At 37.6% G+C, this 144179-nt stretch overlaps 2 protein-coding genes across 7 annotated transcripts; one reads left to right on the plus strand and one right to left on the minus strand.

Moving 5' to 3' along the window:
* Window positions 1-12961: 12961 nt before the first annotated feature.
* Window positions 12962-28227, minus strand: UFM1 (ubiquitin fold modifier 1). Its single transcript, XM_083804825.1, has 7 exons — window positions 28114-28227; window positions 27935-28030; window positions 27661-27717; window positions 27288-27345; window positions 20307-20346; window positions 19867-19899; window positions 12962-14840 (listed from the first exon to the last, which is right to left on the minus strand). Coding segments are annotated over exons 2-7 (258 nt in total). The 5' UTR covers window positions 27937-28030; window positions 28114-28227; the 3' UTR covers window positions 12962-14772.
* On the plus strand, window positions 27936-99921 carry LOC310883824 (uncharacterized protein). 6 transcript variants are annotated; one of them, XM_083804778.1, is made up of 6 exons: window positions 27936-28148; window positions 76412-76859; window positions 77814-77886; window positions 90549-90638; window positions 91690-98205; window positions 99101-99921. In XM_083804778.1, the coding sequence occupies exons 5-6, from the start codon at window positions 97044-97046 to the stop codon at window positions 99160-99162; spliced, it is 1224 nt and encodes a 407-aa protein (XP_083660904.1). In that variant the 5' UTR covers window positions 27936-28148; window positions 76412-76859; window positions 77814-77886; window positions 90549-90638; window positions 91690-97043; the 3' UTR covers window positions 99163-99921. The 6 variants fall into 6 exon arrangements, with proteins under 6 accessions (XP_083660904.1, XP_083660902.1, XP_083660899.1 ...); XM_083804776.1 differs by lacking the exons at window positions 77814-77886; window positions 90549-90638 and having other exon boundaries at window positions 95505-99921; XM_083804773.1 differs by lacking the exons at window positions 27936-28148; window positions 76412-76859; window positions 77814-77886 and adding an exon at window positions 80347-82650 and having other exon boundaries at window positions 91690-99921.
* Window positions 99922-144179: the final 44258 nt, after the last annotated feature.

A 144179-nucleotide genomic window follows, 5' to 3' on the forward strand; every position in this document is an offset into this window, starting at 1 on the left:
CATTTTGTTGAATGCGTAACAAACTTGTAAGCACGTTTTTGTTTGAGAGGAATGGATGTAGTGGGAAAAAAATACAGTTTTGTCAAAAAGTGTGGCATTCACGTTCTCCAAATTGGAGATGCTTATACCTGAGCTAGTCATTCAGGCTTACTCTGTTGACAATGGAGAAGAATCATTCCTATTCCTTACTCCTGTTCCTTATCCTAAATATTTGTCATCCTGGATGAAATTCCGTCAAATCCCCATTTCTCTATATTTTTCTCTGGATTCTACTATACACCAGGGTGAGACTGTCCTCTTTAGGGCAGTTCCTCAGAATGGAAGGACGGGAGGGAGGTCTCATGGCCAGAATAAATCCTAACAAATTTGACAGGGGAAGACTGACATTGCTTATTTCATGGACTATCACTACCAGGCATAAAAGATGAGGCCTTGGTCAACCAATGATGCCACCCTGTTCGCCATGGATGCCGGCTGCAAGCTCCTTCCACAGCTTTAAGAAACCTCTTTTCCATATTTAGTACTTCTGCCAGCAAGGGTCCATAGAGAGCCCCGTGCTTTTAACAGCTTCAGGAATTAACTTCTATAAACAGGCTTTTAGATAGAAATCAAATTTCCCAGCCAGCTGTAACTAATAATAACATACTGTATCAGAAAGTTTTGCCTGGTCCTTTCATATACACATTTTGTATTTTTTGCTATGTCTGTCTTGCTTAAAACTGTTATTTTATATAGTGCCAAAATGTAAAATTTATGTTTTTAAGAGACGAACGAAGCAGCAGAGGTATACTGATTTTGTAGCCATTTAAGGCATTTGCCTTCACAGAAAGCTACAGCATTAAACATTCATTTAAACTCTCACCTGCCCTCTGCTACATGAAAAACTGTGCTCAGAAAGCAGGCTTAATAAATCAATACTGTTTGATTAATTAAATTCTTTTTTTTTTTTTTTTCTCCTTAGGAATGTAGTGAATGCAATTTTATCCCCTTCTGGAGTCACAGATCTGTATAAATAAGTCCTAATATTTCCAGGGGAATAAAATAAGTTATTCCTCGACTACTTTCCATCTTACAATAACATGCCATACCTTCCATACACAAGCGCAGACACATCATTTTTTCACATTTGAAGCCTTTCATTCAGCAGGGTGGTTTTCTTCCTTTTTTCTTTATTTTTTTTTCCCCACTACTCAGATTTTAAGAAAAAGGTCTTTCGATTTCATCAATTTTGTGCTTTTCTGAAAAAGTCTAATCAAGAACAAGACTGCTTTCAAATGTTACCTTAATAATGTATGAGTCAACAGAAGTGCTCATTGAGGATTTAGAAACTGAAAATTGTCAGAGGCTTTTTGACTGTTGTACTTATTGCACTAGAAATTAAATTTATATTGGCTTTGTAAATATACTGTTCTGTTTGGTTTCTCACCTTTGTATACATTACATCTGTTTCCATTATTGCAGGCTCTTGTCCTCCTGATATTATTACATGCTTTGTAAAATTATATCTCCTGATGCAAGAAGTTCCTACAGCTTCCACTACTGGCAACAGACATTTTGCCAAAATATTCCAGTTCTCATTTCTGAAACAGAAAGTGTCTGGCTGTAGCTGAGTTCAGTCCTAGAAGGAAAACATGTCAAGAAAGAACAAAGGAAATCTTCCAGGGTTATTAAATCTTTGGAGTCAGAGAGCCCTTGTATCACATTTCCCCCATGTCTGGGGCAGCACTCATTCTCTCAGAGGTAGGGGAAGTTTTACACAGTTTACAGTCCTTTCCTCTGTGATGTGCAGAAAGGAATGTTAGAGATGGGAGGGAGAGAGATGGAAAAGAACCAGCTCTAACATCTCATTCTCTCTCTCTTTTTATCCCATTGAAGGTGGTTTATGCATTAGACAAGTTCAGGTATCATAAGTGTGGCTGATGAAAAGCAACATTAACTAAAGAAAGGTATGTATTAATTCACTTTTCTGTAAGCTGGCTCAAAATGTTAAGTTAGCATTTCTTAGTGGCAGACAGTTTAATTGCCAGGGACTTTCCTGCAACAAATCAGTCATTCTCAATTTGAGCTAGTCAGCCACGAAGCTAAAAGTTAATACTGTCACAGGTTGCTTTCCATAATCCACTAATAACGAGTGCTGCTATTCAACACGCTGCAGTTTTGCAAAGTGTTTTGTTTAACAATAATGGGATTGTGCTGCAGAGTGGCAGGACCATACTAAGAATCTAGCAATATGTGCACCCCTGCAGAGTAAGAACCTAGCAATATGGGGATGGGCTGTACCCTCCAACAATACCTCTGTTAACTTCCATGGTTTTGAAGGAAAGGCAAGATTTCTACTGTATTTGAGGGAGGATGGTGCCAGTCTCCCATATTCTGCTCCCCTTATTCAAGATCAGTGGAACTTTATTAATCAATTAGTAGATGGAGGTACTAATTAGAAGAATGAAAGGTAGTATTTGGGGGGTTGAGGGGAGACAAAAGCAAAAATGTCAAGAGTTCATGAGATACCAGTATCCTATTTCAAGATATGCAAGTGTTTTCCCTTCCTACTTTTTCCTAAATCGGCTCATTTTACTAAGCCCATGTGCCACAAGCAGTCAAAAACATTGATGTGAGCTTCCCTCCCTGGAAGAAAGCAGTTTTGTCCACCTTCCAAGTGAAGCCTCTCAGAGGTTGAGAAGAGCTTAGAGCTTTTATACAGCCTCGATTAACAAAATAAAATCCCATGTCATTTAACAGAATAAAGACTATTCTTTAGCTGAACTAATTCTCCTACCAACATAATTCTGATAGTCTCTTACTGCAATACAGCTTATCTTAAAATGCCTGAAACAGTTTCTCATCCTCTGTTTATTGTGTTTCTCACCGCTCTGCATGAGAGCTGGCTGCAGTGATTATCAGCTGCTGTAGTTTGCAAGGAAATAATAGTGTACGGTACATTTGTAGGAAAATAGTATTAAGGTAGAGAGAGAGAGAAAGCAAAAACGAGAAGATAACCAGACCAAAAGCTAAAAACAAAGAACCAAAAGAAAACTAGAGGAGAAATGAAGCACAAAAGTGTTTTATGGCATGCTGAAAGTCATTCAGAAGATCTAAAGCAGATTCGAGAACTAATGAGAGGTTCACCTGAGCATCTGTGCTCTAGCCAAAAGACACTACTATTCCTTTCTCTCCTTCTCAACCACCTGCAGCACTCTTGGTCTATACCATAAAAATGACTGATCCAGAGCTTACCTGGCTCAGTGGGAAGTGTCTATTCTTGGACTTCTATGAGCAGTAAACAAACTTAGCTGAACACTTAAATATATATATATACACATATATAAATATTTGAAGAAAAATAAAATACACTCCAGTACAGATGGGAAAAGAATGAAGTTTCTAGAAGAATATGCATCTTCCAGACCTCTGGTGTAGATGAGCAGTAGATATTCAATGACCTGAAACAAAAGGATTCTCAAGAAAGCAAGCAATAAGCCATCCTGGAATGGGATGGAAAGTTCCCTTTGAGGTAAGCTGTTTGCCAGATGCTTTACAGAAAGCTCTTCTACCTCAAACTACTTTCCTACTTCAAATAGCTGCCTTTCCACACTGAATTTTTTGAGTAGACAAACTTAGTTCTGCTGAAGCAATGTGGAGAAAATAAAAATCACCAAGCATTAAAGGAAAAGGACAAAGCTAATTTTATGATTGAGTTGTCCAGACTGATATATTATGTTTCTATGTTTCCAGCATGCCAGATTTTTAAATTCTTTTTTGGATGAACCTGTTTTTGTCACAGAGGAGACTTTTTCAGATATATACATTAACATTTCAGCACTTCCTCACACTCCAAATTAGCTCTGGGACTGGGGAGAGGGAAACAAACAAACAAACAAAACAGTCAAGGCACTGGTTAGACAGAGAATAGAGAATTAAGAAAGGAAAACAGGCAGAAGTGTTGTTCAGCAATTCAGGACAAGCCAGCAACATAGAGTACCTTAACTGTGCTAAATTAAATGAAGAGATATAAAAGCCATGGAAAGGACACAGGAAAAGAAGAAGGGAAAAATCAAATTTGAAGAGCTGGGCTAGAACAAGTCTTAAGGTAATGACAGACAATCTGAATTGGTTTTGAACAAAGGAAGAATGAAAAGATAGATCGGCAGAGAATTCTGAAAAAGAAAAAAAAATGAAGTGTGAAAATGGCAGCATTAACTAAAGTGAAAAAGCACCTTAGTGAAGAAAGATGAACACCTTTAAATGTCTGATGCAAGAAATTAATTGAATTGACAGAGCTATTTATAAGATTCCAAATTAATTTATTGCCTGAATACCTCTGACAAGGAGTTTAATTAAAGCAGAATCTACATTTTTTTCAGCTTTTTAAGCTGCATAAGTTTATGTCCAATAATAATGTGAAGTAGCTAGGAAGCTCTTAAAACCAGCAGAGAGGAGGAAGCATCATCTCCCACATCTGTGCAGTTCATTAGATGCATTAAGGAATCATTTGTTTTCTATAAAAGCTTCCGATCTTACCTGTCCTATTAGTCCACTTAGCCAAAATTTATTGACTAGGCTTCTCTATATACTGTGGAAATAGGCACCTACAAACAGTCATTTGTCTCAATTGCTGTTCTCAGTATCCACTGGGGAAAAGAGGAAGACAAAGCAAGCTTAATTTTCAGAAGTTAAAACTGAGTTTGGGAAAAAAAAATCTAAATATAAATGTAGTAAAACATTAGAATAAATCTAAAACATCTTCATTCCTGATACTTTCAAGGAAGAACAACATGCTTGTAGATGCACCTTCCAGTACAGTTAGACCTATTCCTGCCTTATTTTTGTACTTAATCATACTGCAGGATGAATAGTTAAACTTGATCAATTGTATTCAACCTTCTGCAATTTTTAGATGCCTGCTTTCCAGAAAAATTATAGATGACTTTGGAAAACCCACACATGTTGACTGCATGTAATTCATGTAAGCCTGTTCACAACAAAAATACTTGAAGAATCATTGTATTAAAAAGTCACAATTCTTTGTACTTACAGTCTTCTGCATTAAATAGAATAAAATAGTACTGATGCTGGTTTTGGCAAACCAAAATAAAGCAGAATTAGTGCATTTCAGTTGCAGATATTCCCCATCTGGCTTAAAATAACATTTCATTCTTTAATAGTAGAAGTTCACATGAACTTAAGTAGATGATCATACATATTGTTGATACCATAACTGCTTATTTGCCAGCTCACAGTTCCTTCTTTTTTTTTGGACAGAATTGATGTTCCAATCACCATCATTGGATAACGGAAGTAATTATTTGTCTTTATTTAGCTTTTAGACTGGAATACAATGCAGAAGATTTAGAATGCCTTGATTTTCCTCACTCATAACAGGGAAGGATTACTAAAACTAATAGTTAAGCACTAGTAAGCAGGCATATATTTTGCATTTAAAATCATGCAGTGTCAACGCATCTTCAGAAAAAGGCTGTCAAGGGTTGTGAATTCATTAAAGTCATTTCCACTAACTAGACAAACCCAGAGGCTTCTTGACAAACACCTTGATTTTGTGATGAACACTGGAAGCTGTTACAACCTCTCTGTAACATTCTGATTTGGGGTCATCAAGTACTGCAAACACATCACAGCAGCTTAATAAAGCTTTTTCAAGGTGATCTCACGGTTCAAATTCAAAATAAAATTTGCATTTAAGGCACAATATAAAACAATGAATGCATACTTTGCTTTGATAGCTGCCACATTCAGTATAAAGTGGTAAAATCACATTTTCTTCTCATTTTATTTCAGAAATCTAAAAATAACTGATAACTTTAAGTATGTTCAGACTAAGGTCCAAAACACTTTGCATATTTGCTATACTTCCTTAATTTTGAGGGCTTCACAGTGTAAATTGCATTATTTCAATCATTTAGAAAGGAAGCTGTCTAAGCTACTTCAATGGCAAATGACATGATGCCATTTGGCATCACATCAGTGAGGTATCCACAGGAGGTATCCACATTATCTGGTATCAACCAGACAGATTATGCTGAATGGTTAGAACTGAAAGAAATAAAGGTGTTTTTTTTACAGATGCCTGGAGACCAAAACTGGAGAGATGCCAGTTTGTTTTTAGAAGTGTTTGGAAGCAGGGCAACAGAATAAATAACCACAGGGCAGTGGTCACCACTCAAAGTTTGGAGAGAACTGCAACAAAGAAATGTGATGTCCAGCATCATCAATCCCTGCAACATCCAAGTGCTCTCATTTTTAAGATCCTCTTGAGGGTTTCTGTTTTATTTATTTATTTATTTATTTATTTATTTTAAACCCATAAACAGTTTCTATGGATGAATTTTTTTCTGGCATTATTGAGTTCCCCTGGCATTTCAGTGGTACAGAAGAAATTTAAAAGTCACAGGGTAATTCACAAAAGCACATGGCTCAAATTGCTTCCCTCTGTCATCATTTGCAGATGTTAGCCCATAAACCTTCAGGAATCCCTGACTCCCAATGCTGAAAACAAACAGATGATCTCCATCCTAATTTTCTATGGGCACCAGGTTACAAATAAAAATGAAAAGGGTAAACTTCAGACCATTCAGGCCCATCATTCCTGGGCCTGAGGCTGCATGGCACTGACTGTCCTGTAAACACTCCCTCTCTTTTGGAGACAGCTGGAGTCATCCAAACCAGAGCCAAGACGTGAGAATAATCAGTACCTGAGCTCACTCTGGCCCACTCTTACTTTGCGCTACAGATATATTAATTGAGAACAGTATTTAGTCAATAAGTGAGAATTAAATGAATCTGACATAAATAATTGGACCATTTTTATTTCATTGTCACCCATAATGGATATCACCGACTACTGTACAGTTGGCAAGACAAGCTGTGCACTTGTTCACGTACTAATAATCTGCTCTGCATGGGTGGTTATTGACATTGAGTGCTTGTACGATCTTTCACTATTCGTGCTAGGGGTAGAGACGCCTAGCTGCTATTATTGTTAGCAAGTATTATTTGTATCCTACTCAAGAGCCCATACAAATGGAATAGAACCCTGTCACAAGTTAATGGGTCTCTACTGCTAAATCACAACTGCTAACTGGAAATGTCACTGTAAAACTGAATTGAAAGATGCTAATTTTTCAAGCAACATGGATCCTCTGGCAGCATTTTATTACAGTAATGCTGTTTACTTTCCCTCTCTTGCCCAAGTGAGAAAAATGTGATTTAGAAAGTTACTGCAATAAATGTTAGCTGATCAGCTACATCCAAAATTGTCTTTTTGTTCTCAACTTAGACATTAAAAATGTAATTTACAAAATATCTAATATTAGTATCATCAGTGAATACATATGAATGTATATTTCACCTGTCAGTCTCCAAATTACTTAAGCAACTGCCACAGCTTCTACACAACAGTTGGGGACAGTATGATTTTGGCTACTCCCTCTGGTCAAACTTTGGTTGTCACTCCAGCAGGTCAAGGACTATAATCCTTTACAGGTACGCTGAGAAATATACAGGTGTGGAGAGGGTAAAAAGAGTTCAAGTAGAAAGAGCTATGGCTGTACCATGCCTCCATTGCCTGGGCAGGTATCTAAGGTAAAGTAAGATGTAGCTCTATTTCTGCTAAGAAAAAGCTGGGAGAGGGGGAGTAAGGAAAGAACTGGCCAGGGACTTGCTTAGGTTGGAAAGGACCTCTGGAGTTTATCTGCCCCAAGCCCTGCTCAGAGCTGGGCCAGCCTCAGAGTTACATCAGTTGCTCAGGGCCTTGTACAATTGTGTTCTGAGTGTCAGCAAAGGGAGACTCCAGTCTCTCTTCACAACTAGTTCCAGTGTCCAAGGATTCTCACCGTGAATACTTTTTCTCATATTATTTCTTAGAAATTCCCATGCTGCAGTGTGTTCAGTTTTCATTGTCCACCTCCAATGCAATTGTCTTCATCTTCTCTATAACCAGCCCTGGATGGTGGTTTCTAGATGTCTGAAAATGGCACTTAGGTTACCTGTTACCTTTCTCTGCTTCAGACTGAATAAAAGCAGCTCTGTCACTCTCTTCTCCAACATTATTGTGCTGCAGTTCCCAAACTATCCTGGTAGTCCTGAAGTGGACTTACTCATTTATCAGTGCTCTTCTGTATCGTGTAAGGCCCTCAAACTCTGCTGACCACAGAGAAATCGCTCTACTGCTGACAATTTGGAGTCAGGGCATTCCCCCCCACCTGGGAGTTTGGCTACCTGGGCTCACCTGCTGTATTAAGATGGTGACTAAGTTTTCTCCTTATCCTGAAGACCAACCTCTCTCTCAGAATGCTGAAAGCAGTAGACTACACATTATCCAGACTTGATGGCACTCTGTGCTTATACACAGTGTGAGAAACTAAAGAAAGTTGGGTACCATCAGATAGAAAATGAGCAAATACATGCACATATTAGTATTTAGAGGTCTCTCTGGTTTTGTGCTAAAATGCCAGTGTTGTCCTCCCTGTACTCATGACTTCTTCCTTATTTATATATAAAAACTGTCAATTTTGAAGCATGAATCTGGTCTCATATCTAAAACAGTCTAGTCAGTACCAGTTCCTTCCACTGCAACAGAGGTCCCTTTCATTTCAGCAGCATTTTTTTCTGTGATACGATTCTAGGTCGAGCATTTAGAGCAGCAGGCCACATTTCTTAGATTATTTTTATTTCAATGCTCTCTTAAGAATTATTAATTAAAGAGTTACTATCTTGCTAGCGGGCAACATCCAAAGGTTTCTCAGTAGACTCCACCACGATGTATGTGACCCAGACAGAACCATGTGACAGTAACACAGATCTGAACAGTCAGGTAAAAGCAGTGGATTTGGGGCTAGAAATGAACACAAATTTGTGACAGAGCCTTGAAACGGGGCTTTTGCCTAGACCTACACAACCAACTTTCAAAGAAATAGGAAACTAAATTAGCAGTGGACAAATCTGAGCGGCTACACAAACTGTTTAAACCACTCTTGAACAGCAACCTGCTGACAGCTACTGGCTTACCTTGCAGTAGTTGGCACTGAAAGCTTGCAGAATTCTATTTATCCTCAAGATGGACAGTGAACAACTTCACTGCTTTTTTCAGTGGCTTGCAATTCTTTTAGAAATTATTTTGTGCCAGGATACACAATCAAGACTACAGTATCAGCAGATACGATAATCACCTAATGACTACAATTTTGATCTTATTTTGGTAAGTGAGCAGGAAATGCATACTGCACTTCCTTAACTGCAAATGTTTCTTTTGCAGACAAACAGGGGCAAACTATTGAGGAAAAATACCAACAACTCGGTACACAAATAATTCAAAGTAGCTAACGCTCACTGTCTTCTTGACTCCTGCAATTACACCTGGAGTCCTACATAAAAAATACCCAGGAAATATACCTAAATCTTTTAGAGCAGCACTCAAGAACCAACACAATGGCTGCAATCAAGAGATTGCTGTCTACCAGCTGTTTCAGGAAAATGACTTGGTCAGCACGGTGCCTATGAAAATCCTAAAAAACAGATTAAATTGCTTTTACCTTGGTGAGAAGTCCCTGCATACAAGCAGTCTTTCCAGTCGTGGAAGAGTGAGATTAGGCTAGGCCCTTAAGCCCAGACTAGACTGTAGCTCTGCCTTGAACAGAAGGCAGGACAATTTTGTTCCCCAAAGAGAATCATCTATGTACAAAATTAGTCCTCTGTTTTGTAATTTCTCTTTATTTAAAGGAGGGAGCCATTGATTCATCAGCCACAACCTACCACTCCATGCTCTCTGTCAGCTCACCAATTCTGGCCAGCTAGTAAAGGTGTCGAGGTCCTGGTTCCTCAGAGAAGGAACTGGAGAGCTGCATGTATCAGCTACTTGCACACGCATACACATTTAAGCATGAAGATATGCTGCATAAACCCAGTTTGGTTCGGAAGAAGCATTTACATTTCTGCGCTCTACAGAAGCCACAGTGATTATGTTGTCCCGCAGTAAAAACTAACAACACTTTGTAAAGCAAAACTGGCATGCAGCCTGAAGTATTATGAGCTATTTTTGAGAAAGCATATGAAAATCAGTTCAAAGTAATGCCTGATGCTTAAAAGGCATGAGGAGCATTAATCAGTATTAATATCAAACTATCCCTGATCATCCATAGCAAAAATGTTCATTAAATGTAGAAGATATACTTCATATGTATACATCCCTTGTAAATAACCCAACGGCTCTTTAGTTGAATTTCTAAGAGGGCCGTGACAGTGCACCAAATAGCTCACATGAACTAAAACCTTGTGGCTTTATGAGAAGATACCATACCATGTGAGCCTGGAATTGCAAAAAGACCATGTAGCACAGAAAGACAAAGCACGTCCAATTTTTGTTAAAACTTTTCATCAGACAACAATGAATCTTTATGAATGAATCTTCTGAAGATAAAGATGCTGTGGTTTGCAGCTGGCACTTCATCTTTGATGCAAGTTACATCTTCTTTTTCCATAGGGAAAAGTCTTGAACCTTCCCATTCCCACCACAGGAAGATTACTTTGAAGATCCACAAATTTAACTTAATTATAGGACAAACTTGATCAATTGTTCAAAATTAAGAGAGTGATTTTTCTCCAGCAAAATGATCAAAAGCCTTTACGGTTGGTATAGTTCTTACAGACAACACCTGGTTTTTCTCATCAGTGAAAGACGCTGACAGTTCCCACTCACAGCCTCAGGACTTTTCTTCATAGCAATAAGCAGGAACACCTGCACCTGGCCTTTGCATTAGTGGCTATTTCATGCATTCCAAACCTTTTAAAATCAGCTTTCCAGGAACATTTAACCTCCTCAGGGAGATAAAGGAGACCAATTCTATACTCTGAAAAAAAATGAAGTAATAGAATGGTTGGTTTTCTTCTTCAGAGCAGGTTTTCTTTGTTTGTAGATGTAACTAATTTTAACCTGACAAACCTTTCCGTAAAGAACAACAAGCCTTCCCTGACACTCCCACCAAGGCTGCTAAGCCTGCTGTAAAAACAAAAAAGACGCATTTGACTAATTAGATCACATAAAAAGCACGTTTGTTTTCATGCAAACAAGTTCTTATAATTTTAGTTTTGAACAAGTCCCTGGGAGCTTTGTGTCGTGTGCTAAACATCCAGATCAAACAACAGCGAGTGGGTAGCACAATGCTGCAGCATGTAATGCTGAAGGGAGGGGGAAGCGCCTGTTGGGGATATATTCACAAAGGTTAACATTAGCCCCTGCAGGCTAACATCTCAAGGCTTTCTACAGAGTCAGTAAAGAGAGAAAGGCTCCTCCAGAGGGCAATTCAGAACTGAAGATTCATTTAGCTACTCTGAATCTCTCTCCGGAGGAATCTCACTTTCCATTAAATTCAGAAACAGCCTGCAGAGATTAGCCTCAAAAAGATCATGCTAGCCTTTGTGAATACTCCCCTGTATCTACCTTCCGTCAGCAGGAACAGTGACTGAAATTCACCAGTGAGAGGTATAGTTAGGTGTACTGTATTTAAATATGAACAAAATGTATCACACATGAACTGAATTTTACTCAGCTGGAGCTTGGTGCTCCTGTCTGTATTGCTGAAATGCTGTCTCCGCAGTGTTAGTAGGAAAACTGCAGGATTTAGTTTTTTTCACTGCCCCATTAAAGTGTTCTGTTTGATGACTACCTGCATGCTGCCATACAAAGGACGGCTGTGCCCCCAGGATCTTTGGAATCCACTAACTGCTCTTCTGCAGTCATACCAGCAGCTCCTCCTCTCGCTCTGACTGCACAGCGTGCCACTGGAGCAGCAACGGGAAGTGGGTCTTTGCTATCAACCTAAAGATGAATTAAAAAATATCTAAACTCTTGGTATCTGCTACCCACAATTTTTACGGTCATTATTTAGCAGCAATGAGAGTGGAAAATGGTCTTCTAATCTTAAACATGGAAAAATGTTTGATTTTGTGGCTTAGTGTTGTGGTTTAGCCTGGCAGGCAGCTAACCCTAAATCCAAAACACAACACCGCATCAGCCTCTTCAAGGAAAATTTTCTCTACCCAAGCCAAAACCATGACAATTGGAAATACAAGGAGGAAATTCACAGTACTGACAGAACTGTTGTGAGGGTCATTTCCTTGGGGGTGTTCAAGGAAAGGTTGGCTATGGTGTTTAGTGACACGGTTTAGTGGGTGATATTGGTGGTAGTGTGATGGCTGGACCAGATGATCTTGGAGGTCTTTTCCAACCTTAATGACTCTGTGATTCTTATCTCTTCTAGTTTTTCTATACTACATTAGATCATTGTGTCTCCCTCTGAAAAATCCCTGAAAAATACCCGTGATTTCATAAAGTTCTGTCAAATTTGAGAAAATCAAGTCTTCTAGAATATTTTATAAACCACAAGAATAACAACAGCTCTCTGGGAGTTTTGGTGAGATTTTCCACACTAATGCCCAAGGATTCTGCCAAACATTTTCACAGAATATGTTTGAAACATAAACCAGCCATACTTTTACAAGTGTAAAATAGAGGAAAAAATACCCTTTAAATTGCCTTCATGCCTTCAGCAAAGAAATGACAAAGTGAAACAGAGACAAATGACAGAAGTCTCTCATTTAACACAAATCAAGTTACAATCAGAGCCCAAGACTATACTCCAGGCAGAGCTGATTTCCGAAGTACTTCTTAAAGTAAGTTTGACCAAACAGTGCAAGCCTGGGAGTACAGCATTCTTTTCAAAATCTTCTGAAGATTCCCTAGGCCTACGAAGTCTGGTTCTAAACTTTTATTTTGCTATACAATGTGTCAATTATGACTTGGACACAACAAAATGAACTTGCAAACATCAAATCAACTTGCAGATGCCTACCAAGTACACTCTACTGCTTATACCAAGTGAATTCACCAAACTGAAGTTACATTCAGGTTTTAGAGACCATATTGAGACAAAGGTGTCATGAACACAGAAAGTACTACAAAGATCATTTATTGTTCCAAATGGACAGATCATTTGCATGTTATACAAACTGCTTGCAGCACACTATGGCAAACAAATACTTTATGCTATCCATGCTATTACCTAAGTAAGAGCATAACAAATGCTAGACATCATCTGAGATATTGTTACCTAGCCTTCCTTTACAAGAAGATGAACCCATCTTAGCTTCAAATTGCATTTGAAAAAGTCATGATGGCTTTTTGAAAACTGTATCACGCCTTGAGACAGGAAAGAAAGCTTTGATTTTTGTTACATTCTAGTGTAAGGTGTTTTTCAGGTATTTGCTCAACAGACTGGCAGAGAAAAACTACAAGCTATTAACTTAGCTCATTCTAATTATATTGTTGCATTAGATAAATTGAAACTATGCACTCTGCCTTTAAAATCAGTGTTCTGTAGAATTCTGCATACGAATATTTTGGCTTCAAACGAATCTCAGAGTATGCTGATTAAAATGTCAAAGGGCATCATTTTTAATTACTGTCAAAATCTAAAGAAAATGAGAAAGGAGTATTTGCATTTTTTCATATTGTTGTTTATTAAAATAAAGGAAAATCCAGAAATTTACAATTCATCTTAGAGTTGAAAATGTTTATAGTCATATACTACTTTCAGAAGAGTTTTCCTCTATACACTTAATTCATACCCTCTCATAAGGGCATTTTGTACTTCTACACTATTTGAAACATAATCTGAACATCCTTCTGGAGCATAAGTATTGCACAGCAAAGTTGTATTTCAGACAATCCTCATTTAATCAAGCGCTACATTGCCCATTGTTCAACTTTCTGTAAACTCAGTAAGACACACAAAATGTAACAGGGTAAGATTTGGCCAAATAGATTAAATCACAAAGTAATATTAATAGCTCAAGAAAAGCAGCAACTTTTCTAATTAGAATCCATGACTGACAGTTTACCTCAGGCAATTTACAAACAAGAAGTTATCTAAATACAAACATTTCAATGCATTCTACAACTTCCCTTGTAATACACAGAAGCAAAACAAGACTTTTGCAAAGAACCAGTATTTACTGAAAAAGGAATGACATATTTGACCAGAACCTATACATTCACAAATTATGCTGCAATCCTTCCCAGCTGATGGCACTTTATTTGAGATTACGTCTCACAAATTCGCTGAAACTGTATTTAACTTCACAAAACATCAAATGAAGTTTTAGCATTTCAATAGCTGTTTCCTCTTTTATCTAAAATATTTTCAGCAATTAAATCTTACAATTACTTTGGAACATTTTGCATTTATTTATTTCAGTAATAATCCACTGAAATCTCCCTTCTATTTGAGCTAAACACTTGAACCATGGGAAAACTGCTCCAAACGTGGAATTTTAGGAGAAAAGAACAAAAAAAACCCACAAACTTTCTAGCACTCAGTAGGAACATTTTTTCTGTACCAATATCATAAAGTCCCCCTTTCATACAGTAGGTCCAACAGTATATAAAATACTTTAAATATCTAGTGATCGTGGCTAAATGTTTGCCCTTGCAGTTTCAGTAACACCATTAGAGAGGTCCATCTTTCTTTCAGGAACATAATATGGAATCAGCCCATTACATATACTAGTGAAGAATCAGTGCATGATTTCATGTTTTAACAAGGAGATGAAACCTTATTTTTGTGTCAAAAAAGATCAAATCCTGGGAAGTCATTTTTGGTAGCTTTAAAGGCGGCCAATTCATTAGTTGCACTGTGGAGTTCCAAAATAAATAGACCTTTGCTGCACAGCAACGTCACTTATTCAAAAAGTTTCCAGTAGACATTAAGAACTTCCAACTCGATCTCTGGGAATAATCCGTAGATCTGAACCGTGCTTTAGAAATACATTTCCTAAACAAACAAACAAACAAAAAAACATGTGACCAAGCAAATAAAATGTTACCTAAACAAGCATGCCCTTTTAAAGGAAAATAATATAATTAGGTCAGTGTTTAACATCTTTGTAGTAATTTCTCTCACACACCAGAAATATGTATTTCTCTTTCCACATAATTCTGTATTATCCCTCCCACACCACCCCTGTCCAAACAACTCGTACTTAGAAGTAAAAATACCAGACTCAAAGTCATATAATAAGACTTGCAAGTTATGGCCTTTCAAACTTTGCAATTCCATACCTGCATGTCTGATTTCACTTACATGCCAGAATAAATTCAAGACTCGGAAATCAAGTTCTAATTCATTAAAACTATTTTATCTTGAGTCACTTGTGCATGTTTTCATTCATAATTCCTTGGTTCAGTACTTAACTGCTTTTAACTTCAGAATTCCAACTGAACTTTTCTTTTAGGAAGGCTCTCCACATATCCAAACGTACGTCAGTCTCAGTGTAGCATAAAAATTCTTCAACTTATTATTTATTACTGTATAGTCCTGATCATAATAGATTTTTTAGGAGCACACAATATGGAAGTTTTTAATACTTAGATGGCTATTCAGGATTGTTACTACTGCTTTACTCTATTAAACGCAGTATTTGCAAATGAAATCACATTGCTAAACATGATGTATTATTTAATTACTATTTGGACTTATACTTCTTTTTTTAATCTTCATTGTGCTACTGCACGGAGACTGTACACAATACAATAAAAGGTATTAGTAATATATATCTATTCCAATTCATCTTCATGTTGACTTGTAAAAACACAATAATTACATTTCTTTCTCATGCACGTTATTTCATGGATTTAGAGTGTGCTCATACTAAATATTAATACATTTAACATTTGTTCATTAGTAGCATATTGGAACAAAGCTTCCCTGTTTTGGATTTCACTCTTCTGGCACACAGATAAGGATTTAAACTGTTCTACCTATTCAACATAATGAGTACCAGAAAACCCATTCAAAAAATGTGTTATTGGAAGATATTCTATTTTTAGATGATATGCTGAGACCACATACAGAAGAGATGAATAATCATCACTGAATCATAGAATATCCTGAGTTGGAAGGGACCCACAATGATCATCAAATCCAACTCCTGGCTCCACACAGGACAACCCAAAAATCTGACCATGTGTCTGAGAGCATTGTCCTAACACTCCTTGAACTCCAGCAGGCTCAGTGCTGTGACCACTGCCCTGGGAAGCCTGTCCCAGTGCCCAAGCACCCTCTGGGTGCAGAACCTTTCCCTAACACCCAGCCTGACCCTCCCCTGTCCCAGCTCCATGCCGTTCCCTCGGGTCCTGTCGCTGTCCCCAGAGAGCAGAGCTCAGCGCCTGCCCCTCCGCTCCCCTCGTGAGGGAGCTGCAGGCCGCCATGAGGCCTCCCCTCAGCCTGCTCTGCTCTGGGCTGAACAAACCAAGGCACCTCAGCTGACCCTCATACGTCTTGCCCTCCAGATCCTCCACCATCTTTGCAGCCCTCCTTTGGCCACTCTCTGATAGCTTTATGCCCTCCTTACACCCAGAACTGCACACAGTGCTGGGGGAAAGGCACAGAGCACAGCGCAGAGCAGAGCAGGACAATCCCTTCCCTCGCCCGGCTGGCAGTGCTGGGCCTGATGCACCCCAGGCCCTCCTGGCTGCCAGGGCACGCTGCTGGCTTGTGTTCAGCTTGCTGTGAACAGAACTCCCAGATCCCCTTCTGCAGGGCCGTTTTACAGCCTCACATCCCCCAGTCTGTACGTATAGCTAGGACTGCCCCATCCCAGGAACACAATCTCACACTTGCTGTTGTTAAACTTCATGCTGTTGGTGACTGCCCAGCTCTTTGACTTGTCAACACCTCTCTGCAAGGCCTCTCTACACTCAAGCGAGTCAACAGCTCCTCCTAGTTTAGTACTGGAATGCACACTAGCTAGGTTTGCAGACAGCCCTGCATCCAGTTCATTTACAGAACCACTGAAGAGAACTGGCCCTGAAATGGAGCCCAGCAGAACTCCACCAGTGACTGGCTGCCAGCCTGTTGTAACCCCATTTACTATAACCCTCTGGGCCCCACCTGTCAGCCAGTGGCTCACCCACCATGTTACATACTTGTCTAGCCATAGGCTGGACATTTTTTTTCAAAAAGATACAGTGAGAAACAGTATTGAAAACTTGGTGAAATTGAAAAAGATTACATCAACTGGCTTCTGTTGGTCAACCAGGTGGGTGACCTTGTCATAAAAGTAAATTAAGCTTGTTAAAGAGGACTTTCCCCTCATGGATCCGTGTTGGCTGTGACCAATAAGTGCAATCCCTCTCAGTGTTTCAAGTGTTTTTCAAAACCCCTCTAAACACAAATCTCTCACACCAGCAAACCAGAGAACTAAGCTTATCAATCTTGATGAAAAGAACTTATGTTGCGATCGCAGTCATAATCTGAAGTTTCAAAACAGGACACACCTGCATCTCCTGCAGACAGCAGTTCACCCCACCTCTTAGTCTGCTTCCATCATTAATATTACACTGGGTTTATTGAAGTTATGGCATACCATTCCCCGAACTATTGAGGATTTCAAATTGAAATCAATACAAGAATTAAGTGCTAAGCCTAGCTTTTTCAGCTTTCATTTCCCCTGCTCTGTGGAATCACGTAGGGAGAATGAAAGTCACACCTGAGGACTGCTTTTGATTAGAAAGGTTGAGAAACAGTGGAAAAGGACAAAACCTCTGAAATCCCCAAGGATTACTAAGACTTTATTCCTAGATCATCTTGGTTTGGGAAGTTTTTGAAGACTAAAGTTAACAGTTCAATCTACAGGAACTTCAATAATATGCAAAAAAAAAAAAAAGAAACAACATTAAGTTGTAACCTACTTATTATTTTCTGAAGTGTCAGTTAATAAGGCTGAACATAAGGTTATATTTAAGTTATCTATGTTTACTTGCAAACTTTGGATGGGATTTTGTTCTGAGTCCTGGATTTGGTGGTCTTCTCCCTCGTGCTCCCTTCTTTCAGTTTAAAGCAACACCACACAGGATTGTAATGGTGAGTGGTACCTTCTTTGTTTTTTATATATATATATTTATGTGTATATATATATATATATACACAATATCCTTCAGCCTAATCTTATATTTGCAGATAAGATAAAGACCAAGGTGAAAACATCTTGCATCTAAATGCTTTTCATTTACTTGAACCTTAACTTTGAAATGCTGTTTTATATTACCACTGAGTAATTAGTGAACATTTATAAGAAGTTAGCAAACTTTGCAAAGCAATTAGCAAAGCAATTAGAGTTGTGAATTAAATGTGCATAGCTGCAAGCATGATAAAAGTCCATATGGACATTTTCATTCAGGAGTGAACTAGTCCCAAACTGATTTACTTTGAAGGATTAAGCTACAACTATTCTGGGTTACAAAATGGGCTAATTTGGGCTATACAAAATGAAAGTATACTTGTGAGGAAGAGCAACACAGTAAGTATACCTTAACTTAAACAACTGACTTTACTGTTTTGCATAAATGCTCTTCAGCAGTCATGTGAAAATACGCCTGTACATGTTGCTAACGATCTAGTAGCTAAACTATATTGTTAGCTTTTATCATCTGTTTTTAAGGCACTTGGTCATATGATCATAATGAGGACAGCAGAAGCTGAAGAGTCTGCCTGAGGCAGTACATCTGTCAAAGCATAATGCGGGTGTCTTAAGGCAAGCCCTGGGAGGACAGAAACCTCCTGTGGTGCTGACTTGACGTTCTCTTGATTTCCATTTTCGGAAGTTGTTGAAGCAATTGTAGACCTCAGAAATGGGTCGCTGTGCTTAAGTGGTTCCTTTTACAACTCCAGGAAATTCCCAAAATTAGTCAAGCAATTGCTCTTCAAACTATCACATACTATGTGCTCTGCAAGGTTTTACTTTATACTATTTATCTTAGATTGCTAAGTATACTAGTAATACCACACTTTCTTATTCTCTTTAGATCTGAAAAAAAAAGAAAGTATGGTATCTTCAATAACACATGACAGACGGAGGGCATAAATGAACAAAATCTGGCAAAGACTTCATGCAAAAAACAGAAGCAGCAATGAACTCTCCATCAACTGCGCATCACATTTGCAAGCAGGAGTCAAATCAGACTAACAGTTTCCCCTGGATGACTGTGTTCAAGAAGCACCAAAGGCATTTTTACTATTTTTAGTAGAAAGTTATGACCCTAGCAAGATACCCCACTCCACCGAACTCTCATCTCAAACGGGTCTAGATCAGGTTATTGTAATACTTTCCAAATTAATTTAGGAATGTAACTTTCCAAGAACAAGTCCACAGAAGCCAGCTTCTGGACAGCAGACTATTATTAGCCCAATTCAACATCTGTACTAGCTTTCCATGCATTTCAGGAGGTGGTGGGGAAGAATTACACTTTTCTGTGACAGAGGCAAACTCTTAACTCACAGCAAGCCTCCACAGTTGAAATCAGAGACTTCTCACTTGGAATCACTTGGTGGGAACAAGAGGGCTATCTGCAAAACGATTCTATCTTCTTGAAGATCCGCTTTCCAAAGCACCTGCAGTTCCTGCTCCAAAACCGAGTATTACTTTCTAAACACACCTTATCAGAATGGCTGCTGAAATAGCAAATACTACTGGACTAGGTATAGGGTGGGGGGAAAAAAAACACAGCTATTATTAGCAAGTAAAACAGCATTACTCTTTTAGACTGCACTAAATAGCTAAGTTTTAAAGACAGCAGTGCCTTATACTTTCACTGACTAAATAATGAACTGAGCAATAGTTACATGGATTTAACCTTTTCCTCACAACACCGACTATAGTTTCCGACTACTGGTAGTTCTTTTCCCATTTAAGAAATCAAAACTTAAGCTATAAAAATCAACCCAGAGTGCTATGCATTAACTTAACAGAAAATTAACTTCTTTTTTTTTTTAATACTAGACTCCATAAATAATAACTTACCTGCTGTCTGTGCAGGGTTTATTCCTATTCCATCTAGAAAAAATACGTTAAAACAGAAAAAGACATAAACAGAGGGGAAGGTGAAAATAGAAATAACACTGTTCATTACACTAAATTCACAGCTCAAAAATGCAATATAGCAAGCAATATATGTTTAGCACAACAGTACTTCAAGCAGCTATTTCTTATAATCAAAATAAGTCTTATCACAGGAATTAACAAGAAATCTTCAGCATAGGCAATCAAAACTACATGTTATGACAAAACTACTTCAATGAATAATATTAGTGGTTTATTACCTTCACCCATGCATAAGTAATATCAATAATGCTGCAATATTAAGTTCAGTTTGCAGTCTCTACAGTTTATGAAAGAAAAGATGTTTCTGCTTTTATCAATACCCCATAACTGAAACTACAATATAAAAACTATATACTTACCATTTGTTATAATGGCACTTGTTGCTGCAGGAACTTTGAACTAAAGGAAATTAGAGTAGGACAAAATAATGTAAGAGATATATTTAATCCAGAAAATATACGGGGAATATTCAAAGCAATTATCGTTTTAGTTGGTTCAGTTACAAAAGAATTATGAGAAAAGATTCCCCTCAGATTTATAGATATAGCAAAATAAAGGTTTACAATTTAAGTCGATTAGACATCTTGGTACAGAATAAGAAATTTGCAATACTAAAAAAAATGAAATCCAATTATTATTACTCACTAGATAAATATATAAAAGTTAAGGAATGTTAGTTCTGATTATACTAAATAAAGGAACACCTAAAACATGCACAGAAATGAACTTCTAAGAAGCATATTTATTACGTCATGTCAAATGCTCAGCAAGCAATACTTTTAGAAAAGTGACAAAGAATATATATGTTCAAATTTTCTGAAATAAAAATTAGCAACATCAAATTTTGAACGCAAAAAACATGTATATGTTCATAGGCATACTGACTTCATACTGGTGTGCTTGACATTTATAGAACTAGAACAAGAGCTACTGTAAAGACATTATATACTATGGGGAAAAAAAAAAAAAAAGGTTGCATCTGATATGCACATAGAATTTGCTTTGAGAGAGTATCTTTTACCATGCAAATAAATCCTGGGTGCTTGGTAGCACCATCATGAAAATCATCACAATGTGAACCTCTCGCTTTCCTGACTGAGGATGGTCAGGAAACCAGAATTAGCTTTAGCTCATCTTGCTTCATTTTGACCTATTTCCTAGCTTTCTCCCTGGCTCAGTTTGGTCCTCTCTGACTGCTCTGCTCCAAGAATTCACTCCAGGATACGCTTACAGAAGGATGCACTAAGAGCACTGTATCAGATCTGGCTCCCCCAGATTTCTGACATCAGCTCCAGCAGGCTTTGTACCCTCAATCACATCCCCACGATACCCACCCCTACGCACATCATATACAGTCAATCTCACAATATGAAAAGCCCTGCACAGGTGAGGCTGCAACGTACACAGACTGGGAATTATTTCAGAAGATCTCAACTTCTGGAGAAGCCAAAAACAATTACTTTTTAGGACTTACTTCTGTGACTGCAAGGAGTCAGACAAAGCCCAGGTAAACACTCTTGCACTGCTTAATGTGGTTGGACCACACAGGACAGAGGGGTAGGCAGCGTGAGTCAGTCCTACTTGGTTGGTCTGAGGACCAAGGTTTACTCCTTTGTACTGAGCCCAATTAACAACCCCTTAGGTAAAATAATGGTGTCCAAGCAATCAGCAAGTTTCACTTAAACCTCCTCAGAAAGCACTTTTCTTAGGCAAGAAAAAGGAAAGCTTATTACGAATCCTAGCTAACACCAAATGCTTTCCTGTAAGAATTACAGAACTCTCCCATCTGCTAAACAAGTCAGTTCAGCCAGGCCTTTAAATGGCTTTCATTAATCACACTTTCCTTATTTTCTAATTGTTCAACTCAAAATTTTAAGGTCTGATTTGCTGGAACTCCATGCACTAACAGCAACAGCTAGCACTCACAGAAACCATACTTGAATACAGCACTTAATTGTTAGTAAACTGAAAAAATGTCTTTTTTATCTCCAGACACATCAAATTAGCCTTTTTTTTTTTTTTTTTTTTTTTACTTTTTTTACTTAGTATCTCTTAGCTTTGTATTCATAGCAGGTAAATCCTGTCACCTATGCATCTTGCAAGGTAGCATGAAAACTGTAATTTTTGCAAAAGACAAATTAGGTACCAGGGTCACTGTAGAAATGCTATGAGGAGCGGAAGAATTTGTCTTCAAAGAAAGGATTGAATAATGAGTTGATAAACTGGGAGCTACGTATTTCACAGTAAGAATGTAAAAAATTATATGCCACCTCCTAATAGCTAATGCATTGTTGTGGTTGAACACTGACAGCAGCTAAGCACTACGCAGCCGCTCTCTCACTCCTCCTCCTTGGCAGGACGAAGTGGGAGTAAATGAGATGGGGAAAAAAAAAACATTTGGAGGTTTGAGATAGGAGCCGTTTAATGTAAGAAAAGCAAAGGCTGCACAGAAGCAAAAGGAGAAAAAATTATTCTCTGCTTCCCATCCACAAGCAATGTTCAGCCACTTCTTGGGAAGCAGGGCCTCAGTACGTGCAGTGGTTGCTAGCTTTCCTAACAGGAGTCCCCTCCTCCTTCTTCCTTCAAGTTTTATTTCTGAGCGTAACATCATATGGTATGGAATATTCCTTTAGAGAGTTTGGGTCAGCTGTCCTGGCAATGACCCCCTCCCCACCTCTTCCCTGTTGGCTTTTGGGGTCAGGGGATGGGAAAGCTGGTGAGACAGCCTTGGTGCAGCAATAGATAAAACACTGTTGTGATATCAGGGCTGTTCCAGCTAAAGGTGCAGAGCACAGCGCTACATGGGCTGTTGTGGGTAAGTTAACTCCATCCCAGCCTGACCCAGAACATGCATACCTATCAGAGAAGGAAGATAAAGTCTTCATCCTCAACTTTACCAACTCTTGATTTAGCAGTCTAAGGAGCTTTTTTTTTTTTTACGTAATAGGAGAAAATGAGTTTATAAGGTTTTACCAGTGGGCTATTAACGTTAATCATGCCAAGTCCCACCTCCTAAAATGAGTTCACTTTCAACTCAAAAAGTAAAGGAATAAAACACAAAATTAACAAGCAGAAAATGTATCCTTAGCTTAGTACTTCGGTTATATTTCAACAATGTTTCCATTTTAACTAAGTGATTTTGTAGATCTTTCCCCCTACATCATCTGAGAAAAAAAGAAAAAAGTAATTTCCAGTATCTTAAGTGTCTCTTCTCATTCCTTCCTTGTCTCTTCTGTTACACAGTGCATGAAAGGGATGGATCATTCACAGGAGGACGGACACTTGCACTCATTTTCTGACATTTTGTTTTTCAGTCGCATAATCTATCTGATGCTTATACCCTAGGTGCCCGTGAGAACTGTGAGGCAGTCAGTCAGTGAATGACTAGTTAAGATTCTCTTACTGCTTCATATCACGTTGTTAGAAGAGAATGGAACACTTCGCTTCCTTTATCTTAGCTCGAAATACTGGGCCAAACAGGAATAGTTGTCAGCTACGTACTCAGCACATGAAAATCATCACAGTACAGAAAGGGAAACTATACCGGAAGTCATTACACATAATTTGGTACAATTTGGTTCAGTAATACATTTTAACATTCTGTTTGAGCATAAATCAAAAGTCCTTCCCGTGTCTGGTAAGAATGCTTCCCATGCTGAAAATGTAAGGCTTTCTATAACACAAAGTCAGATGGATAATCAAGCAGCGAAGAAATTCTGTGTTCAGCTGATAAACCCCAGCTTTCTTTGAAACCGAAGTAGAAAACATCCAGCCCCAAACATACATACTTTACAAAAACAGCTCCTTTGCTTCAAAAACCTTATGAACTGATAACTTAGGCTGCCAAATAACTTTTTTTTTTTTTTCAATGCTAGGAAACACGTTAATATTTACAGTAAAATGTTAAAGGAAAGGTAACAATCATATATGAACAATTATATCCCTTTCTCATTTTTTAAAATGCCAAAAATCCTCTACAGCAATAAACTCATTCTTTTTGCAGAATGAACAGCAGATGAGCGTGTTAAGACATCCGAGTAACAAAATAGTTTCAAAAATATATGGTTATTAAAGAATAAAATAGAACTTTGCTTACGGGGAATAAATGACAATTTGAGTAACAATTCCACAAATGTAAGAGATGCTGTGTAAGTATTCTTTAAATGTATACCCCAGATATGTACTAAGTAGCTGTAACTACCAGTTACAGCTGGTAGTTACTAGTTATTTATCAGTTACTACTGATAAATAAATCAATAGATATCAGACTGTAAATGAGAACATTAGCACTGTCACAGTGAATTCTGACAACTGTGGGAAGAGCTGCAGACATATAAAAACTAAAGAGAACAGTGTTCCCAATACTCTGTATTACTGTTTTTTGTTGTTGTTGTTTTTTTAAAATAGCCCATCAAACAGAGAAAAGAAAAAATAAGGAAAGAGATAAACTTGCATCACCCAATCTACTGCAGTCAAATGTATGTATCGGGAAGGGCTGACTGCTGCAAACAATTAAGACCTCATGAGACCTTCCCATTTAATGATCCAGTTCTTTCATTTCCAGTTCTGCCAGTCTTTATTACGTGATGTGCTAAGAGATGACACACAAAAAATCTCCATTATGCATTTCAGCCATTTCCAAGGGGGAAGGAATATATCCTGCCTTCGGCAATGAAAGGAATTGAGGAGAGAAAAAAAAAAAAGTAACCTGCGACTGAAACTTGATAAATATGAGGAACATTCTACATCATGGCTATGATCAACTGTTATAGAGGAATTCTGGTTGTAATTTGGCTGAACTGAGACACTGAGAAACATCTCAGCAGAAAACCCGCCAAGGCTGAACAGCCCAAACCTAAATCCTTTTCTGCCCTCAGAGCTTTGGTCATTCAGGAGATAATGTACTTCCCTTGGAGACTGACAAACATCTTCATTCAAAATCTGGGGCTACAGTTTGATCTCTTCCTTCTATGTTTGGTATAAGGTGCTATGAAACTGGTCCACGAACATACAGAGGATAAGTTAATGTCAATTTCCCTCTCATTTTTTTCAATGCCAGGTTCATGAACAATGAAAGTAGACTCTTCTACAAGAACGAAGCTAATTTTCTTTTTTGTCTGTTTACAAAGCATTAAGTTCTGCCCTGTCTCACAGAGATGCGAAAAGCTTCAGAAATGCATCAGCAATAACAACTAAAACAGTTTCATATTTTGAAAAATCAAGCATATGTTTATGTTATTAATTTTGATTTAACACCAACACAGGCTAATACGAAAAGTACTTCACACTGTTTTCGGGGAGAAATAAAACATTCTTTGTATTTTCTTTTAAAAACACGTTTGTTACATAAGCATTTAATGGCATTACCCTTGTAAGCATTAACCATACTGGGCTCTTTTACATTCCATCACACATTTTCTACCTTTCTTGAGCAACTCCAAAAAATGTCTGTAATTATTCTATAAAATGGTGCTGAACCAGAGCAGTCCAAGGTCAACCAGCAAAATAACCAGCAAAATTCCCTTGGATGCTCAAATTCCTCGCATCAACAAAAAAAAATATGGTTTAGTTAAATGGGAATATTTAAGTAATTAATTCTTTTCTAAATCCACCTTACAGAGGATGCTATTATCACACTATCACAGTTTCATTTAACGTCCAGTTACATGAGTTTACAGGTTTGAGGGCAACCCTTCCACCACACGCGGCACCTCTTCCCTGATGTCTCCAACTACTCTCAGTCCCACCCCAGTCTTTCCTGTTCCCTTATACTAGCATTTATAGCGGGTATCTATGGTGTGAATCTAGATTACATGTGTGAAGAGCAATCCAGCAACAAAAAAATGGCTTAGTCTGAACCCACGCTGTATCTCTAAGATGACTCTGCCAGTTATTTGGCAGTATGTTTAAGGGGGTGAGGGAACAGATGGAAGCAGCAGTCAAGGTTGTTTTTGAAAGCTATGTCACCTTATGCCAGCTTAAACTACCTGTAAACGGTGGTGGTTGAAGTGGGACTTACAGAGCTAGAAAACAAAGCTCACTAGCTGATAAAACAGAGAAACGTCAAAAAAAAAAAGACCCTTTAATTAATGATCCGGTTTGAACAGTTCGGTATGCAGTTCAATCAGATCTCAACCTGGCACGTGTGAGGCGACAGGAATCTGTAACAAAGAACGGAAGGGGAACAGGACCGTCCCTTTTGGAAACAGCCCACAGCTAGTGGGAATCCCACATCAGCGTACTGCTGGACTTTTTGGTCTAGGCCTCCATGTGTGGGTTCTGTGGGCACTGCTGCATTTGTTCAAATAAAAACAAATTGGAAAAGAAACAAAAAAAAGCCATTAATGCAGAAAGTGTATTTAAAGACATTTATTATTCTATACGTTACTGCTAATGTATTGTCACACCAAATAAACAACCCACAACCCTTTTTATCCCCACATAAACTGTTTCTGCTAAGAACTGTCCATAGCTGTACAACACTACCATCAGGAAACTCAAGCCACATTGTCCATTATCCCTCCTATTTCTTTGTTAGAATTCCAACACCTTCACAAATTAAATTTTAAATATTCCAAGATTTCCTAAGCTTTCAGGAGAAGTCACTATGGGGACTGCAAGAACAGACTCTCAACTAAACTTTTTTGCTGACTAGACAAAAAAAACCCATTGTGTTTTTGACAACTTTATTTTACCATTTATTTCAAAATGCACATCTCTTAATCTTTGCATGTTTAATCTGAAACAAACAGGATACACCTCAAATACTGCATACAGGCAATTCAGGCGCCTATTTCTGGATTTTGGATTCCATGTGAAAGAACAAACACTCAAAAGCTAAGAATCCAAGACTCACTTAAGCCTGTTTTTTGAATCTAGCCCATGTGCCTAACCTCAAAGCCTTCTACAATCTGAAACTGTAAGTCGCCCAAATGAAAGATTTCTGGAACTGAATGTGAGAAGAATTAAAGAATTTTCTTCAAAAAATGAAAAATATTCTGGCTATTCTACATAAGTAATTTAAAATATTAAACATGTAATAGTAGTAACTTTTAATTCTGTTCGCTATCATAAGTTTTCATACTACTGAAATAAAATTAATTTAAATGTGAAGAAAAACAGGCAGTCTGTCCATCCATGCTGTTGACATGCAAATTGTGTAAGAACTGCTGAATTAAGGATTCCAAAAGTTTTGACAGATCCACTGCCATGACTAAAGCAGGTGTCCATTCATATCTAACGGCAGCATTTTTTATGCTAAATTAAGCACTGCATTCCACAATTAAGAATTGCTTTCAGGAACATTCAAAAAGTCAAAAGCGCTGTAACTTTCTACTTACTTCTTCTGCAGCAAACTTCAAGACAGCTGTGAAAGGCGTGCTTTCAGGCACACTTAACCTGAAATGACAATTTAAATATAGGCTATGTGACTGTTAACACACACGGGAAACCCATTTCTACTTGTTATTAAACTACTGTGTACGGTGTCACTTTGACTAGTGGTAATACTCTTACCAAGGATGTGCATGGATGGTACACGGTCTAGATCAAAGCCTACAAGGCAGCACAAATACAGATGCTCTATGCATCTGCCAAAAGGATAACATAAAATAAAACCAAAACACCACATGGCTCAGGCCCACGTCTGCTCGCCCTGCCACCGGCTTCCACGGCCTCCTGCGACACCACAACCCCCCCGGGCCGGCAACTCACACTTTGTAGGGCAGCCGCGGGTCCGAGGTGAGCGTCACTTTAAAGGTGACCTTCGACCTGGGGAGAACGGGGAGAGAAGAAGAGGTTAGGGCTGTGGGGCCACGACTGCAAGGGGCCATGGGATTGGGGCTGTGGGGTTGGGGCTGTGAGGGGGCTATGAGAAGGCCGTGAGGGACTACGAAGAGCCGTGAGGGGGCCGTGAGGGGGCCGTGAGGGGGCCGTGAGGGGTCTGCTCCCCGCGCCGCTCCCTCCCGCCCCCCCGTCCGTCACTCACATCCTGCTCCCAGCGCCGCCGCCACGTCAGCCGCCGCTCGCCTCACGCTGGGGGCCTCCGCGGCTCCTTCCTGCTCCCGATCTGCCCGACGAGGGCCTGAGCGAAAGAGGAACGTTAAAAATGCCCTGCGCGGCGCCGCGGCGGAGAGAGAGAGAGGGTTTTCGGTCCTGACGCCCTACCGACGCTCAGAGGAAAGAGGATGAGAGTGGATGAGGTGAATTGAAGGGGAATATTGAGGGTTTCTAATGAGGCAACAGCCTCGGCCGTTCCGCGGTGCAGGGAGGACCCAGGGCTGGGCGCACCGCGTTGGGCAGGCGGCGCTGAGGGAAAATGGGGGGGGGCGTGCTGGTCTTTCAGGTCCTCGTCCTGTCACGGCCTCTGTCTGTAACACAAGCTGGAAGTAGGAGTTGGAAGTTGTGTTTGGGAAGTGAGGGGTACGGTTGTGGCAGAAAAACAGCACTTTTCAGTTTTTTTTGTGACTTTTGACAAGCCATTTTGAAAGCTTAATAAGTTTGTATGAAGATGTAATGGGGTTAGCAATCAATAAGGGAAAGTAACACTTCTTTTTAAGATGGGTTCATCTATTAACACAGGGTATCACCAAGTTTCCAGCGCTTGCTGTGTCAGCGCTACCATTGCAGAAAACCTATGGTCACACAGCTTTTATATTTTCACCTTTAGCAGGGAGGAGCTTTCAGTGTGGGCTGAGGCCCTTGTCCTCACACCCCGCTTGCCAGAGTGCTCATGGCAAAACTCCTTGCTGTGTTCAGTTTAAGTGGGGGTCTCACTAGCATTGAAGTAGGAGAAAAGCAGTATAAATTGACACATTGGAGTCACTAGTTTCCTACCTAAGGCCTGGCTCAGTGCTCAGCTATGAAATTCAGTTCCCCCCCCCGCCCCGTTTTCTTATTGGAACACAGGAGTGAAAAGTTTCACAAAAAATAATAATAAAAACTCACTAGCCAAATGTCCCTTGTCTTCTGCATTTACCTTTACGTTAATGCTACAGTATTTGCCTTTCACAACTATATCACATTGGTGGTTCATGCTTGCTTTGTAATCCATTAATGGGCTTGTGGCTTTTTCATCACCCTGCTTTTAAGAGATCACAGCACAAGCTGGACATAATTAATTCTTGGATTGTGTAACCCTCCATTTTCTGTAGCAAAATGTCATCCCATATTTATTCTTGCCCTCTTCAAAATCAGGTAATTATTTTTGTATCACGTTGTGGTTTTGATTTATACAACTGTGTGTCATCTGCAGCTTCCATTAATGCACTGCTCTCTTCTGTTCCAAGGTCATTAATGCAGATGTGGAACAAAGGACTGATCCTTTAGAACTTTGTTTCTTGCCTTTTACTCAGAGGAAAAAAATACAAATCATTGTGTTGACTATTTTAGTACCCAAATGTACTTGGTTGAAGCTGTTTTGAGTACACGTGGAGCATAACGCTGTTGAGAACAGTCTAAACCCAGGATGGGGTAGTCCTGCATTTTGGCCACATGGGCTTCTCCTCTACCAGGCAAAGGAACCAACACTAGTCACCAGGCAGAGAGTTCAAGGAAGTGATTTGGCAAAAATAAATAAATAAATAAATTTAGGTGGTTTCATTTGGTTTCTTCCTGAACCAGCACAAAGAAGAACGTGAGAAGGAATCTTGTGCAGGCATCAAGAGTGTGAGAGTAAAGTTATTTGGTGGTAACTTCAGAGACAGCATGTTTAAAAGTAGTTTCAGGAATCCAAATGCTTTCATAAAAATAAGGCCTATTTGCTGCTGGAAATTTGCAATTTTACTGGGCTTTTTAGAAAGACAGCAGGGTTGTTTTTCTGTGAATTTATAATGAATAAAGGAAGGAGAGTGCATGTGATTTTTCTCTTTCATCTGTGAGAGTCACTGGAACATTCTCCTCAACTCAAGAAAAACTTACCAGTTCCCAATGAAATCTTCCCTCCTTTCCCAATGAGTGAAAACAGAAGAAGCTGGACTTTTTTTTATTCAGTTTGTATTCCCTACAGCTCTTCTTTAGCCACACTTAAATATGTTGTGTGGTAGCAATGAGACATACCTTTGGTTTATGTAGCTGTGAAGATTGCAAATAGAATGACAATTTGAGCAATTAAAACCATTGGGATCTTTGGGGTCAATCTGTAAGTACTTTATTACAACAGGAAAGCCAGGAAAATATAAAAAAAAAATAAGCGCCCAGAAACTACCAAAATATATATCCCTCTGAATGCTAAGATGTGACTGAGGTGAATTAAAATAGCTTTGACAACGCTTCATGGAAAACCTTCTAGTTATAAACAGCATTGCAAGAGAGATAAGTACTGCAATACAGAGGAGCTGTTCGTCTCCCATGCCTGTAAGTTGTAGATAGTCACCTGGCTGGACCTAGTTTAGTTGATTGAAAGTGGCAATAAACAGAACAATAGGAAAGGAAATGGAATTTTAAAAATACAAAAAATTAGCTTACTGAGATGTATTGACCAGTATTTATCAGCCTGAGCAAGATGATCGCTCTTCTTCAGGGTAATACTGTTCTGGGAGGTACAACTATTTCTTGAAATAAGATGGAATATGTAAAATTGCAAGAGGGGTGGAGGAAAGTGGCTCTCCAGAAAGGAAACAATAGCACTGCGTGACCTCTAGGTTGTTTTTGTTGCAGAAGCTGAAAGTCTGACTTGGTGCACCTTTCTTTGCCAAAGTTTCTGTATTGTGGGGCTGCAAGCTGCTGCGTTGGGATATGGTGACAGCTCAGTCTGAGCACGTTGACTGTAGTTGTGTTGCCCTGACTTTTTAACCCCAACTACAGATTCTGTTTTCTCTTTTTTTTTTAATTTTTATTTTTATTTTATATATGTGTATATATATATATTTAACAGAAATGGCAGTGTAACATACAACATAAATTTTGTCTGTTTAAGCTAGCCAGTATGTACCTGCTGCTGGGAAAACCTAAACCTCCTTTAAACAGGGAGCTTCCACCTTCATCAGAATGCAGCCTGTGAGAGACAAAAACGATTTTCTATTAGGTACTGTGTCACTGGGTTTCTCTGTAAAATATAAGCATATGGAGGATTTTTAGAAAGCATTGTTAAGCCAGAGATAAAGGAAATTTATAACACTTTAGGAATGCAATGCAAAATTTAAGTGTTTTATAATTTTAATAACTAGATAGATTAAGATACCTTCATAATCTTTCTTCAATGCAATAACAAAAACCTGTTACAGTTCTAGTGTCACAAACATTTTGTAAAAATAATCTGTCAAAATGAGAAGATAGCATATAAATATATTAGTCATAAAGTAAAACCTCTGAAGTCCAGAGACCTAACATTTTGATTTTCTGTAAGCGTGTATTAGGTAACGCGGGTAATTATATACCAACCCAAGGATCAGTCCTTTGAAGCATCAGCCCTGGATGTATTTATCATCTGTGGATAGTGTTCCTTCTTCCACGTGTGAACTTTGTTTGCTTAGTGTTTTGGAAAAAAAAATAAGAAGGATAACAAGCATTTAGCAGGAAACATATCTGGAAGAACCAAAAGTGGGTACATTCCTTCCTGTATCTGATATTTTTTGTCATGGAATTTGATTTAAATAATAGGTATATAACACCATTATGTAAATGTGTCCTGGTTTCCAGAATTCATTTGAAATCACTTTAACTTTGAATAATTTTCCAAGTGAATAATTTTGTAGGTTCTCCATTCATCTTAAAAGCGTTTTGATTTATATAATGTCATGATTAGAATGACATTTCTGTTTAGAGATATCAATGCTTATACACTTTTATATGCAGGAAACGTTTTTTAATGTAGTTTTCTTGTGATTCATATGCATCATAATGTTTTTAATTGTGGAATAATAAACTTTTATTATTATTATTATTATTTATTTTATTTGAGAGGGTCTATTAAACTAGTTCATCAAATTTGGAGGACCCCTGTTTCCAGTGAGGAAAGGAACACGCTTTGGGGGAAGATGGATTTGAAGAAAACATCCAGTTCTGCAGATTTAACCTTTTTCTACAGTTGTGAGCTATGATACCTTTTTGCTTGCACAGGCAGCAAACACAGCTTACGGTTTTATAGAATATTTTATTTACAGTGCTTTGGTGAATTTTGAAAGGATTGTGTTTTGTCAGCTAGTCACCAGTCTCACGGACAACCTGCCTACTACAAGCAGCAGATTCTGTGCTCTGAGCATGCTGTTCTGAGATGACCCACTATGTATTTTCATCTAATTATGCAGATTCTTTTATCCAGTAGTCTTCCCTGTATGCTGATTTCCTTGCTTCCATAATCAGGGTGTGCAGTTTTATAGTTTATTTATACTATCATTATGTACTACCATGGGTTAGCTTGCTATTGGAGATAAAATCAACTTGTTTACGACATGATTCAGAGAACTGGACAATATCCACAGATGTGTTGCAGACACCTATAGGGAAACATACTGAGGCAGAAATTTGGAGTATTGTAGTATCCTTTTTTTTTTCTATAGAAAATTAATATGATTCTGACAGAGGTGCTTTTCTCATACCAGGCAGGGTAGTTTTCATGTATTCTGTTTCACATCTTAAGCAGATTGCGTTTTATGTGCAGAATGAGATTGTAACTAAGTCCATGAAAATTCAGACCAAAATTTCATCCCTTATGTGCAGCCATCATAAAAAACAAAAACACAAGAGTCCTGACTGTTTCAGCTCCTATTGCAATTTAATTATTCATAAAGTGTCTAGCCTATTACTTATTTCTTTTTTTTTTTGAGGGTTGCATGTTTTTACTTTGAGTCAATCAGGTTATTCCAGTGAGTTCACAGTTAACATTTAACTAAAAAAAAGTGCATATTCTTGCTTGAGAAAGAAAGCAAGAAAGCAAGCAAGAAATAAAGCCAAGCTGTTTCCATTTTTGAATGTAAGGACTCGCAAAGAGAAGGAGACTATTTAAGAGGAAATTAATTTCAGGTCTGGGAAGTTGTGATTCCGACAAGCTTAGTACAAGATGTCAACTATGATATCCCTCACAGTTCTCTAAACAAGGTCATCTTGTATATATTTTCTTTATTCAGTCATTTATTATGTAGATACTTCCCATATTTTTCATTCTCTCCTTTTTGTTCTCTTTGATGGCAAGCCCAGAAAAGAGTTTATATAGCCTGCAAGTATTACTGGAAGAGGACAGCATTCACTGACACGGAGGTGAGGTTACGCAGATCACTAGTTTAGTGTTTGAAGGGATTAGAAGAGAGATTTACTGAGACAGCAGAAGGTAGTGCATCTCTGTGGGAATGAAGGAGAAGCAAAAACCTACATTGTGTTTGTGAAGCCTGGGCTTTTAAATTGCTAGGGCTTTCTTTTTGGCAAAAAGATAAACATGACCTTTAATTTTCTTCAATCTGGAACAGGCCTTTCTAACCTGCTCTGGTTCGGGACACCAGACTTCAAATCTGGACTCTGTTTATCAGGCTTTGCCTTCTAATGTCTTTGGGTAAGAAGCCAAGAACTTCTCTGCATGTAGCTTTCCTGTGGGCTTCTTAATGGATCAGAGATTTAGCTGGAGTGTTCTGACCTGGGAAATATGCCTCTTGGTTCAGTGCTCGCTGTAACACAATGCTGAAGATTTGTCTGAATATTTAAGATGCTTTTGTGTTAGACATAGTGAGAAACTTCTTGTTTCTGGACCATTACCCATGAAGCAAAATTAATTCTAGTAAGTATAAAATTATATTGGCACACAGAATTTTTAAGCTTTAAAGTGTAGCACTGCTAGAAGTAATTTAGAAACAGGCAGAGAACAGAAAATGACCCTTAAATAGCAGATGAAGACTTGAGCTTTATTGTTCCAAATGAGTTCCCGAGTAATGTGTAATTCCTTACAGTAACTTTTTGTTTGCTTTCCATTGCAGTTTTTTTTTTTCATATTTATATATATGTATGATCTTGTTAAGATATCTTTATGCCATCTTCTAAACATTACTGCTTAGCAAGACTTCAGAAAATAGATGAATACTTTAAAGTCTTCCAACTGCAGTCAATTTTAATTACAGATCCAGCATTGCCAACAGAAGGGACAGGGTTCAGCTGATAAAAAGTTGGTGCCAACTTCATATCTATTCCTAAGCTAGTTCCTTTAGGGTCTCTTTATATTCAAAGCAGAAAAGGTACTTCTAGTGCGTGAAGGATCAGCCTGGAATAGATATTTGAAAAGATGAGCTGTTCCCTGAAAGTGCCTCTTCCCAGACTGACTGTAAGGAGAGCATAGGGTTACTAGCTCTCTCATTGACATCTTCTTTATAAAGTAGCAGTTTGGTGAGGTGAATCCCACCCTGTAGTCAGGCTCCTATGCTATTCTTAAGCCTCATAATCCAGAGCCCCTGATCCACTTCCAAAATAAAACTTTAGGCACCCTAGTTTTGAACTCAACTCAATTTTCTATGGCTCTCCCATCAGAAAGTGAGGAGAGACAAGTACCTTCAGGTTGTAACCCACCCAGTGTGTGAATTATGATTTTTATCATTATGATTTTGTAAGTCTGAAAATAAATGATTTCTGGGACTTTCTTCTCATGCGGTATTCTTAAAATGAAAATAATACAAAGCATAATAAATAATATCCCGCTAATCCCCCCCCCTTTATTTATTTATTTTTTTTCACAGTTAACTATCATGACATACTTGAAAGTGGCATCAAAGGAAGACATGGAAGAAGAAGAAAGTGCAAATAGGTTTTCAGTGGATAAATATAGTAATGCTTGCCATTCTCATGCAAAAAAAAAAAATCCAAAAGAATAACTGTGTTTCACATTTCAGGAGCAACATCAGTTGAGGCCAATGTGGTGCCTTCACAGAAGAAGGCATCTTCCATCTATCTACAACTTACATGATTAAAATCTTAAGTTTCTCCTTTTATGAAATGAGAAAAAAAAAAGAAAATTGTTGAATTAAAGCACTCATTCATACGTGTGTCCTTCACGCCTGCTATCCTGCAGTCCCCATCATGCATACTGGGATCAGTTTTCTCACCCTATGCCCTGTGGAATCAGTTTGGGCTACAATACCTCTAACGTTAGCAGATTTATTTTTTTTTTTCCTGAAAGCTCCACTTTAGCAATTTATTTGGGGAAAATCCCAAAGAGAAATCAGGATTATGTATGTTAGAAGGGTGGAGTGATATACAGATTATGCAAAACAATGCAGTAAATGGTAGCATAGGACTGAATAAAAGAAATGAAATGAAAAAACAAACGGAATAAATTCATTAGAAAAATTCAATGTACTAATTCAAAGGAAATGAGCTATATAAGAAAGTGATGACAGAAAAGGAAATCAAAGTAGATTGGAAAAGAATGGAGAAAAGTTTTGGGTGTCACCTATAACTACTTAGATCAAAGGAAAAAAAATGATAAAACCACAAGGTTAGTTAATGAAGTAGTCAGTTAATTGAAATTACATACAATGTGAAAATGCAATGGGAAGTATGAGGTAACATCAAGGTTATCAACTGATAACTTACAAAATCTAACCATGACTCAAATAATAAAGAAGAAAAAATTCTCTGGTTATTACATTTTCTGTAGTTTCATTACATGTGTACTGTCTCCACTCGGACCTTCTTCTCTTTTATTGTTGCAGCCTGGCAAAAACTTCTGGCACCACACAGGTTTTTGTTGTTGTTGTTGTTTTTTTGTTTAGTATTTCCTTCCTCTTCATTATCAAATTGAAGGATTTTATCCTCTATAATTCCATGACTATGTACTTTTTTCTCATTGCTTTCTAGTTCCTTTTTCTGATCCCTACCTTGTTTATACTGTCTCTGTGTATATTTTTTCCTCTTATCTCGCTGCCTTCCCCATGGTGTGCTCCCTGTACTCAATTATGTTGTTTGTACTACACAAATTACCAGTTCTGCACCAGTTCTCCCCTTCCATCTGTTTTTCCTTAACATATATATAAGCCAAGAGCTGACTCCTGCAAGATTCTTATGTAACCTTAAATTCATAATCTATTGCATTAAAATATTTAAAATGTGCTGCATGTAATAGAAAGTAGGCTCCTGGCTCTGGTATGTTTTCCCATACACAGCAATCAGTGATATTTCAGTCAATGTATTCAATTTCAGTCAATGTATTCCAAATGAATCACTTGTATGGAAGAACAAATGTAAATGTTGCATAAAAAGAGGATTAGTGTCTGTCATCTGTAATATACCACATTCAATCTACTGCAAAAACAGAAGATCTCCCAACAGAGCAGACCTACTCTTATTATGCAAGAATACCAGATGGAAAAGACAGAAGCTATACATTACATAATAAACTATATCATATTAACCAATTTCCTTATTGTTATATGTTGCACAATAGAACCTGTTGTTTTTATAGAAACGTAAGGACCAAAATGATAATACAACATTCACTATGACAGAATGATCAAGCTTAATATCCAAGTTGTAGTGGGAATCATATTCTCACAGAATTGAGCATTCAGAAGTTAGTATGTTCCAAAATTGTAATAGCATAGCATAAGTAAAACAACAAGTAAAGACATCCCCTCACAAAGTAAAATAAATAAAATAATTTAAGTAGTTTGTTAGACTTACTGATTCTACTCAACCATAGCTTTTCAACTGTGTTCTCTCTGTCTATAAGCCTATTATTTTCAATAAATTTGTTGTGGAAAAACTTCTGTAAAGAAACAAATTTTGTTTATGCCAGGAAGTGGAGTCCTCTCAAAAGCTCCTGCAACGTGTAGTTCTTAGGTTATGGAACAGAAAAAGAGGGTGAGCCTTTGAGGAAAATTAATTTTCCAGCATAGGGGATTATTGTTTCAGATGATTTAGAGTATTCAGGAATGTTTAATATTATTATTATTACTACTACTACTACTATTATTATTAAAATAATTTTATTGTTATTAAAATAATTTTATTATTATTATTTTGACTTTTATTTTTAATTACAAGTGTTAATCTTGAAGGAGAAAATGTCAGAGAGGTATTAGTTAAGCTTAGTTTTTTGAGCAGGATTTGTAGGTACTAGGTGAAGTCCATGCTATATTCTACAGATTTTGATTAGCCAAAAAATCCCAGTATCAGGTAAGAGTATATTTGCTGTGGTTTGCCTTTTGTTGTTTTGCACAACCTGCGCTGAATTAAAGCATAGGACATACCTGTTTAGGTAAGGGTCCTATTGACTTCCTTGGTAGAAAGAAGAGTGTGGGAGCTAATGTTCTTCTCAAGTAGAACTCCCATTACTGTTTTTCTCAGTGGTTGGTTACCAAATACAAAACCGTCCTGCTTGTCCTGAGCAGACGGAAAGGATCACCCCCATCATCCTGCTGGCCTTACTTTGCCTAATGCAGCCCAGGAGGCTGGTGGCCTTCATTGCCACGAGGACACCTTGATGGTTCACGATCAGCTTTCTGTCCACCAGGTCCAGAGGTCCTTTTCTGCGAAACTCTTCTCCAGCCATCCACTCCAAGCCTGTACTGGTGCATGAATTAACAAAATCTGCTAACAGAAGTTTATCTTCTGGAATGATATGAATAAAATGGATTAATCATATAATAGCATCGAGGTTGTTACGTCTAGAAGACCAAAATATCTGAGGGTAATTAAGTGGATTGCCACCTACATAAAGCAGAGATCTTAAAAGCAGAATATATAGAGAATGCAACTGTGGAGAATACAGACATCAACATTGACTCAGTTTCCAGAGGTGTCAGGGAATACATGTTTTTCTTAGATTTTAGAACTTAGTGGTAGCAGTGGATATGAAATATCTGACTGTGTTACTGAAGTCAGCAGAGGAAAATGCAGAAGAATCTTCTTATCCACAAGGGAAAGCTATAGGCACATAACTTACTGAACAGTTGTGCAAATGTTTTGGGCACCATTACTGTATGGTTATGCAGGACCTTGTGTTGAACTTCATAACATTCCTCTCTGAGCAATTTTTCAGGCACTCTGCATGGCAGCACAACCACGCCGTGTATCAGCCACTCCTCCCAGTTCTGCATCATCTGCAAGCTTGCTGAGGGTACGCTATGTCACAGTGCTACAAAGAACTCTTACTTCACTTACAAAAACATGAAGCAGATGTACAAACTGTTTTTATATTGTATTATTGTAAATTATCCGTCTGGGATTTTGTCTGACTGTATATCTGTCACCTACTCTAACATAATGTAGTCCCTTAGTAACAGACCTACAGAGCTGCAGCCAAGCCAGGCAGGGGAAGGCTGCTGGTGCACCCAGGACACTGACAGTCCAGTTCAGTTGTGATCTCTCTCTCTCTCTCCCTCTCTCTCTCTCTCTAATTTATTAGGTTCCGCAACATTTCTGGGAAATTTTTTCCGATGTTTGGCCACAGTAAGTTGCAGCTTCTGTCCATTGCTTCTTGCAATGCTGCTGTGTACTTTTAAAAAGAGTCTAGCTCTGTCTTCTCTAAACTCTCCCCTTAGCTGGTCCAAGGCAGTACTAAAATCACTCCTTTAGTCTCCTCATGACTGAATAAACCCAGGTCACTCAACCTTTCTTTGCATATTGTGTTCTCCAGGTACTTTGCTTGCTGGTACTTTCCTTTAAAGGTTACTATAGAACATCATGCTGAAAACTTTACTAAAGACAGGATAAATCATATCCAGTTTTCCCATCATTTGCATAGCTGATTATCTCATCATAGAAAGCTATCAGATTTCTCAAGTAGAGTTTGCTTTCTGTAAATCCATGCTGATTGTTCCCAGTCACCTTTATGTCCATAGTATGCCCTAGATAAAGATTCCAGGAGGACCTACTCCATAAGATTCCCAGGGACTGGTCTGTAGCTCCTCAGAGCCCATGTCTTACCCTTCCTGAAGATCAATTTGGTGTTGGCATTTTACCAGTCAAAAGATACCTTCCATGACTGAAGTTGTCCTTTTGAAGTTGTTATAGTGTAGCCTTGGAATGACACTGGCCAGTTCCCTCAGCACTACCTTTAACTCAGAAGTTTTTCATTAAAAAAAAAAAAAAAATTAATCTCATGCACTGTGCATTACCATACATATTTCTGCTTCTCTCTCTTTCCCTGTACATGTATATGTAAAGAAAGAGAGAAATGTATATGCTAATACTTAAGTAAAGAAATTCCAAGCCAGTGGTAAGAGAATATAAATTTTCAGGAAAATGGTAGAAGAGAACAGAACTTAGATTCCTGAACTTGTTGAAGCCAAAGGGACTTTGCTATTTGTTTCAGTGGATCCAAAATTATACTCACAGTGTTTACATCTTTATAAAATCTGGAACATAATCTGCTTGTGAATCAAATGTAGAATTTTCTTTGAAACTAGTTCTAAAGCTTGAGACAGAAAAACTAATGAATAAGAAGCAGAAGAAAAGCACCTGAAGAGTTTGAACATTACAGTTTCTTCCATAAGCTCTGGTGAGATTCTATTAGAAATGGGATTTGACTTTCATAAAAATTCATATGCATTTTTTGATTGACAGCAAATCTTTATATTTTATATTGAGTCAATAATTATCTATTCAAGTGACTCCATACATACAAATTCTATACATGGCATCCTGGTCTGGCCAAGAATGTATATGTTGCATGTAGTTGGCGAGAAGCTGACCGAAAGAGATTATGTCTGTAAAAGTGAGGTTTCTCCTGGGAATGGCTTAGCAATTGCAAATGTTTTACTTGGCCAGGCTTACACAATCAGAAGTATACAAAGAGACCATTCAGATGATAAAGAGATTTGTGCACATTAAGGAATATAAGCACATTTAAGCTGTAATGGATTTGTTTTAAGAAAGATAAAGAGAAAATCTGCCATTTTAGGCCAGATTTAAAACGTGAGTCTACACCTTAGCTGTCTACACTGGAGATGAAGCAACTGCAGTCAGTTCTGTCCAGCAGATGTGATAATCTTCTTATTACACTTTAGAATAGGGAGTCAAATGAGATGTGAATGTCTTCACTGTCTCTGTATAATGAAGATCAGTGGGATAGACAGTGGAAGTGAAAGGTCGAGCAAACTGGTAGAAAACTTCATTAGGGGAGATAATAGAATTTTTTCACTGGTTTTTAATGAGAGTTGACAGAGCCAAAGGAGGAGAAAACTCATTTAGTTACTATTCAGGCTACTAAGTGTCTACAAAAGGAAAGAAAAACATTTTCTAAATATAGACTTCACTAGTCACATTTACTGAACTATAAGACATGCTTCTACAAATTTTTAAAAAGGAAAAGATTCATTTTGATTTATGTGAAATAGTGAATTTAGCTAAAAAGACATAGAAATTGTTGTGCTTGAGAAACTAGACTCTTCCACCAGTTTGTTTAACGGAAACTGAAAATGAACACATCCTACTTTTAATATTTGCAAATTGCTTAGTTGGGGAGAGTTATTCTTGCTGCTGGCAACAGTTCAGCTAGGGCTTGAGGTTTTTATAACTTCAGTTCTGCAACACATGTTTAGAACCAATTTGTTAGCATTTGCTCTGCTGGTTCAAACAATTCTTGTTTTACTCCGTATTAATGCTTGGCTGATCATCCCAGGGATTTTTTTTATTTTTTTATTTTTTTATTTTTTTTTCACCCTGTGTCCCTGTAAGCTAAAAACTAATAGCAATGATGCGACATTCTCATCGGCTTTTCTTCAGGACATAATAGCTCCTGCTTTGTTACTTAACATGGAGGAATGAGTCAAGGAGAGTGAGGCAAAGGGCTTCAGTGTACTTTTAGCATGAAGAAATATGGCGTGTGCCATCTTCATGCCATCTCATGGCTGCATGGACTTCCTTCTGGTGGATCTCAACAATCCCTGTTCTGTCAGTCTTTAAACCCGGCTTGGAGATCCTGCTTGGAAAGACAAATTTCTCAACTATGGCATATTTTACAGAAGTGTCTCTAGACCTTTTCCAAAGTCTCAAAGGATTCCTCAAAGTGACCCAGCATACACGATTCTCACTGTAGATAAATAAATAAATAAAGTGCAAAAATCACGGAAGTATCTGATTTTACTGTGCTGTCCTTTGTTCACGTAATCAGATCATTGCAGGACAGTGGCATTTAGGTAGGACAGGATTCAGTTTCCTAAAAAACATTATACCAGTGCCATTTGAAACACTGTTTATTGTTCTAAAACAAATACATGGGGCTGGCAAATTTGACACACTTCAGAAAGATCTGCGTCCTTATTGCTTCTCAGTAGGATACCCAGGATATGCAACAGCAGCTAAAATCTACCTAACTGCCAGCATTATGCATCTAAATCATGCATCTACTGGCTGGTCTGCCAAATCCTTGTCTAGGCTCTGGCATAATGTCTCGACCTCTGCAGAGTGCTACAGCTTGGCCACCAAAATTTAGGTGGTCACGACCTCTGATTGAATCGCATTCTGGTTACCCAGACTCCCACTATGGTCAATAGAGAAAAGACAACTTTTCTGACGTAATATTCATCTGCACTATTTGAAATGTTTTCCTTAAAATAAATTTTATCAAAATACCTGTTTTTAATTACTCACTACAGGCAGGTATCTGTGCCAGGTATCTGTGTACTCCACACAATTTTTGTTCAGTGGCTCAACAATGCAGCTTAGCAATGCAGACTGGTTGTGACATAGAAAGTATGGGGTCTTGTTGTCAAATTCTCCTTTCATGATACATCAGATTAATGGACTTCCAAACTAATTAACAAAAGAGATCATTTCATAGCCTATCTGCATGTTTTATAGATTGGAAAAAAAAAATCCAAATATTTACATTTAATGGCTTACTGTTATTATGAAAAACACCTTAATTATGGCTACTGATATTGCCTTTCCAGTTTCTGTCTTTCCAGTTATATGTTGTGTGTATGATTGTTCCGTGGGTATTACTGATATTGTACAGCACACTAATAATAGTAAATGTGGGTGTTCCAGTTTCAGACCTTCCCTCTAACTAAAGAGGGCTGAATAAGAAGTAAAGAAGAATGGAAACTGAAAATTGAGGTCTTTTTTCAACCATCAAACGTTAAGAAACTGAATCTTCACTGTTAAATTTCTATATCCAGAGAACTGGGTGTAAGATATCTGCATGTAGAAATTAAATTCACCCTAGTAGTCTAACAGAAATTACAAGGAGTCAAGTTCCCATTTTTTTTTTCTTTACGTGACAATATTAAAAATCCAGATGTAACTACATATTCCAGTTTTATTTAGGATTTGTAAGTTTGTTCATGTGCAAATGGATTCTGATATATATATTTAACTGCTATAGTTTTTATTCAGTTTAGTAATCCTACTCTGAAATAAAAGCTTTCCTTTCTTTTTATTAGTAAGGATTTACATTCTCCAGGTGGAAAGCCTGAGAAAGTTATTATTTTTCATTAACTTGATTTTATATGAAACCAAATTATATTAATCACCCTGCAGATATTCTTAGCATACGGAAAAGTAATTAAAATAGGCATGTATCTTGTGATACAAAGTTTATTCACGGGTTTTGATTTTACAACTTCTCCAGTAGTCAGAGGAGCAGAACATCAGTGTAAAGCATACCAGCTGAAGAAGTAAATGCTGCTTGAAGAAACACATCCTACGCTGTTATGAATGGAAAACAAATGAGAATGAAGACACGAGACACAGAATTGTGTTTGGGCCTAATTTGCTTCCCTAGACCCTTTCCAAAAACAGCCTTCTCCCACCTATCAGTGTTAGAGATTGTTTTAGCCAATGCGTGTTTAAACACCCAGACTGGGTAAATCAGCTAGCTGTTGCATAACAACCTTGCAGCTTGAATTCTGCTTCAGTGATGCATTTTTTTTCCTTAAAATTTCTAATGAAATACAGCGTCTTGCCTAAATAAAATCAGAACAAAATAGGCTTATTGTGCGTGATGTCCTATATCTGCCATGGATGTAGAAGAGGCACATCCAGAACTTTGTTCCAGAGTGGAAGATGATGCAGTGCAGTTATTCATTGTGAAAATAAGCAAAAGTCCAAAGTGCTGAGTATTTTAAAAGTGTAATCAGGCTTTTTGTTGTAAGCTACAGTGGTGAACTGCAGCAGAGGAGCTCTGCTTCCACCTTTTTGTTCTGTAGCTAGAGTAGGAAAGGTCTCTTCCTCTTGCCAGGCCCTGTTTCACTGGCTGCTTTGCCAAGGACTCGCTGACCTTGGCAAGAATGTGATGCGATTTTTGCGTAACTGCAAAGGAATGGGACCATCGGATGGTTGGAGCCATGCACACAGTTTATTTTACTGTTGGCATGTAAATTAGCTAGGAACCTAGCTCTAAAAAACAAACTGAAAATTGATTTACAATGACAGATTGAAAGTTGTGCATGTAAAATACTCGAATGCTCTCTGATTGAAAATCAGCAGCCTCAGTCAATTCTGTCGGGAGTGACAAGGTGGTTGTCACAAAGAAACTGGTCATGGTAGACAAAAAGAAGTCGCGATGCAACTGGAAGTACCAGAGATGCAAATTCCATTGTGTTTCACCAGCAAAGAGAGGCTGAACATAGATGGAAAAGGCAAATTCTGGATGTGAGTTCTGCCTGATTATGCTGGCAGCAAAGGAATACAAGAGGATGTTTTGACCATGGATTTTAACAACCTTTCCTTCTACATATTTCCTTGAATTGTCTAATATCTATCTTGTACAAACCACAGATGATAGACAGTCCTTTTTGCCTGTGTCCCAAGTTTTTGGAAAGTAGGGTATAGAAAACCCAGGTAAGAAGCAAGAAAACATCAAATTTAGTATGACCAATACAGTTATTAATGATATGATCAGAACTGTTTTTTCTTTAACTGCGTATTGAACCGTAAGAGAGAAAAACATTTTGAGTATCCATAGAAGTCCTTAAAAGATAAGAACATTTTCCTCAGCCTTGTTTTCTTGTTTCTTGTACAGAGGCGTGGTATCTCTGCCTTGTCTGTCCGATGTGGTCTCGCTGAGGCTCCCCCCAGTCATGGGCTGCTTTCTTCATGCCCGTCTGCTTGGCCTTTGGGAAATCCAGCAGCAGCTCATAGTCTTTCTGTGCACACAGAAGGTTAAATAGCGGTGTCTGGTTAGCACTGACAACTCATTTATCAAGAAAATGTCAAAATATGATAAAGATATGGCATTTTGGTGTTAAAAAAATCAATAATCACTTTCAGTGATATTTCCCTGAGCTGGGGCATACTAACATGGAATGAAAGTGGAGAAGAGAAACTGGGATAAGGCAGTGAAGTATAGCAAATACACAGGCAGGACTTAGTTTTACCAAATTCATTTGTTATTTTATGTCTGCAGCCCTTCTAAGCAAAGTTACCTAAGGAATAAGATTGACACTAACACCGGAGCTGCTCATTATGAATCAGAAAATTCCTCTGAGACAAGACTTGGAGTTGTCTGAGAAGTCTGAGACTGTCAGTCCCGAAAGCTGTAGTTTTGTTTGGTCTTTTTCTTTCTTTCTTTCCTTTTAATGACAGAAATTTGAAATGACTTTGCATACAACTTCTTAGTCCAGTTTGATGTAGAATGCATGTGTTTGTCATGTACCTCTTCTGCTCTTGAGTGTGATTTTGTGATAGGAAGACAAATACGGATGCAGTGCTGTCCTCCGTCTAACGTCCTGTGCCCTCTGGGTACTGTTGGCTTGGTGATGGTATGGAGTGTGTTTGGATAGCTAAGCTTGTCTCTCATTGAATTTCTTAAAGTTGGGGTTGTCCAGCTAATTAGTTCTGATGAGGGCCTCCAGGCGCTCTTCTAATGTGTTAAAAGCAAGAAAAGACTGTCCCAGCTTTTCTCCCACTGCCTTAGTTTAACCCAGATCTGAAGAAAACTGTTATGAAAAGTAAATCATTCTCTGCAGACCTTTTTTTTTTTTTTTTTTTTTTTAATATTTGTACATTTCCAAATTGCAGAGTCTGCTTGCTCATTTTTGATTTCTTCCTCCCCACTGGCAGTACTGAATTTGTTAGGTTAAATGAAAAGCCTAATTTTTTTGCAGTGGTTTATTTTTTCCATGTTATTTGCATAAGGGGACTATGATTTCTTTCAAACCCACAGCAACACATTTATTTGTATAAATGTATCGGTGTGACAGAATATAAATGGATGTTAATTCATCTGACTGCATTTAAATCCTGCATTCCTGTGGAAACATTTGTTGAAATATAAGTGAAGAAAATTTAGAGGTCATTCAAATTAGAAAGGTTATTTATTCATAAACTGAAATAGCAATCAAAAAGGTTAGGAGCTGAGAACAAATGAAGTATATTACCATAATAAAATTAGAATGGCCTTATTAATTTTGGTGATAACACACCTCAAGCTACATCTAAGATGCGACATTTTGAATCAAATCATGCTAGACAATACAAAATCCCTATTTTTGGTAGCTATTAATGTAGAAGGTCAAACTTATTACTAGAACATGTTACACTGGTTGCAATTTCACACTGCTATCACATCTTTGTTTCCTTTAACCCACAAATATTAACAAATCTGATATTTACAAGCAGATCAGATTTACAGGCATGTGCTGAATGATCAATTATAAAACAAATTATTGTTTTGTTGCGTTGTGGAGAGTGCACATAAACACAGTGTTTCTGCAATGCAATGAAACTGTAATTTGTGTTACAGCCATTGTCTCTGAGTTAGTTCATTTTCATAAACTATTTTACATTAAAAATCACATTCCTAGGAGGACTAAGCTGCTTTATAAGCTCAGCCTGTGACCTGCACTCCATTCAAGAACCTTACTTGTTTCTTTTTCAGTTTTATGTATCATCAGTAATGAAGATGCTGAGGAGTAGAATATTAAATTAATTTCAATGAATTTAACTGTAGGTATTTACTTATAATTACGGTTAAATTAAATTCAGAAATGAAGATCATAAAGCACCTTTTATTTACCTGTTAACAACTATCATATGAATATCACTGGATATAATAAGCAGAAAAATCCTAATCCCATTCTTCAAATCCTGAGATAACTGTTACTTACAGTATTTCCTAGGAATTTGGAAAGGGTTTGTTCAGCCTTGAGGTGAGTAGGTGAAAGGAAGACCTCGTTGCTTCCTGCAGCTACCTAATGGGAGGGTTTAATGGAGGTGGAGTGAGACTACTCAGAAGAGCATGGCTACAGAACAAGAGGCAATAGCCACAAGTTGCAGCAAGAGAAATCCTGATCAGATATTAAACAAAACAAAACAAACAAACGAATGAAAAAATAAATTCATCATGAGGGTGATCAAACACTGGCACAGATAATCCACAGAACCTCAGAAACGTCCATCTTTAGAGATGCTCAAAACTGAATGGATCAAGGCTGTGGGCTCTTTGAGCTAGCTGATCCAGCTCTGAGTGGGCTTTGTGCCAGCTGACCTCCAGGTACCCTGTCCAACTTCAGCTGTTCTGTGATTCTGTGGTGTGACTATCCAAGGTTAAGCTAAACATATAAGCTTTTCTTTACTGGTTTACCTGTCCTCACTTTTTTTTTTTTAATTTCATTTTATTTATTTATTTATTTTTAAGCAAAGTCAAAATAAATTGATTAATAATAAAATAAAATGATTAATAATAAAATAAATTTATACCCAGCTCTGGGCTTTTTTATTTATGGACTGAAATTCAAGTTTCTTGTCTCCATTGTTAAACATCTCCGAGGTATTACCCTGTTTATATCATAGTCTCTGTCAAGAATTCATGTGGTTCAAGTTCTTTCTGACCTAATCCACTAGATTTATCCCACAAAAAGTACAACTAAAAAAATTGAAATCTCTCTGTTCAAAGGAACCAAGAGCTCTTTTTATTTTACTTCTGAGAAAGCCTTTGATCTACTGAACTGAATTCTTTGCAAAAGTTTGCATAGGGCAAAAACCTCCAAGCATGAGTGGAATAGATTTGTTTTACAGCAAATGAATCGTCATGATGAAACAGCAACAGAGAGAACCACAGAGCCTATTTTTGCCACTGGTATTAATGACACAAGGAATAAACTATGTTGGTAATAGAAACGGAATATTTTCTATACGAATAGCACAATATTTGTCACAGCCATAGCCACACTACTCTAGAAATCAAAAAATCTAGCATATGTTAGTGAAATATAAAATGTAAGGTTCTTTGTGAGAAATTCACATTGTTGCCTATAATAACAAGATAGAATAGAAGGTATTATGCAGACTGGAATTACAGTTGAGTGGCAGAAGGGTATAAAAGACTTGAGGATTAGAGCGAATAAGAAAGAAAATAAAATAGCTTCTACAGCAAAATGGGTTCAGATTCTGTTTGGCTCCCTGGAAACTAGTGCAATAAAGAATATAGACTAAGGGAAAGCAGCATGAATGTGTGTGTTTCAGACATATATATATCTTAGCAACCATGATTTTTAGGGGAGAAATATTTGGCTCTATCAAAGGAGAAATAAGTTTTGAATATTTAAAAGACTTTTATGACAGAAGATTTAAATCACTTGTTTCAAAAAGCCATACCATAGTAGGAAAGTTCAGATGCTGAATCATAAAAAATAATAAAAAGTGTGTTCAAGCATCATCTTCCAAAACATGTTGATGGAAGTAATATGCACAAACCTATTACGAACTGAGGAAACACATCAAAAGTCAAATTTCAAGGCGGAGGAAATTCCGTCCCTTGTCTGCTAATCTTGCTGTGTTGCTAAGCCCTGTGAATATATTTAGCCCCATTGAATATATTCTGTGGGTGAATATTGCTTAAGTAATGGATACTAGAGTTGTCTATCCCAATGAAAGTGAAAATTTGTGAGGCTGTTATTTCCGAGAATAAGAATAACAACACCCAGAATGATTGGTATAAAACTGCTGTTTATAGAACAATAAAAACTGCATATAAATGTAACCATTTTATATAAGGGGCCTGTTTTTGTTTTGTTTTCTTGAAGTTTGTTACATTAAAAAGTATGTTTCATGGGGAAAAACAAAAAGAGCAGGGGAATAATCAACCTTCTAGTTAGTGTGGGGAGAATCGTCAAAGTAGTTCAAACAATAACTGGGATTTCAGCAGACCTCTTTATAACAGCTCTGCATATTGAAGGATGTTAATAGGTTCCCTGTAATTACGTAAATCTTCACCAGAAAGCTCACATATACATATGGGTCATCCTAGCATGCTAAAATAAGTTATTGAATTTCATGGGAGAACACAGCATTCTTCTTGTGAGCAGGCCTTGAGATTAATTTTACCAGATATTCTTTTTTGTTTGTTTTTTACTCCATTTTTATCATTAACTATTTTATTTTACAGTCCTGTATGGAATCCCCAACAGTGTCTTTACTTGAGCAATTTAATGCTCAGCTTTGCTCCTGCAGTTAAGCATGATAGTGGGACTTCAAATAGCAATTAATTACTCAGCATCCAAAGTGTGTGTGAGTAGAGTGTGTTTTAGTAAGCCATTTGCAGTGGTCAGTTCCATTTCTATTCTATAAACAGATACCTGGGCTTAAAACATTGTGGCTGCAGTTCATTTCTTTGCAAGTGATTATGGGGAGAAGAGAGGGCAGCTGAATCCCCACCTGCCATTTCAGATCTGTCCAAGATTTGCTTTCTTGCAATTCATTGAGATATTGCTTCCAGTCTGTCCTGGTTCCAGTTAGGACAGAGTTAATTTTCCCTCATAGTAGCTGGTAGGGTGCTATGTTTTGGATTAGGATGAGAAGAGCGCTGATAACATGCTGATGTTTTAATTGTTGCAGAGCAGTGCTTACACCAGGCCAAGGACTTTTCGGCTTCTCGCTCTGTCCTGCCAGCAGGCAGGCTGGGGGTGCAGCAGGAGCTGGGAGGGGACAGACCCAGGACAGCTGACCCAAACTGGCCAAAGGGGTATTCCATACCATCTGACGTCATGCTAAACAATATATAGGGGTGGCTGGCCGGGGTGGGGGGCGGCTGCTCGGGGATAGGCTGGGCATCGGTCAGCGGGTGGTGAGCAATTGCATTGTGCATCACTTGTTTCTTACACATTATTATTATTAATACTATTATCATTATCACTATTATTATTATTATTGTTATTATTATATTCCTGTCTTAATAAACTGTCTCTATCTCAACTCACCGGCTTCACTTTCTCGTTTCTCTCCCCCATCCCAGAGAGGGAGGGGGGAGGGTGAGCGAACGGCTGTGTGGTGTTTAGCTGCCAGCCGGGTTAAACCACGACACAGTCTTTTGAAAATTCCTGCTTCCCAAATTCCAGAATATTACCTTCCTTGTTAGGGGATTTATTGAAACCATTCTGACATGCCATTGTTCACAAATCCGTGATGCCTTTCATAATGAATTGTAACTTGTTATGTTATAGCATGGCCCTTCCAACTTTGTGGCCATGCAATGGGAGAGTACTTTAGGGCAAATCATCTGGCAGATCCCATGAAAGATCTCAGTATCCGGATAGCATTGCATTTTGGATGTTTTCCTGTTGTAATAGTTTTGTCCTTTTCAGATCTGATCACAGATCCCCAGTATACAACATCCCTTTGAAAACGCTTGGATTTAGGAAGGAGTACATCCAGAACATGGCCAGTCAGTTTCTTCATTAGGCGATTCTCTGTTGGTGAGAAGATTAGAGTGTCTACGCAGGCAGGTGCCTCACTGAGAAGCACTGTCGTGATGCTCTGTTTTTAACCATGTTTTGGAAGACAAATATAGTGTTTGTCAATCTGTTTTAAAGAGATTCCAAGGGAGAAGTTTCGAGTAGGTGTTTGCGGGAATTTAGTCTCTGCTTTCACATCTAAACACTGTAAATCCTGGACACAAAGCCATAAAGAATGAAAAATAAATAAGTATGAATAATACTTCAGGTGTTTAAGTTGAAGGCTCCACATCACTTAGAAAATAATCATTTTCTTTCATGGGTATTTCACTCTATGTATATAAATATTGTTCAATCCTTCGTTTTCTGGTTTGATTATTAGTATCTATGAACATTGCAATTGTGTTTTAAATGTTAGTCCTGCTTTTCTCCATACAAATCTTACTGGCCACCTCAAGATATAATCAGGATAATATCCTGAGAAGGGATATCCAATTTCTTAGTAAGCCGTATAAGAATATACACTCTCTGTAGTTTATATCATCATCTGATTTCACAAGAAAGGCTCCTCAGGAACACTGGGTCTGAGTCTACTTAAAACAACTGATATGGAAATGATGAAGTAATGTGCAGCTGCTTTGGAAGAAATGAGGGCCCTCTGTAACAAACAGGTCATGCAGTCCATGCATTTGGACTAGTTAATTACCCCTCCAGAAAAGGATTTCTGTGTCTTTATCAGCATTTTGCTGGCATTTAAGTACTGCCTTTTCCCCTCTTCAGTTTCCTCAGAAGTTCTCCTGACTTGCAAAAGGTTAGATTCTGTGCTAGGAAACACAAGAACTGAAGAAAGGAAGATTTGTTCTTCTGAACTTTCAGAGCTTCTGGGGGAGCTTTAAATTTGACTGGGCTTTAAATTCAGGTCTGATGACTGAGCCCTGGCACAGGTTGCCCAGAGAAGCTGTGGAGTCTCCTTCCTGGAGATCTCACCAGCTGCCTGGATGTGGGCCTAGGCAGCCTGCTCTGGGTGTGCCTTCTTGAGCAGGGGTTGGACCAGTTGACCTCCAGAGGTCTCTGCCAACCTCAACCATTCAGTAATTTCTGTTAAATTATGATTTCTCTTTCTAGTGAAGAAGGCCAAAAAAAGGGCCCCAAACTCTTTCAAGCTTCTGCGTACAGTCAATTGGATGAGACAGGTTGTCTGGGAAAGAAAGGGTAGTAGCAGCTCTGTATAGGATGTGGGAGAAGGGCAACTCTTGTGTTGAGTAGGTTGGGCTGTTTCACAGCTAGAGCCGCAGCTGTTTTCAACAGCAAAGAGCTCTAAATGCATTAGTGAGCCATTTGATTCAGAGAAAATAAAAGAGGTGAAGAAACTGAAAGAGAAAAACCACACCCCCTTCTTTCACATTTGAACACACTGGATTTTCAATATGATCCATTAACCTACACATAGCCTTTCATTACAGTCCTTGGGAGACTGGAATATTTTTAGCAATGTACTGTTATGAAAGATGCAAGTAAAAAAACCCCACACAACTGCCCCCCACCTCCAGCAATTGAGGGTTCATAGGGAAATTCATATCTTTTCTCTGAACATACCAAGAAAGGTATGAAAATGCATGTACATCAGTTATATTTCAATTTAAATTTATGTAATTTTTACTGAGAAATAAAAAAGCTCCAATAATTTTGCCATAATTTATCTACTTAATACTCAGTACATAAGGCATGCACCAAGTCTTTTAAATACATATAATTAGGAAAAAGTGGCTTATAGAGTGGGAGAAATAACGCAGTGTTAGTTTGGAAGGTAGCTGGAAGAATTGACAGGATTAAACACTGTTTGAGCCAGTAAATTGTTCTGATTCATCTCAGAATGATCCCATTAGTTTCACTGGAGCCACCTGGGGTGCAACACAAGAACTTGGTGGTCTTTTTAGCTGACATGGTAGCACATTATTTTCTGATCTCAGCGTGAGTCACTGCTATGATGATGTCTATCATTTGCCTTAGCGTCTTTAAAAGGACCTACAAGGTGTCTATTTTAGCTGTTAACTTCTTAACTCCTGTCTAGGATGACATCAGGTGTGTTTGTGAGTAACCATGTGACAAGCAATACCATCAATTTATTTTAAACAATTTTGAAATACAAAGTTATGCTCCTTATGTCTCTGACCAAAACTTGCTTGAAAAGCAGAGACTTTTTTTTTTTTTGCTTTTTTTTGGCTAGATTTTTTTAATGTCAGCATTATCATGTAGACCCTTGAAAATTAAGAATGGTTTTAAATAACTCAGTTCTTCAATTTTAAAATTTGTTTAAAGACTTTAAAACACTGCATTCAAAGCTTTATTTTTGAAAACCACCTCTTATTAACTAGATTTACATATTTTCTTCTATGGCTTTTGGTTAAGAATGACACCTTGTAACTGTTTCATCTGTGAAGTGTGTTTTGGCCACGTTTAAAGAAATACACAGTCAAAATATGCTGGGAGGAAGCGTCAGACAGCGATACATGGCATTTTTTCCATTCGGTACTTGTAGCTAACAGATGTTATGCAAATGTATTATCAGCAACTATATCCTAGTGCAGCAATACTGTATCCCTCTTTCTCATAGCTATTTTTATAACTTCCAGTGGTTCTTTGTGAGTTAAGATGTTTCAGTATCAGTTGCTGGATAAGAAAATTTCATTGATTTTCCACAAGGTGGCATATAAGAATCAGTCTGGCTGTATTTTAATTAATATAATTCAATTAATATACACTTTGCTTATGTCAAGTGCCTATGCATACATAAAGAAGAAGAGAAACATTCACAAGACAGAGTATACTATGATTGGCTATTTAAATGCACTGTATCAAGTGATGTTCTATCACTAACTAAATTATAGAGATGATATTGTATAATTTACAGAATAACATAAAATCTAACCTATGCACCTCACAGTTACTTGTGAATACTTGTATTATGAAATGAGATTAAATCATGATTCACAGCATAGAATTGTCCGGTTACTCTGGGGAAATTATTTATTTGTTATTATTCACTATTATTTATTTATACTTATTTTATGAAAGACAAAGATCAGTATTAGTCTCTTTATTTAATGTAGGTATATAATTTTCAAAGTAGGCATTCAATTATTATTAAAAACCCTTCATACCCAGTCGTTCATTTTGAGTTAGCAAGTTGCAATTTATTTAACTCATTAAAATCATCCCAATCACTGAACAGATTTCTGTTCAAGAGAGCTTCCTACTCAAAGCAAGAAATATTTCTGACCTAAGTTGCCACCCAAGTACAAACAACTCATGATTTTGCAGATATAGGGTGTTCAGCTAATCTCTAGTGCTGCAGATTTCCACATTCTCTGCATTTCCTAGTACTGCAGCCAACCGAAGAAGTAAAATCTGCAAAAGTAGCACAAAGAAATTGCTACTATATCATTTTTTCATTTTATTTAGAAGTCGAGTGGACAAGTGCTGTGGTTTAGCCTGGCAGGCAGCTGGGCACCACGCAGACATTTGCTTACTCCCTCACAGAGGGATGGGGTAGGGTATCAGGGGAGGAAAAAAAAAATAAATAAAAAAAAATAAAACATGCGGGTTGAGATAAGGGCAGTTTATCAGGAAAAAAAATGGGAAAAAAAAAGAAGCAATGAAAGAATACACAAAACAAGTGATGCACAACACAACGATGACTGATGCTCAGCCAGTCTCTGCAAACTGGTAGCCCCTTCTGGCCAGCTCCTCCCAGTTTTATTGCTGAGCATATGATATGGGTCAGCTGTCCTGGCTGTGTCCCCTCCCAGCTCCTTGTGCACCCCCAGCCAGGCAGGGTGGTATGAGAATTCAAAAAGTCCTTGACTTAGTGCAAGCACTGCTCTGCAGCAACTAAAACATTGGTGTCTTATCAAAATTACTTTCTCCCTAAATCCAAAACACAGCACCGTATCAGCTACAGTGAAGAAAATTAACTCTATCCCAGCTGAAACCAGGACAACAAGAAATCTGAGGAACTCTGTGCTTATAACAGATTTTCATCAAAAGAGATTTTGGCATCTAAAAATCTGGTCACTGATCAGAATTGAGCAATCTCCTGTAACTTTAACGGGATTCATCTTGGGCTTTGTCATCTTGATAAGAGTTAGATGTTTAAATCTTTAAATCTGTTTGCATTATTACAGGGACACAAAGACAAGTGTAAATTTTTTATTGTTGGTTGGTGATTGCCTGTACCAAAGCAGCTTTAGAGAATACTTCTCTTGTATGTGGTACATCTCCTGCCCAGAACAAATTTCTCCTTTTCTAATTCCTGTAAATGAGGATCATACCTGTCTCATAAAAGGAGACTGTTCTGGGATCTGACAATGGTCCCAACTCTCCAAATATCCTTTACATAACCATAGACAATGTAATGTGGGCAAACGTGCCACCTTTGATCAATCTCTGTTCACTGTTAAGTAAATCCCCATTTTAGAAGGGAATGAAGTGTTTTAAAGCCATCTCCTTGTTTTCGTATGGTTCAACTTGGTCTGGGAAACTTAAAGATCTCCTCACTCATCCTAAAGGCTGGTGCCAAAGAAAAACCTTCAGATTTTGGTTCTTTCTTTAGATCATTAACAATGTGCCTGAAGTTTATTTTTTAAAACCGAAAACTTTGGAATATTTCAGTAAAAGATTTCTAGACTTGCAAATCAAGAAAATTGGAAGAAAAGCCATTGTCATAAGTTCAAAATGTACACAATTTTTGAACAATTAATTACAATGCAGTTTATTGAGAAAATTGTTTATCAATGTATGTTATCGAACAACTGCAATTTGTGCTGTTTAGGCAATAAACATAGCTGAGCTTTTCAGTTACCGTAGTGCTATTTAATGGAAAACTTTATTATTATAGATTTCACATATGTGAATGTGTCCAAGAATAAGGAACAGGTTCCAAATGCTAAAGACAGAAACATCTCACTGATTTTATTTCAGCTTTGAGGCCCAATAGGTTGTCTTGTAGATTCATTGGCAGGTAATAACCAAACCCACTCTTGTGCTGTTTCCACTATTCAACCTTCCCATTCCAACCAAAAGAGTTGGAGAAAACTGCTGAAAACATATTTTTCTGGATAAGTTAAATGAGTCTGTGAATTACAGTACAAGCAGATCCCGCAAACATTCCCTAGGTAGGGAGCCCAGATTAAAACCTCCTATCGCATGTTTTGGCACATCATGCAATGGCTTGTTCTGCCCCCACATTGCTGTTTGGTGTGCAATCAAAGCCAGAGAAGATGGCTGGGCACTTCTTGAGCAATGCTTGCTATCAAGGAAAACATACCAGTGAACTGTTCTCTAAAGCTGCCTCATATCTGGTACAGTTCATTATTTCTGCCCCTCATTTATCTGGATTTGCAGAGGGAAAACAATTGCCTTTAGTATTTGTCCCTCACAGACGTCACTCTACGGACCCAGGGTGACAGATAACTAATTTTATTCATGGAAGTCGAAGAAAAAATATGTTCATGTTCTGCAGAATGATCTCATCCTTCCCACAAAAATATAAATTTTGTGGCCAGACACATAAAGTTTTCCTAAATACAATACTAACCAATTTTAGAGACTATTTTATTATTTTATTTTATTTTATTTTATTTTATTTTATTTTATTTTATTTTATTTTATTATTTTATTTTATTTTATTTTTAATTTTTAGGAACAAAGCAATCCATCCAATGATCAATACAGTGAATAATAAGCTGTAGGCCTTGATGAATCATACCAAGATTGATTTTCATACCAAGAATGAAAATGGCATTTCAAAAGACTACAGACATGTTATACAAGACATCTAATTTTGCAGCCATGCTGAAGCACACATCTCTGCCTCTTTCTACCAATGTGAAATACAGCATAGTAGTACATAGCAATGTTCTCAAGTCCATATTGAAGACATATAATTGTTTGCCATCTGCTAGGAATTGTTCCGTGAAAAATATCTCGTCTTTTAAATTTTGTTACTTCGGAAGATTATTTTCCCATGGGTGGTGCAAGAGAAAAAAGTGTCATCATTTTAAGTGAGCAGGGGACATTATAATCGTATCTATGCCAAACCTGTCTTGGCAAAATATGTGCAAAGGATGAAAAGAAAGAAAATCAGCAACATGCCCTTGGCAAACAAATTCTAAATTCAGAGTCATTATCATAAATGACAGAGATACTGCCCCCCACCCTCAGCATTGTGTCTGAAACACTTAGGAAATATTCTTAACCCAGGAGAATGTTAACACTGAAATATTGGAATCGATCCTTGATCTTTTTGAGATTGCTCATCTCTGATCATAACTGAAATTAGTCCTTCATCAACTAAAATTACTGGAAAGACAAAGAGATATCTCTGTGCTTGAGGGCCCTAAAGGAAGGGACCTTCGAAGTCTACCTTTAACATTTTCCCTACATTTTGAAAAAGGAAAAAATAACATTAGAAGTTCCTACACACTGCCATTTTTGGAAACGAACTTTTCAGCAAATGTAGAAGAGAAGAAGGAAGATGATAGAGAGGTAAACAAGCAATTAAAAACTGCAATGACTTCGTGCATCATGCACAGTCCTACATTCACATGCAGCAACAGTGAAGAGTATCATGAATACTGCAGCTAGTGATCTGGTAGTGGTAGCAACTGGGAGACACCTGACAGCTTATTGAAGCAACTCCTACTGACAGCTGAAGGGCAGTTAGCAGAATTGGTGGCAGATGGATTTTTAATTTTAGGCCTGAGGTGACTGAGGCTTGCCTTTTTCCCCTAAAACTGCTTCCTTAACTGTTTTAGGACATTGCACAGATTATGAGCTAGAATCTCAATATTGCTTTATAAATGATCAAAAAGACATTTGGGTGGAGGAAGACTTCTCTTCCTTACACTAGTGTAATAGCTCATTACAAGCCTGATTTTTTGGATTCTTGAATACAAAGGTTCAGAATTGCTGAGTGTTGTAGACCATTACATGTTGTTTGTCATGGGCTGTGATCTTAACCCTGTATTTTCTCCCTTTCTCTGTGCATAACCAACTGCAGCTGAGGCAACAGAGCTGGGTGATACAGCAAATCAGGCTGTTTTTTAAAACTGTTTCTCCTCCAATGCTAGGGACTGCATGTGCTTCCTTCAAATGTTTTTACTACGATAGCCATGTGTCCTCCTTGAAGCAAGGGGAGAATTACTTTCCTGTTACTATTGCTAAAACAATTGCAAATGACTGCAACTTCAACAGGGTTGGCTAGTGTGCAAAGCAGCTCACTGTCTTTCTGAAAAATTGTAATTATCAGTAATTAAGTAATTAAGCCAATTATCTGAATTTCTTAATCCTCTGGAGTGGCTGTTCATCATACATTTTCTAACAGCATCAACACTGATCTTTAATCTTACATTAAGGAGTTCCTTTCACTTATCCCAATGACATTCCAACATGAATTCTACTATTAAATATGAAAATGCAGAATGTAATTCCCCCAAAATCTGATAACATTCTTGTAACATTCCTATGGTACCATGAGGGTATTGCAAATAACATTATCCTTTTATGTGCAGAAAAGGAAATCTGAGATTGCAGGTCAATTGAAAAACTATTTGTAATTAAGTAGAAGTACAGTATGCTGAAGAAAAATTAGGTGACAAAAAATTAAGTGACTGAAAGAAGTTTTTCAGTTTTCTGTCTCCATGGAAAATTCTTCATTCTTAGTAGCAGTTGTCGAACAGTGGATGTATAAGAATGTAAACAAGCTAACTATTTTGTACATAAGTGCTGATACTGGCATAGCCCCATAGCAGGTAGAATATTGTTGACATACTCTCCTGAGTTTATTCATCAAATAAGCTGGTTTGTTTCTTCTGCTTTGAAAAGACACATATGGGTGAATTGAAATGTAATTCCCATTTTAAGCCTCAAACATAGTCAGTATGGATAATGTTTGTGATGGCAAAGATTTATGAATTGATAGAAAATTGAATCAATAGAAAAGTGAATTTCCAAAAAAAAAAACCACACCACAACACAGTTTTGTTTCTTTCTGTCTTTACAGTATTGTTAATCCTTTTACCATCTCCATAACTGATTTTAAAGCCCTTAAGCATATACCTGGGAATACTCCCCAAATAAATTTTTCCTCTTTTGCCATGAAAAGTTAGAATGTTTATTCTTAATAAGATAGCTTTTTGATGATATACAGCTGATTTCTAAACAAGCTGTCAGTTTTCTATCTTCACATTGCTAAAGGTTTGCATCCCTCCAATATAGTTCTGTGCTCCGTTTCAAAACATTTTAACCTTTCTTTTACATTTCGTCACGCTTCAGCACAACACTAGAATAGGTATTCTGAGACCAATCTTAGCTGCATTTGCTACATATGGTATTTGAATTTTATTTACCTGTCTAATACTAAGATACTGGAATGCAGGTCACTTCATGGGGTCCATCCATATCTTATTCCGTTCTCACTGTGTCACCCTGAAATCACTTGCTTGGATTTAAGCAAACTAAAGTAACGATCATAGTACAATTGTACAGGGTTAAACCACATTCTTGGGCTTATGAATGCATGGGCCTGGTCATTCTGACCGTGAAATGATATTAAAATGCTGTCCACCTTGATATCAGGAATCTAAAGCTTGTTGTTATCTCTTTGGGGTTTATGCTGCAGCTTAATCTACTCAATGTTATGGCTTTAAACAGGGCTGATTTTAAGATACTGTCTTTGATATTGATTGAATAGTTTCTAGTAGTTCCCAGTCATGCATTTACTGAGTACGCTTATTGAGTTTTCAATAAAGTTCAATGTGTTCCTCGTAGCAAGGATTGTAAAACTCGTATATTGCTCCAAACCTCATTTTGGTGGATTAGCTATGGGAATTATTAAAGGTACAGCTATCTGTTTTCCAAAAATCAACAAAAGATAAACTCTGCTTCAGTAACTGCACACTTCTGTCTCATGTTGATAAACTCAGCATTATTTTTCTTAGCTTTGTAAACATTCACATCTCCATCACTAGAAGTAAGCTGTCATTGCCATTCTTTACATTTCATCTCGAGGAAAACGCATATATTAGAAGAAGGATGTTCTCAGAATTAAGGGATCAAACAGGAGTTTTTGTTGTTGTTGTTGTTTTGTTTGTTTGTTTTCCTAATTCTCTCTTTATCATACCTTTATCCTCAAATAATGAGCTCTCTCCCCAGCTGCATGTTAAAACCTTTGACTTCAGTGAGTCCTTCCACTCAAAATTTGCATGCAATCCATCTGATCCAATTATGTCTACAGACTGGATGCCAACATCTGAGCTACCAACTCAAACTCCAATTATAGTCAAAGCAGAACAACAATTTTCTAGGCCTAATCTAGCCTAATTTAGAAGGTAAGAGATGAACTGTGCCCTGAAAATGCTGATTTCCCTCTATTGTCCATAAGAGGGGTTATTGATGATACTTCAGATGTGAAGGTATACAAGATGGTCTCATCCCTTGTGTTACTAACCTACAGCTATGCCTTCACCACTGAAAAGATAAGAAATTCCACAAAGTCATTGGGAACAATGCACTATTGACTTACCTGGCAGTTATCCTGTGTGAGTTCATCGTTTCTTTCCAGTCTGATGTGAAATCTCTCAATACTGTGCTGCAAAAGCCCAATAGCAGATATTTCATCAGATGGTGCTGCAGCTCACTGGCCTAGGCAGTCTCCTGGACAGAGCTCTGACGTATCAGTGCTCTGAGGCTGAAAATATTCAGTGGGTTTTTTCTCGTCTTAATGTAGATGCTATACCTGAACCAGGGATCCTTGTTGACAGAGGATACAAATTGGCATTTTCAGGACATGATTCATCAGATCATAGAATCATAGAATAGTTTGAGTGGGAGGGACCTTAAAGGTCATCTAGTTTCAACACCCCTGCTATGGGCAGGCACACCTTCCACTAGACCAAGTTACTCAAAGCCCCATCCATCTGGCCTTGAACACTTCCAGGGATGGGGCATCCACAGCTTCTCTGGACAACCTGTCTCATCACTCTCAGAGTAAAGAATTTCTTCCTTGTATCTAATCTAAATCTACTCTCTTTTAGTTTAAATCCATTACCCTTTTTCCTATCACTACATTCCCTGATAAAGATCCCTTTTTAAGTGTTTACCTTAGAATGAGGCAAATTCCCCAGAAGTGCCTGTATCTCTCCAAATAGAAAAAGTAGTTATTCAGTAATTCGGTTCTACGTTCCAGATGTCTGTAGGAAGTGGAGAGAAATTCATCTTCTGCAATTTATACAATACAATGAGCTAGATATCACCTTGACCTTAGCTCACTGAGATTCTATTTTCCTGAGTCTTTGCCTCCTTCTTTTACCACATCTTCGCTTTGCCTTCTATATACCCTGTAAGTCTTGTTTCCCTGACATTACTTATATCCTCCAGGATACCCAGGTCCTGTGTCATGTGTCATCTAGGAATGATAATTCTTCTACAGGATTATTTACAGGGAATTTAGCATCATTCTCTCCTTATGACAGTTAAAGTTCAACATGCTAAAACTTCACCTCAGAGATGTAGTCATTTGAAAGAAGCATTAATATACGGTAATGTCTTTCCTTTATGGAACCTCCACTTACTGGGGATGGGAGGGCTACTGACTGCATAGGTATCCTTAGACATTGTCTGCAAGCTTTAATCTTAAATTCAGCCAAACCATAAAAATATACTTACTTTGTTAATGAGAAGCTGTCTAGAGCAGTGTAAGCTTTTTAAAAAGAAAAATTCTACATTCCCCTTGCCGGGCAGTCCGAGGCAGATTCATTGCCTTGGTTGCTGCTAAGAATGGAACATTCCTATAAAAATTTCAGCAAGTATAAAAAAACCTGAATTGTTATAGTGTTTTACTTTAGTGCATAATCTTTTAAAATACATCATAGAGAGTCAGTAATAAGACCCATATTGTTGAAGGAGTGCAACTTACAACCAGATCTATAAAGAAGTCTGACACATTTAGAATTGATAGTATATTTTGGATAGAATAGTACCTCAGTCTCAATGTGGCAGATGCACAGAACACCTCTTTCACAAGCCAGTTGAACCTTTTGCATTGTATGATCTCAAAAAATTTTGAAGGTGAAGCAGCTACCTGATTGTATGTATTCACACTAAATCTCCAAGCACTGCAACAAAGAGTATCTAGGCCAGCTAGGCTTGATCACTTCTAAACTCACATATTGTTCTTCAGCATTCCTGTTCTTTGTCTGAAAGCTTTGAAAATAAATCGATCATAAAAGTGTAGCTATGGTTTATTTCTTAGTCGTGATTACTCTATATATGCAAGCAGGATATTTATTTTTGAGCTTAACAATAAATTCAATTATGATAACTATGTTTTGTTCATGAATGCTGAACATACTAATGTAGTAGTATTTTTCTCTTACTTAATGTTTTAAAACTAAGCTATTAGTTTTCTGTGCCTTCCATCTGAAATGAAACTGACTGTTTTTCTATAAAGACGAATAGCCCTGAAGAGAATGCTTTAGAATTCCATCATGACAAGAAAGATGTGATCAGTACTGGAGTAATTATATTTCTTAAAAGCTTTTCCATTCTAGTATCAATTAGGAACATTGTGGCTTTCTTCCACTATCTCATAACACTTACCCAGAAGGTGGTTTGTCTTTTTAATGCTTTCTTCTGTAGAGATGTGTATTTATGATTACATTCCTGAGTGATTAAGTTCTAAGAATTATCCTGACTCGCTTGAATACTTGAAAATGTACATAGTAATATAATTGTTATATTACTATTTATTTATGTTACTGTGTAAGTATGGAGACAGTGATCCACTGTGCCTCTTATCTCCTTGGCATTTGTAATTTTGAAAGGTTAAATTTCTAATTATGAGCATTATATATATATATATTTATTTATTTATTTATTTATTGTAAATAAGAAAAGGACTACTATGCAAATATATGTATTTCCAGAGTAAAAAATAATTTAGAAACTGAATCTAGGAGGGAACCAGATAAAGCTCAGTCAGGGACAGGAGATGAAAAATTTAATACACTGTACAGACAACTTTACTATTTGCAGTGGGAAGTTTCTGTGATTTGCATGTGTCTGTAGTCACAAAAGTTGAGTGTGCTTCCCCTCACAACTATTTCTGTGCACTGAAATCCCATCATTTCATGTCATTCCCTTCAGCAAAGATGAGGAGAAAATCCTATCTACTTCTGATACTGATGTACTTTCACAGCTAGTGCTTCATTAGTTGATGATGATAATGTTGAGAGGGTGAAGATCTCTTGGAGCAGCACAGCATAGTAGAAGTTTCCATCAGCCCTAAGATTGCCCATCTCACACCTGTCAGATCAACAATTCTCGCCAAAAAAGGACATCAGCTCAGAAAAACCTATGAAAGATGACTCAAGGGTCATCATTGCAACTACTGGTACTCAATGTTATATTGAGCCATTCCTTGCTCAGTGTACACCAGATACTTGGAAAGGGTAAAGACTTAGGGACCGTGCAGATGCAGATGAAAGTTATATAGATGTCTTAGTCTCAGCAGCTCAGGATAGCCAGCCATTGCAAGTGAAGAGCTGGATAATGGACTGTGTATTTTTTCATTTTCTAGCACACTTTTCAGCTAGAACAGTTGTCCTTATCCAGCGTATCAACTGTCATCGGGGCAGGGGTAAACATTTATGATATGATCACTCAGTTATACAACAATCGAGGATTTGTAACGGTATGAACTGTGGCAACTGGACAACATTGCTTACTTTTAGCAGCATTTTTTCCCCCGAGTGTGAATGAAAAGGACTTTACAGAAGACAGGCTATAATACTATTAAGACTTTCATAGAAAACCTATGGAGAACGAGCGAGGCAGGGGGGGTGATGCTGTATGTAACGGAGGGTCTGGACTATACAGAGCTCACAGTTAGAGATGACAGAGTTGAGAGCCTCTGGGTAAGGATTAAGGGACCAGCAAATAAAGTGGATGTCTTTGTGGGAATCTACTATAGATGACCCACCCAGGATGATGACATTGAATTATTCTTCTTAAAGAAGAAGTTCCTTAGAACTAAGAGATGACTCTAGATCATCCTTGTTTTTAAAGGTGACTTCAACTTACCAGATGTGAACTGAAAATATCACACAGCTGATACAAACAGGTCCAGGAGATTCCTAAAATGCCTTCTTGATAACTTCTTGGTACAGGTACTAAGGGAACTGACTAGTAAAGGTGCCCTCCTAGATTTGTTGTTGGTAAAAAGAGGGTCTCATGGGTGAAGTGATGCTTTGTGGCTGTCTTGGCCATAGTGTCCATATTCAGTTTACAATCTTTGGTGATAGGAGAAAAACTGCCACCAAAACTTCAACCCTGGATATGGGAAGAGCAGACATCAGGCTGCTCAGGGAAGTGGTTAGTAAGGCCCTCTGGGAAACCACTTTTGAAGAAATCGGGGTCCATCAATGCCAGTCAAATTTTAAGTACCACCTCTTAAGAGCACAGGAATGGGCAATTCCAAAATGTCAGAATTCAAGCAGGCAAGGTAGAAGGTCAGCTTGGCTAAGAAGGGACTTTCTTCTATAGCTTAGGTGGAAAAAGAAAGCATATAGCTACTGGAAGCAAGGTTGGATGACATGGGAGGACTACACAGATGCTGTTTGCCATTGTAGGGAGAGGATTTGTATGACCAAAGCTCAATTAGAGTTTAAACTGGCCAGTACTCTGTGGGAAAATAAATTAATATATATATATATATATATATATATATATATATAAAGAGCAAAAGGAGGACAAGAGAAAATATTGGCCTGTTGCTTGATGAGGATAGTCACCTCACAAATAGGGACATGGACAAAGCAGAGATGTTTAATGCTTTCTTTTATGTTGCATAATTGACTAGGATGTAGGACTTGAAGGTATATTTGAAAGTATATATAAGTAAGTTTGCGGATGACAGTAAATTAGGAGGAGCTGTTGACTCACTTGAGCGTAGAGAGGCCTTGCAGAGAGATGTTGACAGATTAGAGGGTTGGGCAACCACCCACTGCATGAAATTTAGCAAAAGCAAGTGCCAGATTCTTCACCTGGGAGAGGGCAACCCTGTCTATACGTACAGACTGGGGGACAAGAGGCTGGAGAGCAGCCCCACAGAAAGGGATCTGGGGGTTTTGGCTGATCACCAGTAGAATATGAGTCAGAAGTGTGCCCTGGTAGACAAAAGGGCCAACCATATCCTGGGGTGCAACAGGCCCAGCACTGCCAGCTGGGCGAGGGAAGGGATTGTCCCGCTCTGCTCTGTGCAGACCTCAAGGTGAGGCCTGTACTGTGTGCAGTTTTGGGCACCACCATATAAGAAGGACATAAAACTGTTACAGAGTGTCCAGAGGAGGGCTACAAAGATGGTGAAGGGTCTGGAGGGCAAGACGTACGAGGAGCGGCTTGAGGTCCCTTGGTTTGTTCAGCCCAGAGCAGAACAGGCTGAGGGGAGGCCTCATGGCGGCCTGCAGCTCCCTCACGAGGGGAGCGGAGGGGCAGGCGCTGAGCTCTGCTCTCTGGGGACAGCGACAGGACCCGAGGGAACGGCCTGGAGCTGGGACAGGGAGGGTCAGGCTGGGTGTTAAGAAAAGGTTCTTCACCCAGAGGGTGGTCGGGCACTGGGACAGGCTTCCCAGGGCAGTGGTCACAGCACTGAGCCTGTCAGAGTTCAAGAAGCATTTGGACAATTCTCTCAGACACATGGTCAGATTTTTGGGTTGTCCTGTGTGGAGCCAGGAGTTGGACTTGATGATCCTTGTGGGTCCCTTTCAACTCAGGATATTCCAATTCTATGGAGGCCTCTTGCAACAGGATCAAAAGGGCAGACTGTAAGGCAGCCTCATTATCCTTAATACCACCAGATAAGCTTGTCAGAAAAGGTCATTTGTGAGTTTAAATTTTACTACTTTAAATTAGTAGTGATTTAAAAGAGTGGGAGCGTGGTTTCATGTGTACTTTGTCTTTTTAGAGCTGAATATTATTTTTTATTTGATTTTACCCATGTATCTAAGTAGGTCACCAGTCATTATCTATTTAGGTTACACCAGTATAGAATAAATAACTCTACTACATTTCTGTGATGGAACTGTATGCTTCAAATGCTCTAGAGTTAAATACATGAAAGTACTTAATTATTCAGGGAAATAATTTATCCATGTTTAATTAAAATGTGAAACTATCCTTGATAAAATGGATCACATTTCTGATTGATCTAATTTCTTTAAGTACTACACTGCTATTTTAAAAGGTGTAAATCCTGTCTATTTTACTTTGTATGTATGCATGTACACTCAGCCTTTGCTGAAAGGTGTATGTAGGGTTTGGTGAGCCAGTGTTAATCAGAAGCCTAGGCTGAAGCCTCGGTGCACTTGCTATTGACACTGTTCAAAACTTGATCCCACATTCAAATATCCCCTCAGTCAGACTTTAAAATTTGTAATCCCTATTATGAGCTGAGCTTCACAGCTGAGTCCACCTGGGTCTGACATGTAAAACAAGCTCCAGTGTGGGAACCTAAGGCTATTTTACATCATACACAGGTGTTTTGGGACCCTTAAGGCTGTTTTGACTGTGAATTTTCTCGGCTCTCCTGCTAACATGGTTAAAGGCACTACCTATTTCTCAGCCTCCTCTGCACTCACCTACCATCTCACAAGCTGTCAAATACTTACTGAAGTGCTAAAATGTGAATACAAATCTAACATAATGAAGTTAAACTTAGAGCAATTGTTTTTGGCTTATGCTTTGCTTGGAATTTGCTTCTTGTGCATCAAGTCTGAAAGACAGCTGGAAGATAGGACTTGCCTGAAAGCTTGTCTGTTTATCCACTGATATTCAGTATAATAAAAGACCCTATTGTTTCCCTACAACACATATACTGCTTAAGAGTTTTATTTGAAGCGTTAGCAGCTGGCTGCATATTAGCAATACCATGGTTACTCATGGTCATGAAACAGGTAATAAGAATTAGCATTTAACTTAATACTCTTGAAGGCAAGCTAGAGGGCTTGCTACTACTCTTATTCTACTCTTACTACTTTTGATGGGGTTTTCTGCATGGTGGCCTGCCCTCTGAACTTGGAGAGCTGTCTGCTAGTACAGTAGCTTTGAAGAGTGGAGACTGGCAACACAAAGAATAGCACCTTAAGGGCTCTTTTTTTCTCTGTTGATTAGAGATTGAGTCTTCTGTTAGTAGCTGAGATGTAAACATACACATCTGCAATATCTAAAGTTAGGTGAGGTGAATCCGACCCAACTGAACAGTGTTTGTGTCACCTCTATATTTCTCTTGTGCCAGCCAAAAAGGGACAAAGTATCCCTAAAAACAAAGGCCAATTCAGGTGACGTGCTATACAGTTATGGCAATCAACAGAAAAGATGAAGAAATTCACCTACTTGTAACAAAAACACAAGATGCATGTAATAACTTTAATTTTGCGCTCCTTTACAAGTGTAATCATGCAGCTCTCCACTAATTCCTGTAGCTATATATGACCTGAACAAATTTGTTTAGTGTCAGAAATCCTGGACACTCTGCTGCCAAACTTGCTGTTCATAATGTTACATCTAAAGAGCTGCATTTTGTGTTCCTCAGCTTTTGAAAACAGGCAATTGCAAAATGCATTACCTTAGAGTAAGTGGCAGATCTGGATTTCTTCATATTTAAACATGATGAGCTCTTTTTATACTAATGTGAAAAAATATGTAATTTCATGGATGTTTCAACAGTACTTATCGATTTATTTCAAAAGGCAGGGAAAGCTTTTGATCTTGTCTGAAAATTAATTAACTATTGAACAGAAAAAAAAGGCAAACAAGAAAATAAACACCAAAAAAACACCTTAATTTTACTCTGCAAACATAAGGATTTCCCATAAAGAAAAATAGATGTATGTGATGAATAGATACAACTGATTTATTTCTCTACCAGAAAATCTGAAGTGAATGAACATGGCGTGAAACACAGAGCTATACAATGGAGAGCAGATGAACTTAGTGGATACTTTGCTGCATTGAAAATCATAATGCTAAGTTATCCATTTGCTTAGCAATATCATACTCATCTTCCACATAATCATTCTATTTTTTCCAATGTATGTTCTTAATAATTTATCTGATCTTCTGGTGGATATCAGGAACAGCCTGAGAATTACACAAAGCAAAGTCTCTGTCTTACCTTAGGGGAACAACATGTCAAAGGTATAACTTGCTCTTTTGCTGAGCACATGATAGAGAACTCCCTTTCTTACTTAGACTTTGGGTGAAGACTAGCCTACATACATATTCCATGTTTTCAAAACCAAAACTTTTACAAAAACTTCAGAAAAACTTGAGTCAACCCTTGCTTTTATGACCTAATGAAATGTCAAAAATTGGTCCATGCAATTGGCTCAGCCATATCTGACTGTTTTCTGCACTAAAGGTATACAAAGCGGAAGAAGACTGGCAGCCAGTCAGAGCTGGCAGCCTTTCATTCCTCCATTAAAGTGAATCTGGTCAACATAAGATGTTTTTTTCAGTTTTAATTGGACTATTCATGGACTTTCAGTTTTAAATGTGAAGCAGCCTGTAGAGCTGGAAGCATTTTGTGCCTCACTGAAGTCTTTCAATTTATTGTATATTGTATATGTAACTCTACCTATCCCTCTCTCTTTACCCAATAATATTCCTCCCTCTGAGTTTTACCCAGGAAAAACAGTTGACTCAGATTTTGGAAGTCTTTAAGTCTTGTTGCTAAAATCAACACACTTCAAATCAGGCCTTTCCCTTGGAGAGGACTCTGGGAAATATCGCTCAGTCCCTGCAGTCTTTTAGTGTCTTTCTCACCCTGCTCTCTGAAGAGACAGATAAGGTCTTATGTGCTTGGTAAGAGCTATCCAGGCTAGCAACCTTGGTCATTTCAGTTCCCACCTATACCTACATTACCTAGAGCACAAAGGTAAGCAGTCAGGAAGGTCACAGGAGATCCAGGGGTCTACGCTGGGCAGTGCAAGGGAGATGACAACACAATGCTATTAACTGATAGAGAATCAGGCCAGAGGGATGATACCCAGGGACAGTGTTACTTCGAGGCACCACTACAGCTTGAGTGATTCAACATCAATTCAAATCTTGGATTTTAACTTAAATGACAATAGTTAAAGATTTTTCTCTCTAGTGGCATAGTCCCTGTGGTCAAAGAATATAAGGAAGATATAACTTTCTGGGTGATGACACTATCAGAGTAGCAAATAGTTAAAAAAAAAAAAAAAAGCTCTTGACAAAATGTTTGTGTGGAGATCTTATCTGTTTTTACCACCCATCCTCCATATTAAAAAGTTATTTGTCTCTACAACTTGTATGAAATTTGATTGATAACTTGTCAGTAACATCAGAGGGACAGAAAAAAAATCATTGACAGAATGGTTTTGTTTGTTTGTTTGTTTCCTTTTGGAGAACAAAATGGTCTTTACATGATCTCAGGGTGAATAAAATAACTAATTTTAAGGTACTGATTTATGACATGCAAAATCTCCTGAGCTGAAATGGAAAAAAGCAGAAAAACAAATGATGGCTGTGTTCGAGGAGAACAGGTAATTCAGCCTGAATTTAGCAACAGATTCTCCCCATCCAGCTTATATATAGAACAGTTTCTAGAAGTCATTTTTTCTCTTGTGCATCGTTAGTTTTATTTATTTATGTACAGCTTGAATATGGAGCCCTACAAGAGACACTCAGGTCGAAAAAAGGGCAGGCTTGAGCATTTATTTCCTGTCAAAACCACTTATATTTATGACAAAATCTAAGAATTTTGAAAAGGAGGATTCATATGTAGTCCTGCCCAGGGGTACAAAGTGGTTATGAATTGCTTCATATACTAGTCTTGTGTGTATTGGCTTTATGTAATTGCACCCAAAGGGTTGCACAGAAAAAATGCCTTTTAAAATACATTAAACATGACATACATACCATCCATAAGGTACCACGCATGTTAGGAACATGGGGATCTATTATAAGAAAAGAAACAAATCTTCTTTGATAGTTTTCAGCATTGTTCAATGCTGGATCTTTCAGGGGAGCGCTCACTTGCCTAACAGTGATTGTACTAAGTAGGTCAGCCAAGCAGACCTTGTGTCTCACAGCAGCATCAGTTTCTGCCCTGAAGTACTTAAAAGGTCTTTGGAAACAAGATGTAATGTGCAAGATACAAGAAGATGGGAAGAGGGAGAAAGTTATAACAGACAACCCAGTGGCAGCAAGATTAATCCATGCCACTTGAAGGGATTGATTTAATTAGCTGGTTAAATTGGCAACCCAAAAACTGTCTTATCCTTAATTCAGGGAAGGTGCTTGTTTAGTCATATTTCCTTTCTGTGTTGAGGGCATCTCCTCTAGGGGTTTGCAGTCTGCATTGATCTATCTGAATCATAATCTTACAGTAGCATACTGCACATTCTAGCATATTAGCACAATGCAACTGCAGTTGGATTCCCTGGGCCAGTATTTTTTCTTTTTAGGAATCTTTGGCAGCTTCTTTTCTTATGGAAAACTATTATTTCTTCAGCTAGCAGAAGAGATCAATAATAGGCAAAGCAAGGTTTAAAAATAAACAATCTCTTTCATTGCTTTGACATGTCATCTTGGAAAGTAAATACTGAACAGCTATTATTAGGAAATAAGTGAACAGAATGGGTGAAAGGCATTAGCCCTGTTCTGAAAATATTTGACATATGGCATTGGGAAGAAGAGGGACAGATGAGAGAGATATATATGTAAGTCTCTTGACAATGATCAAATAATGATATGCGTGGTATTCCCGCTCATGAAGGCGTGTTATGGCAGGTCTGGTCCTCATATTCCAGGGTGAATTTGATTTCCATCAATTTCTGTGCTATGCATTTGAACTCTGCTGCAAGTACCTTCCCATCCTCTGAAAAGATGATGGTGCACTAAACAAGGAGCTCCTGCAACTTCTTCCCCCCACCTCAATAAAAACACCAGTTAACTTTTTTTTTTTTTAATGAAATTACAAAACGGCTTTGACAAGCATGATTTTAGCGGGGAACAGTGCATTTCCTAGTATGAGATTTGGATTTACATGAATAGAGAAAATGTTTTTGTGGTCTACTCTCAAAATAAACACGTTTCTAAACGTAAGAGAAAAAAAGTTACAGAAACCTAAGTTAAATACCAAAGCTTAAGTGTTTATTAGTGATATTCACCTTTCAACTCAAAGTATAAGAAATAAAATGAATCACTTTTTTTAGGAAGTATTTCCTCAATCAATTTTCCTTTAAAGAATTAATGCAATTGGAGAGAAAATGTAGAAAAGGTTAATTGAAAGTATATGAAGAAGTTCTGTAACCTTCAATTTTCTGAAAGATGTGCCTATGCTTAGATGTCAAATTATTTAGATTTCAGTAATACTAACTTTTCCACAGTTGAATGTAATTGACAGTTCATAGCTTAAATAAAAGCCTCAGAGACCTTCTGCCCAATGGTGGCCATCTGGATTTCAGAGCAAATTTTGTTCAGAGTTCAACAAAAGCCCCAGTCTGCAACAAAAGATCTTGGCATTGAGGAAAAGAATTTATCCTTCTAAAACATGATCACTTGTAGGGTGACTTGAAAAAACAACAAACAAACAAACAAATCGTACTTTGGTGGAGCCCTTCTGAAAAGAGCTTGGATCTGTAAGTGAAGGAACTGTCTGCTGTTGCTTTATTCTCACTGAAAAACACAGTTTTTTGCACTCTTTCTGAGCAGAGAAAACTGCATCGAGGACACACCTGACCTATCACCAAATATTCCTAAATACACAAACAACCTGCAAGACTCAACACTTTGACTATCTGCTAGGTGGCAAGGGTGTAATAACACAAAGAAAATAAGGAAGAGTTTTGATGTATAATCATCCCACTTAATTTCTAATTTAAATGATTAGAGTAGGAGTAGATTCACACTTGGCTCCAATGTTAGTCAAAAGTGTGAGATACCTCCAGAACAAGAGCAATGCCAGAAACTGGATATGGCTGTTGAGGGACCCAAGAGTAAATATGTTTCTTATTCAAGTGATTCTGGAAAAGAGAAATAAGAGAATACAGACTGAAGTGTTTTTAAGAAAAACCCATAAGCCCCACTCACCTACCAAGGGAAAATAATAGCAGGATCTAGCAGGATCTCTAATTTCATATATAGATAAGTTTATTGAGTTGGAGTGATAATTTCAAATTGCATAGAACTTAACATTTCTGTGTATCTTTTCTAGATTTTTTTTTCAAACATAATTGCCTATTTTTATTGTTGTTGTTGTTGTATGTTGATAATTCAAGGTTTTCTGAGAGAATGGCTGGTCTTCATCACTTTCCCCACTATACTGCTATACTGTCTATTTAATTTTAAATCTTGACCACTTTGCTGAATGAAATTAAATAAAATATCCAGTGTATTTTCTAGCAGTTCTAATAACTTTGCTAGGGAAAGTAAGAGCAAGTAGAAATCACAATCAGTACTTTTGCTTAGGAGTAATTCTTAGACTTCATATGAATCTATTCATCCATAAAATAAAAGAAAATAACATAAAATTACTTCATAATTTGACATCAATGAGCAATCTCCATGTATATTGAAATGGAGTGAGTTGCTCAGGCTAATGTATTTAGCAAATGTTGGAAAAAAAGTCCTTTTCAGATTTAAGCTTTGGCTCATGTAATTGCCTATTATTCCCATAATAACTCCCCCCCCCCCCTTTTTTTTCTTGTACAAGAATATTCAAGTGGCATTTCCAGTTCTGTTGCTGTCTCACTGGCCTCATTAAGAACAGATTTATTTTTTTTTTCCTGTATTTTTGAGGTATATCATCCTCTGTATAAGAAATCAGTTGGAGGAAGATATTTGTGTTAGGTAATACTCAATGAAAAAAGTATTTTCGAAAGGCTTATCCAAAATCACAATGTCTTCTTGTGGGATTGCCTTTCGTCTAACACTGTGGTATTGCTGGTTGTTCTGTGAGAGGCTATCAAAGCCCCTTGACCATTTCATGCCCTCTAAGTCAGTTTTCCTTAAATCCTGACTGTCTCTCAAAATATTTTGATTGCAAATGGGAGCTTTATGACAAAAGAAGCTAGAGCAGCTGGGCTTGTTCCGAAGGGAGCTCTCGCAGACAAACTATTCAGAAGAGGGCTTTTAGGGAGAGTGGAAGTTCACACTGAGGAAGACTACGTAAAATCTTTCTTGTTTAAGGAATTTCTTAATGAAAGCACCAAGTCCCAGTCCTGGCTGAAATTTGTGAAAAGTTGTTCCCCACATAAGATTGTCCCATATAATGGACATAGTATTTGGAGCTGAATCCCCAGTTTTACTTTCATCTTCTTTTATAATAGTTTCTCTGTTCTCTGCATCTAAAATTCATCTCTTTTTTTTTTTTCTTTTTTTCCCCTTTTTTTCTCCTTTTTTTTTTTTTTTTCCTTTCCTCATGATACTTGCAACCATGTAGTATTTTTTCTCTTCCCAGTGAATTTCGGGAAACACCTTTGGTGTCATGGCAACTTGTTACTTTAAGATTTGCCAGACATAACTTCTTGACCTTGTCTTGAAATACCATCAGACCAAAGTTTCAAAGCCAAAAAAAATGAAGCTTAGCAATTGCTTAACAATTGTTCTTGCAATCTCCTCAAGGTGCAGTATGCTACAGAAAACAGTTTTGTTTTTTTTTCCCTAAAGCTTTCTTTTTCCAGGTCATCTATAAATATTCTTCAGCATCAATATTGAAAGGTTTTTCCTGTGCTGTCTTTTAAAGTCTCAGTTGTGCTTTGAAATGTATACCTGCAGATGTGGAAAAGAAGCAGAAATCATCCTTTTTCATCCCTGCCCAAATATATGTGTCGAATGGAGACAAGCAGTTACTTCCTAATCATTTTTATTTTATTCGAAGGGGACATGCTCATAGGAACATTATCTGTGACAGTTTTTTATCCTCCTGCACGACAGCCTCTTCCCTGTTCACTTCTGTAGCCTTTATTTCTACCTTGTCTCCTGCAATGTTTTCCATTTCTGTTTGCATGTCCCTTACTTCCTCTTTCCTATGGCAATAACATAAAAAAGATTAAATTTGATGGCAACTGTTTGAAGCAGATCACCATGGTTTTGGATTAATTAGGCAGTAAGATTTAGCGAGAGGAGTCCCTCTCTACAAGTCTTCAGAGACACTTCATCCATTGATTCTATATGAACATGGAAATTTAAGTTAGAAAGATTACTACATCAGATGCAAGTTTGCAGTTTGAATTATGAAGAGAATTTTGCAGTCTAAGATAACTAATAGGATTTAAATTTGCTTAGCAAAAGATGTCTTAAGAAAGAAATGGAGTTGCATAAGAGTAAAAGGAACTACTAAGTTAGGTGTCCATAAATGCTCGTGAGCTACTTTTTGGCAAAGACTTTGAACATGCATGAAATGAAGCTCCTTCTTTTCTCTTAATGCTTAGTATGGAATTTGATAGGTAGAGTTAATAAAAATGCTATAGATCATTTTGTTTTAATTATTATTACTGCGCAGAATTTCCAGAGGCCTAAATTTGCCCTTTCAAATGGTACTCATATTTACGTCCTACAAAAATTAGGAGTTCTATATATGAAAGTGAGGAAAGATTTGTTTTTGCAGATCTGTCACTAACATCAGTAATGTTTGTCAGGATGACTTCACTGTCTTAGTTCAGAAGGTCCTTGAAGAAGCAGTGCATTGTTGGTCAATTCGGGAATTCCAGTTACCTCCTTGGAGCATCAGCCCCACTGTTCATCCAAGTGTGTTCCTGGTTTGCTAATGCTTTACCTCCAATTATCTCTCTTACCCTACACCTTTTCCACTGTATGTCCCCTCTTTTTCCCCTTTTGCTTTAAATTCTTGCCTTTTCTTGCCTGGCCTGCTTGGGAGGCAGTTTAATTTACCAGATACTATTATTTTAGTGGGAATTCAGATTTTTTTTTTTTTTTTTCTGAAACACCAGGTTATTTGGCAGTTATGGCCTCCATTCTTGTTACGCTTTGCAATCACAAAATACTTTTAAAGAAAATCTCTTATATGTCAAGAAGGCAACAGACCCACAGATTTCCTTTGTTCCAGATCACTGGGGGAAAAAACAAAACAAACAAACAAAAAAAAACCAAACAAACAGATTTTTGTTCTGTTCCAGATCACTGGAAGAGGCTCCCCAAGGAAGTAGTCACTGCACCAAGCCTGTCGGAGTTTAAGAAGCATTTGGACTGTGCACTTAGTCACTTGGTCTGAATTTTTGGATAGACCTGTGTGGTGCCGTGAGTTGGACTTGATGATCCTTATGGGTCCCTTCCAACTCAGGATATTCTATGATTCTGTGATTCTATGATTCTATGATTTTCTTCTTGTCACAACATGTAATCAATATTAACAAGACTTCAGGTGGTCAAATCATAGAATCACAGAATCACAGAATCATCTAGGTTGGAAGACACCTCCAAGATCACCTAGTCCAACGTCTGACCTAACACTAACAAATCCTCCACTAAACCATATCACTAAGTTCTACATCTAAACGTCTTTTAAAGACCTCCAGGGATGGTGACTCAACCACTTCCCTGGGCAGCCCATTCCAATGCCTAACAACCCTTTCGGTAAAGAGGTTCTTCCTGATATCCAACCTAAACCTCTCCTGGATTGGATTATGATTAATTCAAGACAAAAAATAACACAATCCCTATCATAGGGGTGACTACCTGAGTTCTGTATGCCTTCTTTTATATATTTTTATTAGTAGTAATGAAGAGAAACATGTTTGCTACAGTGTAGAAAGCCTCGCAATATTTATTTTTTTCCTCAGTCTTATTGGTTCATTTGCTAGGAGTGAAGGGAAGCAAAGCTTAAGGTACAGGATAAAGATTTATATTAACCATATATTAATTTAGCATATATTGATTATCAATTCACCATTTTTATTCATTTTTTAATCAGTGAAGAGAAAGAGACATTCATAAATTGTCTCATGTAAAAGTACGTGTCTAAAATAGGTATGTTGAACTGCCCTGCTCATATTAGTGTTTATTTATGGGCCAGAGAAAAGTAGAAAACTAGGAATGATAATACCATTTTGTGGAGAGTTTTTCCATAATGCTCAAACTAATCTCAGAACTTCAGTGTCAAAGCTCACAAGTCATCTTGGACAACATGTATATTTGCTATGGTTTTCTGTATGCATCTTTGGCCATTCTTGGATAAAAAATAGTGAGAAAATGACATTTGTGGCCCAGTTTAGTCATTCTTATGCCCTTTCTTTAAAAACAACATAAAGTTCTGCATGTAGGTCTTTGCCAGAATCCCATGGATATTGTGTTAGAAAATAGGGCTAGATGACACAAGACATATTATACAAACCTACAACTACAAATAACCATAGCATAAATTTTAGTTCATAATTTATAAATTATATGTTCTCCAAAATAACACAAAAATACTATACCACAGCATGATTCCTAAATTCCTGATTCCTTACTGTAAACTGTTATGTAACTGAAAACTATTATGTATTACAGGAATAGTGAAGAAGTGCCGCTATCCTCGAATGTTGCTTTAGGTCAAATTAGTTGAATGTGCAGAAGGAGATTAAAAAATCTGAATATGTTTCTGACAATTTGAATTTCAATTAAAAATATTTTCATACAGCTTGGTAACCAGCCCTGGAGTTAATTTCTTCGCAATTAAATTTCTAATGTTACAAACAGTGAACCTATCTCTGCAAATAATTTAATGATACTAAAGTTGACTTGCTCTGTTTAATCATTGCTTATTATTTTTCCGTAGATGTTTACTATGGCAACTGTGTCTGATGATAAATTGATTTTTTTTTTCTGTTTACTAACATTTACTGAAACAATGCAATGATAAATTTCCCATTCTCATTGTCCCATTTCTCCACTGCATTGCAGCAGTGTCAGCTTGACGGTACTTTCAAACATTACAGAGGTGCCTTGAATTCTACCCTTATTCATGGACCACTTTCCCTGAACTGGCTGATCACTGTTTTGTGTCCTAGCCTTCTTTTTTTTTTTTTTTTTTTTTAATCAGGCCTGTTTCTATCAATAAGCATCAGGGATAAGCAGCTGATATTCCTAGATGGAAGCTACTTGAAATACTAATACTGTGTACACAAACTGTGAATGGATATAGTTTATAAAAGTGCTTTGTTCCTCTCTTTTTAAGTTAGCTATAAGGTAGATTTGTACATTATCAAGGGTGGCATCATTTCTGCTACACTTGGATGTTTAAAAGCTAGATGAGTAGTCTAAGCTGGTTGTCTCTGCTTCCTCTTGTCAGCAGAGAGATGGGCACCTAGAGTGAGAGACTCATTCCAAAGCACAACTGACATAAGTTGTTGTCAAGTACCAGACTGTGTGTTCTCCATTTTAATTAATGATCAATATAAAATTATGCTCGATCAAATTTGCAGGTTGTAAGTAACAGTTGTCAGTGTCAGAAGTATTGTAGAAACCAAGGAACCACATCACACAAAACTGTAATCACTATTTATATTAGGATTTTATATATATATATATATATTTACACCAGTTAAGCACATTTGCCTTAAAAATAAACAAATAGGCATTCATGTTTTAAGCTGAAAATCAGGAATAGGTTAACAGACTAGATAGCATACGTTTGCTGTTAAACTGAGCTTTATTTTAAAGATGTAAGTGAAGTACTAACGTTATCTGATACATTTCTATGGAACACAGGAAAACTGCATTTTAGGAAAGGGAAACTCCTCACAGGCATTAGTAAGAAATACTATTCACATTTTAACAAGAGAACTAAATAACAAAGTAAAGCAAAACCGTGCAAATAGTTTATTTTCATTGAAATATTTTCACAGATAAAATTAGAGAACTTTGTTTTGGATTGAAAGAATGCAAGAAAGCAAGAAAAGAAAGGCAGCAAGAAGAAAGAAGGAAAAACAGAAGACGGGAAGGGAAGGGAAGGGAAGGGAAGGGAAGGGAAGGGAAGGGAAGGGAAGGGAAGGGAAGGGAAGGGAAGGGAAGGGAAGGGAAGGGAAGGGAAGGGAAGGGAAGGGAAGGGAAGGGAAGGGAAGGGAAGGGAAGGGAAGGGAAGGGGAAATAAAATTTACTTGAAAATTCTTTGTTGTGCACCCAATGTAGAAAAGTGACTCCTAAGCACTTTTGATGATGACTTTCATCACAGACAGCTGAATTTCTGTCAAGGTTCTGATACCACATCATTGCCATGAACTCACTTGATGTCATAAGTCCTACTTGAGTAGCTACTCATCATAAAGTTCAAGACTGGTTCCCGATGTTCAAAAGGTAAGAGATTTATACAAATATTCACAATTATGTTCCAAGTGGATTCATAAAGGGATAAAGATATCAGAAGAGGATACTTTAAGATAATTTGAATGATAAGTGAAGGGTTTATCTTATCTTCCATGAGATTAGTGTTACTAGCAATTTTAAACCTATTATTTGGTGTTTGTCAATAAGGATTCTGTAAGAACTTTAACAAGTAATTTCAACTGTTTTTTGTGTGATGTCAGGAAATATTTGCACCAAGTGAATAAAAATGAAACTTAAAAATAAAAATTAGGAAATGATATAACAAATGCAATTTGGTGCTTTACTGCTTATTTTCTTTTTAATGATTCATTAGGAAATGAGATAAGGCACGCAATTTAGTGCTTTAGTACTTGTTTCCTCCTCACAAATACTCCCTACAAAAGTCCTGGCTCGTATGGTTGGTTTTCTGTGTTCTAATCAGATGGATGAAAAACAAGAAAAAATCAATAAATATCCAAATTTATCCATGTTTTGGTAGCCTGATGCAAACTAAACTACAAGTATCTCTCCAGACTTTTAAGTGTAAAGAGCTGGGAAATTACATTGTTCCTACAGTCGTATAGCTAATGCTACTTTTATTTTCAGCAGTTTCTTTTTTTTTTTTTGGGGGGGGGTGTGTGGGGGTCGGGGAGGGGGCTGTTATAGTATTACAGAATATTAAACACTGTGTTATAATGTACTAGATATTGTACATTTTTATCAACTTTGGGCTTATTCTTTATTATATGTTTATTTTCTGCTTCATACCTTGGTCCAATATTGTATCACTTAGGATCAGATTTTCTGGAACACATTCCCACTCCAGAAAAACCCTATGATTTTGTGGATTTTCTAAGCTGAACCAAAATAGGATCATATTAACTTAATTTTCTGAGTAAACAAAAGAAAAGAAACATTTGTGACTTCAGTCTTACTGTTTGTTAGGACTTTGGCACCTTCTAGTACTAGGAGGCACCTGTTCCTGCTTAGGACTCAGAACTCATGTTCATTCCTTGAGGTAGGCATCTGAAGCTTTTTTATTTATTTTTATTTTTATTTTTATTTTTATTTTTATTTTTATTTTTATTTTTATTTTTATTTTTATTTTTATTTTTATTTTTATTTTTATTTTTATTTTTATATTTTTATTTTTATTTTTATTTTTATATTTTTATTTTTATTTTTATTTTTATTTTATTTTTATTTTATTTTTTATTTTATTTTTATTTTTTATTTCTATTTCTATTTCTATTTCTATTTCCATTTCTATTTCCATTTCTATTTCTATTTCTATTTCTATTTCTATTTCTATTTCTATTTCTATTTCTATTTCTATTTCTATTTCTATTTCTATTTCTATTTCTATTTCTATTTCTATTTCTATTTCTATTTCTATTTCTATTTCTATTTATTTCTATTTCTATTTCTATTTCTATTTCTATTTCTATTTCTATTTCTATTTCTATTTCTATTTCTATTTCTATTTCTATTTCTATTTCTATTTCTATTTATTTCTATTTCTATTTCTATTTCTATTTCTATTTCTATTTCTATTTCTATTTCTATTTCTATTTCTATTTCTATTTCTATTTCTATTTCTATTTCTATTTCTATTTCTATTTCTATTTCTATTTCTATTATTTGTTTTGATTAGACTCACGAGTGGGCAACAACAGGGCTTAATTTTTAAAATGCATGTGTAGATGAAGCAATGCCTTCCTTGTCTACAAAAGTTCATTTATTTGAGAAATCAGTGAGCGTACTAGAAACCCAAGTTCTCCTGTCTGCTTGAGAGTTTTCAACATCACATCAGCAATAGCAGTGCCTTAAATGTCAAACTAATAACAGAGAAAGTGAACAGGAGAACATGAGTGCTGAAGGCGCTTACCACTACACCACACATGGATGATCCCAGTTGTTTTCTACTTTTGTCTGCTCCTGTGTCTCTTGGTTCATCAGACAAAGTTGAGACCATGTCTCCACCTCAGAACAGCTGCTAGCCTGACACTACACAATACTTAACAGAGCTACAAACATGCTCTCCTACAAAAATATTTGCTTTGATTTTTTTTCCTATTCTTTAAGTAAATGCAATGCAATTAGGATATTATCCTTAGCAAAGTAAACTAAAGGAAGAGGTGCTTGTCTAAAGTAATCTTTGCAAGAACAGTCTCCTTTAGTGTAAATTGAATAGAGAGCATTTTGTTACAATTACTTCATCTTATATTTTAGTCAGTATTGGACCTGGTTCCATAGTTTTCAGAGCTGCTGGTACTGCTTTTCCTTGAGTGCATCAGCAAGTTTTAAAAAATTACTACAATAATAAATTATAATTCAGAATCTAGCAACTACCTATTTTACGGGATTCCTGCTTTCTGTAGGTCTTTCTTCTTTGTTTAAAGTGTATATTTTTAGCAAACTGATTTAGGGACCAGATCCAGCAAAACTGTAATGCACAATCAATATATCTGTCTGTAATTTGACATATGCTTAAATTCTCTGTGTTGGATCCTAATTTCTTTATCAGGAAATGAAATTCTGTAGCTAGATCCTTGTCAAGAGTCGTCTTATTCTACATTTGTCAATAACTTGCTGTTGATTTTGATTGCCTTATCATTAAAAAAAAAAAAACAAACTATTTGCTGGGTCTGAATTACTGAAACTCTTCTTCCCTATAGATCTCCAAATACTTTTTTTTTTTTTTTTTTGGGGGGGGGGGGTTGGGGGGCAGTTAACAGAGTTAACAGTTGTAAAGAAAAAGAGAGATACATAAATGAGTTTCTACATTGCATTTTTCATCCATTTTTTTTAATGTGACAAATATAGCATAGCTTTTAAATATTGACCATCATTACTCACCAGAATGAACAGTTCATCTACTCAGATAGGAGAAACAACAGTCTTCTGACATTTTTCACAATAAGTGCTACAGTATAACCTTCACTTGTTTCTTTGCAGCTGTTTCTCTGAAGTTTTGACCTATAGAATTTTATAACTATTCAACTTTTATACTACCTTTTCTCTTTATTCAACTGACACAACATATGTGCAGTGAACCTTCAGGAATTCCTCTACCCGTTGTACAGCTGTCTCTGAAAAAAGCTGGGTTTGAGAAGCACCTCTGAGATTTGTGCAAGCATGTAAATTAAAGAAAGACCTTTTTGTCCCTAATCAAGTATTCTTGCCAAGAATATTGCCGCAAAAGGTCAATGTCTTAGAAAGGGTTAAACAGTCTTCAGGGCCTAGTTTAACAGGAAATACTTGAACAGGAAATATTTCCTGGTTCCAGAAATGTCTCCTTTGAATGTAGAAAGGTAAGCACTTCATTGCAGTGCAAATCTAAAACTGCAAATGCTAAAGAGAAAAGTATGTGTGAAATCTTGTCATTCTTTCAGATGAAGCTGCCAAAATCTCTTTTGAAGATCTCCCGTTATATAAAACTAATTCTTTAATAAATAAATATAAACTTTAAAAAATGCATTCGAAAAAAATGTATTATATACATGTTTAATGGTGAATATGATTTTTTTTTCCGAAGGGCTTGCAAGATTTTTTTTATTCATAATTTTTTTTTATGTTTTTATTGGATTTCAAGGTAGAATTCAAGGGGGAAAATCATGATATATTTCATAGAAAACTTGAAAAAATTATTTATCTTGGAGTGCTCCTAATAGTTAGTAGAATGTGAAGCCTAAACACTTTTCATAGTCTATTTAGTTTATTGGGAATTTGGTTAAACATTGATTTGATTGTGGCTGAGAAGCTCTACACAGTCTGTCAATCTTTATATAGTCTTACATAAAGTCTTTGATATGCAGTGTCTGGAAACATACTAGAAAATCTTAAAAGAAAATGTTTTAGAAAGACATAGCTATAAGCTGGAATAGTAGGGGCTGGGACAGTTTCATCTCATGGAGTTCAAATGACCTTTTCTCTTCACCAGACAAAATATTAAATGAGGAATAAAGAGGTCACCCATGTCTAGCTAGTTGAGAAACACCTCCAAGACCATTCCTCCTTCTAAGATGTGGTACTAAGAATACGACAGGCAGCAGAGCATGGGGAGATAGCAGGTATGAGAACCCAAAGGAAAGCCTACGGTAGCCTAGGAACCAGCCTGACTGAGACGTATCTTATTTAAACTACGCCTTAATTCATTAATTTACTGGAATTTGCTCAGGATGAAACAGTTCATGGTATTATGGTTCTTTCCCCCATTGGCTGAGTAAAAAAGCTACAGTATGTGATTTATGTAAACCCTCAAATTACTTCTGTATATAGTCTAGATTAAGAGGTCCTTGCTTGCTCATGTGTGCAAACAATATACTATGGGCAGCATCGTTATTATATCATGCCAGTGGCCAGCAGATACTTCTCATATTTGTTGTAGGGCTTTGTAAGCAGCAAGGTAACCCTTGAGCTGTGCAGTGAAGGTTGGTGCCATAGATTTCAGTGCAAGAATGGCTGAGTGAAATGTTCTGTTTTGTCCTTTGCCACAAGTCAGACTAGGTAATCAAAGAGAGACTTTCTGCTCCAGTATGCATTCATCCTGTTAGCTGTCTTTAAAAAGAAAAATGTCAGGAATAAATTTTCCATTTGATTTCCCAGATGAAAAATAAAGCAGTTTACTGACATTTTTTAATGTTTGCAAAAAGGTAATGTGTTATAAAAACTGATGAGGCAATGAAGGACTTATTCCACATATTAAACAATTCAGAAAAATGGTCAAGGATTAAAAATTGAAAAACAGAAGCAAAGTTAAGTAAATTCCTCTTAAATGAGATGGCAAATGGAAGAAAATAAAGAAAGATCAACAATTTCGTTTTAACCAATTGAGGGCATATTGAATTATCTATTAAAAAAAAAAAAGAAAAAAAAAAGAAAAAACACAAACAAAACCAGTGCGGAGTCTTCAGAGCAGACCTTTTGTTCTGTGTTTGTACACAACAAATCATCCTGCCCTATCAGATTCACCAAGGAAAGAGGGGGAAGGATAGTGGGACAGAAGGTAAGTGCCTGCCTTTCCCAATGGAACTGCCCCATTTACTTTCATGCTTTAATCCGTGTGACAGGGAACACTTACGGCACTTTACCTGTTTCTCCCCGTGCTGTTTATTCAACCACATTACAATCAAGTCCAGAGTGAAGTAACCATCCAGGATTTAGTATGTAGATACAGACAGGTGATGAGTAGTAAGCCTTAGTAGAAGCTAAATTCATGTCTTTGTTGTTGTTGTTTGCTTCTTTGTTTCTTTGTGGCTGTTTGGGGATATTTTGGCTATTTCTGAAGCTTCCTATAACTCCTATGTCTACCAGACAGCTTGGAAATGCTGTTTAAATTAAAAAAAATAATAATAAAAAAATAAATAAATAAGAAAAGAATTTGTCTTCACTGGTGAGGATGAATCTTTCCCCCACACCCATCCTGTTTCCTGTTTCAGAATCAGATTGTTCCTATGTGAAAGTATCAACAGATGCTAGTTAAACAAAAACAATGCATGCCATTCTGCCTCCTAGAAAATCCAAATCACAACTGCTGTAAAAAATCTGTATTGGTCTGCTGCTAACAGGCTCAAAGTTATGAAATGAACTTGCATCTGTTCTGTCAAGGCAGAAACAACCTTTCCATGGCTGGAAGGTTAACCCGTGATTATTAGATACTCTAGCTTTCAAAATAAATAGCACCTGGCCTTATGGAAGTCAGTGCAAATGGTAGTGGTTTCAGTGGATCAGATTTTCATTTCTTCTCATTCTCACTTTGTTGGAGAACTAATATGAAATGGTAAGTACATAACCATATATTAGACAAATAAATACTGTCAGAGGAAAAAAAGCAAAACTTTGAAAAGTTAGCTAACTTTGAAGAGTTATTCATTGACTGTTTAGTTATTCATTAACTGTATTCATTGACTGTATAGTGATCTCTGAAAAACTATTTTATGTCATTTCTGTGTTTTTTAAACATACATTTTACAGAGTATTAAAATTGTGCTAGAACTGCATAGATACTTGAGTGCATGAATATTTTCCTGCAACTTATAGTTTTCCCTCCAGTGTCTTTGTTTGGTCAACAATGAGTTTTATCAAGGTATATTTTCAAGAATCTCTCTCTATTTAGTAATATATGTATCCATTGCTGGCAATTAATATCATAAATTGCTATTACAATTCCAGAATGTGTCTTTTGTAAATGCAATGATTCAATAATGTAATAGCAGAAAGTTAATTTAAAATCCATTCTTGTTTCCCAGTTTATTTTCAACACCTTAAAAAAATAACCTGTCCCCAAGATACAGCAATTTGAAAAAACAAACAAAAAAAACAAACAAAAAAAACTTAATAGAGTTTCTTCAATACAAAAAATTAAGAAAGTTATTTTTAACAGGGACTGTTATAATGGCAACAATTTATTTTCAAAGGCAAAACTTAGAAGAAAAAAAAAAGTTCTGATGTTTGTAAAGCCGAGGCTTCCAAATTTGCAAACATCTTCAGAAATTAAAACCAGATAACTGATAGAAAAAGCTGTCCCTGTTTTGACATTAACAGGATCAGATGGGTGAATTTAGTTCAGTTTTGCTTTGTCAGAAATCAAAAGACTGCCTAAGGGCTATTAAATTGTCAGGTACTTTTCTGGGGAAAACTAATAGGAAGAAATGCTCACAGTAATTGATTAAAGATGACGGTTAATTCAGACAGTAAATAAGTAAGTAGAGAAATGATCCAGCACTGCTTTTAGAGTAAATTATTCCTAGTGCAGATTAAAAATAATGTTACATTAAAAAGAAAGCTCATTTTAAATGGACCAGAGGCTTGTAAAATCAGAACTGATCTGTTGTCAGTTTATTCAATTTCGTACACAAAACATTCAGATAAAAAGCATTTTGGAATGTCCTGGGCTTATGGATTTCCATTGTGCTACAGTAGAGATGAAGCATCTTCCTTTTTGTATCAAGTTTTCTTGTCTGTCTTTAACTTCTCAAGTTTGGAGGTAAAATCAAAATACAAATCCTACAAATTTATGAAACTTGATTTATAAAACAGCAAAGAATGAACTGTTCATTCACTTCATGACAAGATTCAGAGACACAACAGAGCTCATAAGATTCTGGGATCATCAAATATTATCTCCCAGATGCGGGCCATGTCCCTTCTCTTTGGGGTAGATATATCATCACACATTCAGAGGCAGTTATAACATTTCCTTCTCCTTGAATGTGAGGTTAAGAGTGTTTTCCCATCTATGTTTTGTCAAATCAACAATGTGAATCAGGTTTAGAAACCCTCCATTGAAAAAGAGAACATGTACAGCATATTCCTGCAAACAGTTGTGCAACTGCTTGCAGGAATGTGCTGTACATGTTCTCTGCCATGACTGAGAGTGGTGAGCAGCCTCTCTGGTGCAGGAACCAGGGTCCCACCTTGAAAAAATGTTTTTCTTAAATTTTTTCATGCGTTACTCCTCCAGTCTAAATCTTGTTCAATGCCAGCTAAGTACTGTGGCCTCATCTGGACCATCTGACAATAACTTCTCATTGTTTAAAATACATAAACAGCACTGGGTGGTGACTCCCCTGACTCAAGAAGCATAGGGGTGCCATCTGGGCAGACTCAGGCTTTATGGTGTGTGATTATTTTTGGATGAAGATGGACTTTGTCATTATCAGAGGTTCACTTCATGAAGTACAGACTCGATAAGAACTTTACTTTTTAAAGTAAAATAACAAATTATGATTAGTTAGTGAGGTCCATAGAAACACATCCATTTGTGCTATGAAAGCTGATTCAAAACAACAGTATGTTGTTTTGTCTGTCAGGACAGACAGAACCATCTTGAGAAGAATTCTAGCTCTGAATGAACTTGCCATTCACTGTCATGAGTGTTTTTCCTTCCGTCGTTAAGACTGCATTTACATGTATTTTATTTCTGAGCCTTCTCCAATTTTCTCAAATAGTTAATCATGAACGGTGAAGAAACGTTTGGAATACAGCAAAGCAATTGCCTGGAGAAAAAGAAATAGTGCACACACTTTCTAAAATATTCTACATTTCCCCCCAAATTCTTCATGTAGCTATCCCAAAATTCTTCATGTAGATACTGACCAGGTACTTTGTCACTACAGTAACCATCTGGTTAATGAACTTTTCTCCACTGAGTGATACAGGAGCATTTTACATTCTCTTTTGTAAATGTAAACTGAAATGCAGATGTCAAATTTATGTCCCCAGTTCGGTCCTGTGTCTTGCTCCACACATCTCATCACATGCGTTCTCTTTTGGAATGAGTTTATACTCGAGTATAAACCAGCTTCTCTCCAAAGCAATATGACTTGTTCATGGACTGATCACTCCAAAGATTCCTCCCAATAGTCATCATGATCACAGTTTGGTTTCCTTTATCCTCCGCAGTCCTCTAGTACTGTACAGGCTTTTTCCTCAGATATCTCATGCCCATGCCCAGGTAATGCCACACATACCCTCAGAATCAAACTGTGAAACCACACTGCTAGTTGGTTGTGACATGATGTTCAAAAAATTTCAGATACTTCGAAACAAAAACATCCACACAAAAAAAATATGTCATATGGCCAGAGGGGTGTCAAGTGGATGTCAAAGACCGCAGGTCAGAGGTTGTCATGTGTGTCTGAACAAGCCATTTTAGAGACGATTCATGTGCTACACTGTAGGCAAGAGCCATTTTGCACTGCCTGAGCTGCTGTTTTGGGATTGCTGCCTAGAGAGGATGACTGTAGCTGTACAGGCATGCTATTTCATACAATAGTACATTGGTACCGAGCGCTGCTTTCAGCTGGCATCATTTTATTTCCAACAGAGTGCCTGTATCCTTTCTGCAACCCTAAATCCACTTGGACCACACCAGATAAGCATTCCTGTGCCTTAATCTCCTTAATCCTCTCTGCCTTAATCCCCACTAGTGCAAAAGCTAGGCACCTGATGGCTTCCTTTACTCTGCAAGCACTGCTGGATAGATGCTCTCCAATGCAATAACCATTGGTAAAAGTCAAGGAGTAATACGAATACTGCTCCTGCTTTTGCATCAGCTGAAGCAGTCAGGAGGAGAATGAGAGATTTCTGCTATTGGAGTGAAGGACATCAGACATCCTGGGACATGAGGGGCCCTCAGCTGTTTAATGTAAGCATAAAGTGTACAGAGAGCAGGACTCCCTTCCATGGGCTCCGTTCATGCTCATTTGTGCCGTCTTCTACAAATGTCCCTTGGCCTCACTGTGCCACAGTGTTCAGCTGAAGGAACATTTTCAACTTGCATTGTGTAAGGTCACTTCTAGCGAAGGTTATAATGGGTCTTCTGAGACTCAGTTTGTGCACAGCTTGGCCTCGTTTTCTCCTGTTTTAGAGGAAAATGTTCCCTGTAAGAAGACACATTTATTGAGAGAGATGGGGAAAAATAGGACAAACGAGAGCTCTTAAAACCTTCCATACTTGCCATAATACCTATCTCATGTGACATGTGCTCCTGTATCTTTTCATGTTACCACACATTCCCTCTCTTGGCTATTACATAAGTCACAGGGACAAGCATCACTAGTGATGAATTTTCTATGCTCAAAAGGTAACTTAAACAATAAAACTATGTTTTATTATTTTTAGTTTTATTCCACCAAGTAAGGATGCCCACCTGGAAAAAAAAATCTTGGCAGAGAAAGACTTGGGGATTCTGGTGGACCCACTGAACAAGAGGCTGAAGTGTGTCCTCACGGCAAATAAGGGCAACAGCCTCCTGAGTTACATTAGGAAGAGATTTGCTAGTAGGTCAAGGGAGGTGATCATTTGGATTTCAGTTATACTCCTTACCTTTGGTGTTACTGATGGTGAACTTAAGTGTTTAACATGTCGTCTCCTGGTTGACAACATCCATGTAACCACTCTCTGCAGGTTAGATAGCTGTAAGCAAAAGTTTTTGTTTTCACCCAGGCAAAATACTGCCATTGTGTGAAGTGAGGGTAGGTTCACTACTATGTGGCATCTTTTACTGAGAAATTCATGCAGTTTAGGACCATCTCCAAGCCAGGTCTGGCACCTAAGTGTTTATAAATCACATTACCGCCAGAACAGACAAATGTTCTGCACTACTGTTTTTGCCTCTGCTGAGTTAGCAACCTCATATTCTGACCACAGTAATAATTAAAGGTATTTCAAAATTAATTTCCTCTCATGCAGCAAAAGCCATGTTCCTCATTCAGCACAAAACATGTCTCCCTATGAAGTTTTAAAACAAACAGACAAAAAACACATATGAGATGGGAAGCAGAGAGGGAGGTGTCGATCTCTTCTCCCTTGTAACAGATGACAGGACGTGCAGGAAAGGCACAAAGCAGTGCCAGGGGAGGTTCGGACTGAACATTAGGAAAATGTCTTTACTGTGAGGGTGGTCAAACACTGGAACAGGTTTCTCAGTGAGTTGGCTGATGCCCCAGGCCTGTCAGTGTTCAAGATGCATTTGCATTTGGATAATGCTTTCATTAATACGCTTTAACTTCTGGGTAGCTCTGAAGTGGTCAGGCTGTTGAACTACAGCATCTTTGAAGGTCCTTTCCAACTCAGCTATTCTATTCTATGAAAGTGAGATAAATGAATGAAGAATTTGAGTAAGATTCTTGAAATGCTCATGCACACAGCTTTAATGTACTTGCTTTACTCAGTGGAATATGTTTTCCTTCCAGTCCATTCTTTCCTTGTCCATTAACTTCAAAGTAAACTATCTAAGCACTAAAGCCCAGTAAAAGACACTTCAAGTACAAAATGTCATTCTATAAAAAATGTACAACAGACAATAGTGGTGAATTTAGATCTGGGGACCTCATGACCTGTAACTCTAGTATGTCAGTATGGTACTCACCAAAGACTGGAACAACAGGACAGAATGGGCTGTGGAGTGCCAAACCTGACATCTTCTATTAATAAGTTTAGAAGTGTTATCTCAGTCCTACTTCTTGGGTTTAGAGAGGATCATCTGCTGCAAGTCTTTATTGTCTGTGTAGACAATATATAAAACCTTCATAGAAACACAGCTTAGAAGTACATGATTTGTGGAGAAAGATGAGTAGTCCATAAGAGGTCACGTGTTTGTGATTACATATGTATGTATGAGAGACTGACATGTGGGCATATACAAGGCAGGCAGAGAGATCTCCAGGGTACCTTGGGTTGGTGTATTTTTAGGTCCTGCCTCTAGCTTGCTACCAAACCAGGGCTTCTGCTGGGGAATTTCTCTTCCTTAATGTCACCTGAGCCAAAAGCTGTGAGGCAGCTGCCATGAGAAAGCAGCAGGGCAAAGGAAGGGATACAGGGAGCCTTTTCTCGTCCGAACTGGGAAAGAAGAGACCTATATGGGAATGGGGGGAGAGACTGGCCGTGCTTGGTCTGTGGTGCTTCCCCATAACTTCTCTTCATGGCTGGTGTCCCCGATGGCATTGGTGGTTCTGGGTTGTCTCAGGCTTTACCATGGCCACTTCACATGGGCACTTGGATGGGGACCAGAGATGGACAGGAATACAGGTCATACAGTGCCAGGCCACCTCTTGGAGAGCCTCTGGGCAACTTCATGCACTAAGCTAAGCAGGGATGTGTTATTCCCTCAGGTGGGATGGCATGGCTCTTCGGTCACCTCTGAACACAGCCACAGCCCTGTGCAGAGGGCATACAGAGCTGCACAGGCTCTCCGTGGCCATAGGGCACCAAGGATACTTACTTCTTTTTGCTTATAATAAAATCTACCCTTGATTTAATCTACTGGACTCTATATTAGTGACAAGACCAGGTGCCAGAGGTGTCAGCTTAGAGGAATTTAGGTAATTTACTTTATAAGTGGATTTGACTTATACTCTAAAAAACAGAGGTTGTTTAAAAATTTGAGATGAGGCTATGTCTGGGTGCCAGAAGAGGACAAGAAAAAGATTGGTCTGTCCAGAATGTGCCAACACTGAAGACAGCCATGGCTAGACATGTCTGAGGAATCTGCTACCAGATGATGGCCCAAAACACCTGCTGCCTTTTGAGATGTGAAGAAGAAAACTTTGTAATAATTATGTCTATTTTCTTTCTTGTTATTGAGGCGTACAGTTGTTCAAGCAGATTGGCTTCAGAACCATTTTAATGATGTACAAAAAGACTAATTAGCACGTAAAATAATATGTCAGTTACTCTTTACATTTCCTGGATTTTCTCTGAGAATATATTTGAGTAATTAGGCTGTGGATGCCAAATGGTGGGAAGGAAACACATTCCTAAGCTAATTGACATATGTCTCATTTTCTCTAATCTAGTTTTCTGTGCATTGATGAGAAAGACCAGCTTTATCTTTTACTCTTTTTATGTGCAGTAATGGAATTGCTCTTGGTTGCTTATGTATGCGTTGGATACTTCTCTGCAGCGTGACTTCTTTATCGGGAAAACAAGATAATAAGACTAATTTGAGACAATAGTCAGCTACTTTATGGATCCTGGAGTCAAATTTGTATTAGGGAAATGTAATGTTTTAAGGTGCAGCAAAATGAAATGGTATTACATTTATAATTAGTTTTGAAGTAGCTTGGAAAAAGTTATTTTGACAGAGTACTTCAATAAAGCCAGCACATTAATTTTCAAACTGTAAATTAGAAAAAATTACCTGAACTGTAACTGGGAGAAGAGAACCTAGGGAATCTGTACAGAAGCTTCAAAGTCAGAAGTGATTTTGAATTTGATTGTCTAAAATGTGGGGATCAAAATAATTATTTCGCTTGGGGAGGGCATTTGGCAAGCATATGAATGCAGAAACAATCTGCAGTTACGAGATGAATTTTTGTTTACTTTTACAGCCTTAATCCTTCAGAAGTGATGAAGAAGTGTACTTAATAATTTAAGTTCTCGAAGTAAAGTTATTAAGGAAACTACATAAAAATCTATTTATAGATATGAAAAACTTTGTAAATTCTATGATAATTGTTTTTATTTGTAGATTTATTAGCACATAGACTAAAAATTTTCCAAAATCCATGATCAGGAACACAGTTTTAGCATAGTGGTACATTTTTCTCTGTAAATACAAATATTTATTTTATAATAGCTATTTTTTTCTACCATGTTTTACCTTTCTAAAGGCAATGCAGTGCAATAAAATTTAAGACCTAGTCTAGACCATTCACTTAAAGTTAAAGTTATGAAATGACTTATAAGGAAAGAGTTCTAGTTTCTTCTGTGTCAGTTTCAGCATGCCACTTTCATCATGTAAATAGTCTTGAATTGAAGCATAGTGAGTGAAATTAAAATGGATTGTGATAATAATTATTTGTTATAAATTTCCCTGGTTTCCCTGATGAGCATGGGAGGACAGATGAGGTTTATCTATAATCTCAGAATTGCCGAGGAAGTGTTTCAATTTTCTATATCTTAAAACCCACAAATAAACATATCATTCTAGGAATTGTCTTATTGCATGTGAGGAATACAAAGTAATTCAAAGGCAGGCTGTACAGGATAGAGGCCTTTTCAGTCTTATGCTCCAATGAATCTGCTCACACTGAACTTGCTGAGTTTCATGTAATTTCTAGTTCATGTTTTGTTATAGTTAGTTGTGTTATCATTAGCATCCTACTATTAGCCATGCTACATATATATTACATATTCCCAATATATATATATATAATCCTTATTTCATCACAGGTCCAACATTCATAAACTGGTATCTCAAACACCATACATACCAGAAAATATTCACCAAGAGGAGACCTTGACTCTTCTTTGTAGATGAGGGTAAGGAAAGGAGACAATTTATGCATGTTCATAGACAGTTCGTACTGTGTTCACTACTGAAGTTCAATTTGGCAATGTTGCCTGTCTCCAATGGCAAAATTTATTTGATGAAAATGATGTGAAGTTGTGGCTGCTTACAAATATGCAGGCCAACTTACTCTAGATGTGGGGTCAGGAATAGAAGCAACTAAAATCTTAACTGTAATTGCTTCTGACATCACTGCCACTTCATGGGACTCAAACAAAATGCTTTATTCCAGTCAGTATCACAATTAAACCATGCAGGAGATAGGTATGTGGGAAAATGTGTAGGTGATGAAAAACTCATTTTAGAGGAAATGGCATCCTCTTACTACTTTTTCTTCCCAGTGTCTAAAAATGATAGAGTGGATAGTTTGGTTGCTTGTTTTCTGCTTTTTGTTTTGTAGTTCTGACTAAGAGTCTATTGATCAGAGGACATGTGTTAATTGATCTCTAATGAAGCATTTGATACAGTGTTTTGTGGGCAATTAAAAAGGTAATAGGAGAAGAGTGGATTTAAGAGTGGATTTAATACAAGACTTTTTAGAGGAATAAAAAGGTGACTAAAGTGGATTTGGCAAATGTTGCTTGAAAGAAATTTTAGGCCTGAGAAAGTTTAAGAGTTTAATGGATGGTAGTAAATATCATAATTAATAATTTCATTAATGACAAGGATTAGATACACGTTTATGAAATAGAGGCATAAATTATAGTCAAAAACAATTATTTTTGGTTGCACCATTCTTCGAAAAGACATTATTAAGAATATAATAAAAGTTCACATAAGACAGTAGCTGCAGCATAACTACAAAAACACATGAATACATAGTTGCATAAACATGCATACACAAACATGATGTTACACAAGAGCAAAACATAAGGAGAAAAACAACCACCACAAAACCCTGCCGTTCCTAATCTATGCTATTATGTAGGAAAAAAATGCATGTATTTCAGTAGTAAAAGATGAATGATTGAAAAGTTACCGGTTCTGAGTCATGACTAAATTATCTCAAATCCCTTTCCGAAGAATGAAGATTTCTACATTACAAGAATGATTTCAATGGCAAGGTGTGTAAATTGGCTTCAGAAGAATGTCTATGAAGGTCTCATTTGCTACAAGTGTAGAGCACAGCATATGGACTACTGTGGGAAAAGTCAACTGCATCCCAGCTGGACCAGAGAAAGAGACTCTTTCAAGACAGACATTTAAATAAGCATTGCCCTTGCCCAGTGATAAGTGTCAATTACATAAATACTCAGGATAATGGTGTTGACCAGTTTACTAAGTGGGAATGTTCACATATAAAAAGAAGATAATATCCTATATTTTCACTCTTTTGTTTTTTTTTTCTCCAAACACTGGATATCCTGAACTGACCGCATAAAGTACATCTGTTACTTTGACCCAATAAAAACTTCTTCATCCTTTTGCAAAATGCATGTATAAAATCCCTCCAGTTATTGTATTGAGTGGAGGGCATGTTTCTGAAGGTATCTCCACTGCAGCTGTGTAGGACTGAAGACTAGAAAAAATATGCTGAAAATTATGTCTTGTGAATAGGTTTCACCAGTTAATGATCCTTGCATTCCCTTTACCATCTCTTCAAGTATGTGAAGATGCAGTCTTTATTTTCATTGTCTTATGTCACATATCTATATAGCAATCTCACAAGGATGTCAATTTTTGCGTCTACCCTGTGATTCAGCTCTGTGGGAAGACACCTAGGACACCTGTGAGAAGCCTGTCTCAGAAGTATGAGCTAGATGCTCTAATTGCAATGGACTGCCATGGCAGCCTGAGCTGAGTCCAGGTTCTTGTAATCACTAATGACATCTCAACTGTACTTTCTTCTGTTATATACCTCCTATACATTCAGGGTTTGCCTTCTTGCCTAAATTGGCCAAGCAGTAAGTAAGCCAAAAAAACAAAAAAAGCAAACAACAAAAAAACCCACTAATCTAGACAAATAATGAACCCAGGAGAAAAATAAATGAATAAATAAATAAATAATAAAATGTTTTCAACTAGAGCTGGTGCCAGAAGCAGTTTATTGCACGGAATAGCTCTAGTGCCAGATGAAAGCTCAGCATCAGGCTGATATGGCTTCACAGCTTCTGAGACTTGGACTGTGAGTAACTGCACTGGGCCACATAGACTTGCCTGAGTGTTTGGGGCTTTCTCAGGTATTTCTTTATTGAGTTATGTTGTTGCATGTAGGCATGCCTTTTCACACAGAGTGATGCTGTTAGGATGCAGCTCAGCAACCTCCAGCATACATACTTAAAATCACATCCAGCCAGAGTTTGACCAGGATATGATGGGCTGCACAGGAAGAGAAAGTGGAGAGGCAATATCTTAACAGGTTCCAGCTCATGCAAAGGTTCAAAGTCACCTTTGATTAAAGCCTGCTGAGCTCTGAACTTGGAGATCAGCAGAACTGCAGAGCAATGTCTCCTTGAGAGGCAAGTTTTCCCACCCTCCACTGCACTTTCAGTGTCACGCTTCGTCTCAACACATAACAGTAAAACTCTCCCGAATAAGGTAGGTTTTAACAAGAATCTTTTGGAAGAAAAGAAGTAAGTTAGAAAGTGATCAATCTCCTAATGTTATAACACCAGTTCTTTCACTCACTAATAAAGACTGTACTGGAATCAAAATGCACAAAATGTAGATAACCACAGGGTGCCTAATTATAGTTATTAGGACTAGGCTTTGTCTGATAGTTTTTTTGCTTATTTCTTTCCTGGTAATTTGCCTACAAATATGTTTTACTGTCTGTAAATTTGGCTGAATGTTATCAAGCCCAAATTAATGGAATGACTCAACCTATAAGTTGATGATTCAGATACGTCAGCGATGAGAGTTCATGAGAGGTTTTCAATAAATAAGTAACGAAACAGAAAAAAAAATAAGAAAATGCAAAGTGGAAACTCTAAGTTTAAATGTTCATTTTGGTTTATTATGTATTCAGAGTCTATCTGGGCATTGGCTTGCTCTTTTCTGTAAGGCATGAATATGATGAATTAACTAGATTTTTTATTGAACATTTGGGCTTCACTGCAATTATATCCAGCAATCCTGTACAGAATCTACAGGCATGAAAAATATTGCTGTTGGACAGCCATACACTAGACTATTATTATGCCACATTTTAACTAGCTTAATCCAAAAGAATTAAACAATGAGGTTTACCACACAAAGGTATTCCAAGCCTAAGTGAGCTCAAATAAATTGGGGAAAAAATGTCAGACTGAGTCTGAATTTTCTCTGCATATAAAGAAAATTCCAGAGATACAGTGTAGTGACCATGTGACTGCAATACGGTATTTGATATAAGGTGTTCTCCTTCAGCAGAGTCAGTTTATAGCAATATGAATAATTAGCAATCACAATGACAATAATTCGTATGGATTAATATAAAAATTTGTGCAGTTTTCAGGATTTCAGTAGGTTTGTTTGTTGTTTCATTTTTGTAATAGTATTTTCTAGTTATTAGAAAATGGATTTTTATTTCCCCTTTAAAGGCAAAAGTAATGTTTGAGCTAAAAGTATTCTTGAAACTATACAGGTTACCATTTACACTCCATTATGCTCTGCATAAGTACAATCTTGCCACATTCACCTTTCTTTCCTCCTTTCCCCCAATGCATCTGTCATTTCATACTTATTCAGAAAAAAATGATTTATTATTATTCTCTAAAGAAAATTCTTTTTCATGATTGTACTTGTACTGCTGTACTGAGAGCCCTAGGCATTGGTAAGAGCCATGTTGTACTATATACACTGAGCAAACACATAATAGAACAAAGTCCTTTACAGAGAGCTTTCAGTGTAGGAGAAGAAAGGCAAGGATGAATACAAGGGGATGGACTTGTGTCTCCTTATTTAATCATGCAAAAGTCAGAAATGGGGTTCATATCAAGACCCACCTGACCTCATCTGAGCTACCTCACTGGAATGGCCACTTTGCACCGAGTCGTACACAGACTAGATATGATGAAGGACATAAATGAAGCTCACGTCCTTCTGGATCATCAGTAGGAGGCCAGGTGGGATGTTCCAAGGTGATGCACTGTGCTCAGACAGATGAATTTCACCATGGGTATTTTCTTTAGGCTGAGCAGAATCCTCTCTCAGTGCCATTGACCATGCTGGCTGTATTTGTCAGGTTATACTGGCGGGTTAGATACCTCATAGGTATCTAAGGTGGCCATCAATATCTCCTTTGCAGGAGTTGAATTTCCAGGTTTTATTCACAGCCAAAAAGAGTTAGAAACACTGCCAGAGATGCTCAAAGATAAAAATCCATGTGGGGTGAACCACACTCGGAAGTCGCCATTTTTCTCCAAGGACTTTTAAGGTACTCCAGGCTGGCTAGCTCAGGTTAAATACTCAATTTCTAGTGACTAAAATTCAGCATCTTGGTGCTGTTATAATCATCGCTAGTTTCACTGCTCTCTTTATTTGTTCATGAAGTTTTATTTTCCCCTCAGTATGACCTTTTGTCCTAATATACTTGTAAAAAAAATAAAAATCTTTTCCCTCCTACCTCATTGGCTAGCATTAACTGATTCTTGTTTATCTCACTGATGTATTGTGAGGAATAATTAATGTTTGTGTACTGCTTTGAAAATGAACATCATTGCATCAAATGCTAGAGTTTGAGGAGACAGATGCTTTTTGATGTTCTTATCTTTTTTGTGCAGGCTTTAATTGGCTCTGTATTCATCTTCCTCCCACTCTTTCAGTTGCAAGTTCAATTTTTTTAACCTTGGATCTTTGAGCAGTTTCTCTAAAAAAGCACAGTAGTACTCTTAATCTGCCCTATTCATCTCTTTCAGTTGTCTGAGTGCTCAGGGAGAAGACAAGAGATGAAGATGATATTTTGGGTCACAATAATGAAAGGTATGATGGACATATATGCTAGTAAAATGGAGCAAGGAGAAACTTAGAGGAGCTGTAGAGAAGGGAAAGCAGAATTATCCGTGAAGAAAGGAGCTCCATCGTCTTGCTCCTGTGCTTTTAATTCTGACTTTGAGAAGTCCTTCACTGGACTGTCATACCTGTAATATATGGAGAAAAGGAAATACTTTTCCCTTTTGTGGGAGCTTTTAAACCTATTTGCTTCAAAAGGGTGAGGAGAAATATAAGCAGAACAAGCAATGGGTTGGTAAATTTAAATTCTGAAGGAAAAGAAAAAGGTAATGGTCAGCTCTCCTTGGAACAGGCTTTGCTTTATTTCTCTGGAGAGGAAGCAGAAGTTTTACCACTCGCAAACTGAGAAATTAAACTGGACAAAACCACTGAAAACATATGGTACTGTGGAAGTATTACAAAAATGTTGATATACAAGATGTCCTGGAAGTATTCATATTTCTAATTCCAGAACCATAAGGTTTTGTGTCTATTCGAACAGCTAAATTTTCCTTTACATATTCACAAAAGTGCATGTTAATTTAAATACACAAATGTTAACAATCCACAACAAACAAGCAAAAAAGAAAAAAAAAAACAGTAGACAAAACTTATTGTTGTGGACAGACAGGGATCTGATTACCTGAATTTGATTCACTGGCTAGCTATTTGCTGAATGCCTGGCCCTGTGAAAGCTAGAAAATACATAGATGTTATTATCTCACAGTTGACTCACACTGAAACATATTAACATTTTAGAAACTCATACAAAAATATTCTAAATAAAGTACATAGAAGTAAAGAAAGAAAGAAAAGAAAAAAAAAAAAAGATCCAGTCTCCAGTCGTAATAAGTCTGGAAAGAATTTCTCTGAAATAGGTTAATGCATAAACAGAGATTATACAACCAGACCTGAAACCCTTTTCTTTGAAAGATATTGTTTTGATATTACATTTTCCAAAATTCAGTCACTGCTTTTAAATGAATGGAGACTTTGTAAATATACTTGGTAATGGTAAGTGAATATTTGGCCCATGTCAACCCTATTTAATCATTGAGATTAAATCTCTCTTTTTAGGACCAAATTCAGTTTGGCTGGAAGCAGTTTTTTATGATTAAATTTTTTGACTGGACATTGCAAGCAGTGCCATGAGATTTAGCTGACCATCTGTACAGCCTGAGTATTGATAATGACTATCACAACCTGTATTGGGTCAGGAACTGGAACTGGAACAGGGGGACGCTCCTGAACACCTGCAGTACATCGATGATATCATCGTATGGGGTAACACAGGAGAAGAAGTTTTTGAGAAAGGGAAGAAAATAATTCAAATTCTCCTGAAAGCTGGCTTTGCTATTAAACAGAATAAGGTCAAGGGACCCGAACAGGAAATCCAGTTCTTGGGGGTAAAATGGCAGGATGGACGTCACCACATTCTGACGGATGTGATCAACAAAATAACGGTTATGTCTCCGCCAACTAGCAAAAAAGAAACACAAGCTTTCCTAGGCCTTGTGGGATTTTGGAGAATGCATGTGCCAGGCTATAGTCAGCTTGTGAGTCCTCTATATCAAGTGACTCAAAAGAGGAACTCTTTCGAGTGGGGCCCCGAGCAACAACAGGCCTTTGAACAACTCAAACAAGAAATAGCTCGTGCAGTAGCCCTTGGGCCTGTCCATACTGGACCAGTTGTGCAAAACATACTTTACACTGCAGCTGGGGAGCATGGGCTCACCTGGAGCCTCTGTCAGAAGACCCCAGGAGAAACTCGAGGTCGACCTCTGGGGTTCTGGAGCCAGGGCTATCGAGGATCAGAAGCCAATTACACCCCAAGTGAAAAGGAAATATTAACAGCATATGAGGGGATTCGAGCCACTTCAGAAGTCGTTGGTACAGAAGCACAACTCCTCTTGGCCCCACGGCTACCTGTGTTACATTGGATGTTCAAAGGGAAAATCCCCACTACGCATCATGCAACCGACGCTACGTGGAGTAAGTGGGTAGCGTTAATTACACAGCGGGCTCAAATGGGGAAACCCAACTGCCCAGGAATCCTGGAAGAGATTATGGACTGGCCGGAGGGCAGGGATTTCAGAGTACTGACAGAAGAGGTAACTCGTTTTGAAGAAGCACCACCATACAATGAGTTGCCAGAAGACAGAAAGCAGTATGTGTTGTTCACTGATGGATCCTGCCGTGTGGTAGGGGGCCATCGGAAATGGAAAGCTGCTGTGTGGAGTCCCACACAAGTTGTGGAGGCCATGGAAAGGGAAGGTGAGTCGAGTCAGTATGCAGAAGTGAAAGCTATGCAACTGGCCCTAGAAATTGCTGAAAGAGAAAAATGGCCAATACTGTATCTCTACACTGTCTCGTGGATGGTGGCAAATGTTCTGTGGGGGTGGCTGCGGCAATGGAAACAGAACTGGCAGCGCAGACATAAACCTATCTGGGCTGCTACCCTGTGGCAAGATATTGCTGCCCGGGTAGAAAACCTGGCTATAAAGGTACGCCATGTAGATGCCCACATGCCTAAGAATCGTGCCACCAAAGAACACCAGAACAACGAAGAAGTGGATCGAGCTTCGAAAATTGAAGTAGCTCAGGTGGACCTGGACTGGGGACGTAAGGGTGAGCTGTTTGTAGCTCGATGGGCCCATGAAACATCAGGACATCTAGGGAGGGATGCCACATACAGATGGGCTTGTGATTGAGGGGTGGACCTGACCATTGAGGCCATTACACAGGTTACCCATGAGTGTGAGACCTGTGCTGCAATCAAACGAGCCATGAGGGTAAAGTCTCCCTGGAATAAGGGGGAGATGGCTTGGGTTTCGATATGGTGAGGCCTGGCAGATTGACTACATTGGACCACTCCCATAAACCCGCCAAGGCAAACGTTACATACTTACCATGGTAGAAGCAACTACTGGGTGGCTGGAAACATATCCAGTAAACCATGCCACGGCCCAAAACACTATCTTGGGCCTGGAAAGACAAGTGCTGTGTCGTCATGGTACACCAGAGAGAATTGAGTCCGACAATGGGAGTCACTTCCGAAACAATTTGGTCACCTCCTGGGCCAAGAGACATGGCATTGAGTGGGTGTATCACATGCCTTATCACCCACAAGCCTCTGGGAAGGTTAAGAGGTACAATGGATAAAAACTATGTTACGAGCATTGGGTGCTGGGACGTGGAAACATTGGGACATAAATCTACCAGAGGCCACTTGGCTAGTTAACAACAGGGGGTCTGACAGCTGTCCTGGTCCTGCTGAAACAAAACCCCTACACACTGTGGGAAAAGCTAAAGTCCCTGTAGTGCATGTAGGGAAGTGGATGGGGAAGGCGGTGTGGGTTGCTCCTGCCATGGGAAAAGGCAAACCCACTTGTGGGATTGTCTTCGCCCAAGGACCAGGGTATACCTGGTGGTTAATGCAGAAGGATGGGGATATCAGGTGTGTGCCTCAAGGAGATTTAACCTTGGGAGAAAATTAATCTGTAATCCAAGTTATGTGTTGTAGGAGGACGCTGCAGAACCAACAACAGGTCAACTTCGCAAGGAACCGGGCAAGTGCAACAGTGATGTGAGCTAAGCTGATGCTGGTGTCAAGAAAATCAACTTCGCCTGCCCTGAGTGATCACTTTGACAGATGAAGCCGAAACCATCAACAGTTTTTATGAACATTTTTGGGAAAGATCTATGGAATGAAAAGAAGTACAGAAGTATAAATACTTTAATGGACAGAGAACAATGGTGATGAGAATATCTATATACTAAACTATGTGGGACCTGAGTGTGACACAAATGTTATGGAATAAGGGGTGGAGGTTGTGTTGGGTCTGTCTAGGATGGAGTCACCTTTCCCTGCAGCAGCCCACACAGTGCTGTGCTCTGCACTCGTAGCTGGAACAGCACTGGTATCATTCCAGTGTTGTGCCTATTGCTGCATAGTGCTGGCACTGCATCAGGACTCCCTCCAAGCCCCCAAGAGCCAGCAGGCTGGGGGTGGGCAAGTGATGGGGAGGGGACATCGCCAGGGCAGCTGACCTAAACCAACCAAAGGGATATTCCATAACACCTGATGTCCCACTCAGCAATAAAAAGGGGGGCTCTCGTGGGGGAGTGGGCTGTCCTCCTGAACAACTGCTATGCGTTTTTGAGGCCCTGCATCCCAGGACGTGGCCAAACATCGCTCGTTGATGGGAAGTAGATAATAACTTTATTTTCTTTCTCTCTGTGCTTCCATGTGGTCTTATTGTTTCTTTTGTTTCTTTTTCCCCTCATTCCCTTTCCCTTTAATTAAATCATTCTCATCTCAAACCTTGAGCTCTTTGTGTTGTATTTTCTCCCCCTTCCTCTTTGGGGGGGGGGGGGGGGGGAGTGAGAGAGCGGTTCTGGTGGAGCTCAACTGCCCACCTGAGTAAAACCACCACACAACCTCAATACAAAATTTTAGGTATGTTGCTTACAAGACATCGATAAGCCAGGACTTCATTTTCACTAGGTCATTCATTTGTAATAAATTTTCAGTAGCAAACAAATTGGTAAAGCTCACAATCTGTATAAGGGCAAATAAGCAGCAAAAATGGTGAATTATATTTTATCATCTTTATCTTTGATGATCCAGATTACAGAATAGACTGTTTTAAGGCAGTTTACACTTTTGAAGTAACTTTGGTATGTAAACACCAAAACGTTGTATAAAATTAAAACTTCCATTCTTCTAGCAGCGTTATTTTCAGGCAAAGCTGCTAATGGTAGAGAGTGAACACTGTCAAATTAGGTCTTAAAGATTGTGGGGAAAAGTAGAGCCATGTTTAGTTTTACTTTCTATTAAAGACCAGACAAAAAAAGGAAACAAAAACTGCCACTTATTTTGCTGGGTTTGCCTTTCATAACCAGCGAGTTCTTGGTTTAAAGCACGGATAATGACATCTTCGATGGAAAGCAGGGTGGGAAAAACTTCAGTTACTTTACACAAAATCTTTCTATTCAATCTTTTCCTTTGCTGTGTGACCTTATGTACATGCCATACTTCTCCATGTAATCCAGGCCTGTACGCATTTTTTCTTGGTGTTTGAGTTTTGCATGGGACTTACACAGAGTCTCTTGTTGCATAGGTTGGTCATTCATTATTTCAGCTGACTTGGTTCCTGTATTTTTTGGTATTGTTTTTATCCATATTGACAGGCCATGCCTTATTATTAGGAAAATATTACATAAAAACAAATTACAAAATGTTTTTTTTTCCTTTTTCCAAAATGTATTTTCATAGAACAGTGTAAGCATTAGTATGACCATTTAGTTTTGCACCTGTTGTTACAGAAACAACACAAAACATCATAACAACTCTTTGCATCCCTCCCCCCCCAAAAAAAACAATTTCCCTCGTTCCACTGGTTCCAATCAATCAATTATTTTTTTCTTAATTTTATTTTTTTCTTAATTTCCTTTCAAGCTTTGATAGTAACTGTGCTCTAGCATAGTGCTGTTTTGGTTAGGTAACTACTCTGTGGTCTTTAAGGTCACCTGTAATTAAGAAGAGATATTATATTCAGATGAAATACATATACTGTACAGTGAATATAATTCATAATGAATGTCATTTTTATGTTCCCTCCTGATGGCAAAGAGCACATTTTGTCCCAAGGATGCTGCCTGGGGCAGCAGAGGTAAGACAGCTCTGGCTCCTGAGGAGAGATGGAGATTAGTTGAGAATACCTGCAGTGCTTCAGCCATGCAGCATCCCCTGCGTGGATGTCAGAGCAGGCAGTAAGCTACACCAAGAGAGCTGCCTCTCCTGGAAATACCAGAGTGCATATTAGCATGTGGTTTTCTCTGGTTTCTGAAAAACATCAACATTCACTTAATAGAAACAGAAAACAAAGACAACATGACAAGGGAATGCATTGTTCAATTGGGGCTTTACGTATTACAGCAGAACCAGCAAGTGGCATTAAATCTCTTCCTGAGTTAGAAAAGAGCCAAAAACCTAATCTGGAGGGAGTACAGCCAAATATCTTCAAGCTGTAATTAGCGGAGGACTACATGTTACATTTTGAAACCCACTTGCTACAAGGGTTTAAAAATTACTCACCAAATGGAATACATTCAAAGAACACTTGAAATTGCCCCTCCTTTATGTTTTCAGTAAGTTCTGTGGCCTAAACTCTTAGCTAGGACTGTCTAGAGGTATTTAGCCTACCTTTTTTTCCAAAATCTCCCAGACATTCTTCCTAGAGAACAAACTCAAGCCCTAGTGGAGAAGGGATCTTCTTCTTCTTCTCCTTCTTCTTCTTCTTCTTCTTCTTCTTCTTCTTCTTCTTCTTAATAATAATAATAATAATAATAATAATAATAATAATAATAATAATACTTAAAGTAATTAAAAAACCATCACTGAACCCCAGAGCCTGAGGACTGAGCCATATATTTTCACCTGTTCATAAGATACTATTCTGCTGCTACAGGGCTCATGCAGATTGTGGATTTGTCATTTTAAATTACTATTTCCTTGCAGTTCATATTCAATTTTACATTAAAATATAGGCCCAGTTCATCAGGAGTTGTACATCAGCTGTATCTACCTTAGCAAATAATTTAGTACCATGGGAGCAGGTAGGTAGTTCTAAGATGATGCCTACTTCTACACCAAAGGTGGCTTAAGGTGTTTAGATCCAACTAGACATAGATTCCTGGAACCAAACATTCCCCACGTGCATGCAGTTTGAAGATATCTACAGCAGCAGTCACTAATTCAGTTCCATGTGGCCTTTTGGGGGTTGGAGGGCATATAATGCCCTCCTGTAGGGGAGTTCCTGCTTAATGTCTTATGGAAGGCTGGTGGTTCCTTTGCACACCAACTTATTCTTACAGCAGACCCATTCAGAAATTAAGTAAGTTGTGTGATAAATTCTGGTTCAGTCAAAGTTTAGTAAAAGTCACTTTTATTAGACTGCGAATTGTTATAAGGGACTGCAAAGACTAACAGAACAGAATTTCTCAATCAAGTCATTAATCCTATTATAGGAGGCAGACAAGCCATTATATTTTAGCATATTACATATTTGAGTTTCTGGTGCACATTCTTTTTTATGTTTTTGCATTATAAAATCTGTTTTTTCTAATGATTTTAGACTGGTATTTCAGGTTAGCTTCACAGAGAACTGATACTCCTAGCTTTGAAAAAAATATTTTAGATTCATTTCTAATGTTGCTTTTCTATATGCCTGCTTTTTAACAGTAATATATACATGATATGTAAGATCATTGCCTGGGGCTACAAAATAAAGTGCTCTCAGCCAGAATGCTTACATATACTTCTAGCTTTTCATAGGGGTCAGTGAGTAAGGTAATGCATTTCTTGTAAAATGTAAGTCAATTTCAGATAGAAACATATGGATTTCTTGTTTTGTTTATGACTACCTCTGATTGTGTTCACCCAGCTTACTAAGGTCACAATTCATCACAATACTATAGTACATAGTTAAGTCCAGATATTGTATAATTCCAATATAACTCCTAAATAATAGAAAATACTATTATTCATATAAATAATAGAAAATACTATTATTCATATAAATAATAGAAATTAAGGTGAAAAAGTTAAAACTTTTTTTTTTTTTTTTTCCCCTCCAGAAAATAGCTATCTAAATACATAATGTTTTGCGAGGCCTTTTTGGAAATTACAGCTGCTGGATGAACGAGACTTTACCTGGTGTATTGCTGATGCTACCAGAAATGTAAGGTATAGTTGAAGGCAATAAGTTGTTTTCACTCTAACAATAGCAAGGTGGAAGGCAAAAATTGAATGGGGTTTTGCTGAAGAATATGCTTAGATAAAATAGATCTTTGGACAGGGACTAAGGTCTCCTCTCCAGCTTGCATTTGACAAAACCACATTACATTTTCTTTGTTCTCCCATCTCAGCCCCTGTTCAAGTCAACCGCAGCCAAATAATAAGTTAAAGAGGTATCACCAAAGTCACTGGTATGAGATTTTTAATCAAAACATCCAGACACATTTTTCTCTAGATGTTACAATACTTCTCTCAGCATGTGCTATGAGAAAGGGTACTTAAAGTTGTAGGACTGTTTGACATAAACCTTTTAACTCAGTTCTCTTTGCATTTTATTATACAGAACAATGCTGATTGACCAAAAGCCCCAAACTGATTCTGAGGTCCTGTACTGGATTGCACTGGCTGGGGTCTTGACACAGAAAGGATCACAAAGAAGCTCAGGACTGTTTTTGTCCTTTTCATCCAATTCCAATTACTTTCTGATGATTTTAATTTGTGGTACAATTACAAGTTTGGTTAATACTCAAGCATTTATTTTTCCTATTTTGAAGTTATAGTTATCTGAAAACAAGCAAACAAACAACTCCCATCCCCCCCAGACCTGTGTCTAAGTGCAGGACTATTCCTGATAAAGATTGCATAATCAGATTTGTAATTTTCACAGTGAATCCAATCTTTCCATATGAGGAGAAATTTCAAATTATTCTTTTGATGTTTATTGCATTAACCCTGGTATATTAAGAGAACTGAAACATTAAGTGAATTTGTGGGAGAAATCATTTAATAAAAGTCTGTAAGAATTTCCCTGCAAAAGACCCTTACACTGCATATGAAATTGCATTAGGTTTATCATTTGAGGTGCAGGATGAGTTCTACGAGCACACAAACCAGGAGATCCAATTAATGCAGACAGCCTGTAGACTCTTCTGTTCCTTTAGCACAGACGTAAGGAAAAGCAAACTTGCTCACCTGGAAACTAACAGCAAGGAGGGCAAGGTTTTGCTTCTCCCTTGTTGCAAGAAGGCAGAGTGCACCCAGGAGCAGCTTCCTCACTGTCTGGGTCTACCTCACAGCAAGACAGGTCAGAATGAAGGAGACTGGAGAGAGGAGAAAGGGAAGGGTTATGGTTAAATCTTGTTAGTATACCACATTTTGGGATTCTGATTTCTGACTTTGCAAGGTTGCTCTAGAATATATGGAAATAAAATATTAAAACACCTCCACATGGATGAGAAAGGGAAGTATTTACCTGGATGTGCAGCAGGTGCAAGAAGACACAGGTGGAGTTGTTTCCAGTGGCACATCCCTGATCCAAGGTTGTCTTTAAGCTACTCCACTGTTGGTGCAGACCCATATGGTTACAGATTGCTACAGCTCAGTGAAAATCAGGATTTTTTAATTATTATTTATTTTTCACAGGGAAAGAGATGAATGCAAGTGCCAAAGTGGAAGCAGCTAGTTCTCCACAGATTCTCCAAAAGGAATAGCTTCTGTGCTTGCCAGGCTATTTTGGAAAATCAGTGTATATCACATACATCACATTTCAACCCCAAATTATAAAAGAAAAAAAAAAGGGGGGGGGGGAAGGGGGAAGGGAGGGAGGCTAATATTAAAACTGCAATAACAAAAAAAAAAAAAGAGATTTTCTAATGTCTCACAAGGGATAAATCTGTGATATATTAAGAGAATATGACCAAAGAAAAGGTCACTTCGTCATCTTAGTCATTTGGATGAGAATCTGGTCTTTCAGAGCTCTATCTTCCTTACTTCCCTGTTTTTGTTCTGCTTGATGGTCTGGTTATCACTTTTTTTTTTTTTTTTAATAAATAACAACATAAACCCTGTAATTTCTTTGAGGAAGAAAAGTGTACCTTTAGAGTGACATCTTCAGGAGTTCTTGGGCACAAATGAGATTATTTATGATTTTTCAAAGTAGAGTTCCTTTTATCAATTGTGGGCCTGTTTGCACCTCTGACAGGTTGTTTTGGTTTGTTAGGAATTTGCATCTCCACCAAGGGTCATAGAAAATTATGTCTGTGTTCAGCAGCAAACAACCACAACCATTGTGACCATGCAAAGTATTTTATTGGTTTTCTTATTAGTATTAGAAAGTATTAGAGACTTGAATGGGAATTAGATCAAGAATTCAGTGAGAAAATTATAAGATACAGTAAGGGGAAAGAGTCATATGGAACTGCAACAGAACAACCAACTGACGTAATTACACTACGTAAGAAATGTAGTGTTTGAAAGACATGAAAAGAACTTGTACTCTTGGGTGAACTCAGCTCTTAAGGATTATTGTGAAAGACCTGGGAATTTCATTTTAAAGCAATCTTTATTTTATCAGCTTTTTCTTCTAACTTTGTTGTTTCATTTCTTTCGTTGTCATGGTGTTCACTCCCTACCCCCTGTTGGTTTTAAAGCCCGTCAAAGTTTGTAGGGAGTTTAGGTCCAGTGTTTGAATTCAAACTTGCTGTAGATTATATGTTGTTTATCATACTGGTGTCCCTTTATTTATATCACTTGGAGGCTTACCCCACGGTTACCAGTGAAGCAGAGGGAAGGAAACAGAAGACTCCTACCTGGGGACCTGCTCAGCGTGAGAAGGATTCATTTCCCCTACTTCTTAGACCAAAGGCAAATTTAACCATGAAGCAAATGCCTAGCTAATCAGATGCATCTCTCCATCCCCAGTTGTGCATCTGTACCCTATAGAAAAAGATTTACAAAGCCAGTCAGAAAAGCTATACAGTAGCAGCCTGGCTGAAGACATTTATCTAGTGGTTCTCTAGTGCTACACATATAAATAGTGCCTGCAACAGGATGAGAATAGAGGTTTTTAGTTCATGTGGTATTGTTTCTTAATAGCCCTAGCAGGTTTATTGAAAGACAGTGTCTTCAAGTCTGTTTCTTAAAAAAAAAAATAATTAAAAAAAAATCATAGGGGAAGAAAGACATTATTCATCTCCACCAAGTGAACCAAAAATAAAGTATGCCAATGCACAGGTCAAATTCAACACTCAGACACCGCTACAGCAGAAACTTCCTTTGGCAGCAAGAGCATCTGAATCTGGTGCCTCATCAGGGAATCACGGAGCCACATTCATCCCATTTGTAATAGGTGAACTTCATTACTTTACCAAGTAATGATTTTTATAACTGTGTGACAATTATTTTAGAGTATAGGTTTCTTAATAATAAAATCTTGATATAGGCCCTTACCTGGATTAAATCCTTATTAAGCCCATCCTTTTTATTCACTCTGCCAAAGTAAAAATAAAAGATGATTTAAATTAGATTAAAAAACATAATAATGAAAAAGATGTCCATTAAGTTAAACATACATTTAAACCTAATAATCTGGTAAAACTAATTTCCAATAATGCTTTGTGATTCACAAGAGAAATACAATCAAAAAGGCTACAGTAAATGTGTAATTGTTTTTACACAAATAACAGATAACAACACCGATGACACTTTGTCAAATGTGTTTCAAATGGTTGTTGAGAAGGCCCCGACTGTCCTAACAGGTACCAGTAGCAGCACCAGGAGAGTGGGCAGTGTTGTTATGTCAGGGATGTTGTTCCATGGCCAGTCTCTTCAGTTTGCACTTTTGACAGGAAAAACAAAAGCAGGTAAGAACAACATAAGTAAAGAAATTCATGCACAATATGTCAAATAAAACTGGCCCTTCTGACCACCCTTTATACATACTCATCTACCTTTGCTTTTCTTAGAAAACAAAACAAAGGAAAGCAAAACAAAACACAAAACAAAACAAAAAACACTCACCAAAATTAGTCATTGTTTTTTTAAGCATCTTGAAGGACAGGAATAAATTACTGCACCTTGCTTAAGATACCGTTCTCTGCCTTTTCAGCCTTTTTTTTTTTTTTTTTTTAAGCATTGAGTATTTGTGCTCTCAATATCTCAAAATGAGTTCAAAATAAAATAAATAAATAAATTCCTCCAATGATATGTTCTTTATTTTCTTCAGTTTTCTGTCCATGAATGAGTAACATGAAATAGTGACTGATTAGTGGTGCTGGGGGGGATAGCTGTATGGATCCCAGTACTTTTTCTCAACAACCTTATTCCCAAAGCAATGTTACTGGCACAGGAGTGTTTATGTGTTCACCTTATACTTTGCATACTAAGTGTATGAAGGTCTTCTGAGCATCTGTGTCAGTTCTAATAGGGAGATATCTCAATTATGCCAGTTGAGTCAAGTCAAATAATTGAGCAACAGTAGTTATAGCTATTTATTTCTTACATTACTCTTTTTAGACTCTTGTAAGCCACAAGCAGGAATTGTCTTCTCACAGGTAAATGCGAAATATAGTTCTCAGGTAGAGGAAAGGGACAAAGTATGGTAAGGGTATCATACTGTATGGGGATATATTGCACTATTATCCGATAGGCATTTATGTTAAATAAATGTAATATTAAAATGCAACCCACAAAATATCTGAGAAAAGTGATACATGGACTTTCTGCCTATTGACCTTAATATTCAGATTTAAATAGTAGAAAATCTGGGGGAAGTTCACTTTAGTTCTCCCAGCTCTCAGCTACAGGAAATAACACTCAGTTTTATTATAGTTAAAACACTAATTTCTTAGATGAAACACAAGATTGGTTTCCATATTTTGCTTTCTCTCAGATACTCTTTAACCTATTGGAATAAAAGATTTAAAATTCAACCTGTAATGTTTTTAAATCTCTCCATTAATTGTGTAAATTGGCATAATATAAGAATATATGCTTTGGGTCAGTTTTTACTTTGTAATTAGACTAAATCATGATATAAAACAGCTCTTTCATAGCTTCAAGCTTCAAGTAATTATCATAAGATTTCCAGTAAAGACTGTACCTCAAAAGCTTGTTTCAGCAACTACTTAGGGTTTGAAGAGTTCAAGATTTGATTGCAATTAAGGACAAATTATATTCCTGGGCTGGAATATACTGGACTTGTATGAAATGAGCTACACATTCACTGTAGGAAGAATGAGTCTGCTGAAAATCTGAAATATTGTGTAAATTTTGGAAAACTGTAGCAAAGCAAGATACTTATGATTTTGAATTTTAGACTATATGCCAAAAAGACTTTCATGAAAAAGACTTTTATCTAACAGATAGTTTAAAGTAATTTCAGGTACAAACAACCCCCAGTAATTTCAGTCAGTTTCCTCACAACTGGCTAGTATGTAAGTACATGTGTTTTTGTGCATACATTTTTTATGTATCTTCACTCTGTGTTTATTACTGTATGTATCTTCACTAACATTTGGTTTAGTATCTGAAAATGTCTCATTTCCACAGTTAAATGTATCAGCCGAGAGCACTAATCTTTGGTCCATATAATAACTATATTAAGTCATGTGTTGGTGAGCTAATATTTATTTCACGATTAGGGATATGAATATTATTAAGCCGTATAATTTCTGGGAACATTCACCCTTGTATGGCAGGGTCTGACAGGAAGAGATTAATTGAACCTTTGAAAATGGGCTGTTACGGGACATAATTTCTGCTGCCTCATTAAGGAAGTTGTTCAGATAGCACAAATGATAGCTTTTTAAAAAATCTCAGACAAACTGCCAAAAATACTGTGGCCACCAGGGATGCATATACTGCAAGTGTTTCTTTGACATCATATTTTCAGTTCTGCTGCCTTTTCTGCCTGATAATTCAGGGAAAAAATGGCCATTTAGCTGGGTCTAATAGTTGAATAATATTCAAAGTCTTTTTGAATTAGAAATATTTTTTATGTTTTCTTCAATTATAGTCACAAAATGAAGATTTTCAACAAAATAGGGAATAAAAGGGTTCTCCAACCTTCTAGGAAGTTTAATAGACTGGCTTTCTTCCTAATATTTGTCATCATAGTTATCCTACATAACTGATGTGCCTTTTGTTACAGCAGACAATTTGTGAACTATTTAAAATTTATAAAGAATGCTGCCTACATGGTCAAATTTAGTGTTTGAAATGAGGCACTTAATCATAAGAACAGCACAATATGAAAAGTTCATTGTAAAAAATCTGTCTTCTGAGGAAGCCAAAGTAAATGATAGAGGTTTACCTAATGTCACAAGTATCTCATACTGAAACTTCGAAATTATTATTCTTTTATTTATTTAATTTATCTATGTATGTATTCACAGATTCACAGATTCACAGATTTCTCTAGGTTGGAAGAGACCTCAAGATCATCGAGTCCAACCTCCGACCTAACACTAAGTACTCCACTAAACCATATCCCTAAGCTCTACATCTAAACGTCTTTTAAAGACCTCCAGGGATGGTGACTCCACCACCTCCCTGGGCAGCCCATTCCAATGCTTAATAACCCTTTCGGTAAAGAAGTACTTCCTAACATCCAACCTAAAACTCCCCTGTCGCAACTTTAGCCCATTCCCCCTCGTCCTGTCACCAGGCACGTGGGAGAATAGACCAACCCCCACCTCTCTACAGCCTCCTTTCAGGTAACTGTAGAGAGCGATGAGGTCGCCCCTGAGCCTCCTCTTCTCCAGGCTGAACAAGCCCAGCTCCCTCAGCCGCTCCTCGTAAGACTTGTTCTCCAGACCCCTCACCAGCTTGGTCGCCCTTCTCTGGACTCGCTCGAGCACGTCCATGTCCTTCCTGTAGCGAGGGGCCCAAAACTGAACACAGTACTCGAGGTGCGGCCTCACCAGAGCCGAGTACAGGGGCACAATCACTTCCCTCGACCTGCTGGCCACACTGCTTCTTATACAGGCCAGGATGCCGTTGGCCTTCTTGGCCACCTGAGCACACTGCTGGCTCATATTCAGCCGACTATCCACCAATACTCCCAGGTCCTTCTCGGCCAGGCAGCTTTCCAGCCACTCATCTCCCAGCCTGTAGCTCTGCTTGGGGTTGTTGCAGCCCAGGTGCAGGACCCGGCACTTGGCCTTGTTGAACTTAATGTATGAACTTGTATGTATGTATTTATTTTTTTATTATCTCCTCATTATGGCATCAAAACGTTTTATATTACTCAGGATTCTAGGGTGGCATTAAAATCAAGAAACACATAAAGTACTATGTTTATAAACAGCTGCTAGATTTCAGATACATACATGTGTATGTAACTACATACAGTGATATATATACATATATTTACAGAAATAAACCAGAAACAACTTGAATCATCCAAGAAACATTTTTCTTTTTAACAGTAGTAATGATTGATGAAAGAAAAAGAAAAGGAAACAGTAACTGTATCAGTTCCTTTGGAATTATAATTTCACTGCTGTTCATAGAATATTTTGATATCTTTTGAGCTCTAACAGACATCTGATTTTGTACAAGGATCAAGAACTCTGACTTGACCCTGAGCATGCAAAAATTCTTATCATCATTTGGAAGATACCTGATGTTTCTGGGCACTTTCAAATTATTCTGTTTCATTGAAAGCATTTCTTTGGTTAGCTTTTCTTATAGTATACTGGGTCAAGAACTGATAAATATATTGGTACTCTCTTTGATGATGTCAAGATAAAAGGCTTAAAGAAACGCAATAAATGTGCAAAGCTGAATTCTTTCTACTCAGTTTCTTTCAGACTGGCACTTTTGATATCTCTTTCCATTAAAAGCACTGTTAATTTCCACATATTTTCTAACTTCCATTAAGGCCATGATTGTTCTCCCTCTATATGCCTCTTTTTCTAGACGAAATGAAAAGAAGATTCTTCATGTTAGTTTAAATCCTGTCTGCTGGCACAACACTTCTTGATGTTCAAAAATGCAGAAAAAAGCAAGGCAGCATGCCTTGAAAAGTCCAAAAGTCATCAGGACAGCAGTACTGCATTACTGCATCCTTGCAGGGAACGTAAATCAGACCAGAGTTCAGGCTCACACACCATCCCTTGGTCACCCACTGTTCAGTTGCTAGCATACTCCTTGGTGCAGTTCTACTGTCAATGAGTCCTCTGTTAGTCAAACATTACAGTTCAGTGCCACATATCCCCCACAGTTCTGGAGACAGCATGCACCACAGGCCCTTCTTGATAGGCAGAATGTGTTGGGCCATCATATTTTAAGGGCAGAAAGAGAATTCAGCCATATAGACATAAACTATGTCAGGACATATTTCCTGAGATTACAGAAATGGACACTGACTCAAGAGAGACAATCATCTAAGATATGCATGGAGCCCACCTTTCCAAATCATTAAGAAGGCTGATCCCAAGATTAGCAGAAAAAAGTTGTGTAAAAGCAGCCTTCCAAAATAAACTCCCATATGTTTGCGAGAAAGCCAAAGCCAAATCATGGCCAAGCAAACTTCATGGGTCACGGTTATATATAGTTCATATACACAATCCATAGGAAACATGAAGCAAGTCTCTTGCAAGGCTAAATCCTGCTTCCAACACTAAATCATGCAGACATCCAGTAACAATTTCAGGGGCTATATTGGTTTAGCTTGTTGGGTAAGGCAACATTAGGACCCCTTTGGAGGTTATGTGCTTTCTGCTCATGGATTCTTTTTTAACTGTCAGTTTTTATTTAAATATTGTCTTTATTTAGTATTTTATTTTCCCTTTACAAAGTGTATTTAGATTAACTTGTAGGAATATTTTTTCTCTAAATGACTTCAGCTTCCTGTCAATAATTTCTCAAAGGTGACGAAGGTGACATTATCTTCTGAGCTAGAATTTATATGTAATTATATATGTAACATATACATAGCAATAATATGTAATATGTGAATTAAGGATCTATTATATGAGCCATCAATAATAATAAATCTTGTGGTTTTCCCCAGTAAATTACTCTAAGCAAAAATATCTCCTACCTGTATTCTTGGTTTCTCTGCAGACTATTCTGTATCATGATACTGTGAAACAATATTCATACTGTTCCTCACAAACAGTTCAGCTGAAATGCTATTGGGTGTCATTATATGAATCTGGAACTTCACTTCCTTATCACTTTTACCAGTTTAAAAATTAATTTATTGTCAGTTGGGTTATTTCCATTTTGCATCAGTGATACCACAAGGCAAACCAGCCCAATAGCCTTTCAGTGGCTGTCATATGACTGTGTTTACACCAGCAAATTACATGTGCCTGGGAACACTCCCAGGCACTGGCTGGCAGAGAAGAGCTGTAACCTCCTTCAATCACCCAAACAGAGTGGCCCCATGCAAAAGGATCTTTGGGAAAGACCCCTGCAGCACCCTTTACTTCAATATCACACCTGGGAATTGTTAGGGGGAGCGCTAGCTGGTACGTGCCAAAATCACACCAGGGAATATTTCAGCAGTTTGGCAGTGTTGCAGATCATGTACTAGTGTCTGAGAACATTCCTGGACACTGTTTAATACATGAATATAGACAAAGCCATTACAGCCTATGGTTCTAACAGAAAATAGGAAATGCAACTGGATGTGTCTACTGAATAATGTCCAACAATATTAAAAATTCTGTCCGTATTGTCTCATTTTCCACTTCACATAAGTTAACTATTCAGGGCACTTGGCCATAGTAGGCTCACAATATCTTTTTGTACTTCCAGCTTCCTGATGTGAAAAGTTTTACTCATTCTTACATATGGTCTGCAAATCACTGATTAGAAAATCCATATATCACCTGCTTACCTTTCCTGACCTGAAGAGCAGTGAGGATATTTTTCTTATACATACTGGCCTCATTCAAAATCATTTCGAGACAGTTCCTAATATGTTTGCATTCAGATATCATCAACCTATTAAGAACTTCACTAAGTCTTTTTCTTAAGTCAGCAAATGAATTTGCCATTGTTGTGGAGCTTTGTTACATTATGTTCTCAGCTTCTGTCACTTTCCTGACCTGAAGAGCAGTGAGGATATTTTTCTTATATATGTTAGCCTCAGTCAAAATAATTTTTGAGACATTTTTTACATTATATTCTTTTCCATTGTTGTTGATCTCTGACAAACCATAGTAAGTTTATAAAAGACTCAGGTTTCTTCTTGTATTGTGGCTATTTTTATTCACTTTCCTATACTTTTCCCAGTTTATTTAATAATGAAAATACTCTAGACAATATGAAATGTGAAAGCATATAGAAGTTTTGTTATTGTATCTTTTTACAAAGTCCTTCACTGCTCTGACAAACCTTGACATGTGTGACAATTAAAAAATTCCTTCTTGTGTTTTTTCACTTTGAATGGCAGTCATCTCATGCAGATAGCGTGGTGCTAGATAGCGTGCTGCAGATAGTGTGGCACTGTGTGATTCCTACTAAATAAACTCTGATGTACTATGGCATAAGAGATGTGGATGTTGTTTACTTGGACTTTAGCATTCAATATTTTTTCCCAGTCTTCTCCTGGAGAAACTGGTTGCGCATGGCTTGGTTGGATGTACAATTCACTGGGCAAAAAAATGGCTGGATGGCCATTTTTTGACAAGAAAAGTCATTATGAATGGAATTAAATCTGGTTGGTGGCCAGTTACAAGTGGTGTTCTCCAGAGCTCAGTATTGAAGCCAGTTTTGTTTAACATCTTTATCAATGATCTGGAATCAAAGGCATCAAGTGCAACCTCAGTAAGTTTTCAGACACCACCAAGCTGGGTGGGAGTGTTGATCTGCTTGAGGATGGGAAGACCCTGCAGAGGGACCTGGATAAGCTAGATCAATGGGCCAAGGCCAACTGTGTGAGTCTCAACTAGGCTAAGTGCCAGGTCCTGCACCTGGGTCACAACAACCTCATGCAGTCATGTAAGCTTCGGGAAGAGTGGCTGGAAAGTGGCCCAGAAGAAAAAGACCTGGGGTTGTTGGTCGATAGCCAGCTGAATATAAGCCAGCAGTGTGCTCATGTGGCCAAGAAGTATATTCAAACAAGCCATAGGTTGCTGTTTGAAATTTAATCCATACTTTGAAATTAAAAGTCAGTGAGTAAAAACCCACATCTTAAAGAGATGCAGATTTTTTTTTCCCTCTTCTTTACTGAACTGCCTTATCCTTCTAGTCACTGGAGCACTAGAAACCCCAAATAATTGGATACCTCCGTGGAATTATAGCAGGATTAAGACATGTACATGCAAAATTTGGAATTTCAGGTTGGCAAAACAATGTCCTGTTTAGAGTTGGAGGCACTTTTTAGTAAGTTCTAAGATATAAGATTCTGAGATCTGAGAAAGATCTCAGAACATCCTCAGCTGCTGCACAAGCACAGCACAGCCAATGCTTTCTTTTTCAACAACAAAAACAAGAGTCTGGGGAGGAGATGTACACTGATGGGTGCAGTAGTTGGCTTGCTTTATTATCAGTTCAGCAGTGTGGTAACTGGATCACTGACTTGAGGTGTTGGCTACTTTGCTCTGACTAAGGTGATCCAGACCGATATTTCCCAGACAGCAAGATGAAAGTAATTCTCTCTCTCTCTCTCTTTTTTTTTTCTTCTTTTTTTTTTTTTTCCCATGGTGTTCATAACTCAGCATTGCATCTTGCGTGCACAGCAACTGGTTGTAGTGGATGAAACCTTTCAAAAATGTTAACTTTAAATAAAGGAAATTTGAATGAGTCATTTTTGTTCTAACGCACATTACTCACGGAATAAGAAGTGATAATGTTAGACACGCTGTTTTTAATGCCTATTAAACTTATGATCATCTAATCAGTCTGGCTCCCTCCTTCATTATAAGGCAAAGGGAAAAAGAAAGAAAAAACTGTTATTAATTTCTGCATGAGTAAAGGCTTTCAGGGTGATTTAGGACAGAACTCAGACACTTACAAAGCTCCCTCTCTAGTTACTATCAAGAAAGCCTTAGCTCCATGATCTTTACATAAGTTATTTCATATCTTAATAAAAAAAAAAAAAAGAAAAAAAAGAAAGAAAAAAAGAAAGGACGGGCTGAAATACAGCAAGTTATCGTATATCAGTGTTATAACCTGCAAATCAACTATGGCACGTTATTACTATTATTATTGTTATTATTGTTGTTGTTATTATTATTGCTAGGAAACAAACTGGAACACTTAGAAATACAAAATGTTTTGTCAGTACAGGTAGTCAACGGTAAAACTTGGACACCTAAGTTACATGGAGGCACTTCTCTACCCTCATCAGTAGGTCTGCCTCCTCCTGTGCAAACAGTTCCTTTCTCTTCGGAGGGGGTGGGCTGAATAGGAATTGTTTTCATCTCACAGTCGTTTGGAGATATTCTAATATTTTTTTTCATTGACTCTTCTACCTTTAAGTAATGAAATGATTTATTGTTTCCCAGCTCTTCTTCACAAATGTGCCACTGTAGCACCCATAGTCAGTATTTAATGTGTTTTTTTTTTTTTTTTTTTTTTTTTTTTTCAGAATAGTAAAAACTGAAGACTTTCCATGGAGCATTTAACTACCAGACAAAGGGAGGGTATCTGAAATCTAGAAATTTTAGAGCTGCACTGATGTTAAGAAATTTACCCTGCACATTCTGTATTTGGAAGAAACTCTGGAAATTTAAGATTTTCCAAAGATAAGACAACTGACCAAAATAATTAGTAAGCTGACAAAGTAGCACACTGGTTGAATATGTTTTTCTCTATATAGTCAATATATTGTAAGCAAGACATTTTGGGAAATTGATAATCTTCATTTATGCATGGAGAGGACAACCCGACATTCATTTCTAGCAATAATTCATGACTCCATCAGACTGTCTTTTTGTTTCAGCAACAGGACTGAAGGTGATTAAAGAAAAGAAAATGTCATTTGTTGGCATCTGCTCTTCTATCAGTCTGCTACAAATACAGATATAAGCCCCTGATTTTTATTTTTTTTCATGTTGAACAAAGAATGCAGAAAAGATTAAATTCATAGGAAAGAAAAAGTCATTAATCACATAATTTGACTTATTCCCATGGCAAAAAAAAAAAAAAAATAGCTGAAAAAACCTGCAATCACAATACTGTAGAGGGGATTTTGCATCATCTGTTATTAGGTAAATTCAAAATACTAGTTGGAGATGTTTACTTTGAAGAAAAAAAAAAAAACAACAGGAAAATTTGGTCATTTTTACATGGGTTTCAGCTAAAGGTTTATATTCAAATATTATTCTCTGTGAACACATTCAGAGGAGCATTTTTATTAAAGTTACAATGTTTCGCTTTCTTCCTTACACTGTCACTAAAATTGCTTATAATGATGATTCTGAAGGTCTTTACCTTCTTTCTGTTCAATAATGTGTGAGGTATTGCTGCTTTCAGATCTGCACTACAGTTCTGCAACAATTGCTGAACAGCGCTCATTCATGCAAATAGTCTTATTGATTGCTGTGTAGGTCCTCATGCTTATAACATTTATAGGCAAATATTTGTAAGTCAGGAATGTATAAATAGTCCATCCAGTAGCTAACATCTTCTGAAGCAGTAAAAGAACAAGATCAGATGGCTACAGCCTAGTCACCTCCAAGCCTTTGGAAGTAGGTTTGGGAGGCTGTGTGAGATGGAGGGAGTGAAAGCAAGCACAGCCTCAGGGAAACTGCTCGTTTGAACTTCTAAACTTGACAACAAGTGAACAATCCTCTGAACCTTACTAAAGCAAGGCTTTCTACTCTGGTCCAGAATAAATCTGGAGGTGCAAGCTAAGAACTAAGAGTGTGGGTGAACAGATACCTTGTGTTTGAGCCTTGCCCTGCGTCTCTTAGATTTGGCAGAGGAGATGTGCCTTGAAAAGCAGCAAAGCTGTCTGCCAATCCTTCTCTAAGAAAAATGAAAAATTGCAAAGGCTGAGGAAGTGTTCCAAAAAAAACCCACAAAACATAAGACATATATTACTGTGTGATTTTTTCACCACAGGAGACTGGTTCATATTATTTTGGAAAAAAAAAAAAAAAGAGCTGGACAGTACTGTACAAGTATAGAATATTCACTGAACCCTAAAAGTGGTTAATAATAATATTAGAATTAAGAAGTTTCCTAAATATAATAAAAACAAAACAAAACAAATCAACAAAACTTAACATGCCAAAGGTATTGACTGAAAGTGGTTTATCTGCAAGAGGGGAAGACAGGTGGTTTATTCCCTAACAGCAGGGTTTCATATTTCCAATGATGAGGTCATGAAATTCCATCATTATCAAAAGATTAATGAGAAACTTTACTGTTTATTCAATCCACTGCTCAAAACACATTAATCCACAAAAGTACCAACTTATTTAAAAAATCTTAACAAAACAGACTCTCTGGTAACTTGGCAACTTTTTGCTTGTTCAAGAAATTGTTGCATTACTGTGCATTGCATCTTCCTAAACAAAAAGATGTTACAAGGTCTAACATTTATTTTTGAGGTTTATATGAAAAAGTTGTATACATCAGTTAAAATGCTCTAAATAAATAATTGTTTTAAACAACCATTAAAGTTACAGCTATTGTTTATCTAAATATGATAGACCCAAATATTATGCCATAATCTCAGAATACTGACGTGCAACAGTTCTTAGGAAGCCTGCTTTTGACCTTTTCAGTGATATGAACACATTGGTTTAGAAACTTTCTGATGTGAATGCAATCTAGCTTAATAGGGTGCATTGGGAAAAACAAGCCTGGAAGCTATATAGATAAGCAATCACACAACAAACCTCAGGGAGGCAAGTGCAATGGCATATTTCCAAGCCACAGGACTCAACTGTTCTGCTGGCTGGGTACAAGGAGATCAAAGATCTCCCCAGCTGAAAGGCTCTTTTTAGAAGAGGAGTCAGCTATCAAGTGGCCCCTGTGTGCAAAAAACCAGAAACTGACAAAGGTGAGCCTCCCCATCAAACACAGTTACTCATGTGGACTTGATTTTAAAATACACTTTTTTATATTATATTATATTATATTATATTATATTATATTATATTATATTATATTATATTTATTATATTATATTTATTATATTATATTATATTAATTTTATTTTATTTTATTTTATTTTATTTTATTTTATTTTATTTTATTTTATTTTATTTTATTTTATTTTATTTTATTTATTTTATTATTGTATTGTATTGTATTGTATTGTATTTTTTTATCTAGTAAGTAATGCTTTGTCTAAATAGTTTGGTTGTGACTGTGGACCATTATCACAAGAGGGTAGAGAGGGAAAGAACATTGGGGCATCAATGTTTTGTGGAGTCCTACCTCCCACACAAGAGAAAATTAAGGTTGCGGTCACTTATGGGGTGCTATATCTGTGAAAAAAAAGTATAGGTAGTTTCAGGTTAGGCATCATGTGTGAAGGAGGTGGCCCAGCACAGATGCTGTTAGGGAATTCAACTTTGGCCAGAGGTACCATCTCCTTTTTAATAAAAATGCACTGATAAATGGGAATTTAGGTAACTAATCAAATAATAACATGGCCGTCACTCCCAACAGCATAAAAATATTATTTGAAATAGAAATTCTGAAATGAAATACCAAAAACTTCTAAAGGGTCTCAAGAAGTATAAGGATGAAAAGCCCCAGATCAATAGGTAAAATGCTTTCTTCGCATCTTATTTAAGTAGAGTGAGAACCAGGCCTAGCTTGAAATGTAGGAGCATGTGTTGTAGAAATCCAGGACAGTTCCATTTGAAATGATATCTATTTCATTTTTTTTCTTAAAATATTGTTTAAAATAATCTGATAAAGCTATCTGTCCACAGAAACTGTACCCCAAAAAAGATTTTCTGAAGTATTCCTTGCTAAGTGGAATTAAAAGAGTCGCGCTCCAAACAAGATACAGCAATTTTTATTTTATCTACCAAGTTCCTCTATTTTGTTTTGGCTATTTGGCTGATCCAAAACAGACTTTAATTCATAATAAACTCAGTAAAATGTAAATGATGAGGGATTAGGGTACAATTCTCAAAAATTCAAGAGATTGTGACCTTGCTCTCACTGCCCATCACTAATAGCACAGTAGATTTTGCTCTTTCCTGAGATAGGAATCATGTTTTCTAACTCTTTTTATGTGTTCCCAATGCAGGCAGTATAAAGTATTTTGTGATGTCAGCTTTCTTTGAATGTAATTCTTTTTCTTTATTAAAAATGCCTAAAAAGATTAAAGCACAGGGCAAGTAAAAGGGTTTATTTGATCTGAACTATTTTGTTTGCTATTTTTTTTTTTTCAGACTTGTTTGAGCCTGGCTTGAATTTTGTTTGGTTTGGTTTGGTTGTTTATTCATTCTCTCTCTCTTTTTTTTTTTTTTTTTTCCCAGCCTCTGAAATAAATATATATATATTAATTCCTGCAGGGGACAACACTCAGAAATTCAGTTTGGTGGAGTCCTTCCATTGCTACCAACAACTGTTGGTTTAACAGATTTCTCTTCTGGTTTAAAGGCTTGAAAAAAATCTCTCTGTAGGTGACTGTAAAGATTTATTTGTTTTATACTCTTAATCTTTCATTCTGACCTGCGAAAGCTGGTAAGAACAATTCAAAAGGGAAATATTAGTGTTTCCTATTAACATTATGTGGAAAATACACTGTTTAGATCATTTCATACTAATCATATTGTAATGTGCATGTACCCTATAACACAACATATAAAATCTGAGAGAACAAGGCCATGGTGCTGTCACCCCAAAAAGTCCAGGCATGGAGAAACAAAGACCGCTTATACTTACAGAAATTAATGCATTTCATGATACAAATGACTGAACTATTTGGCTCAGTGATTCTTCTGTACAGAGGTGTCTTCAGCGAACGTTGCATGTTTTGGGGAGATATCACTGACTGATTGTTTGTTGATTCATTTGCAATGTTAATTACATGAAGGTGATAGCTCTGTCTGTGATGGATAGGAATTTGTTGACAGGAAGCCCTTTTCCAGCAATGGAACAAACTTTCTCCACAGAAATGATTTTTCTTTTGGCAATCTATTCACTAAACTGACCCCATCTAAAGGCTTTTGGCGATTACACTAAAAAGGTTTCAAAACAAATTGGAAAAAAAAAAGAAAAAAAGAAGTCTTTCAAGGCTTGATGGGGCTATTTGTAGTTGTAGATTTTATGTTTTGACTTGGACTCATAAAAATACCAGTCATAAACAGTTAACAAAAAGCAAAAAAATAAAATGAAAAAAATGCTCTCAGGCTAACAAAACAAACGTTTTTCCCACCAGGATCAAGTTTAAGTTAGAGAATATACAACACAACAAAAACTTTATCACCATGATCTAACCACCGTTGAACAGATGTCCAAAATGTTTTAATTGTTGTTAATTGTGAGTTGTCATGAAGAGGTAGTCTAGGCAATGCTTCCAAGATACCATTCCAGTCTTATTTTCTGTGATTTCTAGGAAATGAAAACAAAGTTCTGCATGTCCTGGGCCAAAACCTCTTTATTATAGTTTGTTCTCTAGAAGGTTCAGATATTAAGTGGTGATGTAAAAAAGCATGTTGACTTATCCACCATCTCATATTTTTCTCTTGAACAAAGCAACCCCAGGAGTAGAGCTAGAAATCTTTTTCTCATCCACCTGAGGCTTAACTCAGTTTCCTTCTCTCCTATTCACTTTTCAGTCAGATATTTCTGGTACTGATGGAGAAGGCAAAGTACTCCCACTGTCAATATCCATCAGTTGGGTAGCAACATAAAGTAGGGCTCACCTTGGCTAAGTACAGACTCTGTGCATCAGGTGTTTTAGGAGAGGTCTCTGTCAATACAACCTATAGCTATTTGATCTTGAAGGCAGATGGGTGAGGACACTGTCTACAGAAAGTTAGAATATATGCTGTATGCCACTCATAACCTTGGCACCATTTTTCAGTTGTAGATCCTTGGCACTGATGTTTCACATAAGCAATGGCAATAGAATACAGTGAGCACAGTATACAAAAACAATTAGCTGGAGTGTTAAAGCTGGGCCACAGTAAATGATAAGCTAGAGTGGTCAGAGCATATTGACAAGCCTTTTGTTGGCAACTTGGCAAAGGGGAGTTTTGACAAAACATCAGAACAGCATTGTTCTTTCCAAATAAACAGGTGGGTAAGCCAACATTTACCAAATTTTAAATTAAAAAGGACTGTGTTTCCATTTTTTAATGCTCTTTCAAAGATCTGTCTACCCATAATCAGTTCTATGGCTGCGGTGCCAGAAAAGACCCTTATGTTGTAAATTTGCAAATGGAAACCTTCCCTCTTGTCAAAGGGAAAGCCTAAATCTCAGTGAAACTAAGGGAGAAAAAGGTTTCTTCTAGTTGCACCTGGAATTTATTAGCTTTCATGGGATGGATGCCTGCTGGAGCACAATCCTTGTTTATTGATGACAGAATGCAAGGTACACTTTACACATATCAACTTAGCATTACAAAACTGCCTGCCATGCATGTGCCTGTATTCCACGTTTGCAATGTAAATTAATGTAATAAGTAGCATGATATTTATTTCTCTAAGAAAGGCTAATTCTCTGAGAAAGATTAATTGGAGAATGGTCTTTTAATATTGGCAAAGACATATATAACTGTAAGAAAAATCATTTTGTAAAGCAAGCTAAAATAAATGCAAAAGTTACTGTCTCCAGTAAAAACATTATTTTGTTAAGATTGCAGTTAGCATGTTTTAAATCAATTATATCACCAATATTATCTTAAGTTTTCCCCACTTCATTTAGTTCCTTTGGCAGCCTTTAGCACACCAATGTGTTATCTATGTCTGTGTATGCATTCTTGCACACAGTCACGTATATAGATATTATGTGCACATTGTAGATTTGTGTTTAGAAGCTGAAAAAAGTCAGAAGTATCAATCATACATTTTTTCACCTCTCCACGTAACTTTTTTTCCCCACCTAAGAGTTCCCGTTCCTGCTTTCTCTATTGCACATTTTTCCAGAGACTTGTGGACCATTTGCTTCAAATACAGAAGCTTTATTTCTCCTGTGGGTGCTTAAGAGCTATTTGAGAACATTTCTGTCTAGCTGTATTATGACATTACCAGCAAACTGATTCATACAGCTGGTTTATTAAGTTTGTGTGCTCTCTTTCCTATTAAAATGGCTCCAGTTTCACATCTCTTCTCAACCAAAAAGGCTGCTTATCATAGTTTTGCAAATGAACATCAAGAAAATGTTGCTTTCAGTCTTCAAAATGTGAACAAATCAGATCAAATAGGTTTATTGTATAGTTCAGTATAATAATACAGAATAACTAAAAACAGGAAAGGAAGCTGTCTCCTTACTGAAAATCTTAGAAGGAAAGGACATTTTTCCCTTACTGATCGAGAGACAGACATGGAGAAATTTAGGATATTTTTCATTTAGAGTTTTCAAGCCATTATTTGCCCTTTCAGATCATCAGGGATTGAAAAAGTTCAGCAGGAACAGATTCTGTGAGTGAATGGTCTGATACTACAGAAATTGAAAAAACAGAATTTACAGACAATCTTTTTAATGAAAATCAATGGATTAAGAATGACTCCAATTTAAAATATTAATTTTAGATGTCCCACACCCGAATGAACTTTTGATTACTTCTCTGAAAAAAGTCACAAATGTCTTAATAGGTGGTTAATACGTCACCTAGCATTATTTAACTCCATAGAAGTTCCTCCATGTTTCTTGAAGTAACACTTTGTGACTTCTTGGTGAGTTGCAGCAGATTTGTTTTTCATATATTTGGATGAATCAGGAGATTTTCCTTTCTACACACTAAAGAACTGTGAGTATGCAACACAGCTAATAGAAGAGTTGATCATGTCTACATAACAGTAATATCTGCCCACTGTGCATTAAAATATAGTTATTTTCCTCATGCAAAGAAGAGAAAATATATTAGCCATTCAATTATACTGCTTGGGATTTTTCAACATTACAACTTCCAAAGTAATATCCAGAGTTTGCCAAAAATGATAGAAGATTTCTTGTCCTCAAGAGGATTCTTGTTGTTGGTGTCTGATATACAAACCAAAACATGAGACATAGTTATTTGTATGTATCTCTGCCATAGCATGGAATTGCTGTAATATGAAAAAGTTCAAAACTAACAGAAATTTGATGAAAATTCAGAAACTTCACAATGGACATAATGATTGCTGCTAAAGATCTTGATATTAAAATCTTAATAGGTGTATCTCACAGAGATCAGCTGGATTTAATAAAAATCCTTCACAAGAACAAGTTATTGAATTTTATCAGGAATTCAGTGTTCTTTGACACGAACGAGAGCTGTGCTCCTAAATCTTTTATACAATGAATAGAAATCCATACTTTGTTGTTGCATGGTTAAAATGTTGTTTTTACACTTGGATTTCTCATTCCTTTCAGCTGTATAAAAAGAAACTTGTACAATTTGTCTAGAATGCCATGAGCTGTGACGTTCTATGTCAAGGACTGACTCCTGCAGTCTTAGTATAATTGATAGTGCAGTTGTTAAACTCTTATTATCAGAGAATCTGAACAATTTTCTGGCTAACCTGCCTTTAGGAGCCTCAGTTGGAGCACTGAAGACTTTGCATGCTCATCAGTTTAATGAAGTGAAGAAGACAACTGATGTCTCTGAAGCTCAGTCATTACTCAGTTACAGAGACCTAAATCAGATGAACTCATTTTAATTCATCTCTCAATTAAAACTTTTCATTGGGAAGCCTAGATCTTAAAACTGTTCATACTAATAGTGGTGGGAGTTCTCTGTTTCAACATCCTAACCATTCTCCCTGGACTTTGCATGCAAGTATGTTTGCACAATAAGGCTTCTTAAAACTCTTTTTTTTTTTTTTTTTTTTTTAAGAACAGTCTTTTCATTCCCCATGCTTATTATCTACTTTTAATTCTTACCTAACATTGCATCTATACAAACATTGGTTCATTAAATCCTAATAACACGAATATAAATGTAAAGTCAATCAACATGAAGTCAGCATTTATTCCTACCTGTAATTCAGTTTAACTTTTGGTGGTTTCTAGAACTATTAACAAATTGCAGTGCTGGTGAACATGTACTTACATATAAAGTGGATAAGTAAGGTTGATCAAATTCTGGTCATCTGTGGACAAATGCTCTGCAAGGATCACTCCATTGGAGTCACGCTGTTGAAGATTAGTCTTGTCCTTGCAGAATATGAGGACACCTTTCCCCACCTTCTTTTACCTGTCCTGATTCTGTCTTGGTCTCCAGGTAGACAGACTCATCCACCCTTGAGAAGCACACTGCAGGCTACTCTGAATTTAAAATGTTTTGGATTCCTCTAACACCGAAGTGAATGGGGTTATATACTACTGTAACACACATATTCCCCCTCCATCCCATGTCTTCCTAATCATCATCATAATTATCTGGGTAAATTTCTAGTCCATAACAATAATAATCTAATGACTAATGACACATTGATGATAAAAAATTAAAACACTAAGAGAGAAAATAGATACTAAAAGAAAGAGAAACCAATTATTAAAACTTGCTTAGGGCTCTGATTATATTGCTTAAAATTCAGATAGGAGGTGTGGTGATTTTACCTTGCTGGGCAGCGGAACTCCACGACAATGGCTCTCTCAGTTCCCCTCCTCTAAAGCAAAAGGGGAGAAATTACAGTGGAAAGGGCTCAAGGGTTGAGATAAGTACAGGGACACTCAAAAATTATCATCACAGGCAAAACAGACTCAGCATAGGGAGGTTAATGTAATTTATTGCCTTTCACTAGTGGACAAGAACAGTGAGAAATCAAAAGCAAACTAAAAACACCTTCCCCCCATCCACCTTCTACATCCTCCCCCCAGGCAGCGCAGGGGAACAGGGAATGGGGGCTGCAGTCAGTCCCTGATGCTTCGTCTCTGCCACTCTTTCATGGTCACTCTCTGCTCCTGCTCCAGTGCGGGGTCCCTCCCATGGGATTCTGCCACCCCCAGACCCCCTGCTGCTGTGTGGGCTCCTCTCCACGGGCTGCAGCTCCGGCCCGGGGCCTGCTCCTGCGGGGGCTCTCCATGGGCCGCAGCCTCCTCCAGGCCACATCCACCTGCTCCACCGGGGGCTCCTCCACGGGCTGCAGCGTGGAGATCTGCTCCGTGTGGGACCCATGGGCTGCAGGGGGACAGCCTGCTCCACCAGGGGCCTCTCCACAGCCCGCAGGGGAACTGCTGCTGCGTGCCTGGAGCACCTCCTGCCCTCCTTCTGCACTGACTTTGGGGGCTGCAAGGCTGCTTCTCACTCGTCTCTCCCAGCTGCTATTGTGCAGCAGCTTTTTCTCTTTCTGAAATTTGATCTTACAGAGACCCACCAGCATCGTTCACTGGATCGACTGGCCAGTGGAGGGTCCCTTTTGGGACAGGCTGGAGCTGGCTCTGATCTGACATGGGACAGCTTCTGAATCATTCTCACAGAACCCACCCCTGCAGCCCCCCTGCCACCGAACTCTTGCCATGTAAATAAACACAGTAAGTATGTCTCTAGAACCTCAAAGGTAGATATGTATGGCCATGTTTTATTCCAAACTGTAAGATCTTTCTAAAAGTTACAAAGAATTTCTATACTTTATATCCAGGAAAAGCTGATGAACACCTATTCAGCTGGCAGCATATTCTGATTCATGTTTAGGTCCCTGTTTATTTTCTTACAGACACTGTGCATACACGGCTCCTTACAGAAATGAATGAAAAATGCTGATAAAACACCTGATAATAACATTCATATCCTTCCTTAAGCTGGGTCTTTTTCCTGTTTTACCAACATTACCAAGAGAATCTCTGCTTTGCTTGAACGAATGAAATATCCTCTCTGAAAAAGTACTGTAATAAAAAGTGATAGTTTCAAGTTGTTGAGAAACTTTATTCCAAACAGTTTTTCTGCTTCTTTTCGGTATAAAAGTGGGCGCTCACTGTCTTTGTACAGCCACCTTCATTCTCCTTAAGCCAAGGGAATATTTCAGGATGATCAGACAGGAATGGAGTTTATAATTTCATTACCTACAAAATGTGGGGAATAGATGTGGAGGTCTTGTCTGCCAAGTGAGTCTGAAGAATCAGGCAGAGGGTGCCTCATTATTCCTCGGCAGCAATTTATTTTATTTTTTTCTTAGGGCAGTAGCATTTCAGTGTAACATATTGCTATAGATTTTGTATATTGCCCTTTGCTTGTTTGGTTTTCAGTTGAAAAAGTGAGTGCTCATTCTGTACAATGGATGTATAAATATAGCTGTAGAAGTCCTCTAACTCTGAATTTTCCATGCCAGAAAAAGGGGGGTCTAATGTGCATTTTATTAGGGTGAAGAAAATTTAACAGCTTGCTCAGAATCCAAGTGCTGAGTGCTTTTCTTTCTAAGCACAGAATACAGAGTGTCATTTGTAAAGGCAAGTAATTCTGATCACTTATTTCATCCTTTACAATCTAACTATACACCATAGCTTTTAGACATCTTTAAGCACCTATTCAAATGAATTACTTCTGACTGAATGTTCACCCAAATCACCAGTGAAGTGCACAGTACAGTACAACTACAGGCAGTACTTCCCGGGTACTCAGTCTTCTTTTCTTTGGCTTTCTATTTCTACTTAAAAAGAAACAGGCTTTTGAAGGAGACTGGTTTGCCTCTCTTTCTCTGAATTATGTTTAGTTATTTCTCTCCACTGCCCAGCTTTGTTGTAAACATTTCTGTACCACTGAATGCTTTTAATTCATAAGTATTGTTTCGAATACTGCTGAAGTTCACCTAGGGCTGGGGAACATGGTGTCTTTCCACAGAAACTATCCTGTACAATGTTGATTTGATTAGTAATAGGTATTGTGGCATTTTGGGCATAGGCACATTTGCACCACATAGGCCATCTCTAGTGTTGTGAACTGGAAAATACCATGGCTATGTGGCTGAAAAAGTTGTTTTCAGACATAAATTTTTGAAATTATACACCTTAGTAAGCTAACCATTTTTTGGCACTTCAGTGCAAGAAAGACTGCAACTGAACTGCGTTCAACAGAGGACCGCTGTGATGGTTGCAGTCTCAAAGTTTTGTCCTGCAGAAAGAATGAGATTTGCTCATTCAACCTCAAGAAAAAATGATTATGGGAATCTTAGCAGCCCTCTAGTGTTCTATTGAAATGAAGCCATGTTCTTCACAGTGAAGTGAGGGTGGATGGACAAGAGACAATAGGCAAGCTGAAAAAGAGAAATTCAGAAGAAACTAAGTTAATCTGAGTTGAGGAGAAGCTTTTTCCCCATGAGGATGGTAAGGCAGGAGAATAAGTTGCCTGAAGAGGTTATGCAGTCTCTACATGAAGGGGTCCAAGACCCAGATGGATAAAGCTCTGATCAATCTGATCTGATCACAATAGAAAGTTGGATTAGAGACCTCCTGAAATACCTTCCAACCTGAATTATTCTATGATCCTGTTATCCTGTTATCAGTGTGTAGGCACCCAATTGCTCTCACCAGTTCACCTCAGTAAGCCAATAGATTTCATGGGTCCTGAAAAACAAGCCACATGCTCAGGTAGTTTACAGCTTTTAAGCAATCTGTAATGGCAGGTGCTTCTAAAAGCTTTGTATCTGCTTCTTCTGGTGCCTAAATCTCCTAAAAATCACTGAACTCAGACCCCAAACCTGGAAGTCACATGTTGCCTGAGAAGTTAACTGTCATGTAATTTGTTTTTCCTATCTTCCACTGATGAAACGAAATTGGACTAAAGAATATGGACTTGCCTATTTTAGCAGAATGGTGTAAATATGATAAGTAACTTTTATTACTGTACTACTGTGAGAAAAGTTCTTAGACTTGCTTGCTTTTTCTGCGGCATTAAAACCACAAGTTATAGTTCCGTTGAGCATTATCTGTGATGTTAGATATTGAGTAGTATGACTTGAAGGTTACCAGACATATGTAATGACATTCCAGTAGCCACTTGCCATGAAGTTTTTTTATGATAGCACTTTCTGCCTAAGCTACATCCCTGGTATAAGCCTACTGTCAGTGAGTAAAGAAATGTTTTCATGCGTAGTGACAACAGAAGTGGAGAGGATACTGTAGTCCAAGACTTCCAGAAGTGAGTCCTGTGCATACAAATATTGGTAAAGAAGCTCTTCATATGAAGGCCTCCTAAAGCACCAAACCTTCACTGACTGCACTGGAAACTCTCCAGGGACTATCTTCGCAAATACTACTTCCTCAAGGACTTAATATATAGGGACCCACTAGATGCCTACAGGAGGCAGAGTATATCCGACCCATACCCCTCATTAAATTCAGATGCCAAATTATGAAAACTATTCAGAAGCAGACTTTTCTGTCATTTATGTTAGTAAAGGCAGTAAGTGTTTTAACTAGGAATCGCTTCCTTCTGTGTCCTTTCACCAAGTCTAACCTGCACTTTTAAAGAAATCTTGAGCATCATACTTTTCCAAAGAGGACACTGAGCAAAAGAGCCTGTACTGATCAGCACTTTATGGGGAAACGATAAAAGACAATAAAATTTGTTTCTCTGTACAGAGAGGCTTGGCATCATCCAAGTGTTAAAATTGGGATCTGCTCCACAGAGAAATTCCATCATTTCACTTCAGGTAGACTTTTATTCTTCCAGTTTTCCTGAAGGTCTCTGTAAAAGGGCACCTCACCTTTTAATTATTTACTTTAAAGTCATCTTGATTCACATTTAATGGAAACACGTAGCTCTTCAAAAATGAATGAACTCTTTATCACAGATTATAATGAGGCCATCTCTATGGCAATTAATTAAAGAGGATAGCATTCATCTGGCATATACTATAATTATGTGTTAATATTGAAGCTGATCTTTGCAACTAGCTGAAATGAGTTAATAAAATATGTTTTATTAAAACTAAGTGCATTATTATTATTATTATGTATATTTCAGATTCAAAAATAACCTTTCTCTGGTGGCAAATAATATGCTTTTACATGAAATTCTTAAAATCGTAATGATGTCAGTGTGATTTGTCTTTGTTTTTCAAATTAGAAAATAAATCAAAGAGGATAATCTATAGTTGACTACTATGTGTATTTTTTAAAACCTGCGTATATATTATTATGTAGCAGTAATATAGAGCAGTAACCATTATTATGCTAGTTTAAGACAGTGGATTAATGATGTCTCAGCTCTGTGTTAGATAATGTTTAAGATTTATCACATTGGTAAATTAGCACAGACTTTCAAGCAGGTTTGCTCGTGGGTTTCATCAGATACCTCCTTCCCAGGACACAACTGCACACACGGGCAGGACAATCTGTTGCCAATAGAAAGTTGTGTCACTGAACTTTTGTTGAAACAGTGCAGAACTAGTAATGTATGTTTCATTCAATGCTCTTCCAGAGAAACCAACAATCAAAAAAACAAACAAAAAAACAAACAAAAAAAAAGCAAAACAGACAAACCAACAACCAATATCAACAAAAAGCTGCTGGAATGCAACTTAATTTTCCAACAAAAAACACAAAGATCTGCTTAAACAAAACAATGCCTTCTTCAACGTTTGACTTCTTCATTATGATGATAATCATTTCCCAAAATCAACCATAAAGATCATTACAGTAATTTATAAGATATTTATTTAAAATACAACTCCTAATCTTTTCACAAGAAAGCTAAATTAACTTTGTATTTTGTATTTAAGCAAACATGATTTATTATTCCTGCAATGTTGTATTTATTTTTACTGATTTTACATGCTGAAGGAAGAAAAAAAAAAAAACAAAAAAAACCACACACACCACACACACCATAATCCAGTAAGAAACAATGTTAGCTGTAATGCCATCTCCATTCTCTCCAGAGATGCGTGTCTGCTTTGGAAAAACTAGTATTTGTATTTCATGGTACTCTGACAGCCTGCACAGCAGACAAGAACAAGAAGTGGCTGGAACTAATAGCTGAACATATTCACAACATTTGATAAAAATGGATTTTGAAGAGAATTCTTATACATAGATATTATAGAGGTCATGTTAATAACAGTTCTGTTCTTTCTAGAACAATGTTATTTTTTCCATTATGCTGTAGTAAATGGAAAACACGTATGTAACTATTCCTTAGAAAATTGTTTTCAGATTTTTTTTTCACTGCTTTTAATAGAAAATTGAATTTCTGTAATAAAATAAAAACAAAACATAACAAATGTTACAAATTTCTATTCTTATAAATAGTATAAGGAATACTATTTATGGTATCTCATTCCTTTTCTTTCTGTTATATAGGTCTGTTTGCTGAAATCTCTAGTAAAGTGAAATGGATGTTTGTTTAAAAAGCACATCAGATATAGGATATTTTGCACCATACTCAAAGACTGTTTACCAGCTGTTCACTGACAGACAAAAATTACATTTCCAGTAAGTACCAGAGAGGTCTGTCTTGGTCTGGTATTACTGAATAGTTTTGTTAATGACTTTGACCTCTCATTAGAAGTGATTTGTAAAATTTATAGATGACTCTGTGCCTCATGAGTACTCAAAGATAGGATGAGAATTCAAATGTCTGTGCTAAATTAGAGAGATGTTTTGAAATCAACAAGAATAAAGCACTACAGAGAAAAGCAAGGCACTTCATGTAAGAAAGGAGAAATGGAATGCATAAATACAAAATGGGGACTCATTGTCTCAGCAACATTACTGCAGAAAAGGATCTGGGAATAATAATTACCACAAATTGAATAAGAGTCAGAAATATAATGCTTCTGTAGAAAGCAAAAACAACCCCCCCCCCAAAAAAAAAAAAAATAATCATATGTAAATCCGGGAGATATTCACAGCAATGTAAACTGTGTGAAGGAATCATTTCAATTCAAATGTACCAGTGAGGCTTTATGAGGAGCACTCTGTCCACTTTTGGCCACTGTACTTGGTCAACAACAAACAGGATATCAGGTGAAATAACCATCCAAAGGATGGAAACTAAAAAACAAACAAACAAACAAAAAACAAACAAACAAACAAAGAGTTTGTTGGGTTTGGAAAAAAGAGTGCTAATGGAGAATGCACAACTTCAAAATAAGTTTTAAGCAGGAAATGGTGCTCAGTTCTTCTCCACATTCATTGAATGGGAAATGAAATAACTGATGTAATTTACCATAGTGGAGATTCAGATTAGATATGTGGAAAATCTTGACGGAGTCATTACTGTAGGCAAGCAAGAAACAAGGATTTTAAAAGGCACAACAGATTTGTATGGTAGGGTTTATTTGCACATGTTCCCTTTCTTCAGACCTCAAAGTTCATGAGGTCTACTCTGACTGTGCCTGCTCTCTCTAAAAGAAATTTGAGGTCAACGGAGGAGGAAAGATATTTTCACCCATCTCTGATGAGGCAAAAAATCCATAAAAATATAAATTGACTTTGAGTCCTCTACATGTTTAGACAGGAAGTTTTGAGTAAGAATATAATAAGAAGCATTGAGTCTGTCTCTTTGTACAGCCTTGATGGTGTTTCAGATAAATTACATCATTAATGAGATCATTTGATGAGATGGATATTGTTGTGGTGGAGCCCCAGCAGGCAGCTACTCACTCACTCTCCCCAGATAGGATGAGAGAGAGAACTGGAAAGGTAAAAATACAAGAACTCATGGGCTGAGTTAGGTAAAGCAAAAACCACATATGCAAGCAAAGCAGAACAAGGAATTCATTCTCTGCTTCCCATCAGCAGGCAGGTTTTCAACCACTCCCAGGTAAGCAGGGCCCATCACACGTAATGTTTTATTGGGAAGACAAATGCCATCACTCCCAATGTCCCCTCCTTCCTCCTTTTTCCTCCTAGTTTTATTGCTGAGCGTGATGCCATGTGGTGTGGGACATCCCTCTGGCCAGTTTGGATCACCTGTCCTGGCTGTGTCCACTCCTGGCTCCTGCTGCACCCCCGGCCTCCCTACGGGCAGGGCAGCACAAGGAGCAGAACAGTCCTGGTTCTGTGCGGGCGCTGCTCTGCTGCAACCAAAACATTGGTGGGTTATCAACACTGTGTTCAAAACACAGCATTGTGAGCCTCTATGAAGAAAATTAACTCTATCCCAGCCAAACCATGTTTTTTTGTATTTTTGTTTTTTTGTATTTTTGATACATATAAATTAAAAATTCCAGTGAAAAGACAAAAAAATAGTACCTGGATTTGAGAGAAGGAAATTCGACCTGTAAATCTCATTAAAAAGCGGACATATAGATAATCTGATTGCAGAGCCTACGCACTTCCATGGACAAATATACGGAGCTCCAGGGTGTGATATTTGCACAAGCTAACTCTCACCCAAGGACCTTGCTTCTTAAGGACCTTTCTTCAGTCTGTATAGAAAGATAAGATGCTCCTGGGGATAATCAAAACAGAAACCTATATTCTGTTGCGCTGAACTGCTCCCAGGAGGGTCCCATCTCTGTAAGAGATGGAGTCCAGGGAGACTACCTCCCTGGGGTGCAATTAGGCTTACAGACTACCATCCACAATACCTCCCTAATGCAGCAGCTGTCAGCGGAAAACAAAAGAGAGATGAATTCTCAGTTTCAAGCAATGACAGTGATTAAGCTTTGGAAGAAGCTGTAAGGGAATTGGCATATCTCTTGCTATTTTAAATGAAAACTAAATGTCTTTCTGGAAGTTTTACATTAGTTAAACACAAGGCATGATTCAATCAAAAAAAGAGTTACTGGTCTTACTGTAGGAAGCAGTGGCTGAAATGGAGGCGGCTATGATTTAAGAGGGTGGTCTAATGGCTTAAATAGGAGCTTGAAATATTTTACATGGGTGGTAAGAAACATGCAATAAAGTGTTTGTCTACTACTCAAAATAAGAAAATTTCAGTCTGCTCTTGGATTTACCTTTTTTGGTTTCTTTCCAGGCTTGAAGCAGAAAAAAATACCTATTTGTTGACAAGCTAAATTGTTTATGATTTTAAATAGCACTATACTGCTATCAAGAGCACTGATAGACTTGATGCGAACAGTCCGTGACCTGTTATTTTCTCAGCTTCTCTTTGTCTTGCTTTATTGAACTTTGTTTGTAGTTCCCTTGTCTCTATTCTAATATGCAATAAAGAAATAAATCTTTGTAAGAGGATCAGTATCATAACTGTATATGTCTTGGCAGTCCAAAATTATGCTAACATTTAAGGTAAAAAGAAAGTGAAAGCACAGTAATTTGTAAGCTGTGCCCTACACCCCTTCACCCCATGACTAGTAAAAGCCTTCTGCCCTGCTTTATGGGCAGATGCAAAGATAAGACATCAGAAAAGACTTTTCAACGGGCATGTTTTTAGAATACGTTATTTGTCTCTATGATCTTGCTAATTGAGCAAGCTTTCACGTAAAGCCATTTAAAAGACCGATGGTACATGTAAATGTACCTTTGAGAGAAGGAAGACTCAGCTTGGGACATGCTGCCCCATCCCTGGAAGTGTGTAAGATCAGGTTGGATGGGGTTTTGAGCAACCTGATCTAGTGGAAGGTGCCCCTGCCCATTGCAGGGGGTTTGGAATTAGATGGTCTTTAAAGTCCCTTCCAACCCAAACCATTTTATAATATTAAGGCGATGATACTGGTTGTAGTCTTGCACCTGAAAACTTGCTTTCTGCTACAAGATGAAGCAGCTGCATTCCCACACAGTGTATTTTGTAGTGAAAAAGAGCTTGGTATTATTCTGGGCAATGGAATTGAAAAGAGCCTTCCTTTCTTAAATCAAGATCTGACAGTACTTGTGAGAGGAATGTGTTGGAGACAGTGCTAGGAATATTCATGCTGTGAAAAGATAAGGAAATGAGGGAAAAGTAATAACCAGTTGTCAGCAAAATTTATATTCTGAAAAAGACAATTCAGTGTCCTGAATTTCTTCTTTGGTTGAAACTTCATGTAAGAAGAAATAATTTTAATATGCTGAAGCATGATGAAAATATAGCCAAGCACTTTACATCCCTTTTTAATTGCAGTGATGTTTTGCGAAAATATTCAGAACATGCTTTTAATTTTGATTTGTAAGATATATGCTCTCTTCATTGGTTCCGAATGGTAGTTAAAAAAAAGATTCTCAGACTAACTATTTTCTTCCAATCTGCCTAAAGATATATACAGAAACTCAAGCTTTGGCAGCAAAAAGTAGGTAGACCAAGGAATGTTGTGAGCACTCACAGCTCTTACTTAAACCTGTAAGCACTGTAGGTATTTTCCCGTTTTGAGCTTTAAGTCATATAGGGAGATGTCCAAATTGAGGCCACAAGCTTGAAAATATTCCTGATTCAAGTTTTCCTTATATCCTTATGTTTGCTATTATCTCATGAAAACTATTATCTTATGTAAAATCTGCATTCCTTTTTTTTTTTTCCAACACTTTCTGAAAATTTCTGAGATTCCTACTATCACCTAAATAAAATGTTATTTTAATAATGAAGCAGTCAGCCTATGAATAGTGACTGGGATAGCTGTTTTCTCTTTTCTGATGATGTTCTCAACGAGAAGTCTTAAGCCTTTTTTGGTAAATGAAACAGTCATTGTATTGTAGTTATACTATTTTGTGTAAGTAAATCTTAAATGAGTCATAAAGTTGCTGCTTACATATTCCAGAATGACAGAATTTATTGGGATTCAGTAAATGTATGAAGTAGGAACATGACACAATGAGTGAGATTCATCCCACATCATTTTAGTCATCTACAGGGGATGTCACCACTTAGGCACCCTGGGAATCTTTCATAGACGTCACTGAGAAATATGCTAGTTCATGTGACCTTTTTAAGTTATCTGATTCAGATTGAGATGGATCCCTAGCAGTCTAAAGAAAGAGAAAAAGTAGTTTCAAAGGCAGGTAAGTTTGAAGGAACAGCAATAGGTCATATGGCCAATTTCCTCAAATTGTGTTTGAGGACAATGAAGAGTTCCTGGATAAGTTCTCCACCGAATTAACTTTATATTTGTGTCCTTGGTATCATTTCTCTGAGGAACTGGCAGTTCTTCATGAAGTCCTTTGCCTCTTAGACTGATTTTCTATGAGGTTTATCTACCAGTTCTCAGTTTAATGAAATTATCTGTCCTGATATCTGTAGCTCAGCAATGCTTGCAGAATCACTTTTCATCTATCTGCCGGGGAACACTTTTGACAGTATCATTAGTGTCAACATGAATAAATAGTGTTTGATAATTTGGCAAATGGGCCTTGGTACCCTGTCAGATGTGGGCTTCTGTGATGTAAAACATCTCCCATGGTGACAGATCTGTTTGGCAGACAGATTTTTCTATTCCTTTGAGAAAGGAGTCACTTTATTTCTTCCTAAGGGCTGTGGCTCCGATTTCAGAATCTCTAAGGCACTTTTTTTTTTTTTTCTTTTTTCCTCCTTTGTCACAGATAGCAGCTATCCCTAGTACACTTCTCTGTGGCCACTGCTGCCAGCCTCCTTTCTTTCTCCAAGGTTTCACTGCCCATGCGCCAAGGAAAAAAGGTCCAGCCCTACTGGCACTATTATGGCACTACTGAAAAAGTTTGACTCCCAATGACCCAGGAGAGGCAATAGCTTGGCCTCTGGAGAGAAGACAGAAAAATTATTGTTGACAGGGGATTGTTTGTAGCTGAAGAATTCAAGAGAAAAAAAAAAAAAAAAAAGAAACATATCAATATGGGAAAATGCAAAAGCCTAAGGGAAAACACAGGGAGGCTGCTCAGGCTAGCAACCTCTGGAAGAGGTTGGTGACACTGAGGATTTGCTCAGCAGGGGTTCCTGGTTTGTTAGAAACAGCATTGGAGTCTTTGACCCTGGATATTTTCCCATCCATGATTTTAACAGACAGATAAATGAAATAATAGTCCCTGTAGATTTAGGCAATGTTTTCTTTCCCATATGATTATGGCCTTCAGTTGATCGTCAGAGCAAATCTGACAGATTTCTAGCAATAGTGTTTACGCTATTATCTTTTTTTTTATTCTTCCTAAAATCCACTCCACAAATCCCTTTGGTGAAAACACCAGTTCCCTCCTATTTCATGGTTAGCTTTATAGGTAAGAAACTCTTGTCTTGTCCAAATAGTTCACTTATTAGGTGCAATAATTAATAAAAAATTAGAAACCTACTCCAAACAAATGAATATTTGATACTACTGTCACCTGCTAATCTACATGAATTTGTTATTTTTATTATTTTTAACAATTCTGCTGTTTTTATTATTATGGTACTCTGCTTCCAACATAGCCCTAAATGGGAAAAAGAGCTAGGGAGTAATGGAAAACTGGGAAGGATGTAAAACTACAAATTCTGCTCAAATGGTAGAGAATGAAAGGGGATGAGTTATTAGGGACCAGAAAAAAAAAAGAAATCTGAAGGAATATCATGCCATTTTCAGTTTTCAAAATTTTTACTTTTTTTTTTTTTTTCAAGTAAGAATATCTTTAAATCCCAGTTTGAGTTTAGCTCACATCGCTGTAAATTGGGAACAACTCCACCAAAGTTAATGAAAAAACACACAGATATAAAAAGCCCTTTGATAGAGACATTTACATTAGAATCCAAACATCAAATCATCTCTGTTTCAAAAGAGATAAGATTGAAGGAGAAAATCATCATATTATGCCATCAGCACTTTCTTCGGCTGAAGCTGAAGTCTGTGATTAAAAAAACACCAGACAGAGACTTCATATTCTAGAATTATTACTTTTCCCCACAAAAGGTATTTTATTCATTTATTTTGTTTTCTTTGCTGTCAAATATTGTCATTTTGAGATTTCCAAATTCATTGTAGTCTTAATACTAAGCTTAACATTGATCTTATATCTTACTGAAGAATATTTTGTCAGGAACATGCATCCACTTGTTTCCTGTTTATTTGTTATTCTGTTTATTTGAGAAACTCAAATACATATATATATATATTTCTGGTGACAGGTCAGAGCATATGTGCCTGGTGTGAAGGTGGAAGAATAACGCCCAGCATCCTCTGTCAGTTCATCTGTTCTTCATAAGAGTTGATTGAATTAGAAGCTATTAGCAAATGAAAGGGGGGTGATCAGCTGTGGAGTAGCTCTTGGTGTGGCTAACTTCCACCAAGATCAGAAGAAAGTCTGCCAGATGTTGGGCCAGATGTGTGTTTACTATTCTGATGAAGTCATGACAGCATAAGGTGCAACTGCAACTTTAGTGACCTTTACTCAAAGAGAATTGAGCTTTGGGTGCCACAACATAAGGACATAAAACTATTAGAGAGAACATCCAATAGAAGGCTACAAAGATGGTGAACGGTCTCTAGGGGAATACGTATGAGGGACAGCTGAGGTCCCTTGGTTTGCTCAGCCCAGAGCAGAGCAGGCTGAGGGGAGGCCTCATGGCGGCCTGCAGCTCCCTCACTAGGGGAGCGGAGGGGCAGGCGCTGAGCTCTGCTCTCTGGGGACAGCGACAGGACCCGAGGGAACGGCATGGAGCTGGGGCAGGGGAGGGTCAGGCTGGGGGTTAGGGAAAGGTTCTTCACCAAGACGTTGGTCGGACACTGGGACAGGCTACCCTGGGCAATGGTCACAGCACCGAGCCTGCTGGAGTTCAAGAAGCATTTGGATGATGATCTCAGATGTATGGTCTGATTTCTGGATGGTCCTGTGTAGAGCCAGATGTTGCATCCAATGATCATTGTGTGTCCCTTCCAGCTCAGGGTGTTCTATGACTATGATTCTAGAGTTCTATGATGCTGTTTATGCAGCTAAGATCCAGTCTCTCTGGGGGCTTTTGATAAACATGGAAAAATTCTATAGGTTTCTATAGGTTCTATAGGTTTTTATCAGGTTTGGTAACTGATGCTTTTATCTCATCCAGTGAGTTATAGATGTACTCTTGCTTCTCATTGTTAAATAATTAAATATCTTCTTACAATTATAGTGGCTGGGTGTGATTTCAGCATGCTTCTGAGGGCAAATACGGAGTATGGCCTGCTTTACTTTTGCAGAACTCCTGAACCCCAGGACTGGTGCTATCTAGCTTGGTCTGTAAACACACATCGGACTGGTCTGATTTGGTTTGCAGTGGCATACCTTTGACTTGGAGGTGCCTAACACAAGATAGCTCTGGACTCACCTGCCCCTGCCCCACTCAGCAGCCTTGTCCCCCATATTCTCCACAGCCTAGACCACCCTTATCTCATCTTGACCATACCTTACTCTGTGCAAAGTCCATTTCTCAGAAGAAATGGGCACTGAGAGACACACACACAGCCAGAGAGAAAGGAAAATAGATGCTCCAGGGTTTCAATCTATGCCTCCCTGACACTGGTCTTCCAAAATCATTTGTTTAAGTTGTAGAAGGTATTATAGGTTTGGATGATACCCTGGACATGAGAAGATTCTGACAGCTATCTCTTGTTCTGCTTGAAATTGGAGGTGTTCAGGCTAGGAGATAACTGAAATGATTATTCACCATTTTCTGCTCAGACATGAAACTGAAGAAAACCATGTTCCCTGGATTGTCTCCAAATTCAGCTCCACAGTTTTCAACAGAAAAGGACCCCTGTTTCAGAAGAATCTTGCAAATAAAGGTGGTGGCCAGGAAAAACTTTACAAGCCTTAGGAAGGTTTTGGCTCAACCTTTAAGCTCTTCTGTTCAGGGGGTGGATTGTTCTGTATCTCCTGCAGTTCAGCCATCTGGGTGCCTGGGTAGAGGACTTCATCCAGGTAACCCGGGCAAACAGCATGTACTGTATGTAATAGCATTCAATGCTGTTCAGGACAATGCATGCATCAGTAACTTTTAGAAGTGTATGAACACCCTGGCAGAAAAGACTTTCTTGATATTGCCTACATTTTGAAGAATCTTTATGTCTGGTTGCTGCCAGTATAGGGCTAGTTCCCAGGTAAGAGTACACAGTTTCAGACTCCTCCATGATAGCCAAAAGGTGTTTTCCCCTGGTGCTTGTGTTGTTTTTGAACTTGTCCTAGATAGGAATAATAGCTTTTGGTACTTCTTTGGAATAATGTGAGGATCATTTGATGAGGTGATGCCCCAAAGAAAGTTCTCACATCCCCAGCTGCTTGTGCCAAACACATAGAAATAACTTCAAAAACAGTCTGTCCCTGTATACCAGCCTGAGCCTTAGTAAATTTGTTGATGTCAGGCCAAGCCTGAAGGCTTCTTAGGAGAAAGTGTTTGGGTGAGTACTCACTCCGTTGCCAAACATGCACATGCTGATGTGGTCATTCTGACCTTTGCAGGCATTTAGATGGGTTGAAATGTGTTATGTTACCTGGAGATACTAGGAGATTTTCTTACAAGATGGATGGAGGAACCAGGTAGAGACTGACCATTATGTAGGTGTGGGTACTAATGGGCTGTGCTTGGTTTGAATGAGTGACGGGGGATGGGGCACAGGGATACTCACTTGGCTTTGCAAAGGCAGCCAAGGAGATGTCACTTAAGCCTGTAATACATCCAACCAAGGCTGCTCCTCAGAACAATGCACATGTGGCCCAGGTCGTAGGTTACTTTTTGGACCATCTTCCTTCTCTGACTGTCTGAAGAACCGTGTCCTTCATATGCATGTAATGCTAATGCATTAACCATGTTCATTCATTTATTATAATTTCAGTATGTACTGAAGCCACCTGCTTGAATATTCAGCTTCCATTTTCTGTCAGGACCAAAGCCAATTTAAAGGATAACAGTGGTAAGTCCTCAGACAGGACAATGAAAATATTACTGAGTGTTTTAAAATATAATCACAAACTAGTTAAATGTAAAGATGTAAGAAATGCCATCTCTTCGAAATGAACAAAACCGAAAAGACTATGACATACTGCATACAGGAAAAGACATTTTAATTTTTTATTTAAAAAGGGTAAATATTAATTCTGAATGTATAAAAAAGTCCTGAAAATGTATAAAGTGGTTGTGCAGGATGCATACACAGGGCTGAAGGAGAAAAACAACAGTCTGGTTTAAAAGAGAGAATATTTATTTATTTATGTAATTATTTTCCATAAGAAATATAAGATAACACAAACAAAAACTGTGTTGGGAAACAGTTTGAAATCAACTTTTTTTTTCTTCATTTTTTAATTAATTGGGGTACCTGTTATACTGTTTGTTGGGGATAATTTCGAAGTAGTCTGATATGGAATAGGGGAATGAAACTAAAATGTTAAGCTGTTATAAATGTTATCATGATTGGAATGCTGTCAAAGTGAAGGAGGCAGATTTCTTTCATTAAATTGCTCTCAAGAAGGCAATAATATTGGGTTCCAGATTTGAGTGTCCAGAAAGTTTTGTATTTATTCACTTTTCCAGTTAAGATTGGATAATTTTAATTATTTAAAATAAGCTGTATTTTAGGATTTACATTGCTTAATAAAACAGCTGGTTCCTCAGATAAGTCTTAGCACAAGACTACATATTATATTAGCAACAATAAAACAAAAGTGAAAAATAAATTCAATGCCTTATCTCTATATTGAAATATATAAACTGTGCCGCAAAATGGGGCAATGATGAAGGAAAAAAAAAAAAGTGCATTGGTGTATAAATAGTCTGGAAAATTAGATGAATATGATAACATTGTTAGGAGATCATTATCTGGGTATAAGACATGTTGATAGTCTGAGTGAATAAATTTAAGGAGGGTGGTGTGGTGTTTTCACTCTGATGGACAGCTAACCTCCATCACAACTGCTGTCTCACTCCCCCTCCCCAAAGAGAGAGGAGGGGAAGAATTATGATGGGAAAGATAAAGGCTTGTGTGTTGAGATAATTTAATTAAAGGGAAATAAATTGGAAAAACAAACAAACAGACAAACACCAATGAAAAAACAACCAGCCAAAGGCCACATAGAAGCAAAGAGAGAGAAAACAATCATTTTCTACTACCCATCAATGAGTAATCAGCCACATCTTGGGAAGCAGAGCCTCCAAACACACAGTAGTTGTTTGGGAGGACAGAAATTTTCATAATGAGAGCCCCCCCTTTTCCTTCCCCTTTTCCAGCTTTTATTGCTGAGTGTGACACCATACGATATGGAATATCCCTTTGGTTGGTTTAGGTCAGCTGCCCTGGTGATTTCTCTTCCCTGCCTCTTGCCCATCCCCAGCCTACTGGGTCTGGGGAGTTTGGGGAGAGTTTTGGTGTTGTGCCAACCCTGCTCAGCAATAGACAAAACATGGGTGCAATATCAGGGCTGTTCCAGCTACAGGTGCAGAGCACACCACTACACAGGCTTCTGTGGGGAAAGGCAACTCCAATCCAGCCAGACCCAGTACAAATGGCTTCAATGCTATTTGCTAAATGAGATTTCAACTGCAAAACCTTTAAGAAAAATGTATTGAATTCTTGGAGTCTTGATCTTAAAGATTAGAACGAAGTCTAGACCCGGTGTCTGGAAATGAAACAGAGGCAACTTCAGTCTGGAAATAACAGATGTGGGTGTAATTAACCATTGGAAACATTTATTGAGGGATGTGGTACATTATCAGAGGAAATCATAAAATTATCTCAGATAGGCTTTTAAAAATCTAGGTTTTAGTTCAATCACAAGTTGCTACACTCAGTGAGTGAAAAGTTATTAATTTATGATTTTATGACAGAGAATCAGTTTAGACTGTTATAATGTGTCTTCTGGCTTTAAATCTATGAGCCAGATAAAATGCAGTCGCAGAAATAAACTTTATACAAAATCAATGAATTTTTAAATTGTTCATAGTTTTGACCAGATATCTCAAGAAAGATATTTTCTTGCTGGTATAAAAAAAAAAATTAAAAAATGCATTTTTATCTACCGAGACTACTTAGCAACATATTTGATGAATTTCACATTTCTCTAATAAGAATTTGGAAACAAAAGAAAATAACATTTGATCAGCTCAGTCTGTGCTGCTCACATTTGGATATCCTTATGTAAGATTACAGAAGAATCTTTTCTGGAATTGACTATACTGTGAATTTACTATAAGAAGCACTATATTACAAGTTTTATCCATAAGCAAGTAATGAATTAAAATGTTTTGTTTTCTTTGTAATTGTTTATGAACAATTACATTTGCTAAAATTAAAAAGAACATTTTTGAATAGTTATGACAGCTCTTGTGACCAGTTAGCTTTCACAAATGAGAGTTCATTCAAGTTCATTCATCACAATGATTTTGTGATGAGCCCTCAGAGGGCTGGAGTACCTCCCCTATGAAGAGAGGTGGAGGGAGTTAGGGTTGTTCAGCCTGGAGAAGAGAAGACTCTGAGGAGACCTTACTGGCATTCTGGTACTTAAAGGGAGCCTACAGGAAAGCTGGAGAGGGAGTTCATCAGGGAGCATAGTGACAGGACAAAGGGGAGTGGCTTTAAACTAAAAAAAGATGGGTTTAGATTAGACATTAGGAAAAAAAATTCTTCACTGTGAGGCTGGTGAGGCACTGGCATAGGCTGCCCAGAGAAGCTGTGGATGCCCCATCCCTGGAGGTGTTCAAGACCAGGCTGGATGGGGCTCTGAGCAACCTGGTCTGGTGGGAGGTGCCCCTACCCATGGCAGGGGGATGGAATTAATGATTTTTAAGGTCCCTTCCAACCCAAACCATTCTGTGATTCTATGATGCTTTTCCTTTCTAAAAATTAAGAGACATGCAAATTTTATATTTATTTATTTATTTATTTATTATTATTTATTTATTTATTTATTTATTTATTTATTTATTATTTATTTATTATAATAAATTTATATTTATTTATTTATTTTTATTTATATTAATATTGCCCAGGTAGGTTTTTTTATTATTTTATTTTTATTTTTTACTGTATAGTTAAAGTGCATCTGTGGACCTGCAAACATGTCGCATACACAAACACAACACAGAGCTGTGTTTTTCTGTGTGGCTTTAGTAGTTCTAGCCTCAGCTAGCTCAGGGGCTTCCTTCACTGCAGTCTGTTGCATGATTTATGAATGGCATCCACGAAATCATATCTCAGCATACAGGTCACCACCCAGCAAGAAGTGTCAGTATGATGAATGACCTCAAAAACTGGCATTTTCATGGATGTGAAAGCCTAACAGTGAGCTGCAGGGAGTCTCTTGGGCTGCAAAATCCATGAGTTTTATATTGGAATTAAAGGTCTTTTATTTCAACTTAGGGGTAGAAATGGAGAAAGTGGTGTCTAGTGTTTACTCTTAGGGGTGAAGCTCTTCTCCTTACAGGTAGGTTCAAACCCTTTCCAAGAGAGCAGCAGTCTGACTCTTAGCCCACCACAACCCAGACACTTTTCTCTTGCTTCTGCTAGGGAAACTAGTTCCTCGAGGCTTTGCTGTGAGACGAGACCCTTAGCACACCAGAGCTGCTGTGACCTAGAGTCAGAGAATCACAGAATCGTTTAGGTCAGAAAAGACCTCTGAGATCATCTGGTCCAACCTTTAACCTAGCACTGCCAAGTTCATCATTAAACCATGTCACTAAGCACCACATCTACACATTTCTTGAAGACCTCCAGGGATAGTGATTCAACTACTTCCCTGGGCAGCCTGTTCCAATGCTTTACAACCCTTTCAGTGAAGAAATTTCTCTGAATAACCAACCTAAGCCTCCCATGGCACAACTTAAGACCATTTCCTCTAGTGTTATCACTTGGTAATTGGGAGACCTGCTCATCCCAGGAGTGAAAACTGGAAAAGCCACTGTGAAATAATGCAAAGGAAGCATCTTTCAGCCAAAGTGCTGAAAAAATACAAAGATAGGTAGCTGTGCCTGTTTCTGGAGACTTAGAAACTTAATAGAAAATCATGTAGGGTCTAAACAAGATGAAAGGATGATTTATAGTGAAACCTGGGGTTCATGGGATTGCTTTGCCTAGTTAGGTACGCTTGCTCTGTTGTACATGTTGCTAGCTACTCATGGAGTAGATGCCTTGCTATTTCCATATACAGAGTAATGTTTAAGTAAAGACTCAAAAAGTCCCTGAAAAAGGTGAAACTTTATTTTCATGTCAGACCAAC

The sequence above is a fragment of the Anser anser genome (genome assembly GCF_964211835.1).
Source record: "Anser anser genome assembly, chromosome: 1".
In the NCBI taxonomy this organism is placed as follows: domain Eukaryota; kingdom Metazoa; phylum Chordata; class Aves; order Anseriformes; family Anatidae; genus Anser; species Anser anser.

Coding starts and splice junctions, on each gene's coding strand:
- UFM1 (XM_083804825.1), bottom strand. Junction 27,346..27,660: donor CCGCGGCTGCCCTACAAAGT/GTGAGTTGCCGG, acceptor TTGTCATTTCAG/GTTAAGTGTGCCTGAAAGCA. Junction 20,347..27,287: donor TGAAGTTTGCTGCAGAAGAA/GTAAGTAGAAAG, acceptor AATTTCCTTTAG/TTCAAAGTTCCTGCAGCAAC.
- LOC310883824 (XM_083804776.1), top strand. CDS start 97,044: ATGTCTCCGCCAACTAGCAAAAAAGAAACACAAGCTTTCCTAGGCCTT.